This window comes from Chlorocebus sabaeus, chromosome 14, assembly GCF_047675955.1.
Source record: "Chlorocebus sabaeus isolate Y175 chromosome 14, mChlSab1.0.hap1, whole genome shotgun sequence".
Lineage (NCBI taxonomy): Eukaryota > Metazoa > Chordata > Mammalia > Primates > Cercopithecidae > Chlorocebus > Chlorocebus sabaeus.
The window spans coordinates 86,658,989-86,803,167 of NC_132917.1; the positions used below are offsets into that span (position 1 = coordinate 86,658,989).

Here is a 144,179-nt window from a genome sequence, read left to right on the forward strand (position 1 = left end):
TGCTTAGAAGTTTTTTCTGCCAGGTACCCTCTCAAGTTCAGATTTTGCAGATCTCTAGAGCAGGGGCACAGTGCCATCACTCTCTTTGCTAAAGCCAAGAGTGACCTTCACTCCAGTTCCAAATAAGATTCTCATCTCCCATCTAAGACCAACTCAGCCTGGACTTCACTATCCATATCACTGTCAGCACATTGGTCACAACCATTCAACAAGTCTCGAAGTTGCAAACTTTCCTTCATCTTCCTGTCTTCTTCTGAGCCCTCGAAACTGTTCCAACCTCTGCCCATTACTCAGTTCCAAAGTGACTTCCACATTTTCAGGTATCTTTATAGCAATGTCCCACTTCTCTGGTACCAATTTTCTGTATTAGTCCATTCTCACACTGCCATAAAAAACTACCCGAGACTGGGTAATTAATGAAGAAAAGCGGTTTAACTGACTCACGGTTCCGCAGGTTGTACAGGAGGCATGGTTGGGAAGGCCTCAGGAAACTTACAGTCACAGCGGAAGGGCAAAGGCACCTTCTTCACATGGTGGAATGGGAGAGAGTGAAGCAGGAAGTGCTATACACTTTTAAACAACCACATCTATGAGAACTCACTATCATGAGAACACCAAGGGGAAAATCCGCCTCCATGATCCAGTCACCTCCCACCAGGCCCCACCTCCAACACTCAGGATCACAATTCAGTATGAGATTTGGGTGGGAACACAGAGCCAAACCGTATCAGTGCCCAACAAAGTGTATGAAGGATAAAGGAATGCATGAACCAACAGTGCTCTTTCCTTACCTGAGAGCAAGAATGGAAAAAACATGACCTCTCAACAATTACCAACCCTGTGTTTAGATCATTTTATTTGAGTGGCTGGAAGAGAGGTTATCACTATTCTGGTTATCCAACCATCTACCAAGATAAAGTTTAATTATCCACCTAAAAAATATTCAGGGATTATGAGCATCCCATAATTCCAGCATCATCCTGTGAAGAAACTAGATGGATTAAGGCTATCATAAAACAATAACCTGGCATTGCTGTATGTCAGTTTTTGCCAACTTGACCTGTGGATTCAATGCAATCCCAATCAAAACCCAGCAAGTTATTTTGTGGATCTTGACAAACTGGTTCTAAAGTTTACATGGAGAGGCAAAAGATCAGAATAGCTGGCACAATGTTGAAAGAGAAAAAGGTCAGAAGACTGATACTACCTAACTTTAAGACTCATTATAAAGCTACAGTAATCAAGATAGGGTGGTAATGGTGAAAAAATAGACATGATCACTGGAAACAAATTGCCCAGAAATAGCCCCACACAAATATAGTCAACTGATCTTTGACATGGAAGCAAATGCAATACAATGGAGAAAAGACAGTCTTTCTAGAGGCAGTGGCTCATGTCTAATCCCAGCAACTTGGGACGCCAAAGAGGAAGGATCGCCTAAGTCCAGGAGTTTGAGACCAGCCTGGGCAATATAGTGAAACCTCATCTCTACAAAAACACCTTTAAAAATTAGCTGAGCATGATAGCATGCACTGGGGGAGGATCACTTGCGCCCAGGAAGCAGAGGTTGCAGTGAGCCAAAATGGCATCACTCTACTCCAGCATGGGTCGACAGAGTGAGACCTGTCTCAAAAGAAGTCTTCAACATCAACAAATGGTGGACAACTGGACACGCACATGCAAAATAAATAAAGAAAAAAAGCAAGAAAGAAAAATCTAGATACAGACTTTAACATCCTTCATAAAAAGTAAAGTAGATCACAGACCTAAATGTAAAACACAAAACTCCTGGAAGATAACAGGAGAAAATATAGAATGGCTATGGGTTTGGTGATGATTTTTTAAACTACAACACTAAAGGCACAATCCATGAAAAATACAGATAAGCTGGATTTCAATAAGAATAAAAAACTGCTTTGTGGAAGTCGCTGTCAAGATAATGAGAAGACAAACCACAGACTGGGATAAAATACTTGCAAAAGGCACATCTGATAAAGGACTGTTATCCAAAATAGACAACACTTAAAATTCAATAATCAGAAATACGCAATTAAACAATAGGCAAAAGACCTGAAAAGACAAGTTACTGAGAAGCAAGCATATGAAAAGACGTTCAGCATGTCATGAGGGGACTGCAAATGTCAATCAATCAGGTACCACCACACAACTATTAGAACAGCCAAAACCCAGAAGGCTTACACCACCAAATGCTGGTGAGGGTGTGGAGCAACAGGAACTCATTAATTGCTGGTGGGAATGCAAATGGTGCACTTTGACAGTCAAACGAGACAAACCATATGATCCAGCACTGAAGCTCTTGGTATTTATTCAAATGAATTAAAAACATGCCCACAGAAAAACCTGCACACAGATGTTTACAACAGCTTTATTCATAATTGCCAAAACTTGGAAACCACCAAGAAGTCTTTCAATAGGTGAATGGATAAACTGTTCATCTAGACAATGGAATATTATTCAGTGCTAAAAATAAATGCAGTATTAAGCCATGAAATGACATGGAGGAACCTTAATTGCATATTACTAAGTGAAAGAAGCCAGTCTGAAAAGGCTACATATTGTATGATTCTAATATGACATTCTAGAAAAGGGAAAACTAGGGAGACAGTAAAAAGTGGTTGCCAAAGAATGAGATCATATCCTTTGCAGGAACATGGATGGGCTGGAGGCCATTATCCTTAGCAAACTAATGCAGGAACAGGAAACCAAATATTGCATGTTCTCAGTTACAAGTGGAAGCGAAATAACATGGACACGAAGGAGTAACACACTGGGGCCTACCTGAGGGTAGAGGGTGAGAAAAGGGACAGGACCAGAAAAATAACTACTGGGGACTAGGCTTAGTACCTGGGTCACTAATCTGTATAACAAACCCCCTTGTCATGAGTTTACCTGCACATGTACCCCCGAACCTAAAATAATTTTTTTTAAGTGGTTGCTGGGGGATTAGGGAAGAAAGGGATGAACGGGTGAAGCACATAGAAGTTTTAGGGCAGTGAAACTATTCTATATGATTCTATAATTGTAGAAGATATCATTATATATCTGTCCAAGTCCATACAATGTAAAACACGAAGAGTGAATCCTCATGTAAACTATAGATTTCAGGCGATAATGATGTGTCTGGTGTGGGATATTGATAGTGGTGGGAGGCTGTGCATGTGTGAGGACGGGATATATGAGAAATTTTTTTGTTCAATTTTGCTGTGAACCTACAACTGATTTAAAAAAATCCTTTATTTAAAAAACTTTTTAAAACTATAAAGATGAAATCAAGAGTAATAGGAGGGTCCTCTGGACTCAAGAATGACTTCTTTTTTTTTTTGGTAGAGGCAGGATCTTGCTATGTTGCCCAGGCTGGTCTTGAACTCCTATTCTCAAGAGAGCCTCCTGCCTCAGCCTTGTAAAGCACTGGGATTATAGGCATGAACCACTATACCCAGCCAAGATTGCCATTTTGTATGATGAGACTGGAAGGACCCCATTGTTTCAGGATTTTGCTACAATATACAAAAACCGATCTGTGAGACAGTGGCTGGGCTTTTTTCCTGCCTGATTAGTTCAGTGCACATACAACTTGGACCAGAGGATCTGCGTTTGAATCCCAGCTCTGATACTTCCCAAACTGAGCTGTTTTCCTTATTTGTAAAGACTAAATGAGATCGCATATGTCAAAGAGCTTCGTAAACTCTCAACACATACAAAGTGCTACTGCTGAAATGATTTATAAATGTATCTTAAGAATGTCCCAGATGAGTGAATGTTGGTTAGGATGCATGACCACACCTTAGTGAGCTCCTGGTCAGCTCCTGACTTTGAGAAAACACGGATAGGAAGGCCCATGTCCCATGCACAAGACAACCAGCTCAAAGCAGGGACAGGCAATGAGAGGTGAAAGAGACCTAGTCCTACAGCTGTCTGATCTGAGTGCAACTTGCAATGGGAAGGAAGGGACAGAAGCTCTAAATAGACCCACATACACACCCCAGGACATACTACAGCCACCAGCCAACAGGACAAGCAGCACAACTCCCAAGCATCCTCTTGGTTAAACAGATAAAAGAATGGCTGCCATACCATGTCTGTGAAAGCTGGGGAGCAGCATCCACAGAGCAGAAGTCAGTTCTGCTGAGCTTCCAAATCCCATATGCCTGGCCATCGCAACTCTTTCCACGCCCAACAAATGAAGCAATCTGGGGCAGCCAACACCTTGAAAGTTTACTGCACAGGGCAATCTACAATGGGGCCAAGTGCTAAAGCAAAAATTTATTAAAATTCATTTATATAGTGTTTTATAGACAAAAGTAGAATCTTCGACATTCACGCAATCACCTGTATTTTCAGAACTGCTTCATGAGAAGATGGATTTCTTTTTCCTCCCCACAATAAGATATTTCTGTACATACTCCTAAAAATGATGCATTTATTTACACCATCTTTACAAGAACAATCCCTTTGCGATCCCAAAACCTGGGCAGAGAGTGAAAAGAGACAAACAGAACCTTCTCCAAAATGGTCCTCACAATGGAGGTGTAGTGCAAGAGATACATAAAATGGCAGCTCTTGAGAGGAGTGTGAGCACACCCGGTGGGGTAGGCAGCCCCTAGCTGCGGAGTGTGGCCAGCCGGGACTGCATAGCCTCCAGAGCCTCTTCCTCCTCCTCCTCCTCTGAGGCAGCCATCGCTCCTGAAGGTTCTGGCTCTGGAAGGGCATCGGTCACTTTACCGGGTGCTTTGCCCAAGGCCCCTGAAAAGAAAGAGCGAAGATGAACACCACATTGGCTTAAGGAAGCAGCCCCTCAATCTTCCCTGCCTTTCATTCCTGGACCAATCTGACCAGATACAAAAATGGGACCGTAAATCAAGTTGTTTTGGGGGGTTTTACTCACTCTGGGAAATGTGCAAATAGCTACCTGTAATGATGCCAAAGTCATAATAATTGTAAGGATTTTAAGAATCTTGGTTCTGAAGCTCCTAATCTAAATTCCTAAATGCTACTGAAAACTTTAAATCTTCTTTCTGAATAAAACTAAACTGTTTATAAATCTTCACAAAATATTTTCTTGAAGTAACTGTCTTCCTTTCCCCAACAACTTAAAACCAACAAATGAACAAATAAAAATTAAACCCCACCATTTTTTAAACATAAAACTCAGAAAATCTAGAAGTAAAAAGTTTAAAAACTCATTAACCATCACTTGGAGATTACTATTTTTATCATCTCCCTTCCAGACTTCTATAGACATGTTTTTACACAAAAGTATGTATTTCAGTAAAAAGGCTTTAATCACATATTATAAATAACTTTCCATGTTAATGAGTATATTTCTGTATCATCTATCACAATATATAGTATACCATTAAAATAAATATAACACAAATGATTTTATTAGGCATTTAGTTTGTTTCAAACTTTTCTTTTTTCTTTTTTTTTTTTTTTTTTTGAGACAGGATGTCTCCCTGTCACCCAGGCTGGAGTGCAGTAGCATGATCATGGCCAACTGCAGCCTGGACCTCCTGGGCTCAAGCAATCCTCCCACCTCAGTCTCCCAAGCAGCTGGGACTAAGGCATGTGCCACCACACCCACCTAATTTATATATTTTTTGTAGAGATAGGGTTTCACCATGTTGCCCAGGCTGGGCTCCTGAGTTCAACCAACCCACTTGCCTCGGCCTCCCTCAAAAAGTGTTGGGATTACAGGCATAAGCCACTGCACCTGGCCTTCAAACTTTTCATTGTTATAAAGAATGCTACTACAGACATCCTTGAGTTAAATATTTCAGCACATTCTTAATTATTTCATTAAACTCCCAGAAGTCAATCTGTTAGGTCAAATACTTTTTTTTTTTTTTTAAATACATATTTTTTTGAAATTGGGTCTCACTATGATTGCCCAGGCGGATCTCAAACTCCTGAGCTCAAGTGATCCACCCACCTCAGCCTCCCAAAGTGCTGGGATAACAGGCGTGAACCACTGCACCTGGCGAGGGCAAGGGCTTTTGAATGGCTACGGTCAAATCGCTTTCAAGAAAGTCTATACCAATTTAAAATCCCAACAGCAGTATATGAGAGCAGTATCTTCCTTTAAAATCAAGAAAACTCTAAAAATTTTAAGAATTATTTGTGTTTTTTTAAAAGATGGTTATAAGGATATTGTGCTTATTTTTCAAGAAATAAGCTGTATACTCTAAAATGTTAAAAATGTAGAAGGGAGTTAATGCCTAAAGAAAAAGCTACTAGCTAATTTAGTGAATGCAGGAAGAATGCCCATAAAAGGAGAAGAAAGGAGGGATCTCATGGTCATACCTGCTGTAATTTCAAACAGAATTCTGTCAATTTCCATTTCTGCTTCTTCCTCCATTTCTTCCTGATCGTCCATGCTTTCAAAAGTGTCCTCTAACATCTCTTCTATGATCCCAGCCTAAACACAGAATAAATATGTCACTTCGGTCAACTGTTAAATCTGTTCCCATCAGACACCCTACATATCACCTAGACCGAGCTCGAGCCTAAGTCCAGTCCATCCTTTCAAGGGCTGACACACAAGACAGCTGGCCAAAGGAAACACTGGATGTTGTCCTCTCTGCAGAAATGCAGAAGACCCAAAGGGAAATGGCTCTCTAAATCTAACACCCTAGGGGTGGGGATTGCTACTACTGGCTGTCAGCAGAGCTTCCTAAGGTAACCCAGACTCAATATAATGGCAGCACCTGAGAAACAGCTCGCTGACAGATGAGTGTATTTCCAGTGCCGTTTTGGGAAGCATCTGCCCTAACGCTGCAAATATAATTCGTGAACACAGGGGTTGGAATATGGTATGAAAAGTAGTTGGAGCCGTAGTAGACGCTGTGATAACAAATGCCAACAGCAGGGCAGAAGCCAAAAAAAGCCTGGAGAGGACTTCAACTTGTCCAGGTTACATCTGCCAGAATGGGGTAATCTGCAAGGATCAATTAACCAAAATCTGATCACCCACTCCTGGGAGGACTAAGACAATATTTCTGGACCCAACAAAGTAAAGGCCAGACACTGTTCTGGAAGTCCTGTGCCTGGCAGCGTGCAGGAGCCAGCCAGTCAGCCTCCTCTGTTCTCAAGGCAGCACAGCACCACTGCAGGACACAAGCAAATAGCTTTAACACTGGCCCAACCCAACCTAGCCCTGCAGTCTTTGTGCTCAGCAGTTCCTCAACTCCCAGATAGGGCCCCATTGAATGTTCTTTGTTTGTTACTGAAGCAAAGGGTTGGAACAGCAACCTCCAAAGTCAACAAGGGGGCTGCTGACCTCCCTGGGCACAACAGGTACTGGGGGGTTGAGTGGCTGTGATGGAGGGCATAGGTTCAGGTTTCTGAGAAGCTGCTAGAAAAAGAAAACCCTGGTTGTCTTGCCACCTGAAAAAACTAAGTCCCTTGCTTTGTACCTTGACGTTCTGGTGATTCAAGGAGCAGAAAGTCACATGTAGCAGCTCCAGCCCTGGCTCCCTTGTACTCAGCCAGGGTACAATTCTCAGTGACTATGCTGAAGGGTTCAGATTTAAAGCAACCCTCTATCCTGCCTGCCTGAATCTAACTAGCACCCTATTCTGCCCATCCTCATATCTGTTCTATCCAACCAAAATGAAAAAATAAATTCAAATTCATGTTCACCCAGGTGGAACGCTAGGGCCTTCCTGAATGGTATCATCTTAGTACTGGGAGCTACTGTAAAAGAAGTGCAATAAATGCTTGCTAATTGGTTAAAAAGAGTCCACCAGAATCCTAACTGTAATAGCCCTTCACACTCTGGAGGTAGAAGTTGTCATTTATTTATTCATTCAATCAGCAACGATTCATCAAAGTCCTGCTCTGTGCCACACAATAGGCCTGGGGATAAACGGAATGACTAAGATGTGTTCCTGCCCTTGTGAAGCTGAGCCCCTACTGGGGCCTTCAGAATCTACCAGACGCAAGCCTTCCTCCAAATCTGTATTACTCCCAATATTCAGAAACCATTATGAAAAAGATCCCAGATTCTGAAAAAGGCTTCCCTCTCAGATCCTGGTGGCTCTGAGTTAAAATGAGCAAGCCTGAAGGCACTCCAAGAATGATCTTATTATCTGGTTCTAGATGAACAGTGATCACCAACTTGGGGGCAAGACACCTACATGCTATTTGCAAAGGACATACCCTCCTGACCCATTCCTTCCTTACTGCTACTGCCCAAGGACTTCTCATTCAAACAACCTGGGCCCTGGGCTTTCTACGTTGTTTTTCTGCAATTTTCTTTTCCAGCCCCTCTCTCCCATGCCCTAAACCCTGTATACAATTCAAGTTCATAAATGAAATTCACTGAGACGAAGGGAGACGATTTCTACGCACAGCCTCTATGCAAGAATTTGAGGTGTACACTCTTGGTTGTCAGTCACAGGTCTGAAGCATGAAACAGCATCTGTGTGAGGGACCTCCCATCCTCATTTCCACTGTGACAACTCAAGTGATAAGGTCAGACATCAGTGCCCCAACTCCAGATCTTCACTTACAACCAAGGTGACCTTAGGGAAACTACCTGATGACCCAAAGGCTCAGTTTCTGTCTATGTAAAAAGAGGATAAAAATCCCTCCCTCTCAAGATGGCTAGAAGAACAGACTAGGAGATAGGACAGTATGTGGCTGCTGGGGCTCGGCAACAATGCCTTCTTTATCCCTGTCTTTGTCTGAAGGCCACGAGTACAGGTCCTTGCCAGACCCTGATCCTGGGGGTGGCAGGTATTTACGTGCTTTCTATTGATTCTCAGTCTCTCCTTTTTTAGTTTAAAACAGGGATCAGCAAATTTGACCTGCTGCTGCAGGCCAAATATGGTCTCTGCCTGTTTTTGTAAATCAAGTTTCTTTCCTTCTCCTTGCCTATGTTGGACCCTACAAACTTTATTTCCTTGATCCCTAAATGGTTGCTCCTTGGATCCCCCACCTCCTCTAGAGCTCTGGGTAGACTTTTGCTACTTCTACAGAACACTCTGGCAATCTGACCCAGACTCTGCCATGCTGAGCTCAAATGGTTTCGATCAATGTTAACAGCTACTCCTTAAAATTAATTCTGTCTAGCAGGTGTAGTCTGTTCATCCCCACTCACCCTCATCCCTGGACCACTGCTACTTGCTTAGAGTGACTCCGGGGTTTGGAAAGGAAAGCAGGGCTAGCCCTAAGTCACCTTCATCATTTCTTTGGACAACTCCCTCATGGTGGCCTGAATTTCTGGAATCTTCACAAGACTTTGCATGGCCTTCATCACTTCTGTGCTCTTCTGCAAGGAACCAGCCACTCGCAAGACCGCTGAAAGATAATGTGTACAGTCAGGATTGTTCAACAGGATGGAATAAAGAGACACAGCCAAATTATGAGCCATTCCAATAAATAACAGCAGTGGCAGATGGACTCCCAAGGTTATTTGTGTGCCTTTAAATTAATTACTGTCCTTGTTGACCAAGAGACTGACTTTTCTAAATTGTATGCTATCTGGGTTACTACTGATGTGAATTCAGTGAGCATGCACACCAGATGACCAATCTGGAGAGTGGCCTGAAGCCACTCTTGACTCTTAGGAAAAGCAGCCAGCTCGGAGTAACTGTGACACCCAGGAAAATCACAAATGGGAGGAACAGCTCCAGACCTTGTAAAGGCCACACTAGAAAAGAGAAGGCTTTAGGACCCAAGTAGAGCTCCCCATTCACCAGCCTATGGACAGTGTCTGTTCGGTATGGAGCCAGCTTATCACTGGTCCTCAGAAAAATGAGAGAAACTAGGATAGATACAGTGAATATGTGTATGTGTGTCAGTGTGAGGTGGTTCCTTACTAGAGAAAAACCTTCTGTAGTCTGAGATTATATGCCTACTACAATCTTCTTTATAAGAAATCATGGTAGTATCAAAAGATCATTGCCCTACCCTCAATGTCTTTAACATGTTAAAGAGTTGGCAACCATCCAAACCTGTTTTAGAATTTCTGAGACTTGAAGTTCTGAGAGCTGTCATATACAAGCTGTTCCCTAAAACTGGCGCACAGACTTCCTTCCTCCTGGCTAAATCAGGAGTCACTATAGGTTTACCTCTGGTGAAATCCAGACCCTAGGAAGCTTTCACATCTAAGGGAAAGCAAGAGTGACCAGAGAAATGCCTGTCTGACATTTATAGCACTATGTTTTTTCTAAAGGAGTAAGGGAGTTTGCAGAAAACACTTCATTTCTCTTAACACTGAAATGGGAAAATAAAATATTTATTAATATTAGTAGAATGACAGAGGAAGTGTCAAGAATCTGTGAGGCTGAAATCAGCAATAAATTACATATGCCATTAAAATGATATAAAAAGTTATAGAATGTTAAAAGTTATTATTGATTATATAAAGATGGGAAGAAAAGGGTAAAAATAAAGCAAATTCCATCCAGTTTTGTTTATAAAGCCTGATGTCTACATGAGCCTGTAGTTGTATTATTTTATAATTTGTGTCTTGATACATCCCTATACATATTATAAGTTGCATTATTATTTGCATCCTGAGTCTGTAACCCAGAGAGAGTACCTGAACATGGTATGTGTTCAATAAACTTCTTTGAGCTGAATTAGTGAAAATAAGTAAACAGATGGGAGACATGGAAAAAACTATGACTAGAGAAGTATTTAAACACAGAGCCATCCATTTGTATTTTGAAAAAGGTATAAATTTCTCATTATTAGAAGGTACAAGAAAGGAAGAGTCAATGTTGTAGGAAAAAGAGGACGCAAAAATAAACTTAGAAATAAAACTTACTACAAAAACATTCAAGTTGATAACCAATCAAAATGGATTAGGTAAGTGGATTTTTAAAAGGCCAGACTAATTTTATGTTGTACACTTGAAACTCAAGACAAAGGTGGTTGCTATGGTTTGAATATGTCCCCTCCAAAATTCAGGTGTTGCCACTCTGATAGTATTAAGAGGTGGAGCCTTTAAGAGGTGATTAGGCCATGAGGTTCCACCCTCGTGAATGGATCAGATGCCCTTAGAAAGTTCTCCCTTGCCCTTCCTCCTGCCATGTGAGACCACAGCATGCCTACCCTCCAGAGAATGCAGCCCTTACCAGACAACCAACCCTGCCAGCATCTTGATCTTGAACTTCCCAGACTCCAGAACTGCATAAAATAAAATTCTACTCTGAATAAATAACTCAGTCTCAGGTATTCTGCTATAGCAGCACAAAACAAACTAAGGTATAAAAAAAATGTATTTCCTATGCTCCAAAAGGAAAAATGAAATAAGAAGGTATGGCAGGTAAAAATCATTTCATAATAAAAATAGCCAGACCTTCAAAAGAATGAGAAGGCAAGCCACAAGCCGCAGGAAAATATTTGCAAAAGACATATGTGATAAAGGACTGCTATCCATAACATACAAAGAACTCTTAAAACTCAATAATGAGAAAATAACTGAACTTAAAAATGGTCAAAAGACCTGAACAGATAACCCACCAAGATGATATATTAATATAAATGGCACGTAAGCATATGAAAAGATGTTCAACATCTCATATCATTTGGGGACTAAATTAAAACAATGAGATACCACCAAAAACCCATTAGAATGGCCCAATCCAGACCACTGACAATACCAGATGCTGGTGAGAATGTGCCGCAACAGGAACTCTCATTTATTACTGATGGGAATGCAAAATGGGACAGCCACTTTGGAAGACAAAGCCAGACACACACCTACCATATGATCCAGCAAGTGTGCTCCTTGGTATTTATCGAAATGAATTAAAAATAGGTCCACAGAAAAACCTGCACACGGATGACTTATAGCAGCTTTATTCATAACTGCCAAAACTTGGAAGAAACCAAGATGTCTTTCACCAGGTGTATGGATAAACAAACTGGTACATTCAGACAATGGAATATTATTCAGTACTAAAAATAAATGAGCTCTAAAAGCCATGAAAAGTCATGGAAGAAACTTAAATGCATATTACTAAGTGAAAGAAGCCAATCTGAAAAGGCTACATATTGTATGATTCCAACTACATGACATTCTAGAAAAGGCAAAACTATGGAGACAGTAAAAAAAAAAAAAATCAGTGGTTGCCAAGGATTAGTAGGGAAAAAAGATGAATAAAGACAGCACAGAGAATTTTTCGGGCAATGAAACTACTTTGTATTTACTGATACTATAATTGTGGATATCATTATACATGTGTCCAAACCCATAGAATGTACACCACCAAGAGTGAATCCTATGTAAACTATGGACTTTGGGTGATAACGACATGTAAATAGAGGTTTACTAATTGTAACAAATGTACCACTCTGGTGTGGGATGTTGATAGTGATGGAGGCTATGCACGTGTGAGGGCAGGGGTACATGGATCTTCTGTACTTTCTATTCAATTTTGCTCTGAATCTAAAACTGTTCAAAAAATAAGTTTACTAAAAAATAAAAACAACTGTACCCTGCCGTCTGTTTTCAAGATTGCCATTTTGTATGATGAGACTGGAAGGACTCCAGTCCTTAATATCAGTAGAATGCAGTAGAATGCGGCAACACCTGGCATCAGGCGTTTCCTCCAGAATCTACAAAACCAACATGCCAGAGAGTCATTGGGCTTTTTTTCTGCCTGATTGTTCTAGTGTACATATGACTTAGACTAGAGATAATTGGGTTTGAACCCCATCTCTGCCATTTCCTCACTGTCATCTTCAGCAAGCTGAATTGTTTTCCTTATTTGTGAAGATTGAATGAGATCACATGTCAAAGAGCTTTGTAAATTCTCACACATGTACAAATATAAAGTGCTACTGCTGAAGCAGTTTATAAATGTATCTTAAGAATGTCCCAGATGAGTGGGAATTGGTTAGGATGCATGACCACACCTTGGTGTGCTGCTGGTCAGCTCCTGACTCTGAGAAAGCACTGATGGAAAGGCCCATGTCACACGTACAAGATAACCAGCTCGAAGCAGGGACAGGCAATGAGAGGTGAAAGAGGCCTAGTTCCACAACTCTGCTATAAGCCACTGTAGTAAAGTTTTCTGTTATTTGCTGCTGAACATATTCCTTAGCTAATACTACAAAAAAAAAGCAAAAATATCACCCATTATGTTTTATGAAGTATATGTAACACTAATTCTAAAGTCTGAACAAAACTCTAATCATAGAGTTGCCAGATAGTATTCTAATTAACCCAGGTGCTATTTAAAATACTAAAACTATCCTCAAATAGACTGTACAAACTCATTAAGACCAAAGTAGATTCACATTCAATAGGCATGGGTGGCTTAATCCAAAAATACCACATTCAAAAACCAAGAACACATATTATATACTAAAATATAAATGGCATCAGAGTAGTGACTGCGTCCCACTATGTTAACAATAAGCTGAATGTACAGAATGCAATCAACAAATAGATGCTGAATGAATAAATGAATTAATCCATAAACAAAGCATTATTTAATGGTAGAAAGTCCCAGAAAGCATGTGTTAGACTGAAACAGAAATTCCTATCTAAAATCTTCAAAAGACCACAGCATTCAAAGTATCATTATATATTTAATTAAAATGCCAAATTTCATGCTTAAAAATGGTTAAAATGGCAAATTTTCTTATGTATATTTAACTATAATAAAAAACTTTCCCCACATCCCCCCCAAAAGGTTAAAATTTTACAGAAAACATTACTAAGTCAGCAATGTAAAAATTAGTTGATCACATTTAAAACTACAAAGATCAAAGTTACACAGAGAGGAATATGAAATAAACTGAGGAGCATTCCATTGGTCACAGCTCTTTTTGTTGAAATGCCTTCCCTACCCCAGGCCTGTCTGCAGATCTCTTTGGATTCAGGCTCTCTCCAACTTCAGGGCCTCTCCACATGGTCCTCCCTCAGTGTGAAGTGCCAGTCCCACTGACAGCTCCATACTGTAGAGGCTTGGTGGACAAAGTTTTAAAAAAAAAAAAAAAAGGAATGCTTCAAAGTTTGTATTTATCCTTGTGCAGGGCCACATTAATCTTCTCAGTAGTGTTTCAATTTTAGTATATGTGCTGCCCAAGAAAGCTGGAGTGCAGTGGTGGATCTTAGCTCACTGCAACCTCTGTCTTCCGGGTTCTAAGTGATTCTCCTGCCTCAGCCTCCCAAGTAGCTGGGATTACAGGCACACGCCACCCACACTTGGCTAATTTTTGCATTTTTAGTAGAGGTGGTGTTTCACCATGTTGGCCAGGCTGGTCTCGAACTCCTGACCTCAGGTGATCCACCTGCCTCAGCCTCCCAAAGTGCTGGGATTTACAGGCGTGAGCCACTGTGCCTGGCCACTAGATTCCTTTTATTTGGAGGAAGACTCACTATTTTATTTCCAGTGCCTAGCACTGTGCCTGACATGGCCGACAAGCATTTGTTGAAAAAAACCAATAAATGAATTTAACACTGAGGTGGTTTTATAAAGACTCAAGTGCTCCTACATAGAATGAAAGATTTAGTATTGGGTCAGAAATATGTTTTTTCTTTCTTGTATTGATCAGAAAACTTCCAGAACATTTCTTTATTTAAAAAAAAAATTTCAGCTGGGTGCAGTGGCTCACCCCTGTAATCCCAACACTTCAGGAGGCCAAAGCGGGTGGATCACGAGGTCAGGAGATAGAGGCCAACATGGTGAAACCCTCTCTCTACTAAAAAATACAAAAACTAGCTGGGTGTGGTGGCGTGTGCCTGTAATCCCAGCTACTTGGGAGGCTGAGGCAGGAAAATCACTTCAACCCGGGAAGTGGAGCTTGCAGTGAGCCGAGATCACACCACCGCACCTCCAGCCTGATGACAGAGCGAGACTCTGTCTCAAAACAAAAACAAAAACAAATTCATATGGCAAATAGCAGGGAGAAGGAAATAGAAGCTCATTCTCCCAGTGTTTTAAATTATAGACAGAACATCCACATACTGGTAACAAAAAGCAACTGATGTAGGAAAAGAAATTAAAAACCAGAAATAAAAAAGGTTCACTTTTAAACATTTCATCAAAGAGAATTTTGAAGACACAGAAAAGTAGAGAAGTATCATTTCACCAAACAGGAGATACGGGTAGCAAATAAGCACATGAAAAGATGTTCTTAATCACTGGCCATGAAGGAAATGCAAATTAAAACCACAATCAGCACCATACACCTATCAGAATGCCTAAAATGAAAAACAGTGACAACAACAAATGTTGGAGAAGATGCAGAAAAACAGGATCACTCATACATTGGCTGGCGGAAATTTAAACCTGTACACTTTTATAGCAGCTTTATTCATAATAGCCAACAACTGGAAGCAACTCAGAAGTCCTACTGGGTGAATGGTTAAATAAACTGGTATATCCATATAATGAAATACTACTCAATAAAAAGAAATGAACTATGGATACATGTAAACACTTGAGTTAATTTCCATAGAAGTATGCTGAGTGAAAAAAAAGCCAATCCCAAGAAGTTACATAACTATATAACTCCATTTATACAACATTCTTAAAATGACAAAATTATAGAAATGGAGAATTAGTGGCTGCTAAGGAGAAGGCAGAGATGGGAGGAAAGTAGGTGTGGCTATACAAGGGCGACATGAGGGATCCTTGTATTGATGGAAATGTTCTGTAGTTTGTACTCCGGATTTGCAAGATGTTACCATGGGGGGAAAGTAGGTGAAGGGTACACAGAATCTCTCTGTATCATTTCTTGCAAATACAGGTATACCACATGTATGTGAGTCTACTAGTTTCTAAAAACACAAACCTTATTTTAAAAAACATTAAAGCATGTAAAAATAAAGTAACATTACAACCCCACACCTGATACAAATGAAAAAGGGATATTATACACATAAAAACAATTTCTGCTATAAATATGACCATGTTATAATATCAACAACTAAAGATGGAAGCAAAGTAACTAAAAAATTAGTTTCATGGTCAGGCGCAGTGGCTCATGCCTATAATCCCAGCACTTTGGGAGACCAAGGCGGGCAGATCACGAGGTCAGGAGATCGAGACCATCCTGGCTAACACGGTGAAATCTCATCTCTACTAAAAATACAAAAAATAAGCTGGGCGTGGTGGCGGGCACCTGTAATCCCTGCTACTTGGGAGGCTGAGGCAGGAGAATGGCGTGAACCCACGAGGCGGAGCTTGCAGTGAGCCGAGATCGTGCCACTGCACTCCGGCTTGGGAGACAGAGCGAGACTCCGTCTCAAATAAAATTTAAAAAAAAATTAGTTTCATAATCAGTAGATGTGGAACACAGTGAAAATATTCTGAAAATAATCTGGACACCAATAAAGAAAGCAACAAAAACAGAGAACTCTTTCTACCTATCACAGGCTCTCATGGGAATTATTAAAATTTTTTAAAAATTAAAATTTAATTAAATTTCAGTTAAATTTTTTTAAAATTAGCAAATAAAAATGGGGCCAGGCATAGTGGCTCACACCTGTAATCCCAGCACTTTGAGAGGCCCAGGCAAGCGGATCACTTGAGCACAGGAGACCGAGACCGAGACCAGCCTGGGTAATACGGTGAAACCCTTTCTCTACAAAAAACTAGCTGGGTAAGGTGGCTCGTGCTTGTAGTCCCAGCTACCCAGGAGGCTGAGGTGGGACGATCACCTGAGCCACGGAGGTTGAGGCTATGTGAGTCATGATCGCACCACTGCACTCCAGACTGGGCAACACACCCTATCTCAAAAATAAAATAAAAATAAAATGAAGTAAAAATAATGTTAAAAACAGCATCAAAAACATGCAGCTCATTGGTAGCAAGAGCCCAGGGGAGCAATACATTGACTCACTAGACCAACAGTTGGGTTTTAAAAGCCAACTTAAAACCGGCATTTACAAACACAATGAATCAGATTATAAGAAAATATGAAATCTTATGACATTTCACAATAATGATAAATGAAAGCTCAGAGAAGGGATATAAAAAACATTTGAGCCTCAAAAGTAAAAATCCCTTGAGAGTAAGACACCTTTTCCTTGTAACAAGAAAAAAAAAAAAAAAGTTAAAGGGTACATCATGATTTCCAAAAAAATCTCTAACACATAATAATAATGAACAGAAAGATAAAAATTAAAAGGAGATAGTACAAACATTCTATAATATGGTGAACCAAAACCAAAAGGATGTCACAAAAGAATATCGAAATCATGTACATTTCAGAAACTTTAAAAATTTAAAGTCACGTTTATTTATGACTTACATGCTCCACTTGAAAAAAAAACTTGAAGCAGTTTATCAAAAAGATGTATATGGCAGATACAATAAAATAAATTTAAAACGCTCAAAAGTGTGAGTCGATTCCATAAATGTGGGCTGGAGTATCTCAACAACCACACTATTGACAGTTTGGGCTGGGCAATTCTTTTGTTGGAGGCAGCTGTTTTATGCATTCTAGGGTGTTCAGCAGCAACCCTGGTTTCTGCCCACTAGATGCCAGTAGCAGCACCCTTTTTCCTCCTAGTTGTGACAAATGAAAATGGCCCCATATACTGTCAAATGTCTCCCAAGCCCCAGTTGAGAATCAGTGGCCTAGGCTAATAAAAGCTACTGCAACTGAGATTAAGTTTAGCTGTGAGCATCTCAACAGCTAAAACATAAAAGTTAATCATGTTTTGGGCTGTAGGACACTCACTGGTAAAAGCAACACGGTTTCACTAGGAAAGACTTTTTTTCAGGCTAGCTTCTAAGATAAATTTCTTCCATGGCTTTTAATATTAAGTAATATTAAAGTATATAATCTTTATTGACTGTACCAATAATTGTATAGAAGTTATAGAAATAATCTTCATGTGGCTGTTTTCTTATCCACCACAAAAACGCAAAGGAGGGCTGGGCGGGTGGCTCACGCCTGTAATCCCAGCACTTTGGGAGGCCGAGGCGGGTGGATCACCTGAGGTCAGAAGTTCAAGACCAGCCTCGTCAACATGGTGAAACCCCGTTGCTACTAAATATACAAAAATGAGCTGGGCATGGTGGCAGGCGCCTGTAATCCCAGCTACTTGGGAGGCTGAGTAGCTTGAACCCGGGAGGCAGAGGTTGCAGTGAGCAGATTGCGCCATTGTGCTCCAGCCTGGGCAATGACAACAACAACAAAAAGCAAAGGAATACTATGAAAACAGCTCAGCAAAGGCACTGCTGTGGGAAGTAAAACAGGAGGATGGAGAAGGGTTTCTGAGGATCCAGCTTGCTAACAGGAATTGGACTTTAAAATTCTAGAAGGATGACTGCCTAGTGTCACTCTCACTTAATGCCAATGATGTGTTTTTATATGGTATTTACAGAGTATAAAATAAACATTCATATGAATAACAACTAAAATTAAATATGAAACAATCAATTTGTGAGGAAGGTAGATGATTTTTTCACTCCCTTTAAAAATTTCATTTAATGTTGTATTTTGCTTATGTAGGGGCAAATATTTCATTTGAAAAAGACAATCATGCACTGTAGAATTGAAATCTGTAAAAGTTTTGGAGGGGAAAACTTAAAATCCTTGAATAAACACCATCATGAACAACACATGACACAGATATGTATTTATTTTAGAAGATTACTTATTATTCAGCAAGCCTTAAAGAAACTGAATTTTAATCTTGCATATGCTAGATCACAATTTAATATTAAATGCAAAATTTGTTTATTTAAGGGCTCAAATTTGTAGACCTGAGTAATAAATGTGTGTAGTATAAAATGACATAATGTTAGACTAACAAAAACAAACTGCAGGACAGTTCGTGTAGTACTCAAATAGTAGCTACCAGTGGGTAAGGGGGCTGAGGCCAAGACAAAGAAATTGGTGAACAATTACTTTTATTTTACATATTTCTACAGCATTTTAAAAAACAGTAAGTCTATATTAGTATGTTCTCACACTGCTATAAAGACACACCTCAGACTGGGTCGTTTATAAGGAAAAGAGGTTTAATCAGCTCACAGTTCTGTGGGCTGTATAGGCTTCAGCTTCTGGGGAGGCCTCAGGAAACTTACAACCATGGTGCAAGGCAAAGGGGAAGCAGGCACATCTTCACATGGCAGGCAGGAGACAGAGAGAGAGAGACAGATAGGGGAGGTGCTATACAGTTTCAAACAACCAGATCATGAGAACTCTATCATGAGGCACCACTAGGGGGATGGTGCTAAACCATTAGAAACCACCCCCATGATCCAATCACCCCCCACCAGGACCACCTCCAACACTCAGGATCACAATTCAACATGAGATTTAGGTGGGGACACAGAGCCAAATCATATCAAAATCTGTAACACTTAAGTTAAAAATACTAGAAAATTATTTTAAGATGTGTTTTGATTCAACAAATTGGTTTAAACTTCACAAACGTTATGCTTGACCCCAAAGATCCATAACTTGCAAACTCACTTTCAGGTACTCCAATCAAAGCACAGAAGAAAACAAAATAAAAGGACAAAGGTAGCTAGGTGGATGTACTACCCTACCTGGGCCTCCCTTTTATTGCATGGCCTGCCCCTCTAGACACAGTGTCATCAATATATAAGAGCTTGGAGCTCTCATGCATCTCTGCCACTCAGAATTCCACCATAGCTCAGCACTCACACCTGCCCCACTGCTTTAATGGTAAAATATACATAAATTATTTTAACCCAAAATTATACATAACATAAAATTTGTAATGTATCCATTTTTAAGTATATAGTTAAGTGGAAGTAGGTGTATTCATTCACATTTTTTGTGTAATCATCACCACCATCCGTCTCCAGAACTTTTCTCATCTTCCCAAACTGAACCCCTGTACCGTCACTCAACTCAATCCCCATTTCCCCTTACCCTTGGCAACCAACACTCTACTTTCTGCGTCTACATTTGAGAATTCAAGGTACATCATGAAAGTGGAATCATGTAGTATTCATCCTTTTTTGAAGTGCTCATTTCACTTAGTATAATGCCTTCAAGATTCATCCATGTTGTTGTAGCATAAGTCAGAATTTCCTCCCTTTTTAAGGCTGAATAATATTCTATTATACAGATACATCACATTTTGTTTACCCATTCATCTGTCAATGGATACTTGGGTTGCTTCTACCTTTTGGCTATTGTGAATGCTGCTGCTATGAACATTGGCATCCAAATACCTATTTGAGTCCCTGCCTTCCATTCTTTCGGGTAGATCCCAAAAGCGGAATTGCTGGAGCATATGGTAATTCTATTTCCTGCCCCGCCTTTGAACCTCTCCCTTAACCCTCTCTTCCAATCAAAATACACTCATCATCTGTCTTACACTACAAGGAGCTGCTGTCAGAAAGCTGTTACCTGGAAAGCACCTAATCATGACAATGTATTAATACGTGACAAGGCTGAACAGATTACCCCTCCCCAGAGGCATCTGCATTTTAATAGGGGAACATCTTAAGAAAGAGGAATGACTTTGTTAAATCTTGGCTTTTCAAAGCAGCAACAGGCTAGGGGTGGGATGGGGCCATGGAAAGACAACAAAGACATCTCAGGAACTTTGGTTAGTTTTCTCTTTTTTCACTCCCAAAATGTAGCCTTTTCCTTCCGGCCCTGTCCCCAGTTCTATCCTGGTACCTACTCTGCTGTATTTAATCTCCCAACAAGCAACATTCCACTATTAACCAACGCAACAATGCTGTCTAGGAATCCTTCCTGCCAGCAAAAGCTTAGGCGCTGCAGAGGCCAGGTAAACCAAATAGCCACTGATTTCCTGGGGCTAGTCTGATCAGCCCAAGTGAAGACTCCTCTCTTAGACCTGTTCCTCTCCCTGTATTTCCAGTGTCTGTTAATGGCCCTGCAGTCTCTTTCCAGGCTCAAAGGCTCAGAGCATCTCAGCCTTGTTTATACCTTCACTCTGCACCTGTTCTTGTGTCTTCTACTCCATTCTCACTAGACTAACCTACTCCATTCCCCTACTCCACTCCTTTACCTCTCAGGTCCCACTGCCTCCAATCACAATGGACTGTCCCTCCCTGCACCTGTGCTCTGTGCTTATAATGTGCTAAAGCTTTCAAATGTCTACAAAAGAATTTAAATTCCTCAGCCTGATATCTCAGAACTCTGACTCCAACTTACCTTTCCAGCCTCACCTCCCACTGCTCCCCTTCATGCATTCCTGTCAAACTGTTTCCTGAACACAGCCTGAAATATTTCAATTGTGCCTTAGTACACCTAATCCCTCTATACTCAGATGCTGCCCTGATTCTCCCCAAAATACTTTTCCTCTTAACTCGCATTGCACTTTATCTGCATTGCTACAGCACGTCTTATTTTGAATTTGTCTTTGAGAAACCTTGCTCTTCTAACAGCTGTAAAAACTGTCATCTTCACCTCCTTGCTCATCCTCTCCAGCCATCCCTCCCACTTGCTCAGTACCCAACCTCCCAGACCTTCCTTCTGTGCCAGGAATGCTCAGTTCTTTTTGGCCCCAGGGCCTTCACACATGCTAGCCATCCAAGTTGGCACACCGCTTCCCACACCCCCACAAACTGAATAGTTCATCTTCCTTCAGGATTCATCAGTGCCTGAAAGGAGCCATCCCTGATTCTACATTTCTCTTTTACATTCTCCTAGTGCATATCACAGTTTGCAATTATAAATATCCATTTGATTATTAAATTTATTATTTTTAATTTTTATTATATTTCTTCAATTATCTGCAATTTACCCCATACCTAGAGGGCAGTGATTGTGCCTGTAATATTCACGATTTTAACCCCAGTGCCCAGCAGTATGCCTAGCACATAATAGGGCTAAAATAGATATTCATTAAATGAATTAACATTTTGGTTTTTGTAGCTCAGTCTATATGCCTGAAAAGACTAGGGAGGGCAGGTACTCAGAAAGCCTATATTTAAATCTAGCTTTCCCTACCCTCCTCCCTTCCACTCTCTCCTCTGCCTCCCTCCCTCCCACCCACCTCTTTCTTTAAAAAGAGAAGTGGGATAGGAAAGAAGAGGACGATTGGGAGAAGTTCTGAGAAACGGTATACAGAACGTAAGAAAATTTCAAAAGGACAACTATCATTAACAAAAGAAAATACTGCACCAATGAGGAAGAACAGAATGATTTTTTTTTAAAATAAGAAACTGAGAACTCTTTCTTGAAAATTAAAGTTAAGATAGCCAAAATAAAGAATTCATGAGAAAAAATGGAAAATAAAGTTGAGGAAATTTTGCAAAAAGTAGATTATACAGACAAAATTGATCATGATAATGATGAGAATATTTAGAACCTATCTATACAGCAATTACTATGCCAGACAATGAAGTGAGCCTCACAACCTGCTTATGAGGAAGGCACTAACCATTATTATCCTCAAAATGGAACATGGAAAAGATAAGAAAATTAAAGGACCAGTCTGAGAAATCCAATAATTAAGACTGTTGCTTTCAGAAAGAAACAGAAAATACAGTGCAAAGGCAATGTACATGCACACATCCAAGCACTGTAGGATACAAGTCCCCAGGACTGAAAAGATGCGCCAAGGAATAGAAGGATACAATGCTTTTCTTTTAGAAATCCATATGGAAATGCTTATAGATGAAATTACAGTTCGTCCTCCATATCTGTGGGTTCAGTGTTTGTAAATTCAACCAACCAAAGACAATAAAATATTCAATATCAAAAATATTCAACAACAATGAAAATGAAAGGCTGTGTCTGTACCAAACACGGATAAGCTTTTTGTCATTATTCCCTAAACAATATAGTATAACAATTATTTACATAGCATTTGCATTGTATTAGGTATTACATAATTAATCTAGAGGTTAAAGTATACAGGAGGATATGCGTAGGTTATATGCAAATACTACTTCATTTTATATAAGGGACTTGAGCATCCACAAATGTTGGTATCTGTGGGGATCCTGGAACCAATCCCCCTGTGGACACCGAGGGATAAATGTATATGGATTCCCAGGGGAAAACATAGGGACTAGGTGGGATGAATATAAATTAAGTAAAATCAGCCAGGAGTTGACAATTGTTTAAGCTGGGTGATAGGTACATAGAGATTCATTTGGGTATTCACTCTGCTTTTGCATATGCTTAAAATTTCCATAATAAGAAGTTAAAGAGAAAACAATAAGGACGATTCAAACAATCCAACTTCTCTCCTGAGAAGTAAACCTTTTCCAGACCTCTGTTTATCCACTTATCATTTATTTACACACCTACACAAACGCATCCTCTATTTACTTATTTACAGAGTGCTATCATGCTATATATACTGTTCTGCAACTTGATTTCTTATTAAATGATGCATCATTAACATCTTTCTATAGCTGAATACTATCCTGAAACCTGAATAAATCATAATTTACTGATTCAATCCTTCACTGAAGAAAAATAAAATGTTAACAGTTCCCGTTACAAACAACTTTCTGTTGTTGGCTTTACTTATGTGTATTTTACTAATTGGGTAAAAATGCCCAATGCCTATAATTGTACAATTATAAAACTATTTCAAAAACAAACTTAAATATAAAAAAACTTCAAAATCAATAAAATTCACATTAACAACATAAATTTCATGTGATACTTTGCTGAACTAAAACACCACTTATAATGTGGGTTATGCTAAAAATAAAATACTTGAGAACTATGCATATATATATATACTGTTCTCATCTATCTGTCCGGCGACTCCTTTCCCACTTTTCTCCATTAAGACTACTGAGGTTGCAGTGAGCTGAGATGGCACCACTGCACTCCAGCCTGGGCGACAGTGCGAGACCTCGTCTCAAAAAATAAAATTAAAAAAGACTACTTAAAATCCTTGCATCAGATGAGATTCCTTTGGTAAGGACATTTACACAGTAAATTGGGCTTTCCTCTTTTCACACTGGATTGCCACAGTGAAATTTGACACCAAACCTCAAAAACAAAAATGCAAATGGGGGATTGAAGTCTCATTAAACTCATCAATTATAATGTAACCCAGAGTATACATATGTTTAATTTTTTAATGATGCCAAAAATTAAAATAAAAAAAAATTCTCATAGTAGAAAGACTGGAAGAAGAGAAAGTGGTGGGAGAAGGAAAATCAAGATTTTTTTTATAGGCATATCAATTTTGAGATACCCCTTAAGACATCTGAGTGGAGATGCCAATTACGCACTTAGAGACAAAGTCAGCCCTGAAGATAAAAATTTAAAAATCAATGGCATTTAAAGGCATGGGGTTAGATAAGATCAACTAGTGGCAGTAAAGATGGAAAGGAGCAGAGGATCTAGAATAGAACCCTAGCACCTTAACATTCAGAGGCCAAAGAGCAAATACTTCACTTTTCAATTCTGGTAAAGCTACAGTATATATGAAACAAACAACTTAACATATTGTTATAGGTGTATATTTAAACAATAGGCTCTTATGTGCAGTGCACAGGGGAGCTTTTGTTATGTATACTGCTTAAAGTGTATGATAAAAGAGTTTTTTCCATGCAGACTAATGATTACTTACTATAATTAGTTGGAAAGGTATTTTGGAATCAGGATACAGGAAGAAAGGGCAAAGAAAAGAGAATGATCAAGTTTAACAGCTCTGAGAGAATTATTAACACAAGATAACATTTCTCAAAAATAAAAAAGTATGACAATACCAATTAAAAAGGTATGGAAAAAAAGAACTCATGAACTGCTGCTGGAAATATAAATTAGTAAAGCTTCTTTGGAGAGCAATTTTGTAATTCTAGCAAAATTTAAACCCAGCTATTTACTTAGCAATTCCACTTCTGAGTATACAACTGTCCTAAACTTTTACACATAGCAAAACCTGAAAATAACCTTAATATCCATCAAAAGGGGAACAAAAAAATAAAATGTGATACACCAATGTAATTTCATCTAGTAGTTCAAATCAATGGACTACAGCATGCTCTCCCTCTCTCTCTATATATACATAGATCATTTTATTGTGGTTGCTGTTGGTTTTTTTTGTCTTGTTTTATACAGACAGGGTTTCATTATGTTTCCCAGGCTGGTTTCGAACTCCTGGCTCAAGTGATCCTCCTGCCACAGCCTCCCAAAGGGCTGGCATTACAGGTGTGAGCCATTGTACCCCACCTACATTTATCCATATGAACATATTTCAAAAACAATGATAAATGGAGAAAAAAGACACAGAATGGTATCTATAGTATGATACTATTCATATAAATTTTAAGATTCACAATAGTGGTTTTCTCTGGAGAGGATGGGAAAGAAGAGAATGAAACTGGAAAGGGGTAGTAAAGGAACTTCAACTTTTGTAATAATGCTTTATTTCTTTTATAATATAGAAGCAGGCAAATACAACAAAACGTTAGATTTTATTAGTTCTGGGCCAGGTGCAGCGGCTCACACTTATAATCCCAGCACTTTGGAAGACTGAGGTGGGTGCATCGCTTGAGCTCAGGAGTTCAAGACCAGCCTGGGCAACATGGCGAAACCCTGTCTCTACCAAAAAAGTAAATAAATAAAAGATAGATTTTATTAGTTCTGCATGATAGGTACATAAAGATTTATTATATTATCCTCTGCTTTCATCTCCACAATTGGAAAAAAGAGGCTGTGCATACACTTGCTTTATTCATAGAGGAAAAAAGGCAAAATAAGCAATAAGGAAAGAGTGAAAAATTTTTAAACAAGCTTATCATGGTCAACTGAACATGTGTCTTTTGAGCATGTTGCAGGAAAAATTGAGAATAAATCTGAAACTTTCAAGCTGGCTATAAAAGACAAGAATACTTGAGCTTTCAAACATGACAAGATTAAACTATTTCTTTATGGCACTGATACTCAGTTTGGTCAAAAGGCATATCTAGGTGATATATCCAGTATTTCAAGAGCCTAAAATCATCACTTTAGGGCTGAAATAACATGGTATTTAAAAGTGAAGATAGGCCAGAAGTGGTGACTCATGCCTGTAATCCCAGCACTTTGCAGGGCCGAGGAAGGCAGATCACCTGAGGTTAGGAGTTTGAGACCAGCCTGGGTAACATGGCGAAACCCTATCTCTACTAAAAATACAAAAATTAGGGGTGCGTAATGGTGGGCACCTGTAATCCCAGCTACTCGGGAGGGTGAGGTGGGAGAATCACTTGAACCTGGGAGGTAGAGGTCGCAGTTACCAAGATCGCACCACTGCACTCCAGCCTGGGTGACAGACTCCACCTCAAAAAACAAAAAGTAAATAAATAAAAGATAATCTTGATAGATTTTTTAAAAGATGATGTGGTACAAACATTTTGTCATTTTTTTTACTCTTTCCCAGCCCATGATTATTCTCTTCAGTATCTGGAGAAAGAAACTAATGATACATTAATGGTTAGGCATATTTTAAAACCACATTTGAATGTTAAAATTGAATGTGAAGAAAATACCTTCAGAACGAAATATAACCAAATAATGCATTAAAAACTCATTTGGCACCATTCTATAAATTAAATCTCTTCATCTTCTAACTTCTTTTGAGTGTGATCAATGAAGTATCTGACAGAGTTGAAAATATTCTTTAGTGAAAAATTTCTCCATAATTTCTTTCTTTTTTACAGACACAGTCTTGCTATATATATTGTCCAGGCTCAAGCACAATGGTTATTCACAGGTGCAATCATAGCTCACTGTGGCCTCAAACCCCTGGGCTCAAGCACTTAATTCTCCTTGCTCATTCTCCTTAGCAGCTGGGACTACAACTGCATGCCACCATGCCTGGCTCTCCATGATTTCTGAGTCTGTATTCAATCTAAATATCTGACAGTCATTTGCTGCCATTACTAAAGAATTATAGTTCTGAGTTAGAACTACTTCATAATTTAATGGAAATTAAGAAAAGAAACCAACTAGATGAATGACCACAAACAGTACTGTACTGGACACTGAAAGGAAACAATGTTTATTCCTATTTTAAATATCATGAGTTCCTAAAAGTCATCGAAAATGGACAGTTCACATGTATGCTGAATACCCATAACATGGTCTACAGATTCCTAAGATGTGAGGAAGCATTAGGTAGACAGAGATGAAGGAGAAAAGGAGATGAGCCAAAGCCCCACAGCCTGTTGTAACATTTTGCCTGGGGCTGCTCTGGGACTAGGACAAAGGTAGAAAGCTCTTTTCTTCAGTCTCCCTCCAAACATCTAAGCTGGCCCCTTACTGCTACAACTGAATTCTCAGGTCACTTGATAACACTGTTCAATACATTCTAACTTCTAAACAAAGCAGATTTATATGTAGATTTCATTATTATTTAGAAAATACTAACAAAAGAAAACATTGTTATATTTTGCATTTGTACAACACTCAACACTAAGAAAATACAAAGAATAAAAACCAGAGTAGAGTTTTTCCTATTCAAGGAACCCATGTTGATAATAACAGCAACACTGGCATTACAAGCTGACGGTAAGGTTAAGTGCAGCCTTACCCAGCTGGTTCTTCATCCCCATGAGCACTGAGTTCATGTGCGCTTTGGAGGCATACAGCTTGCTCACGGCCTTCCTTGACCTGATCATCTCCTTGGCCAGAACTACACAGACATCCTTCTGGCCCTTCTTGGCAGCATCTTTCACAGATCGTTTCACTTTTTCTTCTTCTCTTTGGATATCTAAATTTAGAACAGAACATCAAAAATCAAGGGTAAGTCAGGTTTATTGGCACTCAAATACATTCTTATTGTGATCTAAATGTGTCTATTAAGTAGAAAAACATGTAGAAGGATAAACACAAAATCAAAATAACGTAGTGAATATTCATCATTTCCAGAAACAACATCAAAGTAGTTTAAAAGAAAAGTACGATCTTATTACACTTGACAAAATTTCGAAACACCCTTCTTACATTTGTTGGTACTGGCCCTAAGAACTTAAAAAACAAAATTACTGTAAATGCATTCCAGAGCTTGCTCCAATAATCAATAAGTAGTATTCCCACAATCATAAGAGTACAGTTTCTATACAGTCACTAATCATTTCTAGAAACCTGCAACTTAAGGAAAGCCTGAACATATTATAAGTCTCATACCAGCATCAGCTAAAGGTAAGATATGTCTTTATTATACGCTTTATGATCAGTAGTGTTTTCTCCAATTTTTAAAACTGTGGCAAATACATAAAATATACCATCCTAACCATTTTTAAGTGTACAATCAGTGGAATAAAGTAACATTCACATTGTTGTGCAACCATCACCTCCACCCAGAACTATTTTTTTTTTTTTTTTTTTTTTTGAGACGGAGTTTCACTCTTGTTGCCCATGCTGGAGTGCAATGATGCGGTCTCAGCTCACTGCAACTTCCACCCCCTGGGTTTCAAGTGATTCTGCCTCAGCCTCCCAAGTAGCTGGGATTATAGGCACCCACCACGATGCCCGGCTGATTTTTGTATTTTTAGCAGAGAGGGGGTTTCACCATGTTGGCCAGGCTGGTATCGAACTGCTGACCTCAGGTGATCTGCCTGCCTCGGCTTCCCAAAGTGCTGAAATTACAGGCATGAGCCACCCCGCCTGGCCCAGAACTTTTTTCAACTTTCCCAAAACTAAAATTCTGCACCCACTGAACAGTAACTCTCCATTTCCCCTTTCCCCTAACTCCTGGCATCCACCATTCTATTTTCTGTCTTTACAAATTTTACTACCCTTGTTACTTCCTTTAAGTGGAATATTTTTCTTTTTCTGACTGGCTTATTTCACTAAGCATAATATTTTCAAGGATCATCCATGTTGTAGCATATGTCAGAACTTTCTTTTTAAGGCTCAATAATATTCTATTGTATGTATATACGATATTTTACTTAACCATTCATCTGTCAATGGACACTTGGGTTACTTCCAATTTTTAGCTATTGTGAAGAACATGAATGTACAAACATGTCTTCGAGACCCTGCTTTCTTTTGTGCATATGCCTAAAAGTACAACTGTTAGGTTACATGGTAATTCTATTTTTAATTTTTTGAGGAACAGCTGTACCAGTTTTCACAATGGCTACATCATTTTACATTCTCACTAACGGTACACAAAGGTTCCAATTTCACTACATACTCAACAACACTTGTTATTTTCTGGGGGTTTTGTTGTTGTTGTTTTGATAGTAGTCATTCTAATGGGTATGAGGTCATTTTGATTTGCATCTCCCCAGTGATTAGTGATGTTGAGCATCTTTTCATGTGCTTACTGACAATCTGTACAGCTTATCTGGAAAAATTCCAAAAGTCTATTGAAGTCCTTTGCCTCTTTTTGAATCAAGTCGTTTTACTGTTGTGGCATTTTAGGTGTTGTGTATATATTCTGAATACAATCTCTCGTCAGACAAATGATTTGCAAATGCTTTCTCCCATTCTATGAGTTGCCTATGAGTTACTCTGTTGGTAACATTTTCTTATTTTTTTAATACACAATTTTTCTTTTTCTTTTTTTGTAGAGATGGGGTTTTGCCACGTTGTGCAGGCTGGTCTCAAACGCCTGGGCTCAAGCAATTGACCCACCACAGCCTCTCAAAGTGCTGGAATTATAGGCGTGAACCACTGTGCCCTGCCAGGTAATCTTTTTACGATGCGTGAAAATTTTTTATTTTCATGAAGTCGTTTGTCTACTCTATTTTTTGGAGATTGATCTATGTGGCTCAGGGTGTAGTGCAGTGGCTATTCACAGGCATGAGTATAGCACATTACAGCCTCATACTCCTGGCCTCAACTGATCTTCCAGCCTCAGCCTCCCGAGTCGCTGGGACTACAGTCACACATCACCATGCCCAGCAGTTTGTTCTTCATGTTTTGAAGTTTTGCCCTATGTTTTTTGCTAAGAGTTTAATCGTTTTAGCTCTTACATTTAGGTCTTTGATCCATTTTGGGTTAATTTTTGTACACATTGTTAGGTAAAGGTCCAACTAAATTCTTTTGCAAATGGATATTCAGTTTTCCCAGCACCACTTGTTGAAAACTGTCCTTTCCTCCACTGAATGGTCTTGCTACCCTTGTCAAAAATCAGTTGACAACAGGCACAGTTTTTCTGGATACCTATTTTATTCCATTGGTTTATATGTCTGTCTTTATGTCAGTTTAAGTACATTGATTTTATCTCTGTAGCTTTGTAGCAACTTTTGAAACCAGGAAGAGAGTTGTCAAACTTTCTTTTTTTAAGACTATTTTGATTATTTAGGATCTCTCAAGATACTATAAGAATTTCAGGACAGATATCTCTATTTCTACAAAAAATGTCATTGGGATTTTGATAAGGATAGCACTTTGAATGTATAAGATTGCTTTGGGTAGTACTGACATCTTAACAATATTTAATCTCCCAATCCATGAAAATGAGATATCTTTCCATTTATTTATGTCTAATTTCTTTCAGTAATATTTCATCATTTTCATTACACAAGTCTTTTGCCTCCTTGGTTAAGTAAATTCCTAAGTATTTGATTATTTTTGATGCTATTGAAAATGGGTTTTCTTAATTTCCTTTTCAGATTGTCCATTGTTAAAATATAGAGAAATACAATTGATGTTTTTGGTGCTGATTTTATATCTTGCTACTTTATTGAATTTATTAGTTCTAATAGGTCTTTTCTGAAAAATCTTTAGGGTATTACACTTATAGTATCAGCTGCAAATAGATTTTTACTTCTTCCTTTCCAATTTAGATACTTTTAACTATTTTTTTCTTGTCCAATTCCTCTGGCTAGAAGTTCAATATTATGTTAAAGAGAAGTGGCAAAAGTGGGTCTCCTTGCCTTGTTCCTGATCTTAGAGGAACAGCTTTTAGTCTTTCACCATTTACTATGATAGTCCCTGTGGTTTTTTTCATACATGGTTTTTACTATGTTCAGGTCCTTCTATTCCTAGTTGTTTTTAGCATGAAAGGGTGCTGAATTTGGCCAAATGCCTTTTCTGTGTCAATCGAGATGATAATGTGAGTTTCTTTTCCCCTTCTGTTAATGTGATATATTACACTGATCAAATTTTATATGTTGAATCATTCTTGCATTCCAGGATAAATCGCACTTGGCCGTGATGTGTTTAATGTGTTGCTGGATTTGGTTTGCTAGTATTCTGTTGAAGATTTTTGCATCAATGTTCATAAGAGATACTGGTCTATAGTTTTCTTGCAGCATCTTTGTCTGATATTATATCAAGACAATACTGGCATCACAGAATGAATTAGGAAGTGTTTTCTTTTCTTCAATTTCTTGAAGTTTGAGAAGCATTGGTGTTAGTTCTTAACTGTTTGATAGAATTTACCAGTGAAGTCATCAGGTCCACAGCTTTTCTCTGTCAAGATATTTTTGATCACTGATTCACTCTCCCTGCTAGGTATAAGTCTGTTCACATTTTCTATTTCTTCATGTTCCAATCTTGGTAAGTTTTATGTTTCTAGTAATTTGTCCATCACACCTAGGTTACACAATTTATTAACATACAATTGTCCATAGTATTCTTATAATCTTTATTTCTGTGGAATCAGTAGTAATGTCTCTACTTTCAACTCTGATTTTAGTACTTTCAACCTTTTCTTCTTCCTTAGTCAATCTAGTTAAGGCATATACATTTCGTTGTCTTTTTCAAGAACTATGGACTTTGTTAATGCTCTATTCTTTTTCTGTTCTGTTTGTCTCTGCTTTTATCTTTATTATTTCCTTCATTCTGCTAGATCTGGGTTGAGTTTGTTCTTGTTCTATTTCCTTTAAGTTGAAAGCTAGGTTGTTCACCTGAGGTTTTTTTTTTTTTCTTTTTTTTTTTTTTTGAGACACGGTTTCACTCCCGTCACCCAGGCTAGAGTGCAAGGTGGGTCACCATCACAACTCACTGTAACTTCTGCCTCTGGGTTCAAGCAGTCTTCCCACCTCAGCCTCCCAAGTAGCTGTGACTACCCACAGACTACAGCACCTAGCTAATTTTTGCATTTTTGATAGAGACAGGTTTCGCCATGTTGCCCAGGCTAGCCTCAAACTCCTGGGCTCAAGTGATCTGCACGCTTTGGCCTCCCAAAGTGTTGGGATTAAGCCACCACAGCTGGCATTCATTCTTAATGTAAGCATTTATAGCTATTAATTTTCCTCTGAGTGTTGCTTTTGCGGCACCTTCTAACTTTTGGTATGTTCTGATTTGGTTTTTACTTGTCTGTAAGTACTTTCTAATTTCCTTTGTGATTTCTTTTTTCACCCATTGGTTAAGAATGTGTTGCTTAATTTCCATACATTTGTGAATTTTCCAGTATTCTTTCTGTTACTGATTTCTAATTTCATCCTGTTGTGGTCAGAGAAGATACCTTATATATCTTTTAAATTTGACTGAGACTTGATTTAAGTCTAACATATGGTCTGTCCTAAAGAATGTCTCATGTATATGTGAGAAGAATGTGTATTTTGTTGTTGGGTAGTATTCTGTATACATCTTTAGATCTAATTGTTTTATTTCATTCTTTTTTTTTTTTTTTGAGATGGAGTCTCGCTCTGTCTCCCAGGCTGGAGTGTAGTGGCACAATCTCGGCTCAACGTAACCTCCACCTTCCAGGTTCAAGTGATTCACCTATCTCAGCCTCCCGTACCTGGGATTACAGGCACAAACCATGACACCCAGCTAATTTTTGTATTTTTAGTAGAGACGGGGTTTCGCCATGTTGGTCAGGCTGGTCTCAAACTCCTGATATCAGGTGATCCACCTGCCTCAGCCTCCCAAAGTGTTAGGATTACAGGTGTTAGCCACTGTGCTCTGCCTTCATTCTTCAGGACCCCTGTTTTCTTACCTAATTCCTATCTAGTTAATAGACCCATTGTTGACAGTGGGGTATTGTCTAACTATTACGGAGGAACTATTTCTCTAATTCTGTCCACTTTTGCTGCATATGTTTTGACAGTCTGTTATTATATACAAAAATATGTACACTTGTTTTATCTTCTTGCTGTATTTAATCTTTTATTAATATATAATATCCTTCTTTGTCTCATATAATCTTTATTTAAAGTCTGTTTTATCTGATAATAACATAGCCGTTCCTGCTGTCTTTTATTTACTATGTCCATAAAATATCTTTTTCCATCCTTTTGCTTTCAATCTATTTGCATTTTTGGATCTAAAGTCTTACTCTTGTAGACAGCATATATGTTTTTAAATATAAGATTGTTTTGTAAAATCCATTCTGCCAATGTCTGTTATTTGATTGGAGACTTTAAATCCATTTACATTCAAAGTAATTACTGTGGGCTGGGCACAGTGGTTCATGCCTGTAATCCTAGCACTTTGGGAGGCCAAGGCAGGATGATTGCTTGAGTCCAGGAGTTCCAGACTAGCCTAGGCAACATGATGAAACCCTGTCTCTACAAAAAATACAAAAATTAGCTGGTGCAGTGGCATGCATCTATAGTCCCAGGTACTTGGCAGGCTGAGATGGGAGGATTGCTAGAGTCCAGGAGGTCGAGGCTGCTGTAAGCTGTGTCACGCCACTGCACTCCAGCCTGGGTGACAGAGCAAGACCCTATCTCAAAAAAAAAAAAAAAAAAAAAAAAAAGGAATTATTGATAAGGACAAATTTTCTTCTGCCAACCTGTCATTTATTTTCTGTATGTCATAGCTATTTTGTCTCTTATTTCCTGCATTAATGTTTTCTTGTGTGTTTACTTGATTTTTTTTTTGTAATGAAATGTTTTAATTCCCTTCTTATTTCCTTTTGTATAGCCATTTTCTTTGTGGATACCACAGGGATTACGCTTAACGTCCTAAACTTATAACACTCTAATGTGAATTTGCATGAGCTTCTTTGTTTTTGAGTCTCACTTTATCACTCAGGCTAGAGTGCAGTGGTATCATGATCTCAGCTCACTGCAACCTCCGTCCCCTGGGTTCAAGCGATTGAACCCACTGCTTTCTGGCCTCTAATGTTTCGGATAAGAAATCTTCTAAAATCTTATGAGGATCCTTTGTATGTGACAAGATGTTTCTCTCTTGCTCCTTTTAAGATTTTCTCATTGTCTATGGCTTTCTACAGTTTGATTATAATGTGTCTTTCTTGGCGAGATCTCACTTGAGTTTATCCTACCTGGAGTTCACTGAACTTCTTAGAGGTTTATATTCATATCTTTCATCAAATCTAGGAAGTTTTCAGCCATTTCTTCAAATACTTTTTGCATCTTTCTCTCTCTTTTCTCCTAAAATTTCCACATTGCATGTTGGTCTACTTGATGATGTCTGACAGGTTTCTTAGGCTCTGTCCATTTATTTTCTTTTTTTTTTTTTATAGACAGGGTCTTGCTCTGTTGCCCAGGCTGGAGTGCAGTGGCATGATCATGGCTTACTGCAGCCTCAAGCTCCTGGACTCAAGTGATCCTGCCTCAACCTCCTGGGTAGGCAGGACTACAGGCATATATCACCACACCTGGCTAATTTTTGTTTTTATTTTTTGCAGAGATGAGGTTTTGCCGTGTTGCCCAGGCTCGTCTCAAACTCCCGGCCTCAAGCAACACACCTGCCTCAGCCTCCCAAAGCGTTGGGATTATAGGTGTTAGCCATTGCAGCCAGTCTCATTTTTTTCTTCTGTTCCTCAGACTTCATAATTTCAATTGTTTTATTTTGAAGTCTGCTGATTCTTTATTTTACCTGCTCAAATATGCTTTTGAATCATTCAAGTAAGGTTTTCACTTCAGTTATTACACTTTTCAGCTCCAGAATTTTGGGGTTTCTTTTCTTGTTTTCTATCTTTCCGTTGATATTTCCATTTTGTTCCCACTGTTTTTTTTTAACTTAATCCACCTCTTCCTTTAGTTCTTTGCACATCTGAAAGATACTTGCTTTAAGTCTTTGTTTAGCAAATCTACCATCTAATCTTTCTCAGCAACAGTTTCTAGTGATTTACTTTTCCCTGCTTTGAGGAGGCCATATTTTCCTGTTTCTTTGTATGCCTTATGATTTTACTGAATGTTTGAATCTTCTAATGTGATAACTCTGGAGATCAGATGCTGCCTCTTCCCCAGGGCTCGTCAGGTTTGGTTTTGTTTTCTTTTTTGTTTTTTAAAATTGGCATAGGGTTTCTGTGGTAAAGATCAGCACAAGGTATAAACTCAAGGTCTTCTGAGCTATTTTATGAGCCTGTACCATTCCCTGGGCATGCACATATATACAGCTATATTCCCTCATATATACAGCTACTTTTGAGTAGCCTAGCTCTTGATGAAAAATGTAAAATGGCACAGCTGCCATGGAAAACAGTAAGTGGTTCCCCCTAAAATTAAAAATACGATTATTATTTGATCCAGTAATGATTTCATTTATGTATGTAAAAGTACTGAAAAGAATTAGAGGCAAAACAGATATCTGTACATCCATCTTCATAGCAGCATTATTCACAATAGCCAAAAGGTAGAAACAATCTAAATGTCCATCAGCAGATGAGTGTATAAATAAAATATGGTATATACAGGCAACAGAATATTAGCCTTAAAAAGGAATGAAATCCTGATACCTGCTACAACATGGATGATCCTTAAAAACATTACAGTAAGTGAAATAAGCCAGACACAAAGACAAATATTATTTGATTCTACCTATATGAGGTACTTAGAATAGTCAAATACTTAGATACAGAAAGTAGAATAGTGGTTACTAGGGGCTGGGGGTAGGGAGAAATAGGAAGTTATTGTTTAATAGGTACAGAGTTTCAGTATGGATGAGGAAAAAGATCTGGAGATGGATAGTGGTGATGGTTGCACAACATTATGAATGCACTTACTGCCACTGAACTGTACACTTCAAAATGGTTAAAATGGTCAGCTTTATTTTATGTAAATTTTACAATAAAAATAAATAAAAATCAGCAGCAAGACTAGTATGACTCACTTATAAATAAACATTTGGGTATAAATACAAAAACAGAGAGAAATATATCTGGAAAAGGATGATCATAAAAAGTATTTGTGGTGGTTATCTCTAAGTGGTCAAACTTCAGGGCGATTTTAACTTTCTTCTTTCTACTTTTCTGAATTTTCACATGTGTATATTTCACCTTTATAGTCATGAGTACTCACCCAAGCTGACTATTTTCATTTGAGGAGCAGATGAAATGAATTACCTAAATTCATTCCAATTATTGCCTATAATGAGTGTTCAAAATGTGTTACATTTGACTGAAAGCTAAACATGTGGACTACCATAAATCTTCCATGAGAAGCTGAGAACACCCTATAGTTACATTTTGCTGTAAGTTACTTGTTATTTAAGTATAACATATATGCAGAAAAGTAAACATAACTGTACAGCTATATACATTTTCACAAATTAAACATGCTCATGTAACCAGGACCTAGATCAAGAAACAGAGTATCACCAACATGCCACAAGGTCCCCTTATGTCACCTTTAATCCACCATTTCCCGCCAATAAGCATAGCCAATAGCTTGACTTCTGAGAACATAAATTTGTTTTGCAGTTGCTCATTTTTATACTAGTATTTCTTTTTAAATCCATTCACCGTGACTGCTAGTATAAAACCAAATGAAAAACCAACTGCTACGATAAACCTTCATATGCTTTCACAAGTAACATTTAAAGCAATCACATTACATCATAGTCACACTTTATCAAAGTGCCCCATCCCCCTTTTTGGTATCACCATCAAGTAGTGAAGTCTCTACTGTATGCCAGGTACTGCCCTAAACATTTTACATATATTCACAGATTTAACTGTCACAACAATTCTATGAGATTCAAAGAAGTTTATATAAGGACAGGTGATATCAGAGTTTAAACCTGGTAATGTTAAGACTCCAAAATCCATGATCTTTTTCTGATATCATGTTAGAGTTAGTAAATTAATAAATTACTATTAATGACAAATAATAGGAAACATACATGAAAGATATTGGGCTTGAAGATCATCATTTAAATGGCAAAATGAGCTATGGATGTGAGAAGAAATACAGTGAGCATAGCACAAAAAAGGAATATGCAAGGCTGTGAGACACTAATGAAACTTATGAGGTTTCTAACATTTATTTTTGACACAAATCAATTATTATAATTGTCATACATTTTACCTCTACAGGTTACAAGCCCCACAATACATTATTATTTTTACTTTCAAGAGTCAGTAAGTTAAACACATTCTTGAGGAAAAAATAATTTATATTTACTTACATATTTACCATTTCCAGTATACTTTATTCCTTCATATAAATCCAAGTTTGTATCTGGTATGATTTTTCTTCAGCCTACAACCTCTTTTAACATTTATTTTATCGGCAACAAATTCTTTCTGGCTTTTGTTTGAAATTATCTTTATTTCACCTTCACCTATGAATGTTATTTTCATTGGACTTAAGTCTAGGATAACATGGGGTTGTTTTGTGGGGTTTTTCTCACCATATGAAAGATATTCTAGCTTGCATTGTTTCTGATAAGAATTTAAAAATCATTCTTATCACTGTTTATTGGACCTAAATTTGTCTTTTTTGGGGGGTTATCTTTTTGGTTTTCAGTAATTTGATTATGCTTTGCCTTTGTATGGTTTTGTGCTTATTCGATTTGGAGATGAGTTCCTTGGATCTGCAAGCTTAAGAGCTTTCATCATGTTTGAAAAACATTCAGTTACTATTTCATATGATCCCTTCCTGACCCCTCTCCTCCTGAGACTCAAATTACACACATTAGCTCACTTGATATTAAAAGCTCTGTGTTGTTTTTTTTCTTTTTTCTGTCTGTACTACAGTTTGGATAATTTGTATTACAGGTTGAATATCCCTTATCCAAAATGCTTGGAAACCAAATGTCTTTCAGGCTTTAGATTTCAGAAGGTTTGCATCATACCAGTTGTATATCCCTAATCAGAAAATCCAAAATCCAAAATCTGAAATATTTGGGCTGCTGATAGGACACTCAAAGGAAATGCTCATTTGAACATTTTAGATTTTATATATCTTCAATTTCACTTATCTCATTTTCTGTAGTGTCTATTCTGCTGTTAAACCCATTTAGTGAGTCTTCATTTAATTTCACTTCATTTCAGATCTTTCACCTCTAGAAATTCCATTTTGTTATTTTCTGTATTTTGTATTTATCTCCTCATTACGTATACATTATCCTTTAATCTCAACATATTTATAATAGCTGCTTAAAAATCCTTGACTGTGAATTCAATCATCTGTTTTTTTCGTGGGGGTTTTGGATTTTTGTTTTTTTTTTTTAATCTATTTCTATTACCTGGCTTTTCTCCTGATTTGGGGTCGCATTTTCCTGCTTCTTCATAATAGTATCTCATTGGAAGCTGGCCACTGTGTATGTTTCATTGTTGGGTGTCTGAATTTTGTAGTCTTCCCTTAAAGAGTGTTAATCTTTACTTCGGCAGGCAGTCAAATTACCTGCAAATCAGCCTTCAAGTCTTTTAAGTCTTGTTGGTTAGTTGGTATGGGCTTGTGGTAGCCTTTTTTCTAGGACTACCTACCTGATCCTTATTAAGGTGTGACTCTTCTGAGGTCTCTACTGAACATCCCAGAGGTTCAACAAAGTCTCTTTTCTGTGTCTGATCAGAACTCAGCCACTTCTCAATCCTTTATTAGCTCTAGGAATTATTCACCTTACAGCTTCCTGGTGGTTGTTCTGTTCCTAGTAATTGTTATTTGCCCAGCCTCTCGGAATTTCACTCTAAGCATGCACAGCTTAGTATTCAGTCAAAGACTCCAATGGATCCTATGGAGACATTTGAAGTTCTTTCTCTGAGTATTTCCCTTCTCTCTGATACTCTGCCCCACAAATTCCAGCCACTCTCTGAACCCTTATCTCTATTCTCAACCCAGTGAAACCACTATGCTCTGCTTGGAATGTCTTTCCATGGGCTATAATCCAGAAAGTATCTCCAAGCAGAATGACAGGGTCATATTAAGGCTCTCTGTCTTTGTTTCTATTCTCTCAGTGATCACAACCCTGTACTGCCAGCTGTCCAATGTTTGAAAACAGCTGTTTCACAGATTTTTGTCCAGTTTTTTTTTCTCTCTTGCTTTGTCCAAATTTTTATTTACAATGAGAATGCAAGTTGAAAAGCAATTACTCCTTCATGGCTGGGAATGGAATTTCCCTCTCCAATTCTTTTTAAAGAAAGTGATACTGGGATACCTTTATGATATTAACTCTTCTCCAATCATGAGAGTGTTAAAAACCTTAAAAGTTTTAAATATTACCATCCCTTTGTAAATCACCTTAAATGGTACTAAACAAAAAAAAATCAACTTTATTTATAAACATACTGTCCTCAATTTACAGTCATGCTAAGATAAACAGAGCAGTGACAATGGAATTGTATCCTTATGTATAATTTATTTAATTTGAATTCCATAAAAGACAATTCTTTATAAGTAGCAAGAGGTTTCTTTTGCTCTTCCAAAATATAAAGTTTCTTCTAACTCATGATCTTTTTTTAAAATACTGATTACAGAATTAAAAAGCAAAATAAGTCAGACAGCTATAAGTAACTGATATAGGAATAAACTATGTCTTATGATATATACATGCAGTTTATTTTTATGAACTGAAGCAAAATATACCAAGAAGGTGAAAAATAGAAGACATAAAATGATAACTTACCCCTTATTTGCCTGTCCACAACTCTCATTTCCTTTCTTATCTTCAATGACCACTCATTGACCTGGGAAAATTTTTAGAAAAGGAATGAGAAGAAAAGCTGAAACTCCTAACTCAATCTAATTTGACAATTTTGTATTAACTCTATATTTATTCCAGATACAAAATTAAAAAAAAAAAAAAAAAGCCATTTTCAAAGACAGAGCTTTAGGGTCAAATTTTACTTTTTTAAAAATTTCACCTCTTTTTATTCACAGTGCACAGGAATTTCAACTTATTCAAAGATTTGTAGCTGAGGGCAGGCTGTAAGCAGCACTTTATATAAAACCTCAGAAAGAGTATGGTACTCTCTAGGTACACAAAGATTTGAAGAGGTCCAAGTGCACAGTTAGCTTTAAGAGCATCAGAAAATTTTCATCTTTCACAGGTAATCATTTCAAAAACTACTCTGCCTGTGTCATGAGAACTCATCTTTCCCTTTTTCCCTTTAACAATAATGCTTTTCCATTTTACAAAAGAAAAGCATTCCCCTATGTCTCTTATTACCATGGTAGTTCCCTGACAGGCAAACATTTCTGAAGCACTAAACAGAGGGTGGACTGGAAATGCTGATGGAGGTGTTGAGGAAGTAGTAAATTACTCTAATGATTACCAAATTGTTATGCAAGTGAACTGTTTTCCAATTCTTCACGTTTCAAAAACCCTGTAGGAAAACCTGAGTTGTGAGTCAATCATTAAAAGTCAATTTTATGCTAAATTACTATGTGCTTTTTAGTACATGACTCAGAAGTTCAAAAAAATGAGTGACACTGCTATAACTAAACTCCTTCCATTACCCTTTTATTACATCAACAAGGTTTCTCAGCACTTGAGTCTAATAAATCATAAAACAGGAACAGAATTTATGCTGAACCCTTGTAGCATTCATTCATGTAGCAGTCATCCATGGACATACAGACTAAATGGCATTTTTTAAAAGTCCATACCATTAGAAGATGTATTTCCAATAAATTTCATTTTTAATGTTTAATATTGAACAAAATCTGTAAACTATTATACAACAACAATTGTAATAATTTGTGAAAGTTGTCAGAATCAAAATGAAGTCACTAGTGTATTAAAAAATCTGACATATACAGCTGGAAAGGCTAAGAGGGTTCTCACACTTGTATACGTAGACAAAAACTATTACAAAAGACTCTGCAAAAACCACAGCCTTCCTTGCTCAGAGGCACTGCAATCTTACACAAAAAATACTTTTGCAAGGACATCTGCCCAGCAACTGCCTGTCCAACCTTGGACTGGCATCACTCTTGTTATTGATCTCTGTGGCCAAGGATAATCATTTCAAAACAATTACATAACCCTCCTTTTCCCTTTAAAAATCTTTGCCTTCCTTTACGTCCTTGAATATATACATAGTTTACCATGGCAAGCACATTCCCACTGCAATGCTGTTGCCAAAGAACCATCATTTTCTTCTAGGGAACCTCTCTCTGCTTGTTATTTAGGTTGACCAACTCCACTCAGATGAAATACTTAAGCACTTAAAACTGTATGCTCATACAAGTTTTAAAAATCTAATCAGGTTTATGTAGTTTTTTTCAAAGTGAAATTTATAAAATTAATCATTTTAAAGTATACAATTCACTGGCATTTACTGCATATACAATGTCATACAACCACCACCTCCCTATACCCTTTAAATAATCTCTTCCTATCTCCCCCTCCCCAGTTCCCTGGCAACCACTAATTTGCTTTCTGTCTCTATGGGATTGCTTATTCTGAATATGAAAGGAATCACACAATGTGTTAACTTTTCGTTTGTGGTTCTTTTATTTAACATGATGTTTTCAAGGTGCCTCCATGTTGTAGCATGTATCAGTACTTCAGTCCTTTTTATGGCTGGGTATTATTTCTTTATATGTGTATAACACAACTCGTTTATCCATTCAACTGTTAATGCATGTGCATGTCTGGGTTGTTTATACCTTTTGGTTATCATTTCTACCACATCTCACCAATACTTGTTATTTTCTAATTTTTTTATGATAGCTGTCTGCTGAGTGTGAAGTGGCATCTCACTGTTTTGATTCACATTTTCTTAATGTCCAGTGAAGTTGGATTTTTTTTTTTTTTTTTTTGAGACGGCGTTTTGCTCTTTGTTGGCCAAGTTGGAGTGCAGTGGTATTGTAGCAGGACGAGCGGCAGACAAAAATCCTCAGACACCGAGTTAAAGAAGGAAGGGGTTTATTCGGCCGGGGGCATCGGCAAGACACCTGTTTCAAGAGCCGAGCTCCCTGAGTGAGCAATTCCTGTTCCTTTTAAGGGCTCACAACTCTAAGGGGGTGCATGTGAGAGGGTCGTGATTGATTGAGCAAGCAGGGGGTACATGACTGGGGGCTGCATTTACCGGTAATTAGACTGGAACAAAACAGGACAGGGATTTTCACAGTGCATTTCTATACAATGTCTGTAAGATAACACAACTGATTAGGTCAGGGGTCGATCTTTAACTACCAGGCCCAGGGTGTGGCGCCGGGCTGTCTGCCTGTGGATTTCATTTCTGCCTTTTAGTTTTTACTTCTTTCTTTGGAGGTGGAAATTGGGCATAAGACGATATGATGGGTGGTCTCCTCCCTTATTCCCCCCTTTTGAGACTCTCTCTCATTTTATTAGTGGGAGATCTCACTTTCATTTTCACTACCCATGTCTTCTTGCAAGACAGACTGATAGTGATTCATATAGCACACTTGTGCTGAAGCATTTTGGTGAACTAAGGTAGTGACGAAGCTTTTTATCATTTGAAGAAGTACAGGTATCAAACAAGGGAGCAGTAGGCAGGTTCCTATTATTATTATAACTCCTATTATAAGAGTTTTAAATCCTCCTAGCGCTGGGAACCATTTTCCAAACATGGCCCCAGGATCAAATCCATGCCACACTTGCATGGGCACATGTGCCAGTTTTGTCATGTTTCTATGTCTTCAACTACTTGCCCTTGATCATCTATTTGTAAACAGCAATAAGTAAGGTTAAATTTCCCACAGATCCCTCCTTTAGCTGCTAGCAAGTAGTCGAGAGTCAATCTATTTTGACAGATAGCATTTCTCATCTGAGTTTCTTGCCAGGCCAGAATAGTCAAGCCTCTGCTGGTTTTATTAGTGATTATTTCTAAGACAGCTTGTAACCGTATGATTCGTTTGATCATGTAAATGGGGGTCCGGTATCCCCACAAGCTGTCTTGTGCCCAAGTAGCAGGCCCATAATATTGTATGATTCTCTGAGGGGGCCATTCATCATCTTTCCAATTTCCTATAACTATCCTTCTCTTTTCATGGGAAGCACAGACAGGGAAGCCCAGGAGTTCACCTGTTTTTATGGGCAGTAGGAAGAAAGACAGTTTAATAGTGCCAATAACACAACTACTTGCCCACTAGTCAGGTAATCTGGCATAAACTCTATGCCCACATATCCAGTATAATCCAGCGGGGGCTGTCCAGTCCCGGTGGGACTCCAGGTGGGTCCACACGGTTTGCAACTTTGGGAATTTGCTGAATGGATTCCTCTCTGTTTGATCTGAACTCCACCAAGTGACTGTTTTTGTGGTACCATTATACAGTTTCTGTCCCAGACAACTAAGTCGTCCTACAGGGTGAGTGAATTCTTTTCCTTCTCTAGCTATGCAATATTGTCCAATAATTGAGGCTTTTAGGACCCAAAAATTATCAAGGTGATTATTTTGAGCTGGGAATTCATCAGGAACTGGGTCTGTAGGTACTAATTCTCGGAATTCCCATGGCCATTGATCTCCCATCACAGTTCCTCCACATACATAATATAAAGTGACACTGAGAGACTGGGCTACATGCTCAGCTAATCGCAAAAACAAATTTCTTGTTTTTCCTGGAATTTCTGGTACTGGTATATTTAGTTCATCATAGAAAGTTTGAAACACTGGTTCAGGAGAGCGTCTGTAAATTTCTCCTTGAACCATGATATTTACTCGAGGATCCAGTCTGGCCCCATCAATTCCTAAGGTCACATGCTCCCCTTTTTTCCAGAGAGGATCCAGGGGATTGGTTATTACTAGCTCTAAGGGGTTACACTGTCCCTTAGTACAGGAAGGGCCATTTTTTCCTTTCTGAAGGTGGACTGGATCCTCTTCATTTTTTTATCCAAGTGACCCAAATGACACAAGACCAGTAGCCACATTCATTTCCACACAGTCCTAATTCATGACAAATATACTTATTTTTGGTCATATAGCCTTTTTCCCAACTAAAAGAGCCACATCCCCTTCCTAACTTATTGCTATTAATGACAGCACAGGCATCAAATTTCAAGGTGACTTGTTTGGGCACCCTTTTTTTTTTCTGTTTTGGCTAACACTTTACTGATATCACTTATGAGTCCCTACCAGTCTTCAGTTCTTAATCTTATTTTAAAAACTGTGGTCATGAGAGGCTCAGATGAGGCAAAACACACATCAGGTTGGTCATTTCCTGGGCTACATATCTTGTATAGAATAACATTATACAAACAAGTTCTTTTTAGAGTTCCAGTACACTTCTAATGACCATAAAATAACAGGACCATAGCAACCTTTTGTCCTACCTCAGTGACTTGATGTATACACTGGAAACAGCCCTCAGTCTGAGGAAGGTCAGTTGAAGTCCTTACTGTATAAGTCCAAATTTTAAGGAAAATGAGTCCCGTGATGAGTTTCCTCATGCTTCGGCCATGCATGGACCAGTCAGCTTCCGGGTGTGACTGGAACAGGGCTTGTTGTCTTCGTCTGAGTCATTTTGCAGGGGATGGCGAAGCTGCTTCCATCCACGTACTGCTCACAGTCTACAGATGTTTAAGGATGGTCTCGGAGGTTGGGCCTGCTAGAATAAACTGAGTCCAACACCTCTACACAGTTATGTTCAACTGGGCTCTCTGATACCAGGAGCAAGGTGGTGGGGTTTAGGGTGTTGCAAACTTCAGTGGTTATGTGGGGATTTTCACATAGCCAGCTTTAGTACTTGGTTAATCTAGCATTTGTTAACCAATGATGTCCTTTGGTATTTATTAAAGTTACCACAGCATGGGGAGCCTTTATATTCAGGTTTTGCCTAAGGGTTAGTTTATCTGCTTCTTGTGCTAACAGGGCCGTTGCTGCTAGGGCCCTTAGACCTGGGGGCCAGCCTTTGGAAACCCTGTCTAGTTGTTTTGAGAGATAGGCCACTGGCCTTGGCCAGGGTCCCACAGTCTGGGTTAAAACTCCAACTGCCATTTTTTCTCTTTCTGACACATAGAGTGTAAAGAGTTTTGTCAGATCAGGTAGCCTTAGGGCCGGGGCCAACACGAGTTTTTCTTTTAACTCATGAAAACCTCGTTGCTGTTGGTTGTAATAGATGTAGTTTATGTAATCTACATTTTTATTAACTGTCACCCACCAAAATATTGACTTAAATCCTGCAACTATTTGATTTCCAGCTTTAAATTGACCTGGTATTCCTCGTGGGACTCCAGTTGTGTTAAATAGACATGAGAGTCGAAAGACCCACAAGGGGCTTCTCTCACTTTACAATGTCTTATTTTTTCTCCCTCTGGTTGATGAAATGCCAGGATGAAAGGGACAGCCAATTGGACTAAACTACAAGTGCCACTCCAGTTATTCGGCAGAGTCCCCAGTAAAGGTCTACCACAATACCACCACACATCTGCTCAGGGATGAATAAGGGCTGACTGATTGATAAGCTCTTGAAAATTCTTAAGCTCATCGCATCCCTTCAAGTCTCCCAGGAATGCTATGTTTCCTCCCTGTCGTGAGAGACACGAAGTGAACTTAGTGTTGGGAGATGGAAGCTAGACGGCCCTCGGGGGCTGAACCACAGGGTGAAGAGAGAGCCTGGCATGACTTATTACTCCAAGCTGTAGAATCCTGGAAAAGAGCTGCCATGCAGCCTACACCTGGTCGACTGGAGGACCACCTTAGTGGAAGGGGGACAATCTGGGCCTCTGGCCTGCCATGTGCACAAGCATAACAATTGCTTTTGTTTAACGTGCAGATGGAATATTTGATCCATTTTAACCAGGCATTTGCATCTTAGTATCCTATCTTAATTGCTAAAGTTTGTTTTAAGTCTTTAACTTCTATGATCCTCTAGTAAAATGAATGTATGGTTTTAAGGAAATTACAAAAACCAGTTGGGGCGGTCCATCCTTGCTCTTTAGTGATCCACAGAACGTTCAACCAACTACAGCATGAAAGCTCCACATCAGAGGGCGAGACTCCTGGTTGGCACTGGGGTCTTTATTGAAATCTCTCTGGATTAAATGGTCCTAGTTTAACCATCCTTGCTCTTTAGTGGTCCATAGAACGTTGGACCAACTACAGCATGAAAGCTCTACATCAGGAGGCAAGACTCCTGGTTGGCACTGGGGTCTTTATCGAAATCTCCCCTGATTAAATGGTCCTAGTTTACCCATCCTTGCTCTTCACTGGTCCATAGAACGCTGGACCAACTACAGCATGAACGCTCTACATTGGGGGGCAAGACTCCTGGTTGGCACTGGGATCTTTATCGAAATCTCCCCGGATTAAATGGTCCTAGTTTACTAATGCCCTGTCTAAGGAGAGTCAGGAGGGACAAAATTGCTTTTCTGAAATAGAAAGCTGTCTTTGACTTGGCAAGTCCTCACAGGGTATAACAGGGCAAGCATTATATGCAATAGTTTGTGGTGAAATTGACTTGGTTGTTGCTGACTAGATGGTCAGCAATAGAACAAGGAAAGAAGAAAGAGTAATAGAATAGATGAAAAGAGTTTAATTTTTCTTAGCTTTAGTTTGGTAGGGTTTTCCCCTAGGACTATGGCCCACGACTCTGGAGTGGGTGGCACTTTCTTGATTCAGGTGTCATGAGTCCATCCTTTTTTTTTTTTTTTTTTTCTGTACGAACGGCAGTCTCGGTGGTTAGCAGCACAAGGTAGGGTCCTTCCTAGGCTGGCTCAAGTTTTTCTTCTTTCCACCCTTTGATGAGAATGTGATCTTCAGGCTGGTGCTGGTTTACTAGAAATTCTAGGGGTGGTACATGTGCTAAAAGACTTTTAGTTTTTTTTTGTTTTGTTTTTTTGTTTTTTTCAATTACCCGGGAGGAACCATCAATTATCCTGTCCTGAAGGGAGTTCCTCCTAGGTCCAGTCAGACATCCATATGGCAATTAAGATTTAGATCTCCTGTTAGGAAACCTGCTGGGTTAAGGGAATTTTCAGTGGTTAATGTTAAATCATCTTTCTCTCTTTGACTTTCCTTTTGCCTCTATCCTTCTCTCTCTCTCTCTCGCTCTCTGCCTCTCTCTTACTCTCTCTCTCTCCTTGACTCCCTCTTTGCCTGTCTCTTTCTCTCTTTTTGCCTCTTTTCCTCTGTCTCTTTCCTTTCTCTGTCTCTGCTGGTCTTTCCTTGCCTCTGCCAGCCGCTTATGCTGCTGTTCTCTCAACCACTGTGTGTTGGGGGTGGGGGGGTCTAAAACCAGCTGTAACCAAGTATCTATGTACCGCAGCTGGTCTGGGTGCCCTGGCTTACAGGTTACCTTGTGCCATACCTTTGAAACAGGGGACCTGTCCAGGCTTCCTTCTAATGGCCAACCTACCTCTAATGCTGGCCAGTCTATCTTACACAAAGTTTTAGGTTTTCCTGGTTTCATAGTACTCCATAGTCTCCCTTAAATCCTTTTGTTGAAATTTTTCAACATAGCTCCTAGTGGGGTGGGCTTACTTTATGCCTACCCATGTTTCCTTGAGACAAAACACCACACTCACACCACACACACATCACAAAACAACGGGTAAAAAGGGCACACACACACTTTTGTAGTTTACATCAAACCCAAATCGAAACCAAAATCAGAGTATCTGGAAATTCAAGCCAGGTCAAAACCAAAACCAAAGTATCAAGCAATCCAAGTCAAGTCAAAAACAAAAACCATAGTGCCAGTATAGGCACACTGTGGGTGATCAGCCACACTTCCACTCAAATGGAGTAGGCAAGTTCCCAAGACAAATCCTGTCAAGCAATTCAAACCAAGTCAAAACCAAAATCAAAGTGCCAATAAAGGCACACCATGGGTGATCAGGCCATGCTTCCACTCAAATGGAGTGGGCAAGTTTCAAAGACTAGTCTTACCAAGTTTTAGATGTCTAAACTCCAAGTGCCCACTCCTTCCTGGTGTTCAGTCACTGCGTTGATCCTCCACGGGGGCCTGCCACACATTGCTCAGGCGAAGCGTCTCACTGGGGCAAATGCCTACCCGGGAGCACTCTCAGGATCCGCGTCACTCAGGCTGGTCGGAGTCCCCTGCAGGGATGTTCCACAGGGCAGGCTTAAGCCGCCTAAGGAGCTGCCTTGACCATCCACCAATCGCCTTGCTTCCCAGTCAGGGAACCAAGAAATGTAGCAGGACGAGCGGCAGACAAAAATACTCAGACACCAAGTTAAAGAAGGAAGGGGTTTATTCGGCCGGGGGCATCGGCAAGACTCCTGTCTCAAGAGCCGAGCTCTCCGAGTGAGCAATTCCTGTCCCTTTTAAGGGCTCACAGCTCTAAGGGGGTGCATGTGAGAGGGTCGTGATTGATTGAACAAGCAGGGGGTACGTGACTAGGGCTGCATGCACCGGTAATTAGATCGGAACAAAACAGGATAGAGATTTTCACAGTGCATTTCTATACAATGTCTGTAATCTATAGATAACACAACCGATTAGGTCAGGGGTCAATCTTGACCAGGCCCAGGGTGTGGCGCCGGGCTGTCTGCCTGTGGATTTCATTTCTGCCTTTTAGTTTTTACTTCTTCTTTCTTTGGAGGCAGAAATTGGGCGTAAGACGATATGAGGGGTGGTCTCCTCCCTTAGCGCAATCTCAGTTCACTGCAACCTCCACCTCCAGCATTCAAGTGATTCTCCTGCCTCAGCCTCCCAAGTAGCTGGGATTATAGATGCTCACCACCATGCCCAGCTAATTTTTGAGTTTTCAATAGAGATGGGATTTCACCACATTGGCCAGGCTTGTCTCGAACTCCTGACCTTAGGTGATCCACCTGCCTCAGCCTCCCAAAGTGCTGGGATTAAAGGCATGAGCCACTGCGCCCGGCTGAAGTTGGACATCTTTTCATGTGCTTGTTAGTCATTTCTGTATCTCCTCTGGAGAATTGTTTATTCGTATCTTCTGTCCATTTTTTAATTGAGTTGTCTGTTTGTTGGGTTGTATGAGTTCTTTATACATTCTGATAGTAGTAGACCTTTCATTGATACATGATTTGCAAATATTTTCTTCCATTCAAGAAAGTCTTCTTTCTTGATAATGTCCTTTGAAATACAAAAGTTTTTAACTTTGAAAAAGTCCAGTTTATCTAAAGAATGTGTTTTCTGAACTTGTTCTTAAAGTCTCAGCTTAAATGTTACTTCAGGGAGACATTCCCTGACTCACAGAATAGGTTCAACCCTCCAGGCAGTACAACTGCACAGCACCCTATACCCCCACCTCTTTTGGAGAGCTACTTATAAGTATAGACTATAAGCTCCAGAAAGTCAAAGACCTTCTCTTATTCACCAAGCCCTTGCATAATACCTGGCACAAAGGACAATAAATATCTGTTGAATTTAATTGCATGGAATACAAAATGTGATGGGACAAAAAATTTCAGCCATAAATAACACTTATGTAACAATCTTCAGAAACTTTCTATGTATGTTTTTAAATGTCAAAGAGTAAAAGTTTCATAAAATCTGTCAAAAAGAGAAATTCCTTTTAAACTTATAAAATCAAAAGGGGCTTTGCAAAAAAGAAAAACTTACCTAAGAGAAATCTGAAGAACCAAAGTATCCAGTCATGTCTCAGACCCGTGCTTCTCCACCTGAACTACACAAAAGTCAACTGGGAACCTTTAAAAATACTAATTTAACTGGGCCAGGGGTAGAGCCCAAATGACAGGTAGCATTTAAAATCTCTTTAGGTGACTGTAATGTTATGTTCAAGTTAAGAAACACAGTCTAAGACAAAGAGCTCAAGAAAATGTATCAAGCAAGTCTCATAATTGTAAAGACCACTACAATAAACAACAGGAAATTTAAAACAGATGTAAAGAAAATTCGACAAATATTAATTTAGTGCCGATAGGATTTCAGTAGTACGAGAGGCCCTTATAATTGATCAGTAAAACAGAACATAAGGAGTACAGAATAAAAAAATCAATTAGTAAATTATACAATATATTTGAAAACCACAAGGAACCTCTAGAGTTTCACACTACCAAAATATTATCCTTTATTCAAAGTCATTCATAGAGAGTCTATTATATGCCAAACTAGGCAAAGGAAACTAACACCATTAAGAGGGTATTTTCCATGAATAATGCTGAGAGACGGCTTAAGACAAATAGAAAACAAAATGATTGAATTCCTGTTCCATCCTTCACTGAAATTCATTCTAGGTGGACTGAAAACATTTGGAATGCAAAACTGTGGTGCTTTAAGAAGATAGTATAGGAGAACACATTTATGATTTCAGGTTAGACAAGGAGTTCTTAAACAAGACACAAAAGCAATAACCACTAAAAGGAAAAGGCTTGTTATTTTTATCTATATTGAAATTACAAATTTTTATTCACCATGACTCCATTAAGAAAGTAAAATGTTGGCCAGGCGCGGTGGCTCACACCTGTAATCCCGGTACTTTGGGAGGCTGAGGCAGGCGGATAACGAGGTCAGGAGATGGAGACCATCCTGGCTAACAGAGTGAAACCCTGTCTCTACTAAAAAATACAAAAAATTAGCCAAGCGTGGTGGCAGGCATCTGTAGTCACAGCTACTCGGGGGGGCTGAGGCAGGAGAATGGTGTGAACTCAGGAGGCGGAGCTTGCAGTGAGCCAAGATCGCGCCACCGCACTCCAGCCTGGGTGACAGAGTGAGACTCCATCTCAAAAAAAAAAAAGAAAAATGTTACAAACTGGGAGATAATATTTGTAACCATATAAATGGTAATAAATAAAAGGCATTTACTTATTTTTTAAGAATGGAATTCTCAATATTGTACAGTCAGTCCTCTACATCCATGGGTTCTGCATGTGTGGATTCAACCAACTACAGTTAAAAAATATTTTAAAAAAACAAATGGTTGGCTGTATCTGTATGGCACATATAGATCCTATCATTATTCCCTAAATACAGTGCAACAACTATTTACATAGCATTTACATTGTATTAGGTATTATAAATAATCTAGAGATTAAAGTACACAGGAGGATGTACATAGATTATATGCAAATATTACCTTTTTCTTTTTAAATCAAGGACTTAAGCATCTATGGATTTTGGTATGGGCGGAGGGACCCTGGAACCACTCCTCCTCAGATACTGAGAAACAACTACATATGAAAATCTGCAGGATAATTTAAGTTTCTGAATGATATTGTCTTCTTCCAAAGAGGAATTACATTTGCTTCTGGCAAACATATAGCTTAAGTGTCCTGGCAATTGGTTCTTAACTAATCGTAATTAATCCTATCAGGGGATAGAGATTATTTGAAACTGGTCTTCAGTCTTTGTGAAAGCCAGTCTATTTCCAGGTCACTATTATTGCTAAAGGGGATTCTTTCAGAGTCCCAACCAAAAGCCCTGAATATCTACTTACGAACTCCAATTTATTATTTATTTATTTATTTATTTTTAGATGGAGTCTCTCTCTGTCACCCAGGCTGGAGTGCAGTAGTGCTCACTGCAACCTCTGCCTCCAAGGTTCAAACAATTCTCCTGCCTCAGCCTCCCGAGTAGCTGGGACTATAGATGCCCGCCACCACACCCGACTACTTTTTGTATTCTTAGTAGGCATAGGGTTTTACCATGTTGGCCAGGCTGGTCTTGAACTAGTGACCTCAGGGGATCTGTCCACCTCAGCCTCCCAAAGTACTAGGATTACAGGTGTGAGTCACCATGCCTGGCCATGAACTCCAATTTTTATACTCCCCAACCACAGGGTTTGTCAAAAACTCTACTCAAATTCTATTTGTCAGCCACTGCATTAGGAATTAGAGGATCTCTTTAGGGGGAAGGTAGTTCCAAGAGATTGGGCTCATGTAACTGAGCTTCCCTCTTTGCTGAGATCTTGATTTTGCAATTTCTCACTGCCCTGGTAGCTTTCAGTGATTTCAAATAGTTACATTTTTTGTTTAGCTCTTTTAGTTATTTTTGGCAAAGGGTTGGTTCAAAGCAACCTGGTCTATAAACACCTTCATGATTTTTTAAAGAACATGTTTCCTAGTTCTGTTCCATAAAAATGCTTAGAAGCAGGGACACTCAAGTAGCAAGAAGCATCATGTGCACTCAAATTTTGGTTTCTAAATAGCATTCCTGCTAAAAGAAACCACTGCATCTTGGAGAAATGGCCGATTTCAGGTCTCAGGCAAGGAATTCATATATCACACCAGGATATATGCTAGAAAACAAGGAAGTATTCAAAGATCAGTAAAATTATGCTAAAAGCAGATAGGAACTGGCTTGAAATAGCTCCCACTGACCAAATGTATACATTTTTCAGCATCAAACAGAATAATGGTTAGGGCTATAACACACTAAATATACAAAAATCCATGAGTCCAAAATGGTGCTTCTGAGAGGCACAGGTGGAGAGAGAATGCATTTGATACCACCGGATACTATTATACCAATTCTTTATTCTAAATATTAGCGATTAAATAAAAAGCATTAAGCACTTATCCTGCATTTTCAATAGAAACTATATGTCAAGGTAACCAAATACCCCAGCTAATAAGAGACAGATCTTTACAGAAGACTGCCAGCTAAAAATGAAAAAGAAATCAGAGAATTAGAAAAATCACCACTCTAAAAACTCTTAGAGAATAGCTGATTCCAGAAAGGGACATCTATAAACGTTAATGTGTCTAAGTGAAGGGTTACTGAAGAACTGGACATTCACATGGTGCTAAAATATCACCCCTCAGGTTAGTTACTAGCATAAAAAGGAAGAAAATAATGTAGAGATCTGGTGTGTCACTAACTCAACCAGGTGGCTAAAGTTATTAGCATCATTAATTACGAGACAGACAGACATTATATGCCTCCTGATGTGATACACTATGAAGTACACAGGTTGCCTGTGAGACATTCTTGCTAAAATTGTTTAACTTGGATCTTGTCAAACTTAGACCCAACTTCCATTTAATAGAAAACGCAAAGGGTAGAGAAAAAAGCTAACCACAAAAGGAACAAGATCATGTCCTTTGTAGGGACATGAAAGGAGCTAGAAGCCATTATCCTCAGCAAACTAATGCAGGATCAGAAAACCAAACACCGCATGTTTTCGCTTATAAGTGGGAGCTGAATGATGACAACACATGGGCACATGGAGAGCAACAACACACACTGGGGCCTGTCAGCCAGTGCGGGGGGGTGGGGAGTTTGGGGGGTGGTGGGGGAGGGAGAGCATCAGGAAGAACAGCTAATGGATACTGGACTTAATACCTAGGTGATGGGATGATGTGCACAGCAAACCACCATGGCACATGTTTACCTATGTAACAAACCGGCATATCCTGCACGTATACCCTTGAACTTAAAAGTTGGGGGGGAAAAAAAAAAACTAACCACAAGACACAGACAAATCCAGAACAAGGAACATTCTACAAAACAAATGCCCTACTTTACAAACAAGTCTTTATTCTTACAATGCTGTAAGTAGAAAGCAGGGGATTTTTATTTATTATTATTATTATTAATATTATTTGAGATGGAGTCTTGCTCTGTCGCCAGGCTGGAGTGCAGTGGCGCAATCTTGGCTTACTGCAACATCCCGCTCCCTGGTTAAAACGATTCTCCTGCCTCAGCCTCCTGGGATTATAGGTGTGCGCCACCACGCCCAGCTCATTTTTGTATTTTTGGTAGAGACTGGGTTTCATCATGTTGGCCAGGATGATCTCGATCTCCTGACCTCATGATCCAGCCGCCTCGGCCTCCGAAACTGCTGGGATTATAGGTGTGAGCCACCGAGCCTGACCCAAAACGGGATTTTTAAATAAAATCAAGTAACAGCCAAACACAAACCTCACTGAATCCTAAGTTTTAAAAAGTTATAAAAGACATACTGGGAACACTTGCGAAAATTTAAATAGGGACTAGATATTCAATGATATGAAGGTATTTTCGTTATATAGAATTTCCATATATTCTAGAGATGCAATATGAAATGTTGCAAAATGTGTTATATTTATAATCTACTTCAAAATGACTCAGCTGAAAAATATATATCAAATAACAGCAAAGTGCTATCAACATTTGATTATACAGGTTTTCATTGTACTATTTGCTGTGGTATGAATGTTGGTGCATGTCCCCAAATTCGTATGTTGAAATCCTAATCCTCAAGGTGATAGTATCAGGAGGTGGGGCCTTTTGAGAGGTGATTAGGTCCCTTAGGAATGGGATTAATGCCCTTATAAAGTAGACCCAAGGGAGCTCTTTTGCCCCTTCAACCATGTGAGGACAGCAAGAAGACACCATCTATGAACCAAAAAGCAGTGCCCTCACCAGACACTATATCTGTCAGTGCCTTAATCACAGACTTCCCGGCCCCATAAATTGTAGAATATAAATTTCTGTTGTTTATAAATTACCCAGCTTGTAGTATTTTGTGATAGCAACCCAAATGTACTAAGAACTGCTATTACTTCTACTTTTCTAAAAATTTAAAAATTTTCATAATAAAATTTTAAAATAAAGTACTTGGCATTTCATAGGTGTTCTATTTTAAGAAGAAATTAAACTTGACAAGGTCTTTATGATAATATATACACTAGTGAAATGACAAGTCACATAATTGGAGAAGATAAAGATGTTCAATCTCACTGTTAATCAGGAAAAAGCTTGATATTCATTTCATTCCTCTAAGACTGGCAAAAGTCAAAAATTCAGTTAATAACAAGTGCTAGAGAAGATCTAAAGACAAGCAACTTTCATACATTGCTGGAAAATGTATAAATCAGTTCAACCCTTTAGAAACCAATTGGCAGTATTTTTGTACAAAGAAGTCATATCCTAAGATCCAATAACTTCCCGTGTATATAGCCTAAAGAAACTCTCTCACAAATACACAAGCATACAGGTATTAGAATGTTCACTGCATTGTTGTATTACACAAGGAAACAACCTAGAAGTCCATCAATAAAATAAATGTGTGTGTGTGTGTGTGTGTGTTTGTGTGTGTGTGTGTTTTGACATGGAGTCCCGCTTTGTTGCCCAGGCTAGAGTGCAGTGGGGTGATCTTGGCTCACTGCAACCTCTGCCTCCTGGGTTCAAGCGATTCTCCTGCCTCAGCTTACTGAGTAGCTGGGATTACAGGCGCCTGCCACCACACCCAGCTAATTTTTGTATTTTTTAGTAGAGACGGGCTTTCACTATGTTGGCCAGGCTGGTCTTGAACTCCTGACCTCAAGTGATCCGCTTGCCCCAGCCTCCCAAAGTGCTGGGATTACAGGCATGAGCCATCACTCCCGGCCTTAGAACTAATATATTGTCATAAATTTATACAATCAAATTCCATGGAGTTAAAATACATGAAATACATCTATATATATTGGTATGAATAAACTTCATTTTCAAAATACACAAACAATGCTGAGCAGAAAGGAATCATACCAAATTTAGGACAGTGACTGTCATTCTGTGTGCTGATGTAAGAAAATGGGATAAAGAGAGTAAGTGTATTGTTTCCTGAGGCTGCCATAACAAAGTACTTAAAACATAAATGAGAATCAATTGAACCCGGGAGGCGGAGAATGCAGTGAGCCGATATGGCACCTCTGCACTCCAGCCTGGCGACAGAGCAAGACTGTCTCCAATAAATAAATAAATAAATAAATAATAAATAATAAATGTACTGTTTCACAGTTCTAATCTGAGTATCACTAAGCCAAAATCAAGGTAGCAGGAAGGCCATGCTTCCTCTAGTGGATCTAGGGAAGAATCCATTTCTTGCCTTCCAACTTTTAATGGCTACCAGTAATCCTTAGTTTGCAGCCTCATCATCCAATCTTCAAGGCCAGCATCTTCAATGCTGTCTCTCTGCTCCATCCTCACATTGCCTTCTCTTCTTCTGTGTATCTCAAATCTCCCTCTAAATCCCTCTTATAAGGATACAGGTAATTGCATTTAGGGGCCACCTGAGTAACTCCCCATCTCAAGAACCTTAATTTAGTCATCCCTGTAAGGACCCTTTTTCCAAATAAGGAACATATACAGGTTCCAAGGATTAGGACCTGATCTCTTTGGGGTTGGGGGACTTTTTCAGCCTGCCACAATGGATATGTTATCCTCTGTTTTTTAACTTTAAAATATTAAAGATTTTTTTTTAACATATTTAAGAGCGAAATTAAAGGACTGGAAAAATATAACAAGCAAATCCTTAAAAAAAAAAAAAAACAGAAATACATAAAATCAATTTAAAATAGGAAAATACTGACTCCAGAAAACATTTTTAAGATAATTTCAGACTAGATAATACATTTAAATGGAACAAATTCAATAGGCAAATAGTGAAAAATAAGTTTCCTTCCCATTTTTGACCCTCGGCTACCTAGCTTCTCTCCTGGAGGCAATGTAGGATTTTGTATATCTTTCAAGACAATCTAAAATATACATAAAACTATAAATCAGCCAAAAGCAACAAATACAAGTGACCTTAGATCAAAATCTGCCTATTCCTGTCACTGTCAGCTGACTATATATCAGCTTAATCATGCTATATTTCAAATGTCCAAGTGTTTTCTCTCACCATTGTAGGAGATTGGTCACAGTGGTGGGAAAAATTGCAAAAAGATACAAACCTTCATGGAAGGTCAGGAGGTTTTACAAAAGCTTCAGAAAAGGATTTGGCTGAAGGCAGCCAGATTCTCAAGGGGATGTAAAGAAACTGATCTAGATAAGTTAGTTTACTTAGGCCTGGGAAGCTGGCCTTTAATCATCCGCCAGCAGAACTGCTCTCTCCAGGAAGGTGGGGGTGTTAATTACCCACAAGCGTGTTGGCTCAAAGCCTTTGTCATTAAATCTGTAGTGAAACGCCTGCACGCCCGGCTTGTCAGGGCCGTGATTACTACAACACCCTCCTCAGGGTCTGTGAGCAGCCTGGTCCCCTAGGCTCTTTCACTGGATACCTGTGTCTGAGTGCATTCTTTCATCCGTCGTTGGGCCAGGATACGCGGGTGGGACACGGCACACCATCCCTACTTGTCCATGAAACAAGCACCTGATGAGCACTTTACTCTTCCTGAGGAAGTTCAACATTATGCCAGCCCAGTGGATGATAGAGAGTAAATAGAAATACAATCTTTGCTCTTAAGTTTACAATTTTGCTGAGGACACAAAGCAGAAGAGAAAAATATTCTTTCAGGATTTCCCTGTGTCTGTCTTCTCTCATTTCTTAAATGCTGTCCAAAACTAAGCTCTGGCTCCTTCTTCACTATCACCATTCCCATACAATTTGCTCCTTTCCTGAATTCTCTCCATTTCAGCTCATGGCACTGCCATTCAGGGGGTTGAACAGGTTTGACTGGGGTAGGGTTAAACAGAATCCTAAGAATCATCTTTGCACTCATCCCACATGCAGTAGTTCAGCAAATTCTGACTATCTATGCTAAATATTTCTAAAACTCATCCTATCCTCTCCATTCCCATTGCCATTCTAAGGCTCACATCATCTATCACCTGGGCTACTAACCGGCCTCCCTACCTAAATCTCTTACTTCTAGTTCTTGCCCTAACCCACTGTTCTGAATGCTTCCCATCTTTAGTAGGCATGACACAGAGACCTTTATTAATCTGCCCCCTAACTATCTCTCCAATGTTACATCTTACCACTACCATCACTCCTCTTGCATTCCACTCAGAACAGCATTTCATCCTCCAACCATTCTGAATGTTTTCCCTAGTTCCTCTAACATATGTTCCACACTTCTAAACCCTGCATATTCAGTTCACTTTACTAGGGATGCCTCCCCTTTCCTGATCCTATACCTACCTGTCCACCTGGTGAATGCCACTTGTGACAAGACCCAGAGACCCTCCCTGACCAGCTTCCCTTCCGCATTCTGAATAATCACTCCCTCCACTATGGCATCAAAGACTTTGTACATGCTTAAATTATTGCTCCTATCTCCCTACAGTGTTTACTTACATGTCAGTCTCCTCCACATTCTTTTAAGTCATCATATAGTGTCTTATTTTTGTAAACCTTATTCCAATCCAATGCACACCAAAATCTCTCGATATTTGTTGTACGAACTAAGTGAATGAAGCTTTATCTTTTTCTCCATCTCCCCTTCTCATTTTCTTCACTTTTCTGATAGAATCCACAACCACGAGTCATGACCCAGTCTAAGAACATAAGTAAGTCACATGATTTAAGAATTCAGATGCCACGGAAGGGGGCACTCTACCCCAAGACTAAATTAGTGAAGTCCCTAAGTAAGACAGAACAATTTTCCCAGCAGAACCTCAAGTCTAAGAGAAGAATCTCTTTCCAGCAGAATTCCATGTCCTCCTGATTCCCACCCCAAGATTGTCACAGGTTTCTAAATGGATTTTAAGGCATCCTTATCCTCAGCAGGCCCAGTCTGGTCTTTACTTGCATCCTTTAAAACAGAATAGGTTTCACCACTAAGATGTCTCCATCAAAGTTTGTGCAGGGGCAAAGACTTTAGTCTGTAGAGGCTCCTAATATAGTTAATGTTTCCCTAGAGAGTTCCTTGAAATATTGCTCATCTTGGGACTACCTGACCTTAAACCCTACTAAACTTTATTCTGACACTCACTCGTCATTTAACAAATATTTAGTTAGCACCCACTGAATGCTGCATGTTATATCAGAGCTCTGGAGAAACCACCTATAATGTATCTTACTTGCCCGAATTGACCTGTCACCATGGCCTAAATGGTACCATGTGTGACAATCATGATGGTGTGACATGACTACACCTAGCCGCTGCTTATACTGTGCCAGGACCCAGACCCACATGTCTGCATCTTTCAGCCCCCAACGGAAGGAGCTGTCTTGTAAGCTTATCCCAACTCAAAAATGCCCAGCTGAGACTACAGCATTTAGTCAATTCCCTCTCTCTCTAACGCCTCTTCCATTTCTGCCAACTTTTTCTTATCTTTAAAAAATTTCCTTCACTTGGCCTCTTAAGTATTTTCTTTCTCCCTTAAAAGAAAAAAAAACAGCCAAACTAACATTACTTGGCTTCGTATTCATATACAGCTCTCAATACTTTATCAGTGCATCAGCAGTTCTACAGAGAAAAAAGTATTTCCCATCTGTGATGGTTAATTTTAGGTATCTCCTCAGCTGGGTTGAGGGATACCCAGATAGCTGGTAAAGCACTATTTCTGAATATGTCTATGAGGGTGTTTCTGGAAGCGACTGGCATTTCCATCAGTGAACTAAAGATCAGCCCCCACCCAATGTGAGTGGGCATCATCCAATCAGTTGAGGGTCTGGATATAAAAAAAGGCAGAAGGCAGATTCTTGCTCTCTTCTGAATCTGGGATAGCCTTCTCCTGCTCTTGGACATCAGAACTGTAGGTTCTCTACTCTCTGGACTCTGGGACCTCCATCAGTGCTACCCCAACTCACTACATTCTCCAGCCTTCAACCCCGGACCGAGCTACACCACTGGCTTCTCTGGGTCTCCAGCTTACAGACAGCATATCACAGTACTTCTCAGCCTTCAAAATCCCCAGTCAATTTCCATATTAAATTCCCTCTCAACTACCTATCTATCCATCCATCTGTTGGTTCTACTTCTCTGGAAAACCCTGATTAATACACCATCCCTGCTTTACTGGCACTTTTTTGAATTACAGACTCATGCTAAGTAACCAAGGCTGGTGACAAAACGCCTTCTTTGGTCACAAGTCACAGATGTGAGAGAAAGCCTAGCAGCACTTGGTAGAAGCTGACTCTAAAGTGGATGGACATTCTTCTAACAAACTAAAACATATCATCAAAACTGAAGGGGTACCTTGAAGACCTGAGGAGCAACTTGAAGAAAATCTTGGGCAGGATATCTCCAGCACCAGATAAAGTTGATCACCTAACACTAAAAATCCTACTAAATAATCAAGAACCCATTCAGGAAGGGGATGGAACACACGACAGTGAAAGGTCAACTGTTTCTGACCATCTCAGCCTAGAGATAATCACTCCAACCACTGAACTCCTATACTTGTGTATGTCGTACTGTATTAATCGGTTCTTACATTGCTATAAAGAAATACCTAATACCTAAGGGTAATTCATAAAAAGAAAAGAGGGCCAGGCGCGGTGGCTTATACCTGTAATCCCAGCACTTGGGAGGCCAAGGCAGGTGGATCACGAGGTCAGGAGATCGAGACTATCCTGGCTAACCCAGTGAAATACTGTCTCTACTAAAAACACAAAAAATTAGCCAGGTGTGGTGGCACACACCTGTAGTCCCAGTTACTCGGGAGGCTGAGGCAGGAGAATCGCTTGAACCCAGGAGGCAGAGGTTGCAGTGAGCCAAGATCGCGCCACTGCACTGCCTAGGTGACAGAGCGAAACTCCATCTCGAAAACAAACAAAAAAAAATTACTGTGGCACTATTCACAATAGCAAAGACTTGTAACCAACCCAAATATCCATCAGTGATAGACTGGATTAAGAAAATGTGGCACCATGGAATACTATGCAGTCATAAAAAAGGATGAGTTCATGTCCTTTGCAGGTGCACGGATGAAGCTGGAAACCATTATTCTCAGCAAACTATCACAAGATCAGAAAACCAAACACCACATGTTCTCACTCATAAGTGGGAGTTGAACAATGAGAACACATAGACACAGGGAGGAGATCATGACACACCAGGGCCTGTTGGGGGTGGGAGGCTAGGGGAGCGATAACATTAGCAGAAATACCTAATGTAGGTGATGGGTTGATGGGTGCAGCAAACTACCATGCCACGTGTATATATGTAACAAAACTGTACGTTCTGCACATGTAACCCAGAACTTAAAGTAAAATAAAAAAAATAAAAAGAAAAGAGGTTTAACTGGCTCACGGTTCTGCAGGCTGTACAGGAAGCAGAAGCTTTTGGGGAGGCCTCAGGAAGCTTCCAATCATAGGGGAAGGCAAAGAAATAGGCATCTTACATGGCAGGAGTAAGAGAGAATGAGGAGGAAGGTGCTACACACTTTTAAACAACCAGATCTCATGAGAACTCACTATCTCAAGGACAGTACCAAGGGTGATAGTGCTAAACCACTCATGAGAAATCCGCTCCCATGATCCAATCACCTCATACACAGGTCCCACCTCCAACACTGGGGATGACAATTTGACATGAGATTTGGTGGGGACACAGATCCAAACCGTATCAGGTGCCCTATCCAAACTTGTTCTTAAAATGTTTATCTTATTTGCTAGAAATTAAGTTTTTTGGCTTCTTATTTCACCTTTATAATCCCTCTTTGGGACACAGCATAAATGGCATGGTAGTTCTAAGTACAGGCCTTAGAATACATAACCTCTGGTGCTGTAATTCACAAATTATATGACCTTGGGCACATTACCTAAATACTGTATGCCTTGGTTGCTACCTGTAAAGTGGAGATAATAATAGTTCCTAATTCACAACACTGCAGAATGCTTAACACAATGTCTGGTTCAATATGTTAGGTAAAGGTGGTGGTAGTTAGGGCTAATCTTAATTCACTCTACAATCTTGCTACTCAAGTGCAGACCAGCAGCATCAACATCACCTGGGAACTTATTAGAACTCTCAGGCCTTATCTAAGACCTACTGAATCAGATTTTTGAATTCTGACAAGATCCCTAATGATTAGTGTGCATATTAATACTTGAGAAGCACTGCTCTACAATACCCAGATTTGTCCATAATGGGGGGAAAAAAACCTAAAATGTTTATTCAATAAATGATCTTACCTGTTTGGCTCTGGCAAGCATAGTTTTATAAACCAATCTCATGCATCAACCCTGCCATTTTCCAGTGTCAATCAGCTTTCTCAGGTAGATTACCCTACTGAAGAGTGTACTAACATCGTGTTCTTAGCAATTGTATTTATCATTTAAAAGCAATCTAAGTGTATAATATACTATAGTAGTATAGTAATACATATACTGGAGACTAGTTTAAACAGTAAAGCAACCATTTCCCTATGATCTTTTTGTTTCTCCATAATCTTAACTCAATTTACGAATGGCAATGCCAAGGTCAAATACTGAAGGCAATAAATAATCTCTCCCTACCACACTTCTACAATAACAAGAATCTTAGAATATACAGATGTCACAAAATGTGCATCTATATAACGTTCTATAGTTTCCAAAGTGATGTTACACCGTTATTTCATTTAAGCGCCACGATTTCTATTTTACCAAGGAGCAAAACTGAGTAAGTTTCCTGACGAAAATGAGTGTCTACTGTTCTAGGGCCTTTGATTAACAACACAACAAAAAATTTACATTAACGCACATTATGTGCCAGGAACTGCAAGATGCGTAAGATTGGTTTCTAAAATGTGCCTGCTAGAGCTGAACAGGTAAGATCATTTATTAAAGAATTTCAGGATTTTTTTTTCCATTATGGACAAGCCTAGGTGTGGTAGAGCAGTGCTTCTGAAAGCACTGATGTGCACACCCATCTTAGGGAGCCTGTCAGAATTCAAAATCTGACTCAGTGGGTCTGGAGTCAGTGGGTCTGGAGATTTAACAAGCTCCAAGGTGATGTTGATGCTGCTGGTTGGCACTTGAGTAGCAAGGCTGTGCCGTATTTAAAGAATTAGCCCTAAATACCAATATGAAAACTTTACATCCCTGAATCTTCAATTACTCTGAGATGACACTACTATTATTCTGGCTTGACAGACGAGAAGACTAAGGCACTGAGAAGTGAACTTTCCAGAGATCACAGAGGTGAGATGTGGAAAGGCAGGATTCAAACTTAGGTTGACTGACTGCAGGGAACTTTCAACTGCTTGCCTCCCAATATTATCTCAATTAATAGGTAACGAGAATTCGAAGCTGGGTCCAGAGCTATCTTCTGTAACATCCTTCTGGGTCGAGTCCCTGCCCTGCTATATAATATGTAACAAGGGTCAACACAAGGTTGTAGGGCTGGGGAAAGAGGAAACAGTCTCCTTTTCAACACAACGGGGAGGACCCAGAACAGGCGGCACGTGCCAGGCTCCTCCGGCAGACGCGACCCGGCCAGCTCCAAACAACGCTCCGGGCAAGGGAAGGTTCTCCGGACGGTCCGCAGACGGGCGTAAGGGGTGGGGACTACGCAGGGAAAAGGTTCCGGGCGGGTCGTACCAACGCGCACAGGGGGAAGGGGTTTCCAAGGCCAGGACGGTGTTGCTGCCTACGCGCTCGGTGGCGAGGTGAAGAAACTCTTCATCCACCCCTCGGCTACCTGGTAGAGAGTGGCACCAGGAGCTCTCGCTCCCCAAAGCCAACTCCTAAAGAATCTTCCTCCGGGCCCCCCAGTCGAGTGGGAGGCCCCGGAAATGGGGGCCGGTCGGTATCGGGCAGGCGGTGGGGAGAAGAGTGTCCTGTCAATTACCAACTCCAGTTCGCCCCACACAGATCCACCCGCTTATCTGCCGCCGCCGTAGCCCTTACCAGTTCTTTGGGCGGCTTCTCCTGAGTTTTCCCAAACAGCCCCATGACGAACTGAACCCGTCTTGCCCCTTCCGGCTTTCCGTTCCCCGCGCCCAGGCAGGTCACGGGCAGCCGCCTGGGCGGGGCCCACGGAGAGGGAGGTAGTGCCGACGCCCAGAGTAGGGAGCGGCAGCAGTAGAGGATGGTGCGCATGCGCTGTACGCATGCGCAGAATTGAGTGAGTGGGATACTAGTCAACAAGGCTGACGTCATTGCGCATGTTCTGGGCGTGTCTGTGGAGGGGAGACCACGGATTCGGTGTTTTTCGTGGGGTGTAGAAATGATTGCTCTGAAAGATACGAATGTGTTGACTATAACTGCTTCTGATACTTCACCTAAACCTAGATGTTGCACCAGAAGTCTGGATCTCCACGCAGATGTGTACACTTACCATCACTTTCCCGACAGCTTCGTCCTTGTGTCCAGTAGGCGACTCACAGGTGACAAACCAAAAATAGCCTCTTTTTCCTCCCGCCAACCCACTCCTCCCGTCTGCTTGCACCACCATCACCTGGTCGCTAAACCCTAGGCGTCCTCCTCTCTCCCCTCTTACCAACTCTCAACCATTCTAACTTCAGCCCTTTCCTTTCCATCCCAACTGCGGTAGTTTTTGTTCAGGCCATCGCCCTTTACAGCGTGGGCGATTCCTGCCTAGCATTTGTCCATGTGTGTGCCGTCCTACACGCCACACCGACCGTGAGCCTAATCACACTCTCAAAGGAATCTGACTAAAGAGAACTAGACACATTTTAGCACGGACAGTCCCTGATTAGGCCTATACTGTGAGCTGATGGTTACTGTCATTACCTCATCCGAGGTTGGTGAAGGGACCATTTCTTACCTCAGCCCCATACTCCTGTCTCTGGTGGAATCATAAAATGGTTCGGCAGCTTTGAAAACGTTTTGGCAATTTCTTAAAATGCTAAACAAAGCCAGCCTTCCATTCCTAGCTATTTACCCAACAGGGAAAAAAGCATACGTTCTTACAAAGACTTGTACACAAATGCTTATAGCAGCTCTATTTGTAATAGCCGTAAACTGGAAACAATCCAAATGTCTATCAACAAGTGAATGGATAAACCAGTTGTGATTGATCCATACGGAGGAATAGTACTGAGCAATAAAAAAGAGTAAACTGTTTATAAATGCAACAGCATGGATGAATCTCAAAATAATTCTGCCAACCGAAAGAAGCCAGAATCGTGTGATTCCATTTATATAACATTCTGGAAAATGCAAACTAATACATAGTGAGAGAAAGTACATTGGCGGTTGCTAGCGGATAGGAGTGGGGTCGGAAAGGAGCAGAAAAGAGGGATTACAAAGAGACACGAAGTTTAGGGGGATGATGGATAATATCTTGATTGTGATGATGGTTTCACAGATGTATACAATATCAAAACTTAACAGGTTGGACACTTAAGTATGTGCAATTTATTTTATGTCCATCATACTTCAATAAAGTTCTCTTTAAAAAAGCACTACCTGTTCATTGTGAAAAGTTAAACCCCCATTCTCACTTCCTCAGGGGAAAAGGTCTCAAAGGATTCACACCAACTATTAAATACAGTGTGAATCTTCTGAAACCTTTTCCTTTGGAAAATATACTTTTATTTTTATTTATGTATTTGTTTTTGAGACAGGGTCTCACTTTGTCACCCAGGCCAGAGTGCAGTGGCAGGATCTTGCCTCACTGAAGCCTCCACTTCCCAGGCTCAAGCGATCCTCCCACCTCAGCCTCCTGAGTAGCTGGGTGCCAGCCACCACGCCCAGCTGATTTTGTAGTTTTTCTGTAGAGACAAGGTTTAGCCATGTTGCCCAGGCTGGCCTCAAACTCCTGAGCTCAAGTGATCCTCCCACCTCAGCCTCTCAAAGTGTTGGGATTACAGGTGTGAGCCACCTTGGCCGGCCCTATTTTTACTTAATTGAGATTATATTATATACATTGAGCCACCTCACCCAGCCCTATTTTTACTTAATTGATATTATGTTGTATACATTGTCCTACAATTTCCTTTTAAACAAATTTTATAGAGATTTTCATCAGTGTCAATACCTATGGCAATCCATAGCAAGAATGTACTATAATTTATTTAACTACTTCCCTATTATATAAGATTAAGTTGTTTCTAGTTTTTCCCTAGTAAATAATCCTGTAAATATAGGCACAGTTAAAAATTTAAAACTTAATACCAGTATCTTCCATATACATTGCACTATTGTGAATTACCAATAGTGTATACCAGCAATCTTATTCCCTAAATCCATGCTAAAAGTGAATTTTGTCAATATTTTTAATTTGCCAATCTAAGGGCATAAAATATTGTTTTTAACTTTAATTTCCCAGACTACTAGTCTGAATAAGCATCTTTTCATATATTTGTTGGCCGTTTGAATTTCTTCTGTGACTTGCTTCTTCATAACCCTTGTTCATTTTCCATTTATCTCCTTTCTTCCCTTCCTTATTTCCTTCCTTCCATTTTAAAGGTGAAGGAGTTCTTTGAAAATGTGGAATTTTTTAAAGTATCTTTCACCACACCCTTCTTCCTTTTTTTGAGAATAAACTATAAGCATTTTTTTCAAGTGGGTGGATACTGGATAGCCAATTAGTCAACAGTATTTCTCAAATGCCTACTATATGTCAGGCATTCTATAGGCTTCAGGAAAATGGCAGTGAGCAGAAAAGAATCTCCTACAATCTGATGAGAAGGACAATAGTATTAAACAATGGTTGTAAACGAAATTGTGTTACTACAAATGTGCAAAATTTTGAGTATAAGAAGAACGTGCTGATCAGTGACTCTTCCCTGAGCAGATGACAAATAAGCTGAGGCCTGAAGGAGGAGCCAGCAGAGAGAGGAAGAGTATCCAGAGTAAAAGAAACAGCATGTGCCAAAGAGCCTTCCCAGTTTCTAGTGGAGGTTTTAGGCCACAGCCATTTCAGATCCTAAAGCTGCATTTGTTCTAAAGCTGGCCATCAATGGCAGAGAGGCCTGGCAGGGTGTGGAGGAAGGTTTGACTTGGCACATGGCCTCTCAATGTCATATAGAGCTCATAGGTACTGACAGCCCTATCAACACATCAGTGCAGTTCCTCTGCACTGTGCATCTTGCTTCCACACATTTTCTAGGCTCTACCTTAGAGTAACATGTACTCTCCATTTGTGTCCTGATACTGCTTTTGCATTGGACAAAGCACTCCTTAGTTGAGGTTAGGGCTGAAGTTTGTCCTTCCTACATGGACCTCAGGAAGCAAGCCACAGATCCTCCCACCTGCTAAGACTTACACATCTGCGGGGGTGGGAGGAACTAAGTGAGCAGGCATTCTAGCTCTTTACTCCTACCAAACACAGCGAGTGTTTAACAGGATCACACTCCCCTGCCATATGTTCACATAGATGTTTGTTCACACACATTTTCAAAGGCTTTATGTGCATTCTCCTCCTGATCTCTGAAAAATATAAATAGATGTGTATCCTTGAGAGGTACCTCAATGCCTATGCTTTAAATCCTTCCCTGAATTTTAAATGAAAAAATAGAAAGGACTGTTTTTCCTCCACTTTCCAGTTTTCCTTGTTCATTTCACTAAGATATCCAGCCTTAGGAGCTTCCTGGCTCACAACTGCTCCCCATTTGCCAGGTAGATTGTCGAATGAAATGCTTTGGGCAGGAAAATCATAACCCAATTCCTGGCAAGAATTTTGGCTTTCTAAAGCCAAGATACACCTTGTTTTATACAACAGATGGACCCTGGAAATGTTAGATATAAATCAATGTTTGGAAATTGAACTCTCTCCCATGACTTATGTAATAATTTTGGAGTGCATTTATCTTTGTTCCTGACTAAACTTCAGGACCAACGGGCTCCCAACCCACAACTTATGACTTGAGATAAGGCAAAGACCGACCTTGAGTCACCTCCTGTCCATTTGCGGTCTTTCTTCACCAAACTTACAATAATCCTTGTGTTGATTTCCTAGGACTGCCATAACAAAATGCCACAAACTGGGTGGCTTAAAACAATAGAAATGTATTCTTTCAAAGTTCTGGAGACTGTAAGTCCAAAATCAAGGTGTCAGCAGGGCCATGCTCCCTCTGACACTCTGAATAGAATTCTTCCTTGCCTCTTCCTACCTTCTAGTGATGGCTGTCAATCATCAGCATTCCTTGGCTTGCTGCTGCATCACTCCAATCTGCTGTGAACATATAACCCAATTATATGTTCTCCCCATATGTTTCACTCCAGTCATACTGGATTAAGGGCCAATCCTAAATTCAGTATGACCTTATCTTAACTTACTGTTTACATCTACAGTTATTATACCTTATTTTCAAATAAGGGTCGCATTAAAAGGTACTAGGGGTTAGGACTTCAACGTAATCTTAACAGGTCACATTTCAATCTATTAACAACTGTCATAGACACACATGGGTGCCTCACTTTAAAGGAAAAAGAGGGTGGGCAGGCACGGTGACTCACACCTGTAATCCCAGCACTTTGGGAGGCCAAGGCCGGTGGATCCTGAGGTCAGGACTTTGAGACCAGCCTGGCCAATATGGTGAAACCCTGTCTCTACTAAAAATACAAAAATTAGCCAGGTGTGGTGGCGCATGTCTGTAGTCCCAGCTACTCAAGAGGCTGAGGCAGAAGAATTAATTGCACCCTGGAGGCAAAGGTTGCAGTGAACCGAGATCGTGCCACTGCACTCCAGCCTGGAGACAGAGTGAGACTCCATCTCAGAAAAAAAAAGAAAAGAAAAGAAAAAAGAGGGTGATAGAGGGTGAGGGGAGAATGGTTAGCTGAATCCTTCTAAAATAAACAGACATCTGTCCTCCATGATTGGGAAGGGAAAGTCGATTTGTCAGTCTTGACCCTACCTGTAGAGCACCATTTCTACCACTAAAGGTCCTCTCACGGAGGATTCACACACCTTACCTTATTTCCCTCACAGCAGAGAAAAAGGCCTGACGTTTAATTTAAAAATCCAACTGGAATATTTAAACAATACTAAAGTCTCCAAAAACAGTATCAGAATTAGAAGAGTGGCATGTGAGATACACATCAACATTATGGTGGAGTGGATGAAAAACTCACTACAAACACAGAATTTTGGTAAAATATAACCAGAATTATTTTATGTGCATGGATGCTCTCTTTTTAAAAAGTAAGAGAAATCAGGAATATCTGCCAATAACAGGAACCCAGAACCTTGTTTGCATATTTTTTTTGATGTGATAAAGCCAATAGTCAGTAAAATGCATAGATCTAAAGTGTAAAACACGATTAATTTTTACAGATGTGTAATATTTGTAAATATTTAAAACATTTTCTAAATCTAAACTGGCTCCTTCATGCCCATTCTCAGGCAGTACCCTCAAAGATAACCATTATTCTGATTTCTACCTCTGTAGATTAGTTTTGCCTGGGCACAGTGGCTCATGCCTGTAATCCCAGCACTTTGGGAGGCCGAGGCGGGTGAATCACGAGGTCAGGAGATCGAGACCATCCTGGCCAACGTGGTGAAACCCCATCTCTACTAAAAATACAAAAAACAAAAACAAAAACAAAAACAAAAACTAGCTGGGTGTGGTGGCCTGTAGTCCCAGCTACTTGGGAGGCTGAGGCAGGAGAATGGTGTGATTCCGGGAGGCGGAGCTTGCAGTGAGCTGGGATCATGCCACTGCACTCCAGCCTGGGCAACAGAGCGAAACTCCATCTCAAAATAAAATAAAATAAAATAAAAAATAAAATAAAATAGTGCTTGGTTTTAATGTTTGGACAGGGGAACAAGAGGCAAGGCTTTTGGCTGGGCAAAATGGTGAAGCAAAATTGAGATGCCCTAAAGCTGGGAGTTTTAAAGACTTCATTCTCAGTGAAAAGACAAGCTAGGGGGAAAAAAAAATACTTATCTGCCAACAAAGGGAGCCAACCAGAAAAATGTTTGTTTTAGGGTGTAGCTCTGGTGAAAAAATAAAAATAGAGGTTTCCTTGAGAAACCACAAGGCTGTCCTCCTGTAAGTCTAAATTTATTCTACTTTCATGGTATTGGAAATCCCAAGCCTAGATATTAATTTAAACTGTTCTTAGGTTGATAACATCCTGGGGATCTGGTGATAGCAGTACAGACTCGTTTTGAATGAATATACCCCAAATCCAGACACTGTAGTATTTCTACAAATTATGACCAACAAAAATTACCAAATGTATGAGATAAACATTAATGGCCAGAAGTAAATTTTAAAAGCATCACATTTATGTTTCAAAGCACTTCAGATATTAGAATTCTCAAATGTAGAGTATAAAATGTTATGCTTAAAATGTTCACAGAAATAAAAGAGAGAGACTTGAAAGAAACAAGAGACCATTAAAAAATGACGAAGTAAAAGAAAGAAAAAACAAAAATTGACCAGGTAAAATTAAAAATAAAAGAATTTGTAGACATGAAAAATACAGTAATTGAAATAAGAAACATAGTCACCAAATAAACCTCAAGGAATAAATTAAGCAACAGATTACACATAAGAAAGAATAAGTAAATCAGAAGATAGATCTGAATTATCCAAAATAATAATAATGCCTGAAGACACAAAGACATGAATATAGAAGAAAGAGGATGACATACAGATGTTAGAATATGGATATCAATTACATGTTTAATTGAAGTTCCAGAAAGATTGACATGAGAAACTGGAAGAGACAAGATTTTGAAAAGATAATGGCTAAGAATTTCCCCAAATTTATTAAGATGTTAATCTTGAAGATTAAGGAAGTAATCATGCATCACTTAATGATGGGGATAAGTTCTGAGAAATGTATTGGTGATGTCATCGTTGTGCAAACATCATAGAGTGTACTTACGCAAATCTAGATCATATAGCCTACTAGATACTTAGGCTATATAATCTATTGCTACTAAGCTAAAAACATATATGGCATGTTACTATACTGAATACTGTAGGCGGTTGTAACACAATGGTAAGTATTTGTGTATCTAAACATAGAAAAGATAGAGGAAAAATATATATGATATTATAATCTTATGGGACCACTGTTGCCTGAAAGGTTGTCATACAGTGCATAACTATACATAAATCTTAGGCAGGTTCAACACAAACAGCTACACATTATAGTGGCAGTGCAGAACATCAAAGACACCGAGATTTTAAAAGCAACCAGAGAGAAAAGATGGAATACGTACAAGAAGACAACACACACTGTCAACATCCTACTCAATAGCAACAATGGAAGCTAAAATAAAGAGAAAGAGCGTATTCAAATTACTGAGGAGAAAAAATCCCCAAAGATCTAAAAATCAAAACAATTGAACTTATGGAGATAAAGGTCAGAAGGATGGTAACCAGAGGCTGGGAAAAGTAGTGAGGGGCTTGGGGGAGGTGGGGATGGTTAATGGGTACAAAAAAAAATAGAAAGAATGAATAAGACCAAGTATTTGGTAGCACAACAGGGTGGCTACAGTCAGTAGTAATTTAATTGTACATTTAAAAACAACTAAGAGAGTATAACTGGCTTGTTTGTAACACAAAGGATAAATGCTTGAGGGGATGGATACCCGATTTTCCCGGATGTGATTATTATACGTTGCATGTTGTATCAATACATCTCTTGTGTCCCATAACTGTATATACCCTACTATGTACCCACAAGAATTAAAAATTAAAACATTTTTTAAATCCTCAAAATAATAACTTATAGTCATGCCCTGCTAAATTATCACCCCTATGTGAAAGCAAAATAAAGACATCTTTAATGGGGACAAAAACCTAACAACAGACACAAAAACCCCACAAACCAACAGATCAACACTGAACAAAATTCTGAAGAATGTGGTTTAGAAATAATAACCATGATCTCAGAAAAAAGGCCCTTACATATAAGAAGAAATCATGACAATTTAGTTAACTTGTGGTTAATCTTTAAAAAGTTGATTATATAAAAATTATCTAATTTGAGAAGTTCAAAAAGATAGAAGTAAAGCATTTTACCACAATCATATGAAAAAATAGATGAGAAATCTTTGAAGTTAAAATGATTCTGGACTCTAATTTTTTTGAGAAAAGGTAAAGATATTGACTAATTTACATATTAAGTTTGTTAGAATTTTAAGGATAGCTGCTAAAATAAAAGCAGTACTTCCAAATGGTAGAGAAAAAATGGAATTAAGAATATTACTCGAAGTAAGGTAAGAAGGACAATACAGAAAAGTGGAAGACACAAAAGACAATTACAGAATTAAATTAATTAAGTTAAAGATACATTTGTATTCATAACAAAATAGACTAAATTCTCCAGTAAAAAGATTTTCAAACTAGATATTTATTTACATCTAGTTTTAAGCTATTTAAAAGAGACACATTCTACATAGGATACAGCAATACTGAAACTAAAAAAGAAAGACATGAAAAATCATATTTACCAGACAAATATTAACCAAAATAAAGCTGTTATAGCTATATTATTATCAGATAAAATAGAGTTTCAGGCAAAATAACTTTTTAGGGATAAAAAAGTATTGCATAATGATAAATTTTTCAGTTTACCCAGATGCTAATCATGTAGTCTCAAAAAAAGTGAAGCAAAACTGACAGAATTTCAAGGAGAAATATAAGCCCACTGTGTTAGTCTTCTCAGGCTGCCATAACAAAATACCAAAAACTGAATGGCTTAAACAACAAGAATTTATTTTCTCACAATTCTGGAGAAGACCCAGATCAAGCAAGGTACTAGCAATAACAAGCAAGGTGTCAGCAATATGGTTCTTGGTGTGAACTCTCTTCCTGGTTTACAGATGACCACCTTCTCACTGTGACCTCATGTGGCCTCTTCTCCGTGTACCCACAAAGGGGTGGCGGGGAGAGAGAGAGAGAGATCTGTGGGAATCTCTTCCTCCTTTTATAAGGGCAGCATCAGTTATCAGATTAGGGCTTCATCCTTATGATTTCATTTAATCTTAATTACCTCTCTAAAGGCCCTATCTGCAAATACGGTCACATTGGGGGTTAAGGCTTAAACATCTGAATTTCAGGGGTACACAATTCTGTCCATAACACCCACCGTTGCCGGGCGCGGTGGCTCACGCCTGTAATCCCAGCACTTTGGGAGGCCGAGGCGGGTGGATCACGAGGTCAGGAGATCGAGACCATCCTGGCTAACGTGGTGAAACCCTGTCTCTACTAAAAATACAAAAAATTAGCCGGGCGTGGTGGTGGGCGCCTGTAGTCCCAGCTACTCGGAGGCTGAGGCAGGAGAATGGTGTGAACCCGGGAGGCGGAGTTTGCGGTGAGCTGAGATGGCACCACTGCACTCCAGCCTGGGCAACAAAGCGAGACTCCATCTTAAAAAACAAACAAACAAACAAAAAAAACAACACCTACGGTCATGAAGGGAAATATTTAAATTTTTTTTCATTAATCGCTGAAGAAGACAAACATTTGGTACAGAGAAGACATGAAAACAAGATATGCTTCATTGAATTGTCACATCCTGTCCACATCAAGTAAATAGTAAGTTACCACATATGGAATATTTATAAATATTGCACACTAGAATATAAAGGAAGTGAAGAAATCACTCTAATACACATTGCATTTCATGACCACTTTTCAATTGGGTTAGAAATCAATGACAAAAAAGAAATCAAAACAAATATTTTGTAAACATAAAACACATTGCCAAATAACTCAAAAGTCAAAGAAATAATGGAAATTGGGAAACCTGGATTTCTACCACATCTGGTAGTAACAAGACAACCATGGGGTGGTGTCAGAGAGGGCTAGTGGAGACCCAGAACTTTCACCATCACCCAGTAGTAATGAGAACATCCCTACCACTGTGACTTTTGAAAATGTGTAGAGAACTGGAGCTCCCACCTCTGCTCAGCATTAAGCAGGAAGCTCTCCTAGATCTCACTGGAACTAAGCAGGGAACTTGAACTTCTATGTCTGCCTAGAAGCAACAAGGTGGCTCCCCAACTTCTCCTACCAAAGCAGCGTCAGAGCAGCAGAAACTGAGGTTTGAATGGAATGCAGAATCTCAGAACATAATATGAAAGTCCAGATTTCAAATGAAAATCACTCATCATACCAAGAACCAGGAAGGTTTCAAACTCAATGAAAACAGACAATCAATAGATGCTTTAGCGGATTGAATAATGTCTCCTAAAAATTCATGTTCACCTGGAGCCCATGAATGTGACCTCATTTGGACATAGGGTCTTTGCAGATAAATAAAGTTAAGATGTCATACAGGGCCAGGTGCGATGGCTCACACCTGTAATCCCAGCACTTTGGGAGGCCAAGGCAGGTGGATCATTTGAGGTCAGGAGTTTGAGACCAGCCTGGCCAACATGGTGAATCCCTGTCTCTACTAAAAATACAAAAATTAGCGAGGCATGGTGGCACAGGCCTGTAATCCCAGCTACTCAGGAGACTGAGGCATGAGAGTCTCTTGAACCTGGGAGGTGGAGGTTGCGGTGAGCTGATACCGCACCACTGTACTCCAGCCTGGACAACAGAGCTGTCTAAAAAAAAAAAAAAGTCATAAAGTCATACAAGACTAGAGTAGGGCCTAAATCCAATATGACTGGTGACTTTATATGGGAAATTTGGATACGCACACACAGGGAAGAAAGCCATGTAGAGACAGGGGTAGAGACTAGAGTGATGCATCTAAATGCCAAAGAACACCAAGGGATTATCTGCAACCCCCAGAAGCTAGATGAGGCAAGGAAAGATTCTTCCCTAGCACCTTCACAGGGAGTATGACCATGCCAACAACTTGATTTCAAACTTCTAGCCCTAATAGCCATGAGAGAATAAATAGATATATTTTAAGCCATGTAGTTTATAGTAATTTCTTACTAATATAGGTGACAAGACCTAGATGACAGAGATGTTAGAATTATCTAATAAAGATTTTTAAAGTGTATTTTTAATTGACAAATAAAAAGTTTATGTATTTATGTGTACAACATAATATTTTGAAATATGTGTACATTGTAGAATTGCTAAATTTAGCTAATTAATATATGCATTACCTCATTTGTATCATTTTTGTGTGTGCCAAGAACACCTAAAATCTACTCTCTTAGCAATTTTCAAGTATATAATACATTATTATTGACTTATAGTCACTATATAGTCCAATACATCTCTTGAGCTTATTCCTCATGTATAACTAAAATTTTGGATCCTTTAGCTAAAGTCTCCCCATCCTCCTCCCCACACCCCAAATCCCTGGTAACTACCATTCTATTCTCTGCTTTTAGGAATTTGATGTTTTTTCAGATTCCACATATCAGTGAGATCATGCAGTATATCTATGTGCCTGACTTATTGCACTTAATATAATGTCCTCCAGGTTCATCCATGTTGTCAGAAATGACAAGATGTCCTTCTTTTGTTTTTAGGAAATCGGGTAACTACGTTGCTTAGGCTGGTCAAAACTCCTGGGCTCAAGCTATCCCTCCACCTCAGCCTCCCAGAGTGCTGGGATTACAGGCACTGCACCTGGCTTCCTTGTTTTTTGTTGTTGTTTTTTTGTTTTGTTTTGTTTGTTTGTTTGTTTGTTTTTTAAGTCTGAATAGTATTCCATTGTGTATATATGTGACATTTTCTTTATCCATTCATTCCTTGGTAGGTTGATTACATATCTTGGCTGTTGTGAATAATGCTGCAATGAACATGAGAGTGCAGATATCTCTTTGACATGTTGATTTCATTTTCTTTGGATATATATCAAATAGCGGATTGCTGGGTTGATAATAGATCTATTTTTTTTTTTTCACCCAGACTGGAGTGCAGTGGCATGATCTTGGCTCACAGCAACCTCCACCTCCCAGGTTCAAGCGATTATCCTGCCTCAGCCTCCTGAGTAGCTGGAACTACAGACGTGCACCACCACATTTTTTTTTTTTTTTTTTTTTTTTTTTTTTTTTTTTTTTTTTTAGCACAGACAAGGTTTTACCACATTGGCCAGGCTGGTCTCGAACTCTTGACCTCAAGTAATTGGCCGGCCTCAGCTTCCCAAAGTGTTGGGATTACAGGTGTGAGCCACTGTGCCCAGCCAATAGTAGATCTATTTTTAATTATTGAGCAACCTCTATACTGTTGTTTTCCATATGACTGTACTCTAACAAAGGTGTAAACAGCTACAATTAAAAAAAAATGCTTCAATAAGCAATTAAAAATATGCTTAAAACATGAAGAAAATACAAAGTCTCAGCAGTGGAAATGAATATATAAAGAAGAACTAAATGAAAATTTTATAATTGAAAAATACAATAACCAAAATAAAAAAGCTCAGTAGATGGGCTCAACAGTATATTGGAGAAGACAGAAGAGAAAATCAGTGAAGTAGAAGATAGAACAATAGAAATTACCCACCGGGTACAGTGGCTCACACCTGTAATCCTAACACTTCGGGAGGCCAGGGTGGGTGGATCATTTGAGGTCAGGAGTTTGAGACTAGCCTGGCCAATATGATGAAATCTTGTCTCTACTAAAAATAAAAATAAAATACCTGGGCATAGTGGCAGGTGCTTGTAATCTCAGCTACTTGGGAGGCTGAGTCAAGAGAATCACTTGAATCCAGAAGGTCGGGGAGGTAGGGGTTGCAGTGAGCCAAGATTATGCCACTGCACTTTAGCCTGGGTGACAAAGTGAGACTCCATCTAAAAAAAAAAAAAGAAAAAAAAAGAAAAATTAAAAAAGAAATCACCCAATCTGACCAACAGAAATAAAACAGACTGGAAAACAAACAAACAAACAAAACAGAACAGAGCCTCAGCAACCTGTGGGACTATAACAAAAGATATAACATTTATACAATCAGAAAACTGGAAGAAGAAAAGAAAGAGGGAGGGCTAAAAAGGTACTTGAAAGCAGCAAGAGAAAAACAACACCTTACCTCTACAGAATAAAACAGTTCAAGTGACAGTGGATTTCTCATCAGAAACCATAAAGGACAGCAGGAAGAGATACAATCTTTTTCCAGTACTAGAAGAAAAGAACTGTCACCCTAGAATCCTGTATCCAGAGAAAATATTCTTCAAGAATGGAAGGTGTGGTAGTTAATTTTAGGTGGCAACTTGACTAGGTTAGGGGATACCTAGATAGGTGATAAGGCATTATTTATGGGTGTGTCTGTGAGGATGTTTCTGGAAGAGATTGACATATGAGTCAGTGCACTCAGTGGGGAAAATCTGTCCTCAATGTGGGCAAGCACCATCCAGTTGACTGGGGGCCTTGATAGAACAAAAAGGCAGAGGAGAAGTGAATTCATTCTTTCTGTCTCCTGGAGCTGGGACCCCTTTTTCTCCTGTCTTTGGACATAGAACTCTAGGGTCTCCAGCCTTTGGACTTTAGGACTTGCATCAGTGGCTCCCTGGGTTCTCAGACCTTTGGCCTTGAACCGAGAGTTAATACCATCAGCTTCTTTGGTTCTGAGGCTTTCAGATTTGGACTGAGTCATGCCACCAACTTTCATGGGTTTCCAGTTTGCAAATGGCCTGTCATGGGACTTCTTAGACTGCATAATCACATGAGACAATTTTCTTATAAATCACTTCTCATCCATCTACGTATGTATTTGTGTGTGTGTGTGTGTGTGTGTGTGTATCAGTCAATCAATTTACCTCCTATTGATTCCATTGCTTTGAAGAACACTGATGGGAAATCAAGACATTCTCAGATAAAAGTAAACTAAGAGAATCTGTCACCAGAAGACTACCCTAAAAGAATGGGTAGTCTCTAAACAGAAAGTTCTCTAAACAGAAAAAAAATGATAAAAGAAGGAACCCAGTAACACTAGAAAGGAAGAAAGAACACAGAAGGTAAAAATATGGATAAATATTAATACCATAGGTTTTTATTCTGCTTTCAAATTTTTTAAGATGCATTTGACAACTGAAGCAAAAATGTTAACACTGTCTACCTAATGTGGTTCTAAAAATACATAAAGGAGGTAGTTAAGATCATTATATTGTAAATGGAGAAGAAAAGGGGGACTTAAAGGGAGGTAAGGTTTCTATACATCATTCAAACTGGTAAAATGATGGCACTAGTAGATTGTAATACATTTTGTATATATAATGTAACACCTACAGCAGCTACTAAAAAGCATATACAAAGACATACACTAAAAAATGCCATAGACATTAACTATCAGGGAAATGCAATCAAAACCATAATAAGATCCATTTCACACACTAGGATTGTATAATAATTTTTAAAAAGACAGATAATACCAAGTGTTTGCAAGGACCTGGAAAAACTGGAACCTTCATACACTGCTGGCAAGAAGGTAAAATGTTGCAGTAATATTGGAAAATAGTTTGGCAGTTTCTCAAAAAGTTAAATATAGAGATACCATATGATCCAGGAATTCCACACTAGGTATATACTGTCAAGATATTTAAATGTATGCTCACACAAAAACTTGTATATAGATATTCATAGTTGTATTATTCAAAGTAGCCAAAAAGTATAAACAACATAAATGTCCATCAACTGATGAATGGATAAATAAAATGTGGTATATCCATATAATGGAATATTACTCAACCATAAAAAGAAATGAAGTACTGATTCAAGCTACAACATTGATGAAAAATTGAAAACATTACACTAAGTGAAAGAAACCAGACCCAAATGACACATGTTATATGATTGCATTTATATGAATTATCTAGAATAGACACCACAGAGAGAGAAAGTAGACTAATGGTTTCCAGGGCCTGGGGGAAGGCCAACTGGGTTGTAACTGCTAAGATATGGGGTTTCTTTTGGGTGGTGGTGAAAATGTTCTGCAATTAAATAGTGGTAATGATTGCACAACCTTGTGAATATACTAAAAGTCATTAAATTGTATGCTTTAAATGGGTGAATTGTACAGTATGTGGATTATCTCTCAATAAATCTATTATAAAACCCTGTAGATATATCAAAATGGAATTCTAAAAAATGTCCAAGTTACACACAAGAAAACAGGGAAAGAAAACAAAGAGAACAAATGGGAAGCAAAATATAAAAGACATATTTAGTCCTATCATGTTGATAATTACATTAATTGTAAATGGTTTAAATATAACAATAGAAGAAATTGGCAGAGTAGATTTAAAAATATGACCCAATTATATATCATCTATAATAAACTCACTTCAAATATAATGATATGAGAAGGTTGAAAATAAGAGGATGGAAAAAAAACTTTATAATGTAAACATTAATCAAAGAGAAGCAGGAGTGGCTATATATATGTGTGTTTTTTTGGTTGTTGTTGTTTTCTTGTTTTTGAGATGGAGTCTCACTCTTTCCCCCAGGCTGGAGTGTAGTGGTGCAATGTCAGTTCACTGCAACCTCCACCTCCCAGATTCAAGCGATTCTCATGCCTCAGGCCACAAGTGCTGGGATTACAGGTGCCTGCCACCATGCCTGGCTAATTTTTGTATTTTTAGTAGAGACGGGGTTTCACTGTGTTGGCTAGGCTGGTCTCGAACTCCTGACCTCAAGTGATCCACCCGCCTCGGCCTCCCAAAGTGCTGGGATTACAGGTGAGTGGCCATATTAATATCGGATAAAGTAGACCTCAGAAGAAAGAAACTCACCAGAGACAAAGAGACACACACATCATGATAAAAGTGTCAGTGCACCAAGATACACCAATCCTAAATGTGCATACACCAATAGTAGAACTGCAAAATATGTGAAGTAAATTTGATAGAACTGAAATGAAGAAATATATAGATCCATAATTATAGTTGGTTGCTTCAACACCCTTCTCTCACCAATTAATAGAATAACTAGATAGAAAATACACAAGGATATAGAAGAACATCATCAACCAACAGGATCAAATTGAAATTTACAGGACACTCCACCCAACAACAAAAGAATACATATTCTTTTCAAGTGCCCACAAAACATCAAGATAGACTCTATCTTGGGCCATGAAACAAACCTCCAGAAATTTAAAAGAATTGAAATCACACTGAGTATGTTATTCAACCACAGTGCAATTAAACTAGAAATCAATAACAGAAGAATCCCCCTTAACACTTGGAAACTAAACAATACACTTTTAAATAATCAATGAATCAAACAGAAGCCCCTAGGGAAATTTAAAGACACATTGAACTGAATGAAAATAAAAATACCAATGTTTGTGCGGTACAGCTAAAGCTATGTTGAGAGGGAAACGTATAGTAGTAAATTCATATATTAGAAAACAGGAAAAATTTCAGATCAGTAATCTAAATGTACACTTCAAGAACATAAAAGTGAAGAGCAAAACAAACCCAAAACAAGCAGAAGGAAGGAGAGAAAAATAAGAGCAGAAATCAATAAAACTGAAAACAGAAAAGCAACAAAGAATGTTAATGAAACAAACAGCCGTTTTTTTGAAAAGACAAACAAAATGGACAGACCTCTAGAAAGACTGACAAAGAAAAAGAGAGAGGACATAAATGATCAATATCAATTAAATAAAATATCACTACAGATCCTGCACACACGAAAGGAATACTAAAGGATGAAATGGACTGATTTTCCCCAAACACAAACTACCACAACTATCCAATGTGAAATATGTGATATAATAGATATTGATAATACAATAGATGATATTTAATTAAGAAAATTGAATTTATAATTTTAAAACTCCCAAAAAGAAATCTCTAGGCACAGATAGTTATTCTACCAATGTTTAAAGAAGAATTAACGCCAGTTATACAAAATCTCTCCCAGAAAATAGAAAATTGAGCCTTTCCCAATTCATTTTATGAAGTTAATATTACCCTTATATCAAAACTAGATACAGAAAACAGTATAAAATAAGAAAACTACAGACTAAAATCCCTTGTGGTATAGGCATAAAAATTAACAAAATATAGCAAATAGAATTCAGTAACATAGAAAAAGAGTTATAGACCATGATCAAGTAGAGTTTATTTCAGGGATGCAAAGATATATCTATCTATCTATCTAGATCTATCTATCTATCTATCTATCTATCTATCTATCTATCTATCTAGATCCATCCATCTATCTAGAGATAAGATAGATAGATATCTAGATAGATAGATATCTAGATACCTATCTAGAGAGATCTAGAGAGATAGATACCTATCTAGAGAGATCTAGAGATATCTAGATATCGAGAGATCTAGAGAGATCTAGAGATATCTAGATAGACAGATAGCTAGCTAGCTAGCTAGATAGATAGATGGATACGTATATATAGTCCCAAACTCCTGGCCTCAACTGATCTTCCCACCTTGGCCTCCCAAAGTGCCGGAATTACAGGTGTGAGCCACCACACCCAGACTATTTTTAAAAAATAAGTGTAAGCCACCTTATTCATGGACTAAGGAAGAAATATCTCATGACCGTATCAACTGATGCTGAAAAAGCATTTGACAAAATGCAATATCTACTCATAACTAAAACAAACCAAAAATCTCTCAGAAAAATAGAAACAGAGGGGAACTTTCTTAACTTGATAAAGATTGTCTACAAAAAACACAGCTAACATTAAACTTAATGGTGAAAGACTGAAAGTTTTCCCATAAGACTGGAATATTCACTTCCACCACTCAACATAGTGCTGGAAGATGTAACTACTGCAATAGGGTAAGAAAAGGAAATTTAAAAATACCAACCAGAAAGAAAGAAATTAAACTTTTGTTGTTTGAAGACAATATGATTGTCTATGTAGAAATTCCTAGACATCTACCAAAAACTCCTAGAACTAAAGATGAGTTCTGTAAGGTTGCAGAATAAAGATAAATTTATAAAAAAAATTAATTTTATGTATCATTCTATACACTAGCAATGAATACACGAGCACCAAAATTTAAAATATATACCATTTACAATCACTCAAAAATGAAATACTTGGATCTAAATCTAACTGAACAGATACAGGACTTCTATGCTAAAAATCACACAACACTAATGAAAGAAATTATTGATCTAAATAAAATGGAGACACATACTATGTTAATGGACTGGAAAATGCAACACAGTAAAGATGTCAGTTCTCCCCACATTGACATATATAGGTTTAACATAATTTCTACCAACAAAGCCAGTAAAAAGAAATAAAAAATATATATATATATAGTATTTCTATACACAAGTAATAATTACAAAAGGAAATTTATAAAACATAATCATTTGTAATAGCATGAGAAAAATCAAATTCCTAAGAATGAATTGAAAGAAAGATATACAAGACTCCTTTACAGGCAACCACAAAACACTGATGATACAAATTAAAGATCTAAAAACATGGAGAAATATACCACGTATTGGAAGACTCAATATTGTAAAGGTAACAATTCAACCCAAAAGTGATCTACAAATTTAATGCAATCCAGTTAAAATCCCAGAAGGGCTTTTGGTAGTAGGTTTTGATAAGCCAGTTCACAAATTTTATGTGGAAATGCAAAATACTAAAGTCAGAAGATTCATGATACCTGATATCAGTGGTATATTTGAATTCTGAAAACTAAGATTCAATAGTGTTGTGAAATTATTGTATAGAACAATGGAACAGAATAGAGAATCCAGTAGCAGAAAGATACATAAACACTGTCAGTTGATTTACAACAAATGCTACCACAATTTAGTGGAAGCCGTGATATTCTTTCCATTAAGTTTTGTTAGGTCTATTTAGATATCCACAAGAAAGCCGGGCGCGGTGGCTCATGCCTGTAATCCCAGCACTTTGGGAGGCTGAGGCCGGCGGATCACAAGGTTGGGAGTTTGAGACCAGCCTGGCCAACACGGTGAAACTCCGTCTCTACTACAAATAAAAAAATTAGCTGGGTGTGGTGGCATGTGCCTATAATCCCAGCTACTCGGGAGGCTAAGGCAGGAGAATCACTTGAACCTGGGAGGCAGAGCTTGCAGTGAGCCGAGATTGCGCCGTTGCACTCCATCCTGGGTGATAGAGCTAGACTCCCTCTCAAAAAAAAAAAAAAGATATTCACAAGAAAAAAGTGAACTTTAATCTCTACCTCACACCACACACAAAACTAATCTGAGATGGACTGGGTGCGGTGGCTCATGCCTGTAATCCTAGCACTTTGGGAGGCTGAGGTGGGTGGATTGCCTGATTTCAGGAGTTCAAGACCATCCTGGACAACACGGTGAAAACCTGTCTCTACTAAAATACAAAAAATTAGCTAGGCATGGTGGCATGCACCTGTAGTCCCATCTACTCAGAAGGCAGAGGCGGGAGAATTGCTTAAACCCAGGAGGCGGAGGTTGCAATGAGCCGAGATCATGCCACTGCACTCCAGCCTGGGCGACAGAGCAAGACTCCATCACAAATAAATAAATAAATAAATAAATAAATAAATAAATAAATAATCTGAGGTGGATTGCAAACTGAAATAAGACAGGTAAACTGACAAAGCATCAAAAACAGGAAAATATTTTCATGACTTTGAGGTAGGCAAAGGTGACTTAAACAGAACACAAATTTTAATTAGCTATAAAAGTTGTTAAATTGGATTTCTTAAACATTAAGAACTTCTATTCATTAAAAGACACCATTAAGAGAGTAAAAGTGGTCTGGATGTGGTGGCTCATGCCTGTAATCCCAGCACATTGGGAGGCCAAGGCAGGTGGATCCCTTGATGTCAGGAGTTCGAGACCAGTCTGGCCAACATGGTAAAACCCTATCTCTGTAGAAAATACAAAAATTAGCTGGGTGTGGCCACGCACACCTATAATTCCAGCTATTTGGGAGGCTGAGGCAGGAGAATTGCTTGAACCCAGGAGGCGGAGGTTGCAGTGAGCTGAAATCACACTGCTGCACTCCAACCTGGGCAACAAAGTGAGACTCCATATCAAAAAGAAAAAAAAAAAAAAAAAGAGAGAAAGAGAGAGTAAAACAGGAAACCAGAAACTGTTAACATATTTCCAACAGAATACTCATATCAAGAATACATATAGAAGATGGCCGAATAGGAACAGCTCCAGTCTCCAACTCCCAGCGCGAGCGACACAGAAGACCGGCGATTTCTGCATTTTCAACTGAGGTACTGGGTTCATCTCACTGGGGAGTGCCAGACGATCGGTGCTGGTCAGCTGCTGCAGCCCGACCAGCGAGAGCTGAAGCAGGGCGAGGCATTGCCTCACCTGGAAAGCACAAGGGGGAAGGGAATCCCTTTTCCTAGCCAGGGGAACTGAGACACACAACACCTGGAAAATCGGGTAACTCCCACCCCAATACTGCGCTTTAAGCAGACAGGCACACCAGGAGATCATATCCCACACCTGGCCGGGAGTGTCCCACACCCACGGAGCCTCCCTCATTGCTAGCACAGCAGTCTGTGATCTACCGGCAAGGCAGCAGTGAGGCTGGGGGAGGGGCGCCCGCCATTGCTGAGGCTTAAGTAGGTAAACAAAGCTGCTGGGAAGCTCGAACTGGGTGGAGCTCACAGCAGCTCAAGGAAACCTGCCTGTCTCTGTAGACTCCACCTCTGGGGACAGGGCACAGTAAATAATAACAAACGCAGCAGCTCTGCAGACGCAAACGACTCTGTCTGACAGCTTTGAAGAGAGCAGTGGATCTCCCAACACGGAGGTTGAGATCTGAGAAGGGACAGACTCCCTGCTCAAGTGGGTCCCTGACCCCTGAGTAGCCTAACTGGGAGACATCCCCCACTAGGGGCAGTCTGACACACCACACCTCACAGGGTGGAGTACACCCCTGAGAGGAAGCTTCCAAAGCAAGAATCAGACAGGTACACTCGCTGTTCAGAAATATTCTATCTTCTGCAGCCTCTGCTGCTGATACCCAGGCAAACAGGGTCTGGAGTGGACCTCAAGCAATCTCCTACAGCTACAACCTACAGCTGAGGATCCTGACTGTTAGAAGGAAAGCTATCAAACAGGAAGGACACCTACACCAAAACCCCATCAGTACATCACCATCATCAAAGACCAGAGGCAGATAAAACCACAAAGATGGGGAAAAAGCAGGGCAGAAAAGCTGGAAATTCAAAAAATAAGAGCGCATCTCCCCCGGCAAAGGAGCGCAGCTCATCGCCAGCAACGGATCAAAGCTGGACGGAGAATGACTTCGACGAGATTAGAGAAGAAGGCTTCAGTCCATCAAATTTCTCAGAGCTAAAGGAGGAATTACATACCCAGTGCAAAGAAACTAAAAATCTTGAAAAAAAAGTGGAAGAATTGATGGCTAGAGTAATTAATGCAGAGAAGCTCACAAACGAAATGAAAGAGATGAAAACCATGGCACGAGAAATACGTGACAAATGCACAAGCTTCAGTAACCGTCTCGATCAACTGGAAGAAAGAATGTCAGCGATGGAGGATCAAATGAATGAAATGAAGCGAGAAGAGAAACCAAAAGAAAAAAGAAGAAAAAGAAATGAACAAAGCCTGCAAGAAGTATGGGATTATGTAAAAAGACCAAATCTACGTCTGATTGGGGTGCCTGAAAGTGAGGGGGAAAATGGAACCAAGTTGGAAAACACTCTTCAGGATATCATCCAGGAGAACTTCCCCAACCTAGTAGGGCAGGCCAACATTCAAATCCAGGAAATACAGAGAACGCCACAAAGATACTCCTCGAGAAGAGCAACTCCAAGACACATAATTGCCAGATTCACCAAAGTTGAAATGAAGGAAAAAATCTTAAGGGCAGCCAGAGAGAAAGGTCGGGTTACCCACAAAGGGAAGCCCATCAGACTAACAGCAGATCTCTCGGCAGAAACTCTTCAAGCCAGAAGAGAGTGGGGGCCAATATTCAACATTCTTAAAGAAAAGAATTTTAAACCCAGAATTTTATATCCAGCCAAACTAAGTTTCATAAGTGAAGGAGAAATAAAATCCTTTACAGATAAGCAAATGCTTAGAGATTTTGTCACCACTAGGCCTGCCTTACAAGAGACCCTGAAGGAAGCACTAAACATGGAAAGGAACAACCGGTACCAGCCATTGCAAAAACATGCCAAAATGTAAAGACCATCAAGGCTAGGAAGAAACTGCATCAACTAACGAGCAAAATAACCAGTTAATATCATAATGGCAGGATCAAGTTCAAACATAACAATCTTAACCTTAAATGTAAATGGACTAAATGCTCCAATTAAAAGACACAGACTGGCAAACTGGATAAAGAGTCAAGATCCATCAGTCTGCTGTATTCAGGAGACCCATCTCACACGCAGAGACATACATAGGCTCAAAATAAAGGGATGGAGGAAGATTTACCAAGCAAATGGAGAACACAAAAAAGTGGGGGTTGCAATACTAGTCTCTGATAAAACAGACTTTAAACCATCAAAGATCAAAAGAGACAAAGAAGGCCATTACATAATGGTAAAGGGATCAATTCAACGGGAAGAGCTAACTATCCTAAATATATATGCACCCAATACAGGAGCACCCAGATTCATAAAGCAAGTCCTTAGAGACTTACAAAGAGACTTAGACTCCCATACAATAATAATGGGAGACTTCAACACTCCACTGTCAACATTAGACAGATCAACGAGACAGAAAGTTAACAAGGATATCCAGGAATTGAACTCATCTCTGCAGCAAGCAGACCTAATAGACATCTGTAGAACTCTCCACCCCAAATCAACAGAATATACATTCTTCTCAGCACCACATCGTACTTACTCCAAAATTGACCACGTAATTGGAAGTAAAGCACTCCTCAGCAAATGTACAAGAACAGAAATTATAACAAACTGTCTCTCAGACCACAGTGCAATCAAATTAGAACTGAGGACTAAGAAACTCAATCAAAACCGCTCAACTACATGGAAACTGAACAACCTGCTCCTGAATGACTACTGGGTACATAACGAAATGAAGGCAGAAATAAAGATGTTCTTTGAAACCAATGAGAACAAAGATACAACATACCAGAATCTCTGGGACACATTTAAAGCAGTGTGTAGAGGGAAATTTATAACACTAAATGCCCACAAGAGAAAGCAGGAAAGATCTAAAATTGACACTCTAACATCGCAATTAAAAGAACTAGAGAAGCAAGAGCAAACACATTCGAAAGCTAGCAGAAGGCAAGAAATAACTAAGATCAGAGCAGAACTGAAGGAGATAGAGACACAAAAAACCCTCCAAAAAATCAATGAATCCAGGAGTTGGTTTTTTGAAAAGATCAACAAAATTGACAGACCACTAGCAAGACTAATAAAGAAGAAAAGAGAGAAGAATCAAATCGACGCAATTAAAAATGATAAAGGGGATATCACCACCGACCCCACAGAAATACAAACTACCATCAGAGAATACTATAAACACCTCTACGCAAATAAACTGGAAAATCTAGAAGAAATGGATAATTTCCTGGACACTTACACTCTTCCAAGACTAAACCAGGAAGAAGTTGAATCCCTGAATAGACCAATAGTAGGCTCTGAAATTGAGGCAATAATTAATAGCCTACCAACCAAAAAAAGTCCAGGACCAGATGGATTCACAGCTGAATTCTACCAGAGGTACAAGGAGGAGCTGGTACCATTCCTTCTGAAACTATTCCAATCAATAGAAAAAGAGGGAATCCTCCCTAACTCATTTTATGAGGCCAACATCATCCTGATACCAAAGCCTGGCAGAGACACAACAAAAAAAGAGAATTTTAGACCAATATCCCTGATGAACATCGATGCAAAAATCCTCAATAAAATACTGGCAAACCGGATTCAGCAGCACATCAAAAAGCTTATCCACCATGATCAAGTGGGCTTCATCCCTGGGATGCAAGGCTGGTTCAACATTCGCAAATCAATAAACATAATCCAGCATATAAACAGAACCAAAGACAAGAACCACATCATTATCTCAATAGATGCAGAAAAGGCTTTTGACAAAATTCAACAGCCCTTCATGCTAAAAACGCTCAATAAATTCGGTATTGATGGAACGTACCTCAAAATCATAAGAGCTATTTATGACAAACCCACAGCCAATATCATACTGAATGGGCAAAAACTGGAAAAATTCCCTTTGAAAACTGGCACAAGACAGGGATGCCCTCTCTCACCACTCCTATTCAACATAGTGTTGGAAGTTCTGGCTAGGGCAATCAGGCAAGAGAAAGAAATCAAGGGGATTCAGTTAGGAAAAGAAGAAGTCAAATTGTCCCTGTTTGCAGACGACATGATTGTATATTTAGAAAACCCCATTGTCTCAGCCCAAAATCTCCTTAAGCTGATAAGCAACTTCAGCAAAGTCTCAGGATACAAAATTAATGTGCAAAAATCACAAGCATTCTTATACACCAGTGACAGTCAAACAGAGAGCCAAATCAGGAATGAACTTCCATTCACAATTGCTTCAAAGAGAATAAAATACCTAGGAATCCAACTTACAAGGGATGTAAAGGACCTCTTCAAGGAGAACTACAAACCACTGCTCAGTGAAATCAAAGAGGACACAAACAAATGGAAGAACATACCATGCTCATGGATAGGAAGAATCAATATCGTGAAAATGGCCATACTGCCCAAGGTAATTTATAGATTCAATGCCATCCCCATCAAGCTACCAATGAGCTTCTTCACAGAATTGGAAAAAACTGCTTTAAAGTTCATATGGAACCAAAAAAGAGCCCGCATCTCCAAGACAATCCTAAGTCAAAAGAACAAAGCTGGAGGCATCACGCTACCTGACTTCAAACTATACTACAAGGCTACAGTAACCAAAACAGTATGGTACTGGTACCAAAACAGAGATATAGACCAATGGAACAGAACAGAGTCCTCAGAAATAATACCACACATCTACAGCCATCTGATCTTTGACAAACCTGAGAGAAACAAGAAATGGGGAAAGGATTCCCTATTTAATAAATGGTGCTGGGAAAACTGGCTAGCCATAAGTAGAAAGCTAAAACTGGATCCTTTCCTTACTCCTTATACGAAAATTAATTCAAGATGGATTAGAGACCTAAATGTTAGACCTAATACCATAAAATTCCTAGAGGAAAACCTAGGTAGTACCATTCAGGACATAGGCATGGGCAAAGACTTCATGTCTAAAACACCAAAAGCAACGGCAACAAAAGCCAAAATTGACAAATGGGATCTCATCAAACTAAAGAGCTTCTGCACAGCAAAAGAAACTACCATCAGAGTGAGCAGGCAACCTACAGAATGGGAGAAAATTTTTGCAATCTACTCATCTGACAAAGGGCTAATATCCAGAACCTACAAAGAACTCAAACAAATTTACAAGAAAAAAACAAACAACCCCATCCAAAAGTGGGCAAAGGATATGAACAGACATTTCTCAAAAGAAGACATTCATACAGCCAACAGACACATGAAAAAATGCTCATCATCACTGGCCATCAGAGAAATGCAAATCAAAACCACAATGAGATACCATCTCACACCAGTTAGAATGGCGATCATTCAAAAGTCAGGAAACAACAGGTGCTGGAGAGGATGTGGAGAAATAGGAACACTTTTACACTGTTGGTGGGATTGTAAACTAGTTCAACCATTATGGAAAACAGTATGGTGATTCCTCAAGGATCTAGAACTAGATGTACCATATGACCCAGCCATCCCATTACTGGGTATATACCCAAAGGATTATAAATTATGCTGCTATAAGGACACATGCACACGTATGTTTATTGCAGCACTATTCACAATAGCAAAGACTTGGAATCAACCCAAATGTCCATCAGTGACAGATTGGATTAAGAAAATGTGGCACATATACACCATGGAATACTATGCAGCCATAAAAAAGGATGAGTTTGTGTCCTTTGTAGGGACATGGATGCAGCTGGAAACCATCATTCTTAGCAAACTATCACAAGAACAGAAAACCAAACACCGCATGTTCTCACTCGTAGGTGGGAACTGAACAATGAGATCACTTGGACTCGGGAAGGGGAACATCACACACCGGGGCCTATCATGGGGAGGGGGGAGGGGGGAGGGGGGAGGGATTGCATTGGGAGTTATACCTGATGTAAATGACGAGTTGATGGGTGCAGCACACCAACATGGCACAAGTATACATATGTAGCAAACCTGCACGTTGTGCACATGTACCCTACAACTTGAAGTTTAATAATAATAAATAAATTAAAAAAAAAAAAAAAGAATACATATAGAACTCTTACAAATTAATAACATCATAATTTTTAAATGAGTAAAATACTTAAATAGGCACTCCACAAAATAAGATATTAAAAGTGCCAGTAACAGTATGAAAGGATGATTAACATCATATTCATCAGAGAAATAAAAATAAAAACCATACTGAAATACCATGGAAAGCACTCACAATATCAAATTTGGAAAATGATATGGAGCAACAGGGACTCATACACTGCTAGATGGAGTGTACATTGGTACAACCAGTTTGGAATATTCTTTAGCAGAGTCTACTAGAGCTAAACATATTAAATGTTATGCTAGAACAATTCTATTCCTTATATATATTCAACATAAATAAGTGGTTATGTCCACTGAAAGTCATGTACAGTAATATTCAAGGCAGTTTTATTCGTAATAGCAAAAACTGGAAACAAATGTTCATCAGCCACAAAATGAATGCATAAATTGTGGGATATTTATACAATATAATATACACAATATTAGTTTTTAAAGAAAGAACTATGGATACATGCAGCATTATGGCTGAATCTCATAGGGACCACCATGCTTTTCTTGGACTCAAGCTTTTTGCACTGCAGTAAGAGAACTGCCCTATGCAGACAGCTAGGTAATCACAGAGTTTACCCTGGTAGTTTCCTTTCTCTCAAAGATCTCAATCTTGTACTTCCTATTATTCATTGCCTGAAAACAACTACCTCATGTATTTTTGTCCGGTTTTACATTTATTTGTAGCAAGAGGACTAGTCCAGTACCAATTACTCCATCACGGCCAGAAGTAGAAATCCTGAGTCATTTTTAAGAGGTAGAATGGCACTTAGGAAAACTGGATGTTGGGGTTGAGAGCAGAATGAAGATTAGATGACTATAGGAGCCTTTACTCAGACTGGCATTATAGCATACAATATATAGGTGGAAAGATGACTAGCAAATTTTGGATATGGTGTGACTAAGATGCTGTCATAGTTAAAGGCTAAGCCACTATAACAGATACCTCAAAATGCAATGACTTAAATAAAATAGAAGTTTATTTCTGTTTTGTGGAATAATCCAGTAATGTCCCTAGTAGGGCAGCTCTGCTCTGTGAAGTCATGCAGAAACACTGGTTGGCTAAGCAACTCTGTCTGCCAGTCATACGTAACTTTCAAGGTTGCATCCATTATTAACATATCTAGCAGATTAGAAGTAGGAAGAGAAAGTGGTAACACACATACCCAATGTTTTAAGTCAAAACCCAAAAGCGGCATGCATTATTTTTGCTTACATTCTATTGGCAAGAATTAGTCACATTGCCCATACCTAGCTACAATGTGGGTTGAGAAATATAGTTGATAACTGGGTATTTGTTCAGCTAAATTTCTAGTATACTGATCAAAATCAGGGCAAGGATGTCCTTTCTTATCCTTCCTTTCAACGTTTTACTGAAAGTCCCATGAATGCAGTAAGACAAGAAAAGAAAATAAAAGGTATACTGATTGGGAAGGAAGAAATAAATCTGCCTTTGTTTGAACATGACATGATCATCTATGTAGAAAATCCAAAAGAACTGACAAAAAAAAAAAAAAAAAAAAAAAAAAAGAGAGAGAGAGAGAAAATATAAAACCTCCCGGAGCTAATAAGCAATTTTAGCAAGATTGCAGGATACAAGGTTTATATATGAAAATCATTTGCATTCCTATACAAACAGTCGCCAACTTACAGTGGTTCAACTTACAATGGTGCAAAAGTGATTGGCAACCATGAAGTTTCAGATTTTAACCACTGGTGATTCTTTGTCCAAAGACTCTCTGGGCTGCATTTCAGGCTTACAACATTTTCAACATGGGTCTATTGGTACATAACTCCACTGTTAGTCACGGAGCATCTACATACAGCAATGAATAAGTGGAATTTGAAATTTAAAACACAGTAACATTGACATCAGCAAGCCCTCCCCATGAAATACTTAGATGTAAATCTGACAAAGTAAGTACAAGATCTATATGAGGAAAATTAGAAAACTCTGACGGAAAAAATCAAAGAAGAACTAAATAAATTGAGAGATATTCTATAGGATAGGAAGACTCAATATTGTCAAGATGTCAGTACTTCCCAACTTGATCAATAGTCAATGAAATTTCAATCAAAATCCCAGCAAGTTAATTTGTGAATATCAACAAACAAATTCTAAAATTTATGTGGAGGACAAAAGACAGAATAGCCAACACAATATTGAAAGAGAACAAAGTTGCAGGACTAAGATTACACAACTTCAAGACTTATTTTTAAGCTACAATAATAATACCACAATTAAAACAATGTGATAATGTCAAAAGAATAAACAAATAGACCAGTGGAACAGAATAGAGAGCCCAGAAATAATCCCATATAAATAAAGTAGTCTATTGGTATCCACAGGGGACTGGTTCCTGGGCCTCCTGCAGATAGCAAAACCCACAGATGCTCAATTCTCTGATTTAAAATGGCATAGTATTTGCATATTACTTATGCACATCCTCCTGGGTACTTTAAATCATCTCTAGATTACTTGTAATAATACAACGTAAATGCTATGTATTAGGTTGGTGCAAAAGTAATTGCAGTTTTTGCCATTACTTTCAAAGGTAAAAAACCACAATTACTTTTGCAGCAACCTAATAAATAGTTGTTACACTGTATTGTTTAGGGAACATGTTCAGTATATTTCTAATATTTTTGATCGACGTTTAGTTGAATCCATGGATATGGAACCTACAAATATGAAGGGCTGAATGTACAGTCAACTAATCTTTGATGAAGGAGCAAAGGCAACACTATGGAGAAGAGATAGTCTTTTCAACAAATGGTGCTGGGACAACTGGACATCTACATTAAAAAAAAAAAGGAATCTGGACACAGACTACACCCTACACAAAATTAACTCAAACTGGATCATTGACCTAAATGTAAAATGCAAAACTATAAAACTACTAGAAGATAACATAGGAGAAAATTTAGATGACCTTGGGTTTGGTGATGGTATAACTTGGTGATGATATAACACCAAAGGCACAATGCATGAAAAAAAATTGATAAGTTGAATTTCACTAAAAGAAAAAACTTGTGCTTTGTAAAAGACAAAATCAAGAGAGTAAAAAGACAAGCCATAGAAAATGGGAGAAAATGTTTGCAATAAACTCATTTGATATTAGGAAAACAACTCAATTAAGAAATAGTTCAAAGACTTTGACACCTCATATGCAGATGTCAAATGAGCATGTGAAAAGATGCTCCACATTATAAGTCATCAGGGAAATGCAAGTTAAAACAATAATGAGATACCACCGCACATCTACTAGAATGGCCAAAATCTGGAACACTGATTACAGGAAACACTGGTGAGAATGTGGACCAACAAGAACTCTCATGGGAAGCCAAGATGGAAACCACTTTGGAAGACAGTTTATCAGTTTCTTACAAAACTAAACACTCTTAACATAAGATCCAGCATTAGTATTTATTTAAAGGAGGTGAAAACAAAAACCTACACATATATGTTTATAGCTGTTTATTCATAATTGCAAAAACTTGGAAGCAAGCAAGATGTCTTTCAGTAGGTGAATGGATAAACTGGTGCATCCAGACAATGAACTATTTATTCAGTGCTAAAAAGAAATGATCTATGAAGCCATGAAAAGACATGGAAGATGGCTGGGCGTGGTGACTACGCCTGTAATTCCAGCACTTTGGGAGGCTGAGGCAGGTGGATCACTTGAGGTCAGGCATTCGAGACCAGCCTGGCCAAGATGGTGAAACCCCATCTCTACTAAAAATACAAAAAAATTAGCTAGGCGTAGTGGCGTGCACCTGTAATCCCAGCTATTAGGGAGGCTGAGGCAGAAGAATCGCTTGAACTCAGGAGACGTAAATTGCACTAAGCCGAGATCACACTACTGCATTCCAGACTGGGTGACAGAGCCAGTTGCCATCTCAAAAAAAAAAAAAAAAAAAAAGGTAGAAGAAATTTAAATGCATATTACCAATTTAAAGAAGCCAGTCTGAAAAGGCTACATACTGTATGATTCTAACTGCAGGACATTCTGGGAAAGGCAAAACTATGGAGGAGGTAAAAAGACCAGTGGTTGCCAGGGTTGGATTGAATAGGTGGAGCACAGAGGATTTTTAGAGCAGTGAAATGACTCTGAATGATACTACAATGATGGATACGTGCCATTATACATTTGTCCAAATTCATAGAATGTAGGACACCAAGAGTGAACCCTAATGTAAACTCTGGACTTTGGGTGAGTATAACATGTCAATATAGGTTCATCAATATTAACAAACATACCACTCTGTGGGTGATGTTGATATCTGGGAGGCTATACATGTGTGGTGGTATGGCATGTAAGGGAAACCTCTATACCGTCTGTCTTTTGCTGTGAACCTAAGAGCTCTAAAAAAGTTCTAATTTTAAAAAACTTTGAAATCTAGTACAATGGAAGAATGGATTGGAGCTGAGGGAGGCAATCAGCAGTCTGTCTTGGATGTCTGTGGGTCATCTAAGTGAGATGTCCAGCAGATAGTCTATTTGCCGATCTGGTCTTGAATAGTGTTCTGGACTAGAGATGTAGATTCAGAAGCCATCAGCATGTACGTGGGAGTCAAAGACATGAGTATTGATGAAATCACCCAAATGAATTAAAAACGGGATCAGAACTCTAGGAAAACAATAACTCCGAAGAAGCAGGGGAGGAAGAAAATTTCAGGAAGGAAATTATGAAGGAAAGATCAGAGAAGTAGGTAAAAATCAGGTAGTGTGGTACAACAGAAGTTCAACAGAATGTGTCTATGTTTGTAACAGTACCATGCTGTTTTAGTTCCTGTAGCCCTACAGTATAGTTTGAAGTCAGGTAATGTGATGCCTCCAGCTTTGTTATTTTTGCTTAGGATTGCCTTGGCTATTCGAGCTCTTTTTTGGTTCTGTGTAAATTTTAAAGTTGTTTTTTTCTAGTTCTGTGAAGAATGTCATTGGTAGTTTGATAGGAATAGCATTGAATTTGTATATTGCTTTGAGCAGTATGGCCATCTCAATGATATTTTTCTTCCTATCCATGAGCATAGACTGTTTTTCCATTTGTTTGTGTCAGTTCTGATTTCTTTGAGCAGTATTTTGTTATTCTTATTGTAGAGATCTTTCACCTTCCTGGTGAGTTGTATTCCTAGGTACTTTGTTCTTTTTGTGGAAGTTGTGAATGGGATTACATTCCTGGTTTGGCTCGTGGCTTGGCTCTTGTTGATGTATAGGAATGAGAAATGCAAATTAAAATCACAAAGAGATATACCTCTATACAGTCACCAGAAATGCTAATATGAAAAAATATATGTAACATCAAATGTTAGTAAGAATATGAAACACTGAAACTCTCTTATACCACTGAAGAAAATGTAAATTGGTACAACCACTTTAGAAAACTATTCATGTTTACCAGAAATGAACATAGCACACTCAATAACACAACACCCTCAGGAGAAATATGAATATAAATGAGCCAAAATTATATACAAGAATATTCATACAGTAGTTTTTTTGTTTTATTGTTGTTTTTATTTTTTCATTATATTTATTTATAGTAGTACTATTTATAATTGCCAAAAACTGAAAATAACCTAGATTGCTCACAATAAATTGTGGTGTATTCATACAATTCTACACAGTACTGAAGATGAACAAGTTACTACTACATATGACAGAGATGAACCTCACAACTGTAAATAAAATAAACTATAGGCAAATGACTATATCCTATATGAGTTAAATCATATAAAAAAGAGGCAAAATGAATCTATGAATGTAGAAGTTATAGAGATTACATTTGGGGAGAAATGTGAAGGTAGAACTTCCCTCTGGTTCCTTCTGAATGTGCAATTGTTCTGTTTCTTTAACTGAGTAATGGGTTACATGAGGGTGTTGACTTTGTGACAAATTAATAATCTTCATATTTGAAACTTGTATACTTTCATGAAGATATATTTTCCTTCAATGAAAGCTTTAACTAAAGGGATAAAATAATGTATTTTCGTTAGATGGCTGGAAATGGCCAAACAAGAGTTGGTGAGGATGCTGCACATTTGTTCCATCCCTTTCCTGTCCCAGCCCTCTCCTTTTTAGCTAAAGAATACATGCTACAAGGCATCAAAAGCTCTTTCCACTTCCTACATGTGGTTTGCCCTATAGGAATATTATTTCAGAAAACACTACTACTCCATTCAGACTGTGGAATAATTCTCAGATAATATGTGGCTTATAGTTAACACCACATGTTCCTTGACAAAAACTCCAAGCTGCTTGAACAAAATCTAGGACTCTGAAGACGTGTTTTTCCAGAATAGGTTAATTAGATACATTTCTGCTTAGGTTAAAGGAATACAGCTGAATGAATTACTGCAGGCTTTTCTCATCCTTAGAAATATTTGAAATTGTAAAGGGTCTTTAATTTCTGCATAGCCCAATCTAGTGCATATTATGCAACAAACTCTCTTTTGTTTTGGTAGTGTTACCTCTCATCCTTTTCATGCTTTGGTAGTATTATTTCTCATCCTTCCCATAGCCACAGAAATACAGTAAAGTCTGTGTAAATCTGCCCTTGTTCAGTAACAGCAGAGAGTATGCTTGCTGAAGCAGAAGAAAGCTGCTCTCATGCCTCCTGTTCCCTTTTTTGGAGATGTTCAGGGTAGTAAAGTGAGTTTATTGCTGAACTCATGAGGATGATCTTTAATGCCTTACATTCACAGATTTCTCTCTAAATAAAAATCCTGGTTAACTATGAGCCATTTTGATGAATAATGGAAATATATTTCAGAGCAAGTAGGTTCTATTAGGACTAGCTTTTTTAAAAAGATAAACTCCTGACTCATCCTGCCTCCCAAAGATGATGATTGGGAGGTGTCCAACAAAGCGTCCAGATCTGGGCTTTCAGCACTTGCTGTTGCTGCGTTGCCAGCTCACTGCACGCTTTTCTGTGGATCCTGGCAGGTGGAATGTTTATAGATTTTTGCAAATGTAGCATGCCTTTTGTGAGATATAAGTGTGCCAATTTGTAACTGGGACATAAAAGAATCTCAATTCATAGAGAAAATTGTACTAAATGACCTTCACATTTGCTTCTGACACTCAGATTCTATTATTTTAAACAGAAAAACTGTAAGAATCACATTCTTTTTTTCCTCACCAAACCAACCTAGATGCTTTTAAAACAAAGCAATGTGTGTCAAGATTGGACACCAAGTCTACCACATTCAAAATTAATGAATAATTTTAACAAGATGGTTTTAAAATTCCAAGATATTACCATATTTGGCATTTTGAGAGGTATCTCTTACCTAAGACTCTGGCAACAAAGCGAGGAGTCAGCTTGAAGAATTCTGTTCCAGAAACTTACTGTTTTAGCCACTCGGCTCAGAAATTAAGTAAAAATAAATGAAGCGCACTTAAACCAAAAAAACAAAAGCTACCCTGAAAATATCAAGAAGTTCTAATTTTCCTTATGCTGTGCATGAAACCCTACTACTTTGTCTTTGTGAAAAGACTTCACAAAACTAAGTTATGCATGTGGAAACATGGCCCTAGACTCTGTTTTGTCGATAAATAGACAGCATTGTCAAAGCAACTTCCCCAATGAAAAGAGTTCACAGAATTTTAGAACAGTAGTGACACTAAATACACACTGTATGTGAACATCATTTTTATATTATACAACTGATGGCATGGTTTAAGGCAAAATTGGTGAGACTGTTAGACCATTAACCTTTTTTTTGTCATCCCATGTTCAAGCGATTCTCCTGCCTTAGGCCCCCGAGTATCTGGGACTACAGGGATGCGTGCCACCATGCCTGGTTAATTTTTGTATTTTTTAGAGACTGAGTTTCACCATGTTGCCCAGGCTGGCATTGAACTCCTGAGCTCATGTGACCTGCCCACCTCAGCCTCCATTAACCTTTTATAAGGGAATCTAGGAACAAGATTTCTGTCCTTCTCACTCTACCACCCAAAACGAGTTTTCCTAGAAACAAACTTTTCACTTTGCCAAAACATTTCAAAGTTAATTGTTTTGAATTTTATAAAATGAATCTTCCTGACTTCTTGTGCAGATGATACTGGTAAAATATTTTTCTTGGTGACACAGAATCATTGTTGGCAAGATAATGACATTCTTTCAAGACATTATTTGTTACTACACTACCTGGCCACAAACTACTGTCTTTTATTTTGTTTCTTCATAACTTCCATCCTTTACGTCAAAGGTTGTAACTATGACTTCTTTGGCCTGCCTCTGGCACGCTCTTCCCCTACTCCATAGCTTCTATAGGTGTGACTCCTGAAGACTGGGAAGCCAGATCAATAAGCTCATAGAAATCTATGCAAAGTAAAAACAAATTGTCTCTGGCTCCTCATTCATTCAGTACATGCTTATGAATAAGAAAATGTCTGCATGCCTTTGACATCTCCTTAGGTGCTTCTCTATTTTCAAGCTTACTTTTGTTCTTCATTATTAGATAAATAGGTTATAAATTTAGTGAAGTATCCTCTATGTCAACACCAAGAGTGTATTTTAAAAGAGGATGTAAATAAGAATACTCGAAAACCATTTAACATCTAATGTAAGGAGTCTACTATCCCATTATGCACATAAATGAAGGGAATTTGACAGTAATAAGTGTCAGTGTCAGGGATACTTTGTTTCACTGCACTTCACCTTACTGTGCACCACAGATACTGTGGGTTTTTTTTTTTTTTAGATGGAGTTTTGCTCTTGTCACCCGGGCTGGAGTACAATGGCAAGATCTCTGCTCACTGTAACCTCTGCCTACCGGGTTCAAGTGATTCTCCTGCCTCAGCCTCCCAAGTAGCTGAGATTACAGGTGCATGCCACCATGCCCAGCAATTTTTTTTTTTTTTTTTTTTTTAGTAGAGACAAGGTTTCACCATGTTGTACAGGCTGGTTTTGAACTCCTGACCTCAGGTGATCCACCCGCCTCGGCCTCCCCAAGTGCTGGGATTACAGGTGTAAGCCACTGCGCCCAGCCAGATACTGTGTTTTTTACAAATTGAAAGTTTGTTGTAATCCTGTGTCAAGCAATTCTATCAGTGTTATTTTTCCAACAACATGTGCCCACTTTGTGTCTCCATGTCACATTTTGGTAATTCTAGCAAAATCTCAAACTCTTTCATTATGATTATATCTGTTATGGTGATCTGTAATCCGTGATTGTTGATGTTACCATTGTAACTGTTTTGGGGCCTCATAAACTGAACCCATATAATACAGTGAACTTAATTGATAAATGCTGCATGTATTCTGGCTGCTACACTGGCCAGACATCTCCAATTAGGGCAATTAATAACCCTACAATGGTCTCTAAGTGTTCAAGCGAAAGAGTTGCACATTAAATCACATTAAATCAAAAGCTAGAAATGATTATGCTTAGTGAGGAAGGCATGTTGAAAACTGAGATAGGCTGAATGCTAGGTTTCTTGCGCCAAACAGCCAAGTTGTGAATGCAAAGGAAAGGTTCTTGAAGGAAATTTAAAGTGCTACTCTAGAGAATACATGAATGATAAGAAAATGAAACAACCTTATTGCTGATATGAAGAAAGCTGTAGTGGTCTGGATAGAAGATCAAACTAGCTACAAAATTCCCTTAAGCCAAAGCCTAATCCCGAGCAAGGCCCCAACTCTCGTCAATTCTGAAGGCTGAGAGAGGTGAGGAAGCTGCAGAGGGAAAGTTGGAAGCTAGCAGATGTTGGTTGATTCATGAGGTTTAAGGAAAGAGGCCGTCTCCGTAACGTAAAAGGGTAAGGTGAAGTTGCAAGTGCTGATGTAGAAGCTGCAGCAAATTATCCTGAAGATCTAGCTAGGATCACTGATGAAGGTGAGTATACTACACAATAGATTTTCAGCGTAGGCAAAACAGCCTTCTATTGGAAGAAGATGCCATCTAGGACTTTCACAGCCAGAGAGAAGTCAATACCTGGTTTCAAAGCTTCAAAGGACAGGTTGACTCTCTTGTTAGGGGTTAATACAGCTGGTGACTTTGAGTTGAAGCCAATGTTCATTAACCATCCCCCAAGTCCTAGGACCCTTAAAAATTATGTTAAATCCACTCCACCTGTGCTCTATAAATGGAACAACAGAACTTGGACAACAGCACATCTGTTTACAGTATGGTTCACTGAATATTTTAAGCTCACTGATAAGACTTACTGCTCAGAAAAAAACATTCAGTTCTAAATATTACTGCTCTTTGACAATGTGCCTGTTCATCCAAGAGCTCTGATGGAACTCTACAAGGCGATTGTTTTCATGCCTGCTAATGTATGAGAACATCCATTCTTCAGCCCGTGGGTCAAGGAGTAATTTTTATTTTTAGTCTTATTATTCAAGAAATATAGTTCTTGGCGGGGTGCGGTGGTTCATGCTTGTAATCCCAGCACTTGGGGAGGCCAAGGCGGGCAGATCACTAGGTCAGGAGATCGAGACCACGGTGAAACCCCTTCTCTACTAAAAATACAAAAGATTAGCCAGGCATGGTGGCGGGCGCCTGTAGTCCCAGCTACTAGGAGGCAGGAAAATAGCATGAACCTGGGAGGCGGAGCTTACAGTGAGCCAAGATCACGCCTCTGCACTCCAGCCTGGGTGACAGAGAGAGACTCCATCTAAAAAAAAGAAAGAAAAAAGAAAGAAAAAAAGAAAAAAAAAAAGAAAAAGAAATATAGTTCTTAAGGCTATAGCTGCCATAGATAGTAGTTTCTGTGATGGATCTGGGCAGAATAAACTGAAAACCTTCTGGAAAGGATTCACTGTTATAGATGTCATTAAGAACATTCATGCTTCATGGGAGGAGGTTAAAATATCAACATTAACAGGAGTTTGGAAGAATTTGATTCCAATTCTATGGATGACTTCGGGAAAGTAACTGCAGATGTGGTGGAAATGCCAAGAGAACACAAAGTGGAGCCTAAAGATGTGACTGAATTGCTGCAATCTCATGTTAAAACTTGAGTGGATGAGGAGTTGCTTCTTATGGATGAACAAAGTGACTTTTTTTCTTTTTAAGATAAAATTTAGTCCTGGTGAAAATGCTGTGCGCATTGTTAAAATTACAAGAAAGGACTTAGAATAGTACATAAACTTAGTTGATGAAGCAGCAGCAGGATTTGAGAGGACTGACTTTGATTTTGAAAAAGGTCTGTGGGTAAAATGCTGTCAGACAGCATTGCATGTTACAGAGAAATCTTTTATGAAAGGAAGAGTCAATTGATAGGGTCAACTTCATTGTCACAGCCACCCCAACTTTCAGCAACGACCACCTGCTCAGTCAGCAGCCATCAACACTGAGGCAAGACCCTCCACCAGCCCATGATTATGACTTGGTGAAGGCTCAGGTGATCATTAACATTTTTTAGCAATAAAATATTTTTTAATTAAGGTATGTACATTTTAAAAGACACAATGCAGGTCGGGAGTAGTGGCTTACGCCTGTAATCCTAGCACTATGGGAGGCTGAGGTGGGTAAAAAGTACAAAAATTAGGCGGGCGTGGTGGTAGGCACCTGTGATCCCAGCTACTCGGGAGGCTGAGGCATGAGAATCGCTTGAACCTGGGAGACAGAGGTTGCAGTGAGCTGAGATCATGCCACTGCGCGCCAGCCTAAGCACCAGAGCAAGACTCCCTCTAAAAAAAAAAAAAAATTAAAAGTAGAGCATACACATTTCTGCTCTCATCACTCCTGACTTAAACTTTCCTGGGACCCTGAAGACATGCAAATTTGAAAGCTGCATCCTAGTCACATCTGTGACTATCTGCATTGTCCTGAGTTCTTGATCATCTATTAAGTGGGAATTCTTCTACTCGATCTGTTGCACAAGGATTTTATGAAGTGGAATAATCTAGTATATATAAAACAATAAAATATTTTGATGAGATTTTACATCATTACAAAAAAATGACTTTACACTTAATTATCAAAAAATTAAATGAAAAGATTGCCTAGGCCGGGCACAGCGGCTCAAGCCTGTAATCCCAGCACTTTGGGAGGCCGAGACGGGCGGATCACGAGGTCAGGAGATCGAGACCATCCCGGCTAACACGGTGAAACCCCGTCTCTACTAAAAATGCAAAAAATTAGCCAGGTGTGGCGGCGGGCGCCTGTAGTCCCAGCTACTTGGGAGGCTGAGGCAGGAGAATGGTGTGAACCCAGGAGGCGGAGCTCGCAGTGAGCCGAGATGGCACCATAGCACTCCAGCCTGGGCGACTGAGCGAGACTCTGTCTCAAAAAAAAAAAAAACTGAAAAGAAAAGAAAAGATTGCCTAAATTGATCATGTCAATAAATTTAATTATTGACAACAAAGAACAAGAATGATTAAAACACAGATGATTCAAAAATATTTTAACAATTAAATTTCAATTTATTCTTCTCTGAGTGTTTAATCAGATCCAATAGCAAAAAGGACCTAACATCTCATCTTTCTCTACCTCATGTCCCTTTGGTAGAATGTTAAGGAATAATAAAATGGCCAAGGAGAAAAACATGGGAGAACAAGGAGAAAGATCACATAAATAATCTGCTAGGCTCTCAAACAATGTAAGGAATAGATAAAAAGAAGTATGTAACTATGGGGAAAAGTTAAGATTTTTGTCTTGGAACAGGCCATAAATATTAATATTTTTGTCACTTTTAATGGGCACTAAAAATACAATCTGTTTTCTTCAATCTTTTCCACCTCTAAATGGATAGTAAAAAGTTTGGCAAAAGCTGGCGCAGTGGCTCATGCCTGTAATCCCAGCATTTTGGGAGGCTGAAGCAGGTTAATTACTTGAGGTCAGGAGTTCAAGACCAGCTTGGCCAATGTCGGGGGACTCTACTAAAAATACAAAAATTACGCAGGTGCAGTGGTGTGCACCTGTCATCCCAGCTACTCAGGAGGCTAAGGCAGGAGAATCACTTGAAACCGGGAGGAGGAGGTTGTGGTGAGCCAAGATCGTGCTACCGCACTCCAGCCTGGGTGACAGAGTGAGATCCATCTCAAAAATAAATAAATAAATAAATAAATAAATAAAAGTTTGGTAAAGGGAAAAAATAAAATAGATTCTTAAAGTTCAAGCCAACAATTATTGACTGAATATCTACTCTGAGTCTAATATGTTAAGGATATAAGAGTAGATTATAGTGTTACTCCTGCCCTCAGGGAGCTTATCCTTAAAGAAAGAAAAGACTACACAAGAAATTATTAGAGAAGACAGAAGAAAGACTCTTGATCAGAATAAATCTGTCCTACCTACTATTACAGTTAACCATAGAGTTCAGTAACTACATAGCCCACATATTTGAAATCCATAGCTCATTACATGAGATAGGTTGTTCTAAGAATTCAAACTTTTCTTTTAAACACAGCTAAAGTTTAGAGTCTGTCAACCTTAAATATTTCCTTCAGTGCTCCACCTCCAGGAAAATCTGACAAAAGCATTATTACTTGTTGTGCTTGACAATTAAGCAATGAGTCAAGCTTGCCTGGAGACATGTAATTTTGGCAATTATTTTCCCTGTGATCTCATTGTAGTATTTTTATTGCTCATCTAACGTTGAAAATCTATTATGTCTATTTTGTGCCATCACTGTGGATACTTGGATGGATAAAACAGTTCCTACCATAAAGGAGCTCACCAAATACACAAGAGTTTTAATTCAGTGCAGCTAAGCGTGACAGGCATGTACATGGTATCACTGGGATAGGGAGGAAGGGCACACATAGGATAATGGTAAGTCTGAAGTCACTTGGGTGACATTCACCTGAGTGTCCATTGTATATTTTTGTCTCTTTATAAGCCTGGTGAGGAAGGAGAAGATGGGTAGGAAGGGACAGAATTTCTGGAGAATGTGGGAATTTGCCAGGCACAGCACAGACGAAGGGGTGAGAATATCAGGTAGAGGGAATAGCAAAGCACCAACCTGGGGAAAAATCAGAGCATGAGCCTGGGCCACAAGCAGAATAGAGTGTCACGATGAGTATAAGAGGTAGGCCAGTTGCAGATTATGAACCTTGAAAGCCAGTGTTAGAGATTGGTTTATCTTCCAAGTTAGTAGTCTCCAACGTATGTCCTGGAATACTGGAGAAATTTTAATTCTCTTAAAAAATTTCTATGCTTTTGTATAGAAAAATTATATATTTATGTATGTAAATACACACACACATGTACATACACACGTGTATATATATATAATTTTTCATTCATTGAAATCAGGACCTTAATTAAGAGGATGACTGGGAATGGGATAAATGAATAAAAAAGCTCTTTTAGGGTTATTAAGTACTTAAAAACATCCAGGAGGAGCTGTCCAGCAGATAGCTATAAATGAAAGTGAAGATCTAGGAGGGACCTTTGCTTAGATATGCAGATTTAGGAGACATCCAATGAAGAGAGAAAAAAAAAAATCAATGAACCAATGGCAGAATCTTAGGAAACACTAACATCTACAATAATACGGGCACTTAAAATTTTTTAAATTTGTTTTTATGCTCATTTAAGAACTGTGAATAATTACTTTTTTCAAAAGTAAAATTAGAGCACAAGAAGCAGTGCTTGTACTTTTATTTTAAAACTCCCAAATATTAATACAAAGTAACTGCTAGGCCTTATTATTCCTTAGCGTATGAAAGTGAGACACAATGCGTTGTGAAGGGGAAAAAATGTTTGTTAGTAGTCCAACAGCAATTCAGAATGAAAAAAATTTCTTGCCATTTTGGGGGGCATCCAGTTAAGGATTTTAAAAGTCTACCATGAAACGGGCACTTTGAAGAAATGGCTGATTACAGGGCTGGCTCAGGGAAAATACAAAGTGAACTTAGGATACCTTGTGTCAAGGAAGTGCTTCAAGATTAAAGGGACTATCAATAGGACGTAAGAGTTGGCTTAGAGAGGCTCCCTCTAGCCAAATCTGGGATGATTTGAAAATCAATAATAATAATAAATTCTAACACATAGGATATTTAAAAAAATCTGTGAATCAAAAGTGTGAAAGAAAAATGGAAAGTTCTTGTTCACAAAAAGTCAGCCAATAAATGTAGAATGAATGATGGTATTAGAAAACCCCCATCTTAGCCAGGCACGGTGGCTCATGCCTGTAATCCCAGCAATTTGAGAAGCTAAGGCGGGTGGATCACTTGAGCCCAGGAGTTTGAGACTAGCCTGGCAACGTGGCGAAACCCTGTCTCTAAAAAAAAATACAAAAATTAGCTGGATATGGTGCCACACATCTGTGGTCCCAGCTACCCAGGAATTTGAGGCTGCAGGGAGCTGTGATCATGCCACTGCAACTGCAGCCTGTGTGACCGAGCAAGACCCTGTCTTGAAATAAAGAAATAAAATTCCCTTGTTGCAACTTCTATTTAATAATTGATTGATGCAAAGAATCAACAGATGTTAAAGTCATTGGGTTAGATTGTTGAGGAACAGGATATTTGCATAGTCTCAACAGACTCCTTCTTAAAGTGAAAAAGTATCTTAGAATGGGAAGATAAGGCAAATATCACTTTAACCAAATGTCACCAATAATGGGAGAAACTCACATGTGCCTTCTGATGCCATACAAATGGAAAGTACATATCTTCTAGGGCAAGATCCTTTAATTAAATCTAATCATGAAAGAAACAAACAAATCTAGAATGTGGAGCATTCTGTAAGGCAATCATCCTGTAGTCTCCAAAAATGTTAGTAACAGAAAAGGCAACTAGCAAGGCATGATGGCTTGTGCCTGTAACCCCAACTACTCGGGAGGATCGCTTGAGCCTAGGAGTTCAAGACCAGCCTAGGCAACAGAGCAAGACTCCAACTCTTAAAAACAACAACAAACAAACAAACAAACGTAGCACTGTGGCTCGAGCCTGTAGTTCCAGCTACTTGGGAGGCTGAGGCAGGAGGATCCCTTGAGCCCAGGAGTTTGAGGCTGCAGTAAGCTATGCTGATGCCACTTCACTCCAGCATGGTCAACAGAGCAAGACCTTGTCTCTAAAAAATAAAATAAAAATAAAATAAAATAAAATAATAAATAAATTGGCCAGGCGTGGTGGCACATGCCTGTAATCCCATCACTTTGGGAGGCCGAGGTGGGCAGATCACATGAGGCTGGGAGTTCAAGACAAGCCTGGCCTACATGGCAAAACCCCGTCTCTACCAAAAATACAAAAATTAGCCAGGCATGGTGGTGCACATCTGTAATCCCAGCTACTAGGGAGGCTGAGGCACAAGAATCACCTGAACCAGGGAGGTGGAGGTTGCAGTGAGCTGAGATCATGCCATGGCAGTGCATGTCTATAATCCCAGCTACTTGGGAAGCTGAGGCAGGAGAATCACCTGAACCAGGGAGGCAGAGGTTGCAGTGAGCTGAGATCTTGCCACTGCACTCCAGCCTGGGCGACAGAGAGAGACTCTGTCTCAAAAAAAGAAAAAAATAAATAAAAATAAAAATAAAACAGAACACCAGAGAGAAATCAAAGAAGTCTACTTTTTAAAAAGGGGGGCAGTGGCCGAGCACCGTGGCTTATACCTGTAATCCCAGCACTTTGGGAGCCAAGGTGAGCAGATCACCTGAGGTCGAGAATTTGAGACCAGCCTGGCCAACATGGAGAAACTCAGTCTCTACTAAAAGTACAAACATTAGCTGGGTGTGGTGGCAGGTGCCTGTTATCCTAGCTACTTGGGAGGCTGAGGCAGGAGAATCGCTTGAACCCGGGAGGCGGAGGTTGCGGTGAACTGAGATCGTGCCACTGCACTCTAGCCTTGGGCAACAAGAGTGAAACTGTCTTTAAAAAAAAAAAAAAGAAAAAGTAAAAGGTGGGGGCAGGGGGAATTACTATAGAGGAAAGGATGTAAAGGAGGGGACTAAACCTAATGTATCAACTATGTCTGAGTTCACAATAAAAATAAAACAAAAACATTTAGATATAAAGGATATTTTAGGAGCAATTGGGGAGTATCGATTTTTATATACATTAGCTATTATTCAATGTTAAATTTCTTGAGTGTCATAATGGTATAGTGGTTACATAAAAGAATGTCCTTGTTCTTAGATATGTGATATATTTAGGGCTCAGTCATCATGATGACTGAAATTTATTTTCAAAAGGATCAGTGGCCAGGTGCGGTGGCTCATGCCTGTTATTCCAGCACTTTGGGAGGCCTAGGCGGGCGGATCACGAGGTCGGGAGATCGAGACTGTCCTGGCTAACATGGTGAAAACCTGTCTCTGCTGAAAATAAAAAAAATTAGCCAGGCATGGTGGCAGGTGCCTGTAGTCCCAACTACTAGTGTGAACCCAGGAGGCGGAGCTTGCAGTGAGCCGAGATCATGTCACTGCACTCCAGCCTGGGTGACAGAGTGAGACTCCATCTCAAAAAAAAAAAAAAAAAGAAATATACACATAAGAGATAGGAGATAAAATAAATATAACAAAATATGAACACTTGGTGAAATCAGATAAAAAGAAATGGATGTTCGCTGTACTATGTTTATAGCTTTCTGTAGCTTTAAAAACTTTCAAAAGTAGAAGTCAGAAAAAACATAATTTATGTATGGCTAATATGCTACAGTTGATTTTATTTAGATGAATGTGCTAAGTACTAATAAATTATTTAGTACTTTTTCAAAAGCCCACCATGAAATTCTTTCCCATCAAAGCTAACCAAGCTAAAAGGTGAACTGTCACTTCCAGCAAGTGCCAGCAACATTTTGTCTTCCTCCCCAACATGAGTCAAGAATCATGTTTGATCTACCTGTGAAATTAACAAATCAGCAAAACACCTATATCATTCAGCCACCTTATCAAAAAAAATTAACATTGGAAAATCTGTAATCTTCTGGTTTTAAAATAATTTATTTCATAGGTCTGTTTTAATTTCATGTCTCACAGCATACATTATTTAACCAAGAGGTGTTGGACAGAGATTGTAAAAAGGGAGGAAACATTTAGGATAAGAAACCGGCTCAATTCTATTAGAATTTGATCCTATCTTGTAAAGTCTTGCTAGGATAAATTTCTATCATACTTCTTTTGTGCTTACAAAAAACATTAACTTCTGAATTTCCAATGTTGTAAATAAAAAATTTTACAATTAAGTATGCATTCAATTAACACACAAGGCAACCAAATTCTGTCATCAACATTAGCATAATGTGTATTTCCTGTCACTGCACTAACATTAAACTAAACTTCAAACCACAAAAACATTGTGACTAACATTAAAAAGGCAAGCTGTAAGATACTCAAAGCTCATAAAGGACAAATTGCACATGGTTAAGATGGGACATCATTTGACAAGGGCTGGTGTTGTGCATATGGCTGCTTTTTTTTATAAGAAGGCCACCGGCAAACAGGGCAACAATGTCGGCCCCCAGCCAACCACATCACAATGCAATTCTGATGAAACACATGACCACAAGGCAACCCCATTAGCAAACACCCATTTTCAAAATTCTCTAGGCAAACAACACATTCAGTACAGTGCAGCATATCAGCAGGCCAAGTTAACCAATCAGGTTCCATATCTTCATTAGCATTATATGATCCATATGACCTTCCCTTCCTTTCATATGGGCTGGTCTGACAATATTTATTGGCACATGAACAAGCCTCAGCATCACAGTGACTTGCTCTTCCTGGAGAATTGTGAAGTACGCTTTGCTTATCTTCAAATACTTCCTTCTCACTGCTCAAAGTGTCTGTGTTCTCACTTTCTGAGTCATTTTCAGTATCTTGAGACCCCTCCGACACTTCCTCTTCAGACTGGACTCCAAGACATTTAAATCGCCACATTGGTAAGTTTTTAATATAATCAGTTGGTATCAGAGGGTGAAGCCAAAGGTCAGGAAAAGCTAAGCGCTCCAAGAATAAGTCAGGGTCTTCGTCCCAATCAGATTCTACAGGAAAGTTCTGAAAAGAAGCAATCGGGTGGAAGAGGTAGCTGGTGTACCAGTCCCACAGACTTGATAGCCATTCTAAGTTATTGGCATTGACTTCATCATTGTTGTTGTTGCGCCTTCTCTTCTTCTCAAAGTAATCAATTAGTAAACCATGTCCAAGGTATGTACTGAGAAACAGGGCTGGGTGTGAAGAGTAAAACATCCAGTCTGCCCTTACCCATGAAGCCAGTGTGGTTGTATTGGAATATCTCAACAATTTTAAGCTATATTCATAAAAGCTATCTAAGTAAGGTAGCTGTAAAAAGCCCAACACAGGTAGCCAGGAAATAATTAATAGAGAATTATATGTCCCTAAAGTGCTTATGAGAACCACAAATCGCTTGATGGTAGCTCCTTGTGTAATAAATAAGTCCATCCAAGCCATAAGATTAACTAGAACCAAGCTCAAAACAAACAGATCATTTACCTCAGGTTGTAATGAGCGCAAAAATGAATCCATGGCCTGAAGGGATATAAATTCGCCTGTGTGGTTTCCATATCTGTAAATTCCTTCAGGAGTTCTAAGTATGTATGATGGCATATTATATATGCCAATATCTGTCATATAACTCTTGTTGTCCCAATTTTCTACATTAACAAAAATAAACTCAACTCTTCCAGTAAACTTAATACTTAGTGCAGAGAAGAAAGCTGGGGGCTGGTCAAGGTTTGCAAATAGGTATATTTTTAACCAATACTGATCACTTTTATTCCATTCTTCTTTCAAATGTTCAGCATTATAAATGGTTTTGATCCGAGAAGCTGCATGAGCAGTTATCCATTTAAAAATGTGCTCTACTTCAATCTTGCGTCCACTGTATTCCTTAAGCATGACTTTCCCTTTTGAAGTACTTGTTTGTGGAACAGACATAATGAGTGTGGATCGGACCCAGCCTCTTCTCCTGCAATATCTATAAGAGAGGAAACTGTAAGTAAACAGCTAGGCTGTAATGCAATCAATTTATCTTCCCTGATAAATTTCTTTAGCACCTGTTCCCAAAACCAAATAATCTCCAAATAATCAAAAAGTAGTACCACTACTTGGCAGCTGTGAAAAGCAAGCTCTGTTTTTCTAGTTTGTTTTGTATTTCTATGTTTCTTTTTTTTTAAAATAAAGTGTATCTTATGTACCTACAACTGAGTTATGTGCTAAGATCCAGAAGATAAGAATAATTCATGCTCAGAAGGAATTTAAAATCCTATTAAGGAGACAAAACAGAGATAAAACTTTATATATTCGGTTGCTAAATAATGCAAAAGAAGTTCAAAGTTTGGGCTGGTGCAGATTTCATGAATGGTTCAGGAATTGAACTAGGTCTTAAAGGATGGTTAGAATCCAGATGGGTGGAGAAAAGAGAAGAAAACAGATTATCCTAAGGCTGAGTCATTGGTTTGGTACGAGCTCCTTGAGGGTAGGAGTCATGCTCACCCATTTAATTAACAACTACCACAATGCCTGACTGCTACAAAGTAATCTGCACAAAAGCCAACCAAGAAAAGAGCAACTGCAAGCCCCATATATGTTTGTATTCTCTTATTTCTTCAATGAAGATTAAGAAGGGGAGTATTTAACAAGAGGAAACAAAAACAGGAAGTATTTAGATTAAGAGGTTCACTTCAAGAATGATTCCCACTTTACAGCAGACTATATTCAGAAGAATTTAACTAAAATTCAATCATTCGTTTAGATTTATTCAGTAGGGTCAGGACTCTCTTCCTTTTGGAAACCTGTCTACTGACAGGTTCTTGCTAGGAGACTTGTGACATCCATCTCCCCTTAGAAAACTAGGTAATGAGACAAAATAAATATTAAAAAATGAAAACAGGCTGGGTGCAGTTGGCTCACACCTGTAATCCCAGCACTTTGGGAGGCCAAGGTCAGGAGATTGAGACCATCCTGGCCAACATGGTGAAACCCCATCTCTACTAAAAATACAAAAATTAGCTGGCATGGCAACGCATGCCTGTAATCCCAGCTACTTGGGAGGCTGAGGCAGGAGAACCTCTTGAACCTGGGAGGCAGAGGTTGCAGTGAGCTGAGATCACGCCACTGGCACACTCCAGCCTGGGCGACAGAGCAAGACTTTGTCTCAAAAAAAAAAAAAAAAAAGAAAAATGAAAACAGCTGTTGTATCCCAGCAAAGAGATTGTAAGTGAAAATATTTTCCTTTTGTTTTTTATTTTTAAATTTTTAGTTATTTTATTTAAGAGATAGGGTCTTTCCCTTTCACCTAGGCTGGAGTGCACTGATGCAATCACAGTTCATTGTAATCTCGAACTCCTGGGCTCAAGCAATTCTCCTGACTCAGCCTCCTTGAGTAGCTAGGACCACATATGCATGCCACCATGCCCGGCTAAGTTTTAAAATAATTTTTTGTTGAGATGGGCCTCATTATGTTGCCCAGGCTGCCTTTTGTTTTTAGTTTTAGCTCGTTTTAGTTTCTTTTTTCATGTACCACACAGAAGAGTTAATCTTTTGTTTTTACAAAGTATTTTTTTTCCCCAAAACCTACCATGTGAAATTTTTAAGTAAAATTTACCTCAATACAATTGTAAAAAAGACAAACTACCACATGGATATGTTTTATTTGTTACAGATTTGTATATGCATAGTAATAAATATCTGACTTCTCATTTTGCTACTCAGAATATTGATGTAAAACTCATAGATACTATGCTTTACTTAGCATGGATTATATTTTATTAAATAAGCATATTACACATCACATAATCAGATGAAGAGAGAAGAGTCTTGACATAGATAGCATATGGCTTTATAATGATAATATGACTAATTTTATCTCAGGGATTTTGTGATATAGTTTAAGATAAATGATGACAAGATGCTATGTTTTAAGACAAGGTTAGTGATGATTCTGGAAAACTGTCTAGGTGACTCAAAATCACAGACCGTGACTCTTAGCTTCTTGTTGAGTTGATTCACTTCCTTAATAAGACAGATTCCATTAATATCATTACTGTTTTAACTAAATGGTCTGAAAAGTATATATTCCTACAAAATAATTATCTTCTACTCAATGCAAAATAATAATTCATTGATTGACATGAATTCTATTTTTACCCTATCCCAAAAAAGTAACAAGTCAAATGCATATGGACAATTGTCTTATTTATATCTTAAATATCTTCGAGTATCTTTAACGTTTTCATTGCACATGATATTTGTGATGACACATTTCAACTCTTGGCCATCCATTTTATCTTCCTACTGTGGCATCTGATTTGTGTCATAAATTAAATGACAGTCTTTCTGACAGAAAACTTACTTTGTAAAATGAACAAGTTCTAAGTGCAGACATTTCTTCATATAAGAAAACAAACATATTATGTGCTTTCTTTTCAGTTCAGAGCTAAGTAATAATTTTATCATTCCAGATAGAATAATGTTGTATTACCTTACATCAATATAAAAACAAATTTGAAATTTTTTTTTTTACAATCTGAATAAATTCAATGACAATACCATGAAAATATCCTCTAGTTTTTAAACTAAACCTTTTGAGTTCTCTTAGAGACCTTTTAAAATCTCTTAGAGAATTTTAAGACTGAAAATGATAAGAAACATGGCTTGTGAGTTTTGGTCTTCCAGGTGCTGATGTCACATGCTATATTTAAAAAGAGCTAGGCTTGGTGACTTACACCTGTAATCCCAGCACTTTGGGAGGCCAAGGCAGGCGGATCACTTGAGGCCAGGAGTTCGAGACCAGTCTGGTCAACATGGTGAAACCCTATCTGAACTATACAAAAATTAGCTGGGCATGGTGGCATGCACCTGTGATCCCAGCTACTTGGGAGGATGAGACATGAGAATCGCCTGAACCCAGTAGGCTGAGGTTGCAGTGAGCTGAGATCATGCCACTGCACTCCAGCCTGGGCAATACAGTGAGACTCCATCTCAAAAAAAAAAAAAAAAAAAAAAAAAAAAAAAGAAAGAAAGAAAGAAAGAAAAAGAAACCTTAACGTTTCTGTTTATGTATGCTGTTTTTTCAGACAAGGTCATTGGCCTCCTTGGCTTTCCTGGCTCTCTCTGCAATCCCTTCTCTTCTCCTTCCCTGTTTTTTCCACAGGCCACCATCCCTGACACTCTTGCCATAAGGCTTCCTGTTTACCACTCAGCTCCTGCAATTCCCATGTCCTCTATCTTGTCTTTACCAACCCCCATCTCCCCAACCCTACCCACACATCATTACCACCTCATCTCCTATTTTCTCAAAAAAATTACAGAGTATGAACCTCATAGAAAAAGCTCTCTGAAATTGATCTGTTGGTTAGGGAATGAGAAGAGGTAGAGCCAGGCAAGGCCACTCCTTTTGGATATATGGGGAAAGAAATTAAAGTTGCTACAACTAGACAGAGTCAGAAGCTGCTCTGAAGTGGTAGTCCTGAATGTTCTTAAGGGAGCTGCTCTGGTTTGGTTACGGTTTGTCTGTCCCCACCAAACCTCATGTTGACATTTTCTTCCCAGTGTGGCAGTGTTCAGAGGTGGGGCCTAGTGGGAGGTGTCTGGGTCATGGAGGCGGATCCCTCATGAATACTTAGTGCTGCTCTCAAGTTAGTGAGTACTAGCTCTGGCAAGACTGAATTAGTTCTTGTGGGAATGGAGTAGTTTCCTTGACAGTGGGTTGACATAAAGCCACATGCCCTTCACATGTGGTCACTTCCCCTTTGACCTTCTCTACCATGTTCTGGCAGCACAGAAGCCTCATTAGAAGCTGAGCAGATGCTGGCACCATGCTTCTTATACAGCCTGCAGAACAGTGAGCTAAATAAATCTAGGGGGCCGAGACGGGCGGATCACAAGGTCAGGAGATCGAGACCATCCTGGCTAACACGGTGAAACCCCGTCTTTACTAAAAAAACACAAAAAACTAGCCAGGCGAAGTGGCAGGCGCCTGTAGTCCCAGCTACTCGGGAGGCTGAGGCAGGAGAATGGCGTGAACCCAGGAGGCGGAGCTTGCAGTGAGCTGAGATCCAGCCACTGCACTCCAGCCTGGGCCACAGAGCGAGACTCCGTCTCAAAAAAAGAAAAAAAAAATCTATTTTCTTTATAAATTACTCAGCCTCAGGTATTCTTTTTTTTTTTTTTTTTTTTGAGACAGAGTCTCGCTCTTGTCACCCAGGCTTGGAGTGCAGTGGTGCAATCTCAGCTCCCTGCAACCTCCACCTCCTGAGTTCAAGCGATTCTCTTGCCTCAGCCTCCTGAGTAGCTGGGACTACAGGCACCCACCACCAAGCCCGGCTAATTTTTGTATTTTTAGCAGAGACGGGGTTTCGCCATGTTGGCCAGGCTGGTCTTGAACTCCTCACCTCCGGTGATCCACCTGCCTTGGTCTCCCAAAGTGCTGGTATTATAGGCGTGAGCCACCACTCAGCCTCAGATATTCTTATAGAGCAACACAAAACAGACAAGGCAGGAGCTAAACAGGTAAGGAAAGTATAGCTCTACAGTGGGACCAGCATATTGAAGTCAGCTGCCCAGAGGCCACCCCAGAGAAGGGACTACAGTCAAAGAATGCAGCACAGACTTTTGGTATTTTTAAAACTCCAAAATCAAGATGATGACTCAATTACTCAAAATATGTGATTAAAACACTTCCTGAATAACACTATTCTCTGCCCACTTATACCCTGCATTGAAATTCTGAACACTCTTTTCTGTATCTCTAAATTTTGTTCTTCTATATCTCCATAGTCATCAAAAGAAGAAAAAAATGACCCTGACTAAGCACAGCTTCTATGGCAAGAACAGTTCTTATTCCAGTTGGAGGACTTTCCAAATGAGGAGTCAGGGACACATTATTGGAACTGGTACAAGTCACTGTGCAACAAAATCATTTTCTGATGAAGCTGAGTAGAAGTACTTTTTTTAAATAACAAAAACTATAGCTACAATCAACAAAAAAGCAAAAAGTTACTCAAAAAAACATTGCTTCAATTGTAAATAAGAGCTAGGATTATTTGAAGATGAAGGATTTAGAGAAAAACATCTGGAGCTAAGTTATATGTATCTCTTCACCATTTCTCAGCTAATACAGAATCAGAGCTTTTTAAAAGAAGAGCTAAACAAATTTGCACTAAAATCCACTGGACTGAATTATGACACTTCTGATGCACTCTGATTTACAAGATTATGATCTGTCTGCCCCCACCTAATCATTCTTTCAGTTTTTCATATTTAACAGATTTTTATTTTGTTTTTGAATTCTTTATTATCTAATAACATTAGACTTTAATTAATATATTCAACTTTATATATTTTTAAAATGTGTTTTTATTTGATATTTTCTAATATATTTATAAACTATAATGTTTGAAATATATTATTTAGTTCTATTGAGTTTTTAAAAATACATTAAGTATTTTAAAAGAAGATAGTGATATGAATACTGACTTTTGACATAAATTAAAAAATCTAAGTATCAGCATTATCATTTGTTCTAGGTATTGTAAAAATCAGTGAGGGACACAAAGACCTTTCACTTAGACTCTATTTGGAAATAGGATCTTTGGTAAATGATGGATGGAGATCAGAATGATTTCCTTTTCAAAAGAGCATTAAGACTTAAGCTATCTTGGACATTTCAACAAAACGTCAATGGGATGTGGTTAAGATTCTGTGGTTACCAGCCTGGCAACACAGCAAGACCCATCTCTAAAAAAAAAAAAAAAAATTAGCCAAGTGTGGTGATGCATGCATATAGTCCTAGCTACTTGGGATGCTAAGGTAGGAAGATCACTTGAGCCCATCCATCAGTTGGAGGTTGCAGTGAGCTATGATCACACCACTGCACTCCAGCCTGAGTCACAGAGCCAAATCCTGTCTCAAAAAAAGAAAAGAAAAAAAGACTCTGTGGTGCAGATGAGCATGAGAGCTTTGCAGGTAGATGAGGAGACTAAATGTGAGTTAAGAGATGCAGGAACTTCCCTCCTATTCCCAACTCCTAGGGGAACTCTACCATCGATCTCACCTTATATTACTAGCAGGCAAAACAGGGGTTCTAAGCAGAAGAGAAGTAAATGTAAGGCTAAGGAAAGGAGGTATAGTCATGGTTTAGGAGACTTTTCTACAACCAATGGGTTGCCCATTACAGCTAACACATATAAAGGATGTAAGTCAGGCATATCTACCTACATTAGAAACTAGCTAATATTGTGGGGTTTTTGACATATATATATATATATGCCTCCTCCTCCACACAAAACAAAAACATGCTGTATATGCTAATCTTTCATTAAATATTCACCAAATGGAAAATTAAATGAATGAATGAGTCTAAGTTATAACTTGTTAGCATGAGAAATGGAAAAAGAAGGCATTTCAAAGAAGAAATAATGGAATAATAAAACAAGAAATAATGTGACAGACTGAATACTGGAAATGATGACAAAAAAACAAAACATAAACAAAAACACCTCTGAGGATTCTTATTTGAGAAAATGGGGGGAAAACCAGCGAAGGACAGAAAAAAAGAAAGGTAGAAAGATACACGGATGATTAAAGAAAAAGAGAATGAATCTGATTTCAGATACTAGGTTTCAGGGAAAAGAAAATATCTAGGGATACTTGCAGAGCCAATGGAAATAAGCAAAGAAATGCAAACTAGAGGTCAGAATGATAGAAGATGATTTAGATCAGCACAGAGATATCACCTAAAGCTATGAAAAAACACAGAAGAGCCAGAGAAAGGGACAGGGAGAGAGAGAGAGATAGAGAAGACAGAGACAGATCTTAGAGTAAAAGTAATTAACTGCCAGTTTATCAAAAACTATTAATCAAGCACCTGTGTAACTAAGAGTGTGCTACACATTATAATAAGCTTTCAGTTCAAGCAGGCTTCTAGTATCATTGTCCTTTTCAAACAAGAAAGATGCTGGTCAGGACTCAAATTCTAAGAATTGCCTAATCAACTTACCTGGGATCACTGGAACAGTTAAATGTGCCTGTACGTATTCCAAATCTTGACACCTTTTTAACCATTTTCTCCCAGTGAATTTTGCCCACCAAGGGACTTCTGTCATTTGCTATGACCTATTCCCAAAAAAAGAGAAAAAGGAACTTGAATTACCTAAAATGGAGTCAAACCAACCATTTATATCAACAATATAATTTCACTTAAAAAAAAGATATTCTGTTCCCAGTTATTGTTTACTGTATCATCACATTATCATTACAATTCTTATAGAAGGAGCAACCATCCAATAGGAAAAAAGACTTAAAACACTGAAAAGTAAATTAAACTCTCCCACACTCTGTGGCACTTACAAAGAGAGGTAGGGAGTCAAAACTGTATTAAAAAGCTAGCCATGTTCTCCACCATATGGCCTCTTCTCTCTAATTAAGTTACACAGAAAGAAAATGGCCCTTGGAATAATTTCTCTTTGCTCTGAAAATTTTAAACAATAATCCAAATAAAGCTTACTAAAAATTTTCACATGTAGGTTCAACAAGTTCAAATTTCACTGTTTAAAAAGTATAATTATGGAGCCAAGAGTCAAACACATGTTTTCTATTAAAGGACGTTTTGACTAAATCAATAAATACTACTACTTCTATGGCTTTTTGCTTAACAATCATGAATGGCTCTAACATACAAAAATAATTACCATAATGAATTTTACATTATTGAACTTGTACTTCAAATTTGCAAGAGCTTTCAAACACAATTAGGATTAGGAAAAGAAAAAGAATCTTAAGAAAAAGAGGCCAGGTGTGGTGGTTCACGCCTGTAATCCCATGTTGGGAGGCCGAGGCAGGTGCATCACTTGAGTCCAGGAGTTCAAGACTAGCCTGGCCAACATGGCAAAACCCTGTCTCTACTAGAAATACAAAAATTAGCCAGGCGTGGTGGTAGGCACCTGTAGTCCCAGCTGCTCAGAAGGCTGAGGCATGAGAATCACTTGAACCTGCAAGGTGGAGGTTGCAGTGAGTAGAGATCGTGCCACTGCAATCCAGCCTGGGTGACAGAGCAAGACCTTCAAAATATGTTAAGACTTCTCTTATAAATGTCAGCCTTTCTAATCATTAATACCTTTCCCTTTATCTCCTAATCTTCCTGCCTTTAATGAAGGCAGAATTTCAAAGCAGATACCAGTAAAACCCAAAAAACATTAAAAACAAGACCATAAAAAATAACTAAATGGGAAGTTAAAGGAAAGCCAAAAATGTCTACAGTCATCATGAAACCATCTGTTTAAGTCCAGGGTATATAGGCCAAGTTTATTTTCATAAATGTTATATTACTGATACTATACAATTCAAAATTACAACATAATACTCTAGGGACCTCTAATCTTTCTGGGAGGAAGGACCATTTTCACACTCACAAAGCCTCCAGGAAGTGAAGTTGCAGGTAGGTATGTAAAATGAGTGCTGACAGTCAACTCCTTGGGAGATACAAGAGGTGGTGCAGCCACCTCATCTGTGGCCTCTCTGCTAGAACGTCTAACAAATGTCAGAGGGCAGCAGAAGAGACAGCACATGGTGATGACAAGTGACTTGAAGTGCCAAATAACCCCTGTGACATTCCACTACTATCCTCATACTTACCAAGACACACATGCATACATAACAGTTTATCACATAAGTCTGAAGCTTAATGAATACATATACACAATTTAGGGCATTAAGCAAATGGTTTCGATATTACTTTTTTTTTTTTTTTTAAGGGACAGGGTGTCACTCTGTTCCCCAGGCTGAAGTGCAGTCGCTCAATCATGGCTCACTGCAGCCTCAAATACCTGGCCTCAAGTGATCTTCCTGCCTTGGCCTCCCAAGTGTTGGAATTCTAGGCATGAACCTCTGCACCCAACCATGGTTTTGACACTACTTTTTAATGAAAATAAGTGGTCTTATTGAGGCAGATACAATTTATTCAACTACTCAAGACAGTTGAAGTAACCAGGAAGAAGGCAATCTGGGGACATGGACTTAATAGGTGAAAGCTCTTTTGAACGATGCTTATACCAGTTACCCTACCCAGTAAGTCCCTAGCTTTTACATTTTTCTCTGCCCCAAAGTACTTTATAAGTTTTACCTAGGAGGCCGGATGCGGTGGCTCACGCCTTTAATCCCAGCACTTTTGGAGGCCGAGGTGGGTGGATCATTTGAGGTCAGGAGTTCAAGACCAGCCTGGCCAACATGGCAAAACCCCACCTCTATTAAAAAAACAAAAATTAGCTGGGCGTGGTGGCGCACACCTGTAATCCCAGCTACTTGGGAGGTTGAGGCAGGAGAATCGCTTGAACCCGGGAAGCACAGGTTGCAGTGAGCCGAGATGGTGCTACTGTACTCCAGCCTGGGTAACAGAGCAAGACTCCATCTCAAAAACAAAAAACAAAAAAAAAAAAAAGGAAAGAAAAAAAGGTTGTACCTAGAAAATCAGGAAGATCAAACAAAGCAGACTGCTGCTGCCTCTTCTCTTTTTTTTAAATTTTTATTGCTACCACTCAAGAGTCAATCTGGTAGTTCTTTTGGTCAACTAATCAAAGACACGTTTAACTTATTTTTCAGATTCCTTAGGAAGATTAAGAAGTATGTGTGCAAGCATACTACCATACTCTTTACTCTTTGCCCTCTTTCAAAAATAACTCACTTTTCAGGCATTATCCCATTTCTTGATGAAGGCTGCAAATAACCCAAACATTTCAGGTCTGTGTGCAGAATGACACTGCTCCAAGGAGTTTAGAGGTTGCCTCGCCAGTGTAAATATTTAGTTCCTAAGTCTGGAGGCAGCTTTCAGTGAAGACCCTGTTCACTGCACAGGTATCTTTGAGACATGTGATAAGAGTTCCAATGTTAGGAAAAGAAGGAGGAATGAGAGGGGTTATTCCCAGGTACGTCCTGGTTCCAGCAGAGATAGCAGAAGTGAGTGAAAAGATTTGGGAACATACTCTTTTCCTGTGAAAAGAGGTGGGAACATACTTGTACCTGGGGCAGGTACAAGACAATGTTCAATGCCAGGGCCTTATTTATTCAGCAACCTGTTCTAGCATTTGTTTTTGAAGAGTCTAAGGATCCCTGACTGAGCTACACAAAAATGAAAAATCTTGTAGGCATTGCATGAAAGCATTTTATATTACTTTACAGCTATATTTATGCAATTAAAAATTTGTCCAATGTCCTATATAGTTATATAATTCAACTGAAGGTTTAGCATAAATTAAATCTGGTGGAGTTTAAATTAACCAACCACTATAAAAATACTAATATTTTCACAAAATAACTAATCTAACTGAGTCACAGAGCACAACAAATATTCTCAGCCTAATATATATACATATATGCCTTATATGTTATGTATTTTATATATATATACATACACACACACACAAACACACACACTATGTCATACTAGTAAGAGTCCCCAATTTATAGCTCATATCCTAGAAGGATGCATGATGATTCTGAGTAGCATTCATATGGCTGGTCTCATTAAAAGGAGAGACATTTTCCTCAGCAGCTCAGGAAGGAACACTGTATGTGGGGAACATTTTCAAAGACTAGAAAAAAACTGGAGAAAGTACAGCTTGAGTTCCAGGTCTGGAACAGACCTGGCAACACAGGCTAGAAGTGAAGCAATCTTTCCATTCCCTTTCCCAGGATATCTGCCTCTGGCATCCCCACACTTGCTCACCACTGTGGTCCCTGCAGCTAATATAGTGCCCAGCTCATATGGGTGCTCAATATGTCAAAGGAAACAATTTAAACTTCTTACAGTTTAATAACTCATTCTTCTAGTTCTGATTACACAGAGTCTCTAAAGGAAAGACTCTTAAGCTTCTGAGTTCTGTTATAATCAAAGTCCCTTCCCCAGCAACCTGTACCAAGATGTTTTCTGGATAAATAGTACTCTGCTAAGCAACTGCATATTAATGTTCTTGACCTCAGTCAGACATAAAGATGTCTAATTCAGTGCATTTTAAAATGCCCATTATTTAGAGGTGAGGTTTATCACTGATCAAACCATGTGGCATACCCCTTTTAATATTGTTAACCTCCATACAATAACATCCAGGTTTAGTTAAGTAACATAACTCCCTGGAACAATAAGAACATTGTGCTACGATATTTTCTGCATTCTCAGTATTTCATTATAATAGGGAGTCTCTACTTTCAAAATCATAAGGCAACCTAGTATATACACGCAAACTATATAAAATCATTAAGAGTAAGGACAAGTGATTGACAAAATTAAAACAGTGGTCTTTTAACTTTTTGTATTCTTACTTTATGAATTTATAATTTTTTTTACCACTACAAAACATAAGATAAAGTGGCTTGCTATGTGTTTCACCTCCACAGTAGTGTCAAGAAAGAAATACGTAATTTAGAATCTCCTCGAACAAAACTATTGTCTAGGAGCAAAGATAAACAAGTTTAAAATCAGCTATTAACTCTTGTAAGCCAAACAGGAAATATATTGATGTAATACTTCAGTAAATATTGACCCAAAGCTTTATTTTAAATCATACGATGCTTCTCACTGCTACAATTCCAGTGACATTAAATTCTGTATGATGTAACACAGCCAGTAGGCAACAAAAATGTCCTTCTTTGAACTATGACAAAAGTAAAAACAGAGAAATAGAAATGTTAAGAGGAGGATAAATCCATAAAACCCATAAATTATGCTAACTTCTCCACCTCAGAAGCCTATCCAATGTGCCATCTGCCTCTCTGACTAAGGGTCTTTTGAAAGATAAGTAACCATCTTCTATTTGTAATGTTATGAAGACTGGGGCCAAAGAATCCACAAAACTGTTAAATGAATAGCTAATGAAAGATACGAGCTTGGGTTAGGACCAAAGGAGAAAAACAATGTTAGAAATAACTTAGAAAAAAGAGCACTTGGTTCTTCATGTATATCATAGTGTGTCATTGGTAAAGATGTCATACGTACGTTGCTACCTTGAAAACTAAAATTAATTCTGTTCACGTTACAGAGACTATATTGTAAAATGGATCTGGAAAAGCTTTAAAATGTGAAGAGGATTGAACTGGCTGGCATCTGTGCATCTTTATCTATGAAAACACTTCTCATAGACTTAAAACAAATGACAGAGAACAAATTAGTCAGCTTCTTCTAAAATACAGTGGCCTCCCCTTATCCTCAGTTTCACTTTCTGCAGTCAACTGCAGTCTGAAAATGCTACATACAATTAGATATTCGGAGAGAGAGACACCACATTTACATAAATGTTATTTCAGTATATTGTTATAATTGTTCTATTTTTATTATTAGTTGTTGTTACTGTGCCTAACTTATACATTAAACTTTATCACAGGTATGTATGTATAGGAAAAAACATAGATTATATAGGATTGGTACTATCCATAGTTTCAGGCATCCACTGGGGGTCTTGGAATGTATCCCCCTCAGATAAGGAGGGACTACCGTAAACAGAAAATAACAACAATTCAAATTGTTAAAAACTGAATTCTTGAAAGTTATCCTTTACAATAGATTAATATATATGATCTGAGCTGAAAGAATGGCAAGCAATGGAGACGACATTTCTCTTCTGTTTCTAGTAGATATTTTCAATTTTAAGCATAGTTTTAAAAAAATACAACCCTCTTTTAAGGGCTTAAACCAAGGTGGCTGTGCTGATTGGCTTAGCTGGCTAGTTCACAGTGCCATGGACAAGGTTTCAATCTCATTCTTCTCAGTTGTCCTGACAGAGATTGTTCTTTCAGACCAGGCCAGCCATTTGACAGATGTAAGCCACTGGCCTCAAGGAACACAAGCCAGACAGTGGTGGTCAGTGCAAACCTTGAGCATCATTGGAAAAATTAAGTAGGTGTCCTACTGCATCATTTCCATATACAGAAAACCATAGAAATACATTCTATTTTTTAAGAGTTGTTTTTCAGCTATTAATACCTATGAGGTTTAAAAATATTTTCAGAGAAAAAAAATTTAGCAACTAGAATTTGCAATGCTACCATTTACTATCATTATTTGTTCTTCACTTCATTTGCCACCTTACCAGAGAATTCCTTGCCACTCTCCTCTCCTTAATCTGCTTATTTTTATTCTTAGTACTTTCCACTAACTGATGTTATATTAAATATTTATTTGGTGTCTGCCTCTCCCAGCTAGAATGTGAGCTACCTGACAGAGCAAGGACATAGCTTGGTATGTGTTTCTGGTATATCTTTAGGGCCCAGAACAGGGCCTGGCACACCCACAACTGCTAAATAAACTTTTGATGAATTCTGTCACATATTTATTACAGGAGCTTAATTCATGAATATCTTTAACAGGACATCAAAAACAGTAGATCATTTATAAGCCAAGAATATACTGCTAACTATTGAACCAGAATGTATTTGTTGTCTATAGGCAGCAGCCTATATAGCAAAAGAACTCAAGACTTTTGACATGGACCTTCTATGTTTCAAAGGTGTGCAACATCTTCACCATTTATTTCCATGGGATCAGTCAATGTGGATGACAAACATTTAGACACTGAACGCAGGGCAGTGGCACTGGCTATTCAATTCATCTTCAGTAATAAAATCTAAAATTATCAAAACCAGTGTCTTTCTCAATCAGACTATTAGAAATAAGTGCCAGAGAAAGGAAATGGAATAACAATATACTTATAAATTAAAGCTTTAAAAAAGTTACAGTTTATTTTTCAACTCCAATTAACACAGAAATAAATTAAAATTTAAACAGATAATGTATGGACTACACCTATACCCTCGCATTCTCTCCCATTGCTGAACTTAAAATTACTGAATTAGATTATCTGGAAGGTAAAAGGGCAAATGCAATAGGAAGGTTACAATAAAGAAAGGCCATGGATAAACAATGTCATCTCTGGAAGAATTCCCAAACCTCAACTCTTTAGCACAGAAGACTACTGTAATATTTTATCCTTTTTAGATGTATATGTATTTATTTGAGGTCATGTACAACAGAAAAACATACCTATTCACAATCATACTGCTAGTGACAGTACCAGACCTGCAACTAAGGTCTCTGAACTCAAAGTTTTTCCTACCATATTTGCAGTCTTTACTCTCAGAAAGAAACATGAAGAAACTATTTTAATTTTCATGCCCTGAATCAAACTTTGCCTACTCCAGGGTGAAATGACAAGAGTACTGGACAAGAAATCAGAAGATCTGGGTTTCACCCTGGTTCAATATTACCAACTAGTTCCATGACCTTGGGCAAGCTAGTTTACCTCTCAGAGTCTCAGAAAAGGTTAGTCTGATACAATTTCCAAGCTTCAGCCATTCACAGACTACATTAATAATTTTAGCCACATTCATGCTGTTAATTTACTTGATATGTCACTTTAAGTGAATGTACAGTTTTAAAATGTAAATAACTTTAGTCCTTCCTAAGCAAAATTTATGAAATTTACATGTTAATATAATTTTTCTAATTTAAATTAAAATATGTAAACGATAATACATGCCCACTTGCCATAAATTACATCTTGGAAAGCATAAAATATTTTTAAGGTCCTTCATAGCTCTAAAATTCTAATATGCTAATTAAGTCTCACAGTTTTGCTATCATAAAAACGAGGGTTAAAAATTATAATCTCATCATCATCAGCTATGTAATAAGCACCCCCGCCATTTTCCGCAACAGCTTCTCTATAGTCACAAAGTTGGCTATTTCCCTAATAAATGATTCCTTTACTTTTACTTTAGGGTTCTTACTTACATATAAAAATTATTCAGGTCACTGAATTGAAAACTGGAGATAACAAAAACTGAGAGAAACAGTGTAAATCACTAAATAAAAGGGATATATATGTGTATTTCTCAATTCAACAAAGGTCCAATAATTAAAATAGATTTGCTTCTGGGGATTCTAAACAAAAAGTTGACTCCCATCCCCCAACTTTCTCTTTCCCACTAGTCAATGTTCATTTTCCTCAGTTTCCAAAACCTTTTTAAGAAGATACTAGAGCCTCCCTAAGAGAACTGAGTTACGTGTGAGAAACAAGACACAAGTACACGAAGTGTCACTGGCTGGTACATACTATTTGAGTAAAAATAATTTTTTAGGGTTCTCAAAATATCAAATTATCACTGCTTTTCATACCTGAACCAGCCAGATGCCATCTTTTGTGTCTTCCACAAGCTCATAGAAGTGCATTTCACCACTGAAATTGGTACTAGAAACCGATTCGGATGCTTCTTCTTCCTTGAGAGCAGAATAGAGCTCACCCTCCATCAAGTCACCTAAAGAAAGGAAAAGAGTAACACTAATAAGATTGCAAGAATCCTAGATTCCCAATTTCAGTAATTCCATTTTTTAGACTGTTAAGAATCATGATATTGTACTTTCATTGTATTCTTTGGACAAGAGCTACTAGTAGAACCTGAATATACCCACTTAGGTGTCATACATTCAATAAGTATATAGTAAGAACTTCCTACGTGTCAGGCAAAAGCGAACAAAATAGACAAAAATCTATCTCTTATAGAATAGGGCTTATATTTTAGTGTGGTTATCACATAATTATTAGGAAATTACCAAATTTGTACCACTCCAAAAAGGTACCACTTTATTAATTATTTAGTTTTACGTATGACACAGGCTTCATATACATTTTTAAACAGTATGGCTCATATGCTTCTTACTTCTTTGGGAGGCCGAGACGGGCGGATCACAAGGTCAGGAGATCGAGACCATCCTGGCTAATATGGTGAAACCCCGTCTCTACTAAAAAATACAAAAAATTAGCCGGGCGTGGTAGTGGGCGCCTGTAGTCCCAGCTACTCGGGAGGCTGAGGCAGGAGAATGGCGTGAACCCGGGAGGCGGAGCTTGCAGTGAGCTGAGATCCAGCCACTGCACTCCAGCCTGGGCAACACAGCGAGACTCCATCTCAAAAAAAAAAAAAAAAAAAAAAGATGTAGAATTGGGTTCACAGAATTTGCCATCAGCCCTGCTTAAAAGAGCAACAGGGTTTGTATGACTTGGAGGTTAGAACTTTACCTGTTAGAACAAACTTCACATTCATATACAAATTTACAGTGTAAATTTAGAGCTTGTATCATTAAACAAAAAGGAAAGGAAAACACTAAAGTCAAATTATTTTAACTTTTACCTTAAATATTAAACAGTGAGAAACCAAGCACTGCACCATGATAGCAGCAAAACCATTCACAATAAACACTTAAATTTTTAAACCACTATACCATGACTTTTCTGCCATAAAATGTGTGATTTGAGTCATACTGGGTTGTGCGTCTTAAAGTTATATGTGGACTCCTAATACATTCAATGTGCCAAGTATTTTTAGTCCCGAAAGATGGCAATAATAAATGTCAAAAGAAAAAAAAAATGTGTGATCAAATTATTTTCCATAAAAAATGATGGCTTTAGTAATTAAGACACTTCTTATCTCTAAACCAAGAGAGTTTATTTAGTAGAGATCTTTTACCCTAGTTACTCCACTTCTTCCCCCTATGGTAAAAATAAGAATCACCATAAACCAGTCAGCAAACAAGGGGCAAGAATAATACACGATTTTATATTTTCTCTAACGAAATATTTATCACTTTTGCAGAGTGGGTTCCTCTCCTCTATCCTAACAGTGAGATACGAGTTTTATAACCCACAACCTACAAATATCCAAGTGTTAAACTGCTAGCGAGTTCATATTCTTGTCTATCACGCTACATGTCTATAGGGTACTAAAGAAGGAAAAGATTTGTCTTGTAAAAGACAGCTGACAGAAATACTTGAAACAACAAAAAAAGATAACCATCAGTTTCAGCTGCTCCCTACAGCAACGCAGAAAGCCTTTCTCAAATTACATTCCACTTTCAGGAAGTATATCCAAACAAAGATATACTTTGTCCAGCAGTGAAAAAAAGTAATCATATTTCTCACCCAATCCTACCAAAACCAACAATTACGAAAAAAACATTATTTAAGACATTGAATATTCTCTCAGCACTATTTCACTTATATTTCTCAACCCATTAAACAATGCAAGGGTGCCTGTGACACAGAAGACAAAAAAAAACTTTTTTTTACATCCAAGATGCAAATTTAAAAAAATCCTAACAGAAATATAATATAAACTCGAACACGGCATTTACACAAAATGCTCATCTTACTCAGACTTACTCGCCTTTTCAGACTTAAAGTCGGTGTACACTGTCTATATTCAAACTCATGATTTAACTAACATTCAAATCCTAGGCCCAAGTGCCTCTGATAGTAAGTATTCCAAAGATGTGTACCCACTCTGGGTACCTTATTATTACTATCGTGACAAATACTACTATTGACAGACAATGTTTTGGAGTTTTTCTTAGGTTTTTATGAACTTCAACTGACAAATAATGCTTTCCAGTTTGTAACTAGTTCATATTCCCGAATTTTGAGAAAATCACACAACTTAGTAAACAACGCTAAGAAGCCACACTTTAAACTGTCATTTTATGACAACCTTAAAAGGATACACCAACACCCCTTCAAGCAATTTCAGCCTCCTCCTCAAAGCTGGGATCCGCATACTTGATTGTAGAAAGCTTGGACGAAGAAACCTGGGCAGCTTTAACCCTTCCAGGGAAGGCCTCACTCTGAGGGAACAGCCAAGTACCAGGAGGTACAGGTCGTCCCCTCTCCCAGGTGGAGGGGACCCTAGGGGAAGCTAGATACTCGCCTGACTTTTCCACCAGCTCCCGGACATCCTTCTTCTCAGGCAGCCCTGAGTAGCCCAACCCTCGGCACTCCAAAATGGTCTTCAGCTTCTTGAAGCTCAGCGCCACCGGATCCACTAGCTGGGTGGCAAAGATGCCAGTTTCATACCACACAATGGCCTCAAAAAACCTGGCCAGAACGAACAGGACCAGGAAATAGAGGAGCAAGAAAAAAAGCTTCAACCACATCTTCCCTGGCGTCTCCTCTCTTTCCAGAGAGCTCGGAATACGGGAGAGAGAAAGGTCGAGGACGGAGGCCGCGGCTCGGTGGCAGCTTGGGCGAGGGCCCAGTGTCCACGCGCGGGCCACCCGGCGCCGTCACTGGCCGGCCATCCCCGGCGGGGAGGCAGGTGACGGGATCTGCGCGGGCGTGAGGTGGCGACGAGGGACGCAGAGGCGCAGAGCCTCGCGCCGGGCCTCCCAGTCAAGAGGCGACAAAAATAAATGGGAAAAACTCACAACCGCCATCCATTAAGCACTGAAAGGCGAGAGGCGCGGGGAGAGCTCGCGGGGAAGAACAAAACAAGGGACGCTTCCCTCTGCGGGGGTGACTGACCCAGGTGGCGGGGTCCGCCCTCCGGCGCCGCGATCTCAAGGGGGAGGGGGAGAGACCAAAAAATAACTCAGATTCGCCCAGGAGGCGGGGATCCGGGCGGCAGGCCCCGGCCCGAGGGGCCGTGGGGGCCGGACTCCCGCGGCCGCGGGTCAGGAGGGCGCGGCGCTCGGCCGGGCCAGGCCTGGGGCCCAGCGTGTCCTGCGCGGGGAGGAGCGACCGCCGCAGCGCCGCGCCCGAAGCCCAGGCCCCAGGCCCCGCCGACCGCCCAGGCTCCGCGAGAAGCACGGCGGGCACGGCGGCGGCTCCACGTTAGCTCGGGCCGGCTGGCGGGCGGCGCCTCTCAGGCAGGCGGGCACCGCGGCCAGGCCCCGGATGGGGCGTCGCGGTCTCTGCAGAGGGAATCGGTCTCGGTGGGAAAAAACCAATAACAGGCCCTGAGACTGCTCCTCCAGGCGGCTACCCGGCTGCCTCCCGGCCACTCAGCGCCCGCCCCGCTCGGATGGGCGGCGCCGGTCGCTGCACGGGTCCCCAGAACCCCCGCCACCTCCGGAGGCCGCGGCAGTAGCCTCTACAGCCGTAGATCCCGGCCGCCGCGGCCGGAGCTGAAACACAACAACTGACGTCGCGACGAGGCGGGGCTGGGGCGGGGCCTGCAGGGTGGGCCCGCAGGGGCGGAGGGCGGGGAATTCGGGGAGCCGCGGGGCTCCGGGACTACCCAGCAAGGAGCGGGAGGAGAGGCAGAGCCCCAGTCTGGTCGGGGCCTTCCCGCGGTGCCGAAAGTTGCCTGTCCGTACTTTCGTTGCGTGGTCTCCTCTTTTGCCCCGCCAATGTTTAGCAATTGATTTCGTCTGAGTATTAGTCTTTGGACTGTATCACTTTGTGTATTTTCTGTAAAAATAGAGCAGTTAATTATTCTCTTAAAATCGGTAAAAATAGAAATATACGTTTTTTGATGAATCCTGGTGAACAGGGAAATTTTTGGCACAGTTGGTTTGAGATGGTAGAAGGTTAAACCCAGAAAGCAAATGTTTTGCCCCCTCTTCATGAGAATGTGGCTTTGCACATGTGTGTTGGAGGAGGATTGGCCAAAACTGGAGTTAGCGTTATCCTAGGCCCAGTTGTCGCTACCAGTTATAGCCTTTTCCCTCCTTCAGCCTCAAGGGTGTTAAAAGCCTGGTGTGAACTCCCTGAGTTCCTAGGACAAAGGTTGTTGAATGTTGATACGTCCAGGTGCAAAGTTCTGGGTGCTTTATTTTGTACATGGGCCGGGCGCGGTGGCTTACTCCTGTAATCCCAGCACTTTTGGAGGCCGAGGCGGGCAGATCACGAGGTCAGGAGTTCGAGATGATCCTGGCTAACACGGTGAAACCCCGTCTCTACTAAAAATACAAAAAAAAAAAAAAAAAAAAAAAAAAAAAAAAATTAGCCGGGCGTGGTGGCGGACGCCTGTAGTCCCAGCTACTCTGGAGGCTGAGGCAGGAGAATGGCGTGAACCCGGGAGGCGGAGCTTGCAGTGAGCCGAGATCCTACCACTGCACTCCATCCAGCCTGGGTAGCAAAGCAAGACTCCATTTCAAAAATAAATAAATAAATAAATAAAATAAAAATAAATAGTCACATGGACAAGCATGCGATACCCGATTCTGTGCTTATAAATTTAACAGGGCTGAGCGTACTCTTTACCTCAATCTCTGTCAGTCTTGAGGGAGGAAGGAGTTGGGTTCATAAATTGAACCAGGTTGTCTTTGACCAGCCGCTTTTGATAAGGAAGGAAAACAAACAAACAAACAAAAAACAGGAATTACTGGGAAATGTGACTATTTGTGCAAAACTGTCAACTATCCGAAACTAGGGGTGACAGTTTTAGAAAGAAAGGGATATGATCCCGGGTCATGGAGCAAGTGAGGAACGGGAAGCAAAGAATGGACTGTGAGAATGTAGCCTCCGAATGGTGCCCATTTAAAATAAAGTGAACAAGGGCATTTCAGTGCCAGGCTAGTGGGGGAGGAGTTGGAAGGGGCTGGGCCCAGGGAGCATTGAGAATCGGAGAAGGAGGTGTAGGAATGCCCAGCCAGCGACTGGACACTGCCCCTGTGTCTTTAGCTTCCATGTGGCTTTGTTCTCATGGCTGGCAGATCGGTGTGGGAGACTCTGGTTCTGGAATTTCAGAATTCTTGGGCATGTCACTGTGACCCTGTGATGATACTGTTGTCCAAACCTTGACACTTAAGGTGATGTCCATCACCTCAAAGGAATGTATGTACTCGCTAGTGAGGAGAGACTGACCCAATCTCAAAAATACAGAAGAGGGATGGGCGGGGAAAGTTGGTGTGTGAGCTGAGGGTGGAACCAGTCAGGCCAGAGTTCCAAATTGGAAAAAAAACATTAGCATTAGAGTGTGGGAGGGACTAGAAAGAAGGAATTAAGGAACTCTTTTGAAATTTCTTGTTTGTTTCAACTGCCTCCCATCCCAACCCCCTTGCTTTGTTTAGTTCATGGTTTAACCCACAGGAGGGATAAAAGCATTGATAAGAGAACACATTGGGTCATCTGAATATGAGAGTATGGACAAGCACATTCTATGTTGGTGGGGTATACAATGTGGGTTAGAAGCCCCCTGTAAAATACAAGCTCTTTGGCACGGTAATCTGTCTTCGTGAAATTTATCCTGAGGAATAACTGGACATGGGCACAAAGATGTGTGCATAGAGTTTCGTGGTCGTTGCAGAGTTAATGCTGGAAAGAAAAAAGGAAGAACCCAAATATCTAGTGACAGAGGATTGATCAAATACAGTAATTCAAATGATGAACCGTGAGGCAGCCACTAAAAAGAAAAATGTAGACACATGGTTATGGACATGGAACCATGTCCAAAATATAGTGTTTGGTGAAAAAAAAAACAGGTAACTGAGAAGTTTGCATCATATGATCCTATTTTTGTAGTTATATTACAAAAAGACAGAGATGTATACACTAAATTGTTAGGTGTATTCGCCTCTAAGTGATGGGGTTTAGAATATTTTTTCTTTTGTCCTATATCTCTATTTTCTTATATTTTCGGAAATAATCATGTATTACTTTGTAATCTAAAAACAAACAAACAAACAAACAAAAAACCACTAGGACTGTTTTCCTGGTCCGGAGGTTTAGCAGCAGTGATTCATCCTCTGGGACTCCAAAGATGACAGGGGTTGGAGGTATGGGCTGTCTTCCCATGAGATTGATTTCAGTTTCCACTAAGCCTAGTTAGGCAGACTAATTAGAATTTATTTTCGAAAACAGAAGAATGTTTGAATTATTCATTTTCATAATCTGTTTTTCTAATAGGCTATTAATCTGGGTTATTGGTTTTATAGCTCAGATTCTGTTCATTTGTGGGATGGCTTAAATGCCTTATCATTTGATATTGTGGCAAGAGCGTGCATACTATAATTAGAGGGCCTGGCCCAGTGGACTAGTGTCACCTTGGTAGGCAATCAGAAGACCTCCTTAACCTCATTTTTTTTTTTTTTTTTTGAGAGTTTTGTTCTGTTGCCAGGCTGGAGTGCAGTAACGCAATCTCAGTTCACTGCAACCTCCGCCTCCTGGGTTCAAGTGATTCCCTTGCCTCAGCCTCCTAGGTAGCTGGGACTACAGGCACACACCACCACGCCCAGCTAATTTTTTTGTATTTTAGTAGAGATGGGGTTTCACCGTGTTGGCCAGGATGGTCTCGATCTCCTGACCTCGTGACCTGCCTGCCTCGGCCTCCCAAAGTGCTGGGATTACAGGCATGAGCCACTGTGCCCGGCCCCTCATTTTTATCATCTATAAAATGGGATAGGATGCTTACCCTATGAAGCTGTTGTAAGGATTAAATGAGTGAGTGATTGTAAAAGTGCTTTGAAATACACATTGCTTGTAATTAATTTAAAATGAAGAATTAGTTTTTGAATACATTCTATGTACAGAGGGTAAAAATTGAAAAAAAAAAAAACCCAAGAATTAGTTTATGGAAAAAAGAAAATTAAAGTCTTTGACCTTGATGAACGAGAGTTATTTTATTTAAGGTCCAAAGAGCCTTCTCTTTTTATTTCACTGTTATCAAAATATCATGCATACACAGTTTAAAAAATGAAGTAGCATTTCAGGGCTACATACAAAACTGGGACAACTTTGGGAATAAAAGAGGCAATGGTAATTAAATTATGCCAGACTAGGGAGGAAAAACTGAGAATGTCCCTGACAAACCCTACTTATAAAAAAACACATTGGCCAGAAGAGGTGGCTCACCTGTAATTGTAGCATTTTGGGAAGCCAAGGAAGGAGGATCACTTCAGCCCAGGAGTTCCAGACCATCCCGGGCAGCATAGTGAGACACTGTCTCTACAAAAAAAATACAATAAATAAATAAACAAATAAACCAGGCATGGTGGTCACCCTCCTGTAGTTCCAGCTACTCAGGAGGCTGAGGCAGAAGGATTGCTTGAGTCCAGGAGTTTGAGGCTGCTGCAGTGAGATGTGATCCCACCACGGCACTGCAGCCTGAGTGAGAGAGTGAGATCCTGTCTCAAAAAAACAAAACAAAACAAAAAAGACCACATCCACTGCTTTTCCCTACCATCTCTGCTTCCCATTCCTCAGAGACATTGCCTTCAATTATTTTAGCAATTTTTTCATGTTTACCTCTATATTTTCGAAGAATAGGTTTTTACTGCTTTTCTTGATTTTTCCATTTTATACATTATCTATTGATTTCTTACTATGGACGATGAGGAATTCTGCCTTTTATGCCCTCTATTCACACACCATTTCCCTCCACTCATTCCCAACATGATTATATTATATATTCATCTTTATATTAATATGCCCATATAAATCTTGTTCATAGCTGAACCATATAAGAAACCTTTCTTGTGCAATTGTTCATTGCCCCTGGAGTTAATAATTAACTCAAATTTTGGTTTGTTCTATTTTCTATGGCCCCAGCCACTTATTCATCCCCAAACTCTCTGAACTCTAAGATTACTCAGCTAACCCAAATCAACAGAATATACATTCTTCTCAGCACCACATTGCGCTTATTCCAAAACTGACCACATAGTTGGAAGTAAAGAACTCCTCAGCAAATGTACAAGAACAGAAATTATAACAAACTGTCTCTCAGACCACAGTGCAATCAAACTAGAAGTCAGGATTAAGAAATGCAGTCAAAACCGTTCAACTACATGGAAACTGAACAACCTGCTCCTGAATGACTACTGGGTACATAACGAAATGAAGGCAGAAATAAAGATGTTCTTTGAAACCAATGAGAACAAAGATACAACATTACTAGAATCTCTGGGACACAATTTAAAGCAGTGTGTAGAGTGAAATTTATAGCACTAGATACCCACAAGAGAAAGCAGGAAAGATTTAAAATTGACACCCTAACAGCGCAATTAAAAGAACTAGAGAAGCAAGAGCAAACATATTGAAAAGCTAGCAGAAGGCAAGAAATAACTAAGATCAGAGCAGAACTGAAGGAGGTAGAGAGACACAAAAAACCCCCCAAAAATCAATGAATTCAGGAGTTGGTTTTTTGAAAAGATCAACAAAATTGATAGACAGCTAGCAAGACTAATAAAGAAGAAAAGAGAGAAGAATCAAATAGATGAAATAATCTATTAGTTTCATATTTTATTGGAAATAAACCTGTCCTCAGTCCTCCCACTCCAGGTCAGCCTGGCTCCTATCCAGACCCACCCACAGCTGTTGTCTCAGGACTTCCCGCCTCTTCTCTTCTGTGCTGGATTCTGTTTTCTTGATCCCATGGTTGCACTTTAGTTCTTTCATTTTCTTGTTTGCATGAACACATCCACTTCTACAGTGGTTTAGTAAGAAAGTGGTCATGGAGATAAACTTTGGAGGCCTTACATATCTAAAAATTCCTTTATTTTACCCCCATTAGTTGTATGGGGCTTTTTTTTTTTTTTTCAAACTTAGAGAAGACTTGACTTGCAAGAATATTACAAAAAGTGTTCTTACCAATTCACCAATTGTTAACCTTTTGCCATATTTGTTGAATCACATCTTTTCTCTAAATTATAAGTGCATACTTTTTTTGTGTGTGAACCATTTGAGGATTAGTTGCAGTTGTTCTTACGCTGGATGATAGTTTGGCCAAATATAGAATTCTAAACTGGACATCATTTTCCCTCAGAATTTTGAAAGCATTGATCTATTAGCCTTTGGCTTCTGTTGTTGCTGTTGGAAGGCTAGCATCATTCTGACTCCTGCCCTTTAAAAGTGACTTGTTTGTTCTGTCTCTATGCTTTTTGAACTTCCTTTCATCTTTGGTGTTCTGAACTTTTATGATGTACCTTAATCCAAGTTTCCTTCCCTTAATTGTGTTGAGTACTTTTCAATATGGCAACTCCTGACGTTCAGTTCTGGGAATTTCTTTGATAATTTCCTCTGTCCATTTTCTTACTTTTCTGGAACTCCTATTAGCAAGATGTTGGAACTCCTAAATTGATCCTATAATTATATTCTCTTTTTTCTCCAGTTTTTCTTTCTTTGCCATTCATTTCATTTTCTAAGAGATGTCTTCACCTTTATCTTCTGCCCCTTCTATTAAATTCTTTTTTTTTTTTTAGCCATGGGGTTTTGCTCTGCCATCCAGGCTTCAGTGCAGTGGTGCAATCATAGCTCACCGCAGCCTTGAATTCCTGGGTTCAAGTGATCCACCTGGCTCATCCTCCCAAGTTGCTGGGACCACAGGCATGCACCATCATGACCAGTCAATTTTAAAATTTTTCTCTTGTTGAGATGGAGTCTTTCTATGCTGCCTAGGCTGGTCTTGAACCCTTGGCCACAAGGGATCCCACCATCTCAGCCTTCCAAATTACTGGCATCACAAGCGTGAGCCACTGTGACTGCCTAACTTTCTAATTTTGTCTATACTCCTTTTTCATTTTCAAAAGCTCTTTCTTGTTACTGGGATGTGCCTTTTCTGTGGCATCCTATTCTTTTTATGTATGCAATATGTTTATTCTCCTATCCTTCTGAAGATATTAAATATAGTGGTCCCCCCTGAGGTTTCTTTTGCCCTTTACATTGCCTCTGGATTAATTTTCTATTTGTTTACTTTCGACTTTGCCTTTCACATTACAGGCTCCCTTTAATTGCTTGGTAATTCTTGGGTCTCTATTCACAGGTCCATAAACATGAGGCAGTGAAAAGCTCATTAGAAATTCTCTGACAGTGAATGGAGCTCACTGTAGGTAAAAGAGAAGAGCCCTGCTCATTTCACTGGGAGGATCTATCTATAAGTCCTTTCTCCACGCTGTTCTCTTTCTTAAGGGAGGAATCTTGCCTAGAGAGTTCAAGTATGGCTGCCAGCATTTTGGGACTGAGTGGGAAAAGGAGCTGGGGTTATCAAGTCTTAGCCATTAGGCTTGTGCCTAATCCCATGGTTTTCAGTAGGGCGTCTCATCTCCTCTCCCTTGCTTAGCTCTGAGCTAGGAGAGCCAATCTGTTCACTTCAGAGGATAAACCCCCACCTTCCTCTGGGGTAGGAGAGGGGCAAGTGCCTGGCTGCACAGGGCCCAACTGCACTTTATGAGACTTTGAGCAAATTCTCAGTTTTGGGCCTCACCCTCCACCCTGGGCTTCTAAAATGCTGTGCTTCCAATTTCTGACTTTTCCTGGGTTCTGTGGCACTAACTGGTTAGTGTGGCAGAGGTCATGCGATGGGTCCAACATGTCATTGTGTCTTCCGAGAAGTCTAAACAGACCAGAGTTTATGGCCTTTCTTGCAGTTAGGTTGGATAAGTGACTGAATTGTAATTAGTGGGAGTGATGTCTACCCCTTTCAGACCTGGCCCTAAAAAACAGCCTCTAGTCCTTTCCAGACTGTAGGGAGTGGGGTGGGCCCAGAGCACAGCCCTGAGACTTTTGCTGTATAGCAGGCCCTTTAAACTAGGGATGAAAGAGTTGGGCGCTGAGGCCCCTGGGATTTGTTCTTATCTTTAGCTGAGATATACATATTTCTCCCTCACACACATGCACACATACATACATACATACATATATATTTGCTATAGAGCTCTCTGCATCCAAGACACTGTCAATTCCAGAGTACCAGGGGAGCAAGGCCTGGGCTCCCAGGAACCTGAGAATTGGGAGCATAGGAAAAATAATCCTTCACTAGTTTGCTTTCTGTTGTGGCAGGGAGAGTGGCAGACAGAGGCAAAGGAAAAGACCCTATTATCTTCACTTCGCTCTCTAACTGCATTATGAAGAACACATTTTGGTTAAAAAAAAGTGTAAAAATGGCTAGAAATGGTGAAAAGAAAAAAAAAAAGGCTAGAAATCTGCATCCTACTTAGATAGATGGGATGGGTCGGTTTGTTATCTTAGATCTAGCTGATAAACACAGCTAGGCACAGATTTTAGGCAGGTAAGCAAGTGACTTTAAGTCTGTCTCCAGCATATAGACATATTTGATATTTCATTTGGGGACATAAATGTTAATTTCATTAGTGACTAATAATAAACTGTATAATATGTGTTTCCCTTGACTTAGAAAAGTTCGCCCTTCAGCAGTTCGCCCTGGGGGCTCTTTGCCAGCTCCACAACTGTAACAAGGTGAAGCCAGGAGGTGCACACACACACCCTGCCACCTACACTCCCCCTGGATTCTTCCCTCTCAGCTCAAGCTCCTCTTTCCTTTTCTAGCCCTTTCCTCCCACATTTCCCACACTTACACAAGCCCACTTCTGGGGAGTTCCCTAAACAGTTAAACAAAGATCATTGAAAATTCCTATAATCGATTTCTGTATTCCCAGACTGATTTACATTTTGAAAGCTTACCACTGGGCAGTATATAATTGTATCATTTGTAGTTGATTTGAATATGGCATTTATGGTCAATAAGAAAGGAGGGTTAAGATTAAGCTGTCAGCACTCAGCTACCTACTCTATCAGTGCTGTGAGAAAATCCAACTTGCCCCAGAATGCCTTCTCCAGGCACAGCCCCTGCTGCGATTGTGAGCCTCTTTCCTGTTCTTCCTGTGTGGAGATGACCCTGTTGACTGACTCCCCACAGCATTGGTCCCAAGCTGCTTTTTCCAATGCATTAAGGCCGATATCTGCAGGAATGAGCAATGCCAAGTGCTTTATTCAGAGCTCTATCTGGCACTTGAGCTGGTGTCTTCAAAAGCAGGACTGCCTTTTCTCCAGAGAGATACCTGCAGAAACTGGCTTTCAATAAAGCTGAAAGGAATGCACCCTGGGGCAGCTCGCTTTGTACATTGCCATCCTGATAATAAACAGCTCTTCTACTCTGGCCAGCCAGCCTGCCAGTCAACTGTTCGTGTGATTTCCTTGAAGATGAGGTTGCCAAAATGAGGAATACACAGCGTCAAAACAGAAAGTTACAGGACTCCAGTTATGGGAGGTGATGTTAGTCACACAGTTTAATAATCTCAAATTCCTGATTTCTCATTTCCCTTTTTCCCACCACCTTTTCCCACGCACAGTCAAGAAATTATATCAGTGCTGAGCATGGTGGCTCACGCCTAGAATCCCAGCACTTTGGGAGGTTGAGGTGGGTGGATCACTTGAGGTCAGGAGTTTGAGACCAGCCTGGCCAACATGGTGAAACCCTGTCTCTACCAAAAATACAAAAATTAGCCAGGCATGCTAGTGCATGCCAGTAGTAATCCCAGTTATTTGGGAGGCTGGGGCACAAGAATCGCTTGAACCCGGGAGGCAGAGTTTGCAGTGACTCAAGATCGTGCCATTGCACTCTAGCCTGGGCGACAGAACAAAACTCTGTCTCAAATAAATAAATAAATAAATAAATAAATAAATAAATAAATAAAATAAAAGAAGAAATTATATCAGTGGTTGGCAGCTTCCTCTGCCGGAAATAGTCACCACTGCTATCTTCTCCCAAAACCAGTAACAGCAGTAGGACTCCCTGAATAAACACTTTGAAGGCAAAGATAAAGAAGGGTGGAATAAACAAACAAGAAGTCACTGTTCCTCGTGGAGTAAACCATTCCCTTCTCTGATTGCCTGAAGCTAACCACGGGACAGCAGGACTGGCTACATAATTTCCCAGCCTAGTATAAAATGGCAATGCAGGCCCTTGTTCAAAAGGCTGGGAAGAAAAAGTGCCATTAAAAGTGCTAAAATACAAAGCTTTTCCTCTCTTTCACCATCTCTCTCGACCTGTCGGTCATGGTATGCTTTTAAAATTTGCTCTTTAATATAGCTTGCCTTTGGGCAGGGGATACTCCCAGGGTAAGTGTGAGTCCTCACTGGCTCAGGGGCCACCCTCTCTCCAGCCACAGGCCAAAGCTTGGTGCTGGGTCAACCTGCAGCAGATGGTTGACCCTGAAGGGATTGAAACCTCAGTGCCAGGACAAGCTCAGTGCCTGGATTGGGGGTGGGGCGGAGGCGAGTTGCCCCCTAACGGTTGTGGTGCTGCCAGACCCTGCTGCAAAGAGACCCTGGATGCCCAGCCTCAAGTCTTCCCGGGTGCAACCCAGGTCCCTATTGAAATCAGAAGATGATAGCAGAATGTTACCCCCCAACCCCCATGTCTGCCAGACACAACCCAGTTGCCATCCCAGGTAAAGGCAGGCAGGGGCCATAGTGGGGAGAGCAGATGTGGAGAGGGGGTGGCTGGGCAGGGTCCCAGGAACCAGGCAATGGAGAACAGGCTGCCAAGGACCTATTCTCAGGGAGGTGGAGAGCTGGCAGCAGGCAGAACCACATGTAAGCTAATGGCACGTGCTCCAGTGTCCATTGGACTTCACTTGCAAAACACAAATTCAAAGATTAAATTATTAAGAGTATCAAGACAGCAACTGCAGAGCATTAAACTTCAAGCATGCAGGGCTCTTCTGAACCTGGGGCCATGTGCAGCTGCACTGTTCGCACACCCATGAAGTCCGTCCTCTGCAACCAATTTACTGAAATCAGTGAAGGTCCAGAAAATGTGTGTTTAAAAACATGTGTGTAGCATTTCTCATACAATGCCTTGTACATAGTCTTATTTCTATACTACCCTCTTTCCTTGCTGGATGCCATCTGCATAGCCTAGCTCCTGTGCTTTCAGGCTAATCTCTAGCATGTTAGAGCGCCCCTCTCCAACCCTGATCTGTAAAACAGAAACAATAACAATAATCTCATAAAAGTGTTGTGAGAACCAAATGAAGTAAAGCTTAGAAGCCATTTAGCCCAGAGTCTGACACATGTTTGTTTGTTTGTTTGTTTGTTTGTTTGTTTTGTTTTTGAGATGGAGTCTCACTCTGTCACCCAGACTGGAGTGCATTGGCGTGATCTCCACTCACTGCAACCTCTGCCTCTCAAGTTCAAGCTATTCTCCTGCCTCAGCCTCCTTGTAGCTGGGACTACAGACGCATGCCACCATGCTTGGCTAATTTTTGTATTTTTAGTAGAGATGGGGGTTTCGCCATGTTGGTCAGGCTGGTCTCGAACTTCTGACCTCGTGATTCGCCCGCCTCAATCTCCCAAAGTGCTGGGATTACAGGCGTGAGCCACCGTGCCCGGCCAAGGCACATGTTTTATGCATGCGAACACACACACACACACACACACACACACACGTGCCCATATACACTGATAGGAATGCATCTCTGTTATGATGCATACGGAGAGTACCAGAGTAAACAGAAGACACTTAATATGTCTATCTTTAGACAAAAGAACACAAGGTGAACATGTTTTAAGTGTCAATCTGGCTAATGTATATTTTAAATGAAATGTAGTGCAAATATATGTCTATTAAATTAAAGAGAGACTAGAAAAGGCTTTTTCAAAAATTCAAGTCATAAGGTAGAGTAATTCTGAAAGTAAACTCAATTTAGCTAAACACAAGGCAAAAATAAAGTCTTAAAAAGCCCGATAAAGATAATTTCAGTATGAAAAGTAGTTCTTCTAAGGAAAGACGAAGGAAATTGGAATTGGTTAGCGTGGAGGAGAGAAAAAGAAAGAGAACATCAAGATAGCGAAATTGCTCTCAATTAAAAGGGGAAGATTAAAGTGTATTTTTTTTGGTGGCCTGGGGCAGTGGTTCACTCCTGTAATCCCAGCACTTTGGGAGGCTGAGGAGGATTACTTGAGCCTAGGAGTTTGAAATCAGTGTAGCCAACATGGTGAAACCTTGTCTCTACTGACAACACAAAAATTAGATGGGTGTGGTGGCACACACCTGTAGTTCCAGCTACTAGTGAGGCTGAGACATGAGAATCACTTGAACCAGGGAGGTGTAGGTTGCAGTGAGCCGAGACTGTGCCACTGCACTCCAGCCTAGGCAACACAGCAAGGCTCTGTCTTAAAAAAATAATAAATAGTAGATTCTGAAATAGCTTTCCTTGCATGTCTAAAATAATTGTATGTAAAAAAATAAAATAAAATAAAGGGTACATTTTGTTACAAAAGTAATTCATATTTATTATGGAAATATTCAAAAATACACATAAGCAAAAAAAAAAGAAAATGTAAAATATGCATAATCCCACCACTCTCATATAGCAAACAAGTTCATATTAACTGATTATCCTATTGTAAATGTACTCTCCTGACTCACCTGGAGTTAGGTGTGGACATGTGGACTTTCACTGGCCAATGAAACATGAGAAGTGACATTTTTCACTTCTGGGATGAAGTTAAAAAAAAACTTTATTTCTAAATGTGCACTTTATTGTACATCAATTATATCTCAATAAAGATAGACATATGTGTATATATATATATACACACACACACTAAAGTTTACACATAAATTTTATATTCAGATACATAAGCTTTATATATATATACGCTTTATGGTAAACTGCATGTTAAAGTCTACAATTTTCTTTTATTTTGAGATGGAGTTTCGCTCTTGTCACCCAGACTGGAGTGCAATGGCACGATCTCTGCTCACTGCAACCTCTGCCTCCCAGGTTTAAGCGATTCTCCTGTCTCAGCCTCCCAAGTAGCTGAGATTACAGGTAGCCTGCTACCACGCCAGGCTAATTTTTTGTATTTTTGGTAGAGATGGGGTTTCACCATGTTGGCTAGGCTGGTCTCGAACTCCTGACCTCAGGTGATCCACCCACTTCAGCCTCCCAAAGTGCTGGGATTACAGGTGTGAGCCACTGTGCTCAGCCCAAGTCTACAATTTTTACATGTGTATACACCCATGAAATCCTCACTGCAATTGAGACAGTGAACATAGCTATCACCCCCAAAAGTTTTCTCATAAGCCATTGTAATCCCTCCCTCCCACACCATCTCATCTCCCACCTCTAAGCAGACACTGATCTGCTTTATGTCACTATGGACTGTTTGCATTTTCTAGTTTTATATAAATTTAATCATAGAGTATGTACTCTTTTTTTTAAGCAGGCTTCTTTCACTCAGCAAGATAATTTTAAGATTCCTCCATACGTTGTATATAGCAATCATTATTTTTATGACTGAGTAGTATTCCATTTTACAGATATGCCATAGTTTATCCATTCACCTCTTGATGGACGGTGGAGCTGTTTCCAGCTTTCGGCTATTACAAATAAAGTTTTTATGAATATTTACATAAAAGTATTTATATGGTTATATGTATTAATTTCCTCCAGTAAATATCCAGGAGTGGAATGGGTAGATCATGCTGTCATTACATGTTCAACTTCTTAAGAGACTGCCTGATTGTTTTCCAAAGTGGTTCTAACGTTTACATTGTAACAAAAGTTCACAAGAGTGCAGTTTTCCACATCTTCATAATGCTTGGTATGTCAATCTTTTAAATTTTAGCCTTTCTAATAAGTGTGTAGTGTTATCTCATTGTGGATTTAATTTGCATTTTCCTAATGGCTAATAATGTTGAACACTTTAGTATATGCTTCTGCAGACGAGATATTTGCCTAATCTGAGGTCACAAAGACTTTCTCCTATGTTTTCTTCCAGAAATTGCATAGATTTATGTTTTTAAATTTAGGTCTATGATCCACTTTGAGTTAATCTTTGCATGTAGTATGAGCTTGGTTCTAAGTTCACTTTTTCCCATGTGCTTATGCAATTGCTCCAGCACCATTTGTTGAGAAGGCTATCCTTTCTCTAATTCATTACCTTTGCACCTCAGTCAAAAATCAGTTGTCAATATATGTGTGGATTTATTTATGTACTTTTCATTCTGTTCTGTTGAGCTATTTTTTAACTTCATATCAATTTCATACCATATTCATTAATGCTGCATTATAATAATTCTTGAAATCAGGTTGTGTCATCCCAACCTCGTCTTTTTCAGAATTGTTTGGCTATTCTAGGTTCTTTGTATTTCCATACAAATTTCAGATCCAGCTTGTCAATTCTGAAAAAAAAAATCCTTCTGGGACTTTGAGTAGGATTGTATAGGATCTATAGATCAATTTGAGAGCAATTGATATCTTTACAACATTGAGTCTTCTGATCTATGAGCAAGGCATATCTCTCCATTTGTTTAGGTCTTCTTTAATTTCTTTCAGCCATATTTTGAAGTTTTAGTGCATAGGTATTTTGCTAATTTTGTGAAGTTGAACTCTAAGTATTTCATTTTTTTATTTTTGTAAGGGATATTTGTAAACATTTCAATTTCCAATTATTTGTTGCTAGTATAGAAAAATATAATTGATTTTTGTATTTTGTTCTATTCTAAAATCATACTAGTCTCAATTACTAGTTCTAATAGATTTCTTTTTAGATTCTATCATATTTCCTACACGGACAATCATGTCACTTGCAAATAAAAAGAGTTTTATTTCTTCCTTTTCAATCTTAATGCCTTTTATTTCTTTTTGTTGCCCAATCACACTGGCTAAAACCACTGGTACAATGTCGAATTTAAGTGCTAACAGCAGACATTCCTGACTTGTTCCTGGTGATAGGGGGAAAGTATTTAGGCTTTCATCATTAAGTATGACGGTTGCTATAGGTTTCTTAGCTGCCTGTTTTCAGGTTGAAGAAGTTTCCTTTTAATTTGAGTTTTCTGAGAGTGTTTATCAGGAATGAATGTTTAACTTCGTTAAATGTTTTCTCAACATCTATTGAGATAATCATATAATATTTTTAGTTTGTTAATATGTTGAATTATATTGATTAACTTTCTTTTATTTATTTATTTTTATGAGACAGAGTCTCGCTCTGTCACCCAGGCTGGAGTGCAGTGGCACGATCTCTGCTCACTGCAAGCTCCGTCACCTCCTGGGTTCACGCCATTCTCCTGCCTCAGCCTCCCGAGAAGCTGGGACTACAGGCGCTTGCCACCATGCCCGGCTAATTTTTTTGTATTTTTAGTAGAGACGGAGTTTCACCGTATTAGCTAGGATGGTCTCAATCTCCTGACCTCATGATCCGCCCACCTCGGCCTCCCAAAGTGCTGGGATTACAGGCGTGAGCCACCACGCGCAGCCTATATTGATTAACTTTCAAATGTTAAACCCTGCATTCCAATGATAAATCTCACTTGGCCATATGATATATTGTCCTTTTAATAATTGTTGAATTCAATTTGCTACCATTTTGTATATGGCTCATTTATGAGAGATATTGGTCTATAGTATTCATTTCCTGTAAAGTTTTTGTCTGATTTTGTTTTAAGGGTAATCCTGGCCTTGGAGAAAGAATTGGGAGCTATTCCCCTATTTTAAATATTTTTGAAAAACTTTGTGTAGAATTGGTATTACTTGTTTTCCTTAAGTGTTTGGTAGAATTCACCCACGAAGTCATCTGGGCCTGGAGTTTTCTTTGTGACAGGTTTTTGAACTATGTCATTTTCTCTAATAAGCACAGGGCTATTTAGACTATTTCTTTTTGAGTGAGTTCTGGTAATTTGTGACATTCAAGGAAATTATTAATTTCATCTAAATTGTCATATTTATTGGCTTAACTTGTTCATAATATTTCCTTTTTCACCATAGCCCTCAAAGGGCTTCCAAATATCCCTTTGCCAATTACACAAGAACAGCCTTAGCGAAAGGGTTCTTGAAGGGAAAGATGTAACTCTGTGAGATGAATTAACAGAACACAGAGCAGTTTCTTAGAAAGCTTCTTTCCAGTTTTGAACGGAAGATATTTCCTTTTTCACCATAGCCCTCTATGGGCTTCCAAATATCCCTTTGCCAATTCCACAAGAACAGCCTTAGCGAAAGGGTTCTTGAAGGGAAAGATGTAACTCTGTGAGATGAATTAACAGAACACAGAACAGATACCCAGAAAGCTTCTTTCCAGTTTTGATCGGAAGATATTTCCTTTTTCACCGTAGTCCTCTATGGGCTTCCAAATATCCATTTGCCAATTCCACAAGAACAGCCTTAGCGAAAGGCTTCTTGAAGGGAAAGATGTAACTCTGTGAGATGAATCAACAGAACACAGAGCAGTTTCTCAGAAAGCTTCTTTCCAGTTTTGAACGGAAGATATTTCCTTTTTCACCATAGCCCACTATGGG

The 144,179-nt window shown here is 39.3% G+C and overlaps 2 protein-coding genes and 1 non-coding gene across 3 annotated transcripts; all 3 read right to left on the reverse strand.

The window, feature by feature from the left end:
- Window positions 1-2,370: 2,370 nt before the first annotated feature.
- CHMP3 (charged multivesicular body protein 3) lies at window positions 2,371-63,443 on the reverse strand. Its single transcript, XM_007969981.3, has 6 exons — window positions 63,277-63,443; window positions 39,574-39,634; window positions 27,443-27,622; window positions 9,203-9,324; window positions 6,325-6,439; window positions 2,371-4,764 (listed from the first exon to the last, which is right to left on the reverse strand). The coding sequence occupies exons 1-6, from the start codon at window positions 63,319-63,321 to the stop codon at window positions 4,622-4,624; spliced, it is 666 nt and encodes a 221-aa protein (XP_007968172.2). The 5' UTR covers window positions 63,322-63,443; the 3' UTR covers window positions 2,371-4,621.
- LOC119627405 (U6 spliceosomal RNA) lies at window positions 13,977-14,078 on the reverse strand. Its single transcript, XR_005243601.1, has one exon. It is a non-coding gene; the product is annotated as a U6 spliceosomal RNA (small nuclear RNA).
- A 43,904-nt stretch (window positions 63,444-107,347) lies between the features above and the next one.
- RNF103 (ring finger protein 103) lies at window positions 107,348-128,332 on the reverse strand. The gene is made up of 4 exons (XM_007969980.3): window positions 127,125-128,332; window positions 124,546-124,685; window positions 116,386-116,501; window positions 107,348-109,362 (listed from the first exon to the last, which is right to left on the reverse strand). The coding sequence occupies exons 1-4, from the start codon at window positions 127,348-127,350 to the stop codon at window positions 107,787-107,789; spliced, it is 2,058 nt and encodes a 685-aa protein (XP_007968171.1). The 5' UTR covers window positions 127,351-128,332; the 3' UTR covers window positions 107,348-107,786.
- Between the last annotated feature and the right edge of the window lie 15,847 nt (window positions 128,333-144,179).

Coding starts and splice junctions, on each gene's coding strand:
- RNF103 (XM_007969980.3), bottom strand. CDS start 127,350: ATGTGGTTGAAGCTTTTTTTCTTGCTCCTCTATTTCCTGGTCCTGTTC. Junction 124,686..127,124: donor GGAGCTGGTGGAAAAGTCAG/GCGAGTATCTAG, acceptor TCCTTTCTTTAG/GTGACTTGATGGAGGGTGAG. Junction 116,502..124,545: donor ATGGCATCTGGCTGGTTCAG/GTATGAAAAGCA, acceptor TTTTGGGAATAG/GTCATAGCAAATGACAGAAG.
- CHMP3 (XM_007969981.3), bottom strand. CDS start 63,321: ATGGGGCTGTTTGGGAAAACTCAGGAGAAGCCGCCCAAAGAACTG. Junction 27,623..39,573: donor TGTGGACAGGCAAATAAGGG/GTAAGTTATCAT, acceptor TTCTAAATTTAG/ATATCCAAAGAGAAGAAGAA. Junction 4,765..6,324: donor TCTGTTTGAAATTACAGCAG/GTATGACCATGA, acceptor CTTTCTTTTCAG/GGGCCTTGGGCAAAGCACCC.